Below are 140,227 nucleotides of genomic sequence, written 5' to 3' on the forward strand. Positions count from 1 at the left end.
AGATGAGACACAGAAAAGGAATCTATCTGGTTTTGCCCCATTTTTTTTCATGTCCTTAATTACAATTTATGTGTTTCCATATACGATATTAATGTAGAATTTGAATATTTAGGATGGAGGTCTACCATATTCACAATTTCCCCAAGTCTCCATAGACTATTCAATGACAAATGGCTCTATTTGGAGGGCTAGTAACTTCACAAGCTTACTACTCGTAAATAGAATGAAAGGTTAAACCAAGCCCGTCGTCCAATCCCTCAAAGAAGTTTGTCGAGGCGTTATGGTACTTCACACAATTGCCCGAAATACGAAGTTAGATTACGTTTCGAAGCATTTCCGCTTTCAGTGATAATTTATAGTTTTCCTGAAGATCATTGCCAATTAAAAATAAGTAAAGAATGTAAGATAGGGAACAACACAAGGTTCTCAATTCATTAGTTATTTATCTGACCAACTAATATATTGTAAAAGTTCATCGGTGTTCACCCCAGAGCCCATGCAGACGAATAATAATCCACTCGTAAAGACCTTGCAGAAAGGTTACTGCAGACATTGCAAGAGTCTGCTCGGTGCATCTGTCCATGTATTAACTTAGCTTGCCAGGTGTTTTACAATAACGCAATCCTACCTTCAGAGAGGCCTGAAAGCATTGCTGCCGGTTAATACTCTGAGGAACCACTCGTCTTGATGTTGCCCAAGGTGTTCACTCTTGTCCTTTCTCTGTCATTGTTGTCAGTTGGCTCCACCTAACCTAATCTACTTGTTAATTACTTATACCAAATCAATGGTCAACTAACCAAATTAAATCCTTTTTAGGGACACTTTACCTTAGTAATACTTTGTTTCTATATCAAATGCATTTGTGGTTGCCAGGTTAGTCACTGTATAGAGCGTAAAAATGTCCAACAGTCCCCCATGTTTTTTAAACAAGGTAATGCTATGTTTCAGCGCTTTGGAAGCAATCAGTCGAATTTTTTATAGTGTCAAGCGACCTAAAATTTAATTCAAAAACAATAAAGTTCAAAGTATGTATCACAAATTTTAAAACAATAAAAGAGTAAATTCACCGAAGGTACCAGAGTAAACTTTCTGCAAAAATGCACTAATATTAACAAATCACCGCAAGATCCGTTTACTCAATAGGCAATGCGCAATTTCAATTGAAACTCGAAAGAGGTCCGGACACAGGTTAAAATTTAATCGTATATACTGTTTAATAGCCGCCTCATCTTCTCAGCCGGCTATTATAGCGCTCCTATTTTTTTTACAATTCAAAGAATTTGAATTGTATTGGGGCGCTGTCTTTTTTTTAAGATCTGTTCACACATTTTCATGATTTTTGAAGTCAAATTGGAGTGGTGATTTTGGTCACGCCGAAACAGGAAATGGAGCGAAAAAGCGAGTGGTTTTGCGGCGTGAAATTTTTTCGCTCTAATTTTAAAGTAGAGTGAGAAAACGATGTTTGAACAAAAATTCGCTCTCTCGCTAGTGGTTTTTTGGTCACATGCGGCAATTTCACTTTCATTTTTACTGCTTTTTTGATTTTTTGGATTGGATTTTTTTCTAAATGGTTATCCCAATCCATTCATAGTTCATTCTAGGCCTAGTTTTTTGTATGAACCAAATTTCCATTTCTCGCTGATGATTTTTTTCTTGACATGCGACATTTTGACATTGATTTTCTGTTTTTTTTTAATTTTATCTGATTTCTTATAAAATGGTTTTTCCAATTCGCTCAAACTCCTTTTTAGGTCTAGATGTTTGTTTAGTCAATGAAAATTTTTTGAATTGTTCGTCAGGACTTGTCCTGCTATGTTTTTTTACTTCGTCGAATAAAAAAATTTTTCGCTTTACCTCATTTTGCCGCTTTTTCAACATTTTGCGTGATATCTTTTTGACTTCTCTAGACTAGTTTCTCTCTTCTCTCATTCTGCTAAAAGTGATTTTGAAAATCAGTTGCTCAGCAAAGCAATTCAAAATGAACAGAGTCAGTATAAAAAATTGAAGTCAGAAGTAGAAACGGGATAAACCCATAAAGCCCAATTTTAGATGCCCGCTATTTGAACGTCGTTACTATAAGTCTTAGTTACCATCTCTAATGCTTATTGGTATTGATAGTAGCCCCTGTAGCCTCTCTCTAAGAAACAGAAGTACGTTATCTTCAACTACGAAATGCCATCAAAATAAATCGGACTTAAAAAATGTTTTTGTACAAAAATCTTTTTTTTTCAATATCTTCTATTCTTTCAATCCCAATCGTGCTTATTGGAATCAACGGCGGCTATTTTCCGGCAATCTGCCGGGTATGTTTAACAATGCGGTATTGAATTAGTTCAGTCCGAGTTTTGCTAAAAGAGAATTCACAGATGGGAAAAGTGCTCACTTTGCAATTGGTTATGAAATGTCATCCATAACATTGATTTCATTAGTGCCTGATTCGGGCTTCTATGCCTTTTTGCGGGCGAGATTTTCATGGCAAATCTATGGTTGAATCTTTTTCTGATTCATTGTTGACAGTTTCAACCTCTCTTATCATTTTAAATTAATTGCGGTTTATTTTTTGTACAGTTTTAAACGTAGGAGTCGGATTTGTGTCTGAAATAATTCAGAGCCGGTGTTAGTTTGGCTCGCTTCCCAAAAACACTAAGCTAAGTTGATTTTTTGGTTCCTACCTCAGACGAAATACAGAAAAGAGATCTATTTTGTTTAGTCCCAGTGTTTTCATGCCCCCTGTTACAATAAATGGGTTGCTCTATGCCATATTACGACGGAAAAGAAACGCACTGGGGTTGCAGAAGTTGTATGCCTATTGATCTGGGGGTGGGGCGGGTTAGAATGAATCCCAAAAAAGGAAAGACCAAAGACTCAAACAAGCTCGTGAACTCAAAGGTAAAGACAAAAAATGTATTCTTATCCTAGTTTTGTTCGCAAACATTGCACGAATTGGATTTTGGCAACTTGAACTATTGTTCAACACCATATCGAAAACAAGACATTGAGCGAAAAAGCAAACGATTATGTGGCATCAAAGTTTTTCAAAGTTTTAAAGTAGAAAGAAAAAACTTTGTCTGAAATATTTTTTTCGTTTTCCAATAATGGTTTTTTTAATGTTCAGGCGAGGCAACTTTACTTCTGTTTTTACAGTTTTTAACTTCCTCAGGTTGGATTATCTTCTGAACAGTTTTTCAAAATCCAACTCTAGTACTTTCAACGTGTAGTTCGTGTAGCTCTTTTTTCACTCATTCTTGCAGTTTGTTGACATAATTGTGTGCGTCATGTCATTCTTCACTCTGATTTTTCTTCTCTCGCCTGATTTAATTTTCTCTTCTCAAAACTCCTCTCGAAGTTTGCAAAAAGAAGTTTCAACAATTTCAATCTGCAGTAAAAAAAAACTTCATATCACTCTCAGTGAAGGATATTTAAGTGCAGCTTTACACTATACACGGCCAAGTAGAATGAAAAGACGGGAACAATTGTCGTTAAAACAAATTATTTTACACATTATTTGTCTCATCACTTTTGTCTTTGTTGTTTCGAGACTACAGTTCCATTAAGCTGGAGCTTCTTTGGCAATCTGACAGCGCTTTTTTGATTTTTGATGTTTGTTGAGATAGTTTCAACATTGAGCTAGGCGTAAAAAGTCCTAACAATTGTTTCCATCATCAAAGAACCCAGGGTACGATTTCATCGGTCACTAAAAGATCGAGCCAGAAAGCTGAGCTTGAAAAATTGAACTTATTTATCCCTATTATTAATGTCCACTAAGTATAGGGCAAAATTATACTTCCAGTTGCTTAAGTCTAAATTCACTCTCTAAGACCAAGAAATTTATCTTTTGACACTTGAGTCAAACCGCTATAAATATTCGGCCACATTGCTATAGGAAACCGAGACATTTAAATTACTTCAACTCCTGTATATTTTCAAGAAGAAAACTTTTCCTTTTTGGATTGGGTCTCTCTGTGGACAAATGCAGTGCACCCTTTATCAAAAAACTTAAAGTTTGTTAATCTTTTCAGTTGATACCTAATTACTTTTATGATATTTTAGTTGATTTAGGATAGATTTTATTTGATGATAGAGCCCAGTCCTTTTGCTGTTTTCTGTGTTTCCTTGAAGTTATCTATACTTTTCTTTGGTAAAGAATTTTAAAACTCTCAATATAGTAAATTTTGTGTTTCTTATGTTTGTTTTTGGTGGCCTTGGCTTTTGGTCTCAAGGAAGAGTAAATTTTATTAACCTTTTTTATACCTATTTTATTAATGATTTTGATTCTAGTTGATTTAGGATAATTGTGATTTGACGATAGACTCTTGCTTCCTTGTTTTTGCTTATAGTGCCCTGTAACCATTTCTAATTTTTGACAATCTTCATGCACATAAATATAATATTTTAAGATTTTTGGTTCTAAATTGTTCTTGTTTTTAACGGTGTTTGTTTCCTTGTATCAGTGGTTTTTACTTTCTAACTGTAGTTATTACATTTTTGTAGTGCTATAACTTTATCACACAAACAAATAAATTCATCAGCACTCTATGACGAAATAGATCAATTTTTCACTGATTTCTGTTGGTAGCAAAAGTTTTTATTGACAAAGATGTCATTTCTTTCCAAATACTTTATTTAGTCATTGAGCCTTATGTCTTAATGAAGTTTTCACTGTTGTTGAATGTTATGACATGTTGAAATCTTTGTTTTAATTTTTGTACTTTCTTGGAGCTAAGGAACACTAATTATCAATAACTTACAGACTTTTGCCATATTTCTCATCGTTTTTTCAACTTATTGTTTCCAATTAGCTTTTTGTTAAATTGTTGTATATTTCTTAAAGATGCCTATAATAGCAAATATGTGTTAATTACTTCTCTTTTTCTAAAAACAGCCATCAGTTTTTCAAAACAGGGAAACTTCATTTCAATAATTTTTCTATAATTCTGTTTTAAGTATTTAGGTCTATGTGTCTTGTTGATTATCAAACTTTGGTGTTACTCTGTGTTTTCTGGTTGTCAGATCTTTATTCCGTTCAGTTTCTTAAAGTCATTTAATTTAATTTCCATAATATCGTATTGTGTTTTCTTAAGACGTCTTCAATCACATGTTTTGATTATTATTGAAGATATGTTGGAGTGTAAGTTTTGCCCATGCCGAAACAAGATGTTCAACAAAACAAACAAAAGTGGCGAAAACTTTCATCATTCTAATTATCCAGTAGGGAATTTCATTGTCGTCATGAAATTTGAGAAAATTGGGCTTTTTTAGATGAACAATTCCGTACCTTTTTTAAATGTCGACCTAATATGAATTTACCGGAAAAAGGTTTCTGATTAAAAAAACAAAACGGCTGAAACGAACAGAGTTCTCACGAACAAAAGACTATTTGATCTTTTGCGATTCCTTTTTAACATGCGGATCTGTTCAGATTTAGAGTAAAATATGAAAAAAAAAATTCGATCGTGCAACAGTGAGAAAATTTTTAGTGATTTCTATCAAGCCACCAGCATGTGAACTAAAAACAAGTGATTAAAATTTGAGCCCAAACTTCTCATTGGATTGTATCGAAATCATTGTCAGTAGCGAAATTATTTAAGTTTTTGTTACTGGAGCGTTATTTTTGGAGATACTTTGATGTTTGAAAAATTTTAATAATTTAAATAACATGTTTTGGAAAACGATTTGAATTATTTACTTGGTTTTTAAAAAAAATATTACACTAAAGCAAGAATAGTTGTTCATTTGTTTCATTTTGAAATCTCTAATTTTTAAAGCAAATTTGGTGATAAACTAATTATTAACACTTAATTTCTTGATGCTTCAACCCCGGGTCGGGGTTTCTTCAAAAAATAATGTAAGATTAGCGGCCAATAGTTAATCTTTTTTCACCGCAAAGCGCCCGCATTCTTTAGCGTTGAATGCGGTGATTTTTTGCGGATTTTAGCGGTGTTCTTTTTTCACTGCATTCACCAGTTTTCTTACAAAAAAGAAAGAGCCGTACACGGGTTTGAACCTCTCACCTCCTTCATGTCTACCCCTTCTTATTTAACTGCCCATCTGTCACTTACTTAAATGATACTTCCTGTGAATTTAAGATAAGCGTTGAAATTAGCGCTGTAAATATTTGTAAGATTTGCGATTTTAGCGGTGAAATTTTTTTTCACCGCATTCTGCTGGCAGCGGCGGAGAATTTTCTTTCACCGCTTAAGCGATGAAAAATTTTTTCACCGCTTAAAAATTTTATTCACCGCGTTCATCGCATTGAAAGCAAATCTTAAACTTTTACTCAAACTCACCGCAAATCTTACATCTTTTAGCAATTTTAAGCGGTGAAACCGCTTAAAACCCGGGACGGTGATGAAAGTTAATAAAAAGTGGCGCTATAGTTATTAATATTAAAAAAAGTGTCACGAGAGAACGCTTTTGTGCTTTTAGGCCGGAAATAGAAATTTGACGTGACAAATGGGGGTAAAAAAGTTTTGTAGCAAGTTTAAAAATTATAATTTTTGACATCGAATGTTGAAAAGTCTGCAACCAATTACTCACTTTTTAGTTGCTAGTGCATTGAAAGCATCAGTTTTAATTCAATCCATTTTTCGATACAATTTTAATTGCGCGCAAAACAAACCAGCAATGATTTTCTATTGAAACTAAAAGGGCGCGAAATCATTCAAAGTTGATTTTTAAAACTGAACAGTGTTGTTCTTCTTCGCAAATCAGCAATTTTTTTCACTGGAAAAATAAGGCGCATTTTAATGTGCATTTGTTTGTTTTCTTTAATTTACTGTTAAATATTATTTGATACATGTCCGAAACGCTGTTTTTTTCAACTATTTGTCCAAAAGAAATTAATAACGTGCTATCGCTGAAATTGGTCAATCAAAAAAATTTTAGCTAACGAGACTGTTTATGGTCCCCGAAAATTCCGTTAAACAGTAAAATTGCAGGCTTTAAAAGTTCTTTTTTAGGAAGAATGCCCAATAATCGATAATTAAAATAACATGATTCCAAGTTAACAACAGAATTAAAATAAATTGATATATATATATATATATATAGAATATATAAAAAAAAACAAAAAAAAAACAAAAAACAAAAACAAAAAAACACAAAAACTTGTATAAAAAGAAACAAAATGGCAAATCGCAACGCAAATTATTGATTTCAGTTGAGCTCTATTGGAACACCAAATATTTTTCCGACACACTTTAGTTGGGAGGAACTATATGCTCAACCGAGTTTTTTGTACAGTCGTTGACCAATATATGTTTCATTGAGAATTGAAAGGGGTATCATGAGAAAGTGTGTCAAGCTTTGAATTTCAAAATTCGTGTTTTTAAGGAGTCGGGGAGGTTTAAGATTACGGAGTTTTATGAACAATAGGCTCATTTCTGTTGTTTATTGTTTACATTTATCGTAATTTCTGCTGTAAGTTTCTATCAATTTTGCTCAAAATTTATTAAAATTGTAAAGAAAGGTTTCATTGTTTCTAAGTTAAAAATAAACCAAAATTGCTGAATTGCATGAATCAACTCTTTTGTCTAACGTTTTGACTAAGTTTTTGAATATTCAGCACTTCTTTCGTTTTCCATAAAAAATTGAATCGAGTACGTTTATTTATCCCACCTTGTCCAAACTTACCCGCATTGCAGGCAAAAAACTGCTATCAGGATCAAAATTGAGGGCTATCTCATATGAGGTTTATTCAGATGAGGGCTATTTTCGCTTCCGGTTCCCAAGCAAAAGTTCTGGAAATAACAGTTTGAAGAACTTTTGCTAGTTTAAATCAGTTTTCATTAAAATTGCATCATTTAATTTCGAAATAAGAAAACTTTGTTTGTCAAGAAATCTATTACGCAATATTTATAACACTGGTGTTTATAACCGTCGCGCAGTGATAGGAAGCGTAGTTTTTGTCTGATCGTTGATTTTTGCAGGGAAATATGCTTCAGATTCTATTTTTGCTGTCATCTTTTGATCGTATTTTTGCCGCATTTATTTGTCCGAATAACAGACAAGTCTGTTTTATTTTAATTCAATTCAAAGAATGCCCAATAAAAGTAATTTGTGCTGCCTGAGTAATACTCACAATTTTAATGGCTCCAACAAAAAATTTTGGTATTTTTTTAATGAGTTCATGAGTTTTGCCAGTTTTTGTTGTTCTTTTTCTTTTCTAATCTGTGAGTCCAATTATTCATAGGTCTGTTTTGCCAACTTAGGTGTTATTAAAATAATTATTTAATCCTTTTATTTGATACCTAACGCTCTTCCACTAAAACAAATGATCTCTTTTTTCATCTTTTGTTTCTTTTTTGTTTAAATTGATCTTTTTGATTTTTTTATATTAATTACAGACCAGAAAGAATTCAATCAATGCTAAGTTTTTGACAGATCCAATATTTGTGTATTTGGCGGCATGTGGACTTATACAATAATTTCAGCAAAAAGTTTGTTGTTTTTTCTCGGCTTCAAACTGTTTTGTGGAGTTTCGTGTTCTGCCTGTATTCGTTGTTCTTTTATAGTTTATATAGTCTTGTGACTTAGTTACAAGATTATTGTATATACTGTGTTTGATTTGAAAGCTTATGGTTGTTACGGTTTATGAGTTCATAGAATTGTTTTGATAAAATTTTAATTTTTTTTTAGATGCGCCTTGTTTATTTGATTTCTGTAACTTTGTAACGTTATCCCAGCAAACAGAGAGCCGTGTCCTCCCTCAAATGTGTTAAAAAAATAGTATACTACATTTTTGTTTTACCATTCAATTAACTGTTCGTTAGCTTGGTGGCTATGGGTCTTCATAACTTATTTTACATAATATCCCATTGTTGAGGTTCATCACATTTTCCATTTTTTGACGCCTATCACTTTATTGACCAGCGGCATATCACATTAGTGGCCTGCAGAAAGGCGGTTTGGATGTTTGCTTTAATGTTTTTTTCAGGAGCTGGTTATGATTTTAAAAGACTCGAACCTTTCTCTCGCAAAATTATAATTGACTATCTGAATTTTGCCGGTACTTGTTCTCTTTGTAGTAGCATGACAATTTGATTAAGGGCCTGTCTCAATTGCTTTCTATTGAGGACGAAATGCAATTATTAATTTTTCTCTGTTGAACGCTAGTGGTTCTCATGAAATTGAAAATGTTAGTTTTCAGAAAGTATGAATCTTTTTTAAGTTTCCCCTTTCTGTTTTTGTGCATACGTCTTATTTGACCCAAAAATACAGGTCTAGTAAGTTTTCTGGAATTGTGCAACTCAATTTTTTTATTCTGAGTTTCATCTGATCTTAATTTGACCTTATTATGATGTTTTTTTTTCAAAAATACTTAAAGTGACATCGCGTTTTTGGCGTTGTTGATGCGTGTTGTTTTATTTGGTTTTTTTGTTTGTCTTGCACTGGGGTATTATTCACTTTTTTGAGTGGTTTAAAAATAAAACAATTTCAATTTAAATGGATTCACCATTTCTTTCCAAACAATATATCAATTTGCTAAAGTTTTCTGTCTCTTGCTCCTTTGATAGACAATCAACGTAACCGAGCCTACCTGTAAACATAGAGAGCTAAATTGCATTTCCACGAGGAAATCTTCTTAAAAGTAATTTTAGAATTGGATCCAACAAAATTTCAGATCTCCAAGGCAATGAAAATCAACGATTGTTATGAAATAAATGTATGGCAAGCACAATTTAATCACAAGAAGTCCCAAATTTTCCCCTTAAAATTGTTGCGATTGCATATTTATTCTATATTAAAAACTGCGCATTATCAACATTCAGCTCTATTTTTGACATACATTTCACAAAAAATTTTTCACAAAAGTGAAGCAAGCACTGTTACACGTCACACATTAAAAGTATAAGGGACCAATTGATTTCTAAAGTAAATTAGAAATTTCTTGTAAAACGTTTCTGACTTCTTTTCAATTGATACATAACGTTTTTTTGCTAATCCAAATCGGAAATTTGTTTCCAAATTTGTTTCCTGTTTATTGTTTGTTTTTTTTTTGTCTAAATTGAGTTTTTTTTCACTTTCATTAGAAACAGACGAGAAAGAGTTCAAATCAGTGCTCAATTATTGCCAAATCCAATTTGCGTGCAATTGGCCGCCTGTGGACAAAATATACATTTTAGGCGAAAGATACGTTGTCCATTTTGGCTTCAATACTGTTTCTTGCAACTGCTGGTTCTATCTGTATTGTATTCGTTATTAAAAATTCTTTTGGCTTAGTGCAGTAATTACATGTCCAGTTGGTTACTAGTTGGTAACAGATTAATGTACTCGGCGTTTTTTAGCTTAAAGCTTATGGTTGCAGTTACTTATGGTTTTTTTCAAATAATAATTTCATTATTTTTTATCATTACATTTTTAACATTTACAACTTCTTATCTTATTTCTGTATTTTTGTATCGTAGTCCAGCAAAAAGAGAGATTGTGACCTCTTTCAGCTGAGTTGGAAATGAGTCTATATTGTCGTTGTAACATTTAATTATTTTTTTTAGTTTTGAGTACCACAGGTTTTCGCACATTTCGCTATTGTTGAGGTTCATCACAATCTCCAATTTGGAGTTTTATAACATTATTGATCAGCCGCATATCGCAATAATGCAGTGGGAAGTCGACTTAATTGTATTTAATGCAATGGTAGGAATTAAAAATTGCTTTAAAGGAATTTAACGGTTTTCTTGCCAGTATTGTTTGACGACTGTTTTCGGTTTTATTTGTTTCGTTGGTAGTCGCTTGATATTCTGATTAATGGAGGCTCTCAACGGCATCTTATGCAGGTATAAGTAAAACTAGCATTTTTTCAGTCGATAGCTAATGGTTCTCATGCCCTTGAAATTGTTAGTTTTCGGAAAGTATAAAGTCTTTTTTAACTTTGCATATTTTGTTTTCGTGTATACGTTTATTTTGTTCAAAAAAGACAAGTCTGGTCAATTTCTTGCAAAATGCTAGTCACTCACTTCATTATAAAATTTTTCTGATGCCATTTGAACTTGTTATTGTTTTTAATCAATTAAATAGGCACCTGTTTTTTGTCGTTTTTAATGCTTGTCGTTTTTATTTGATTTTGTCGTTTGTCTCGTCACTTAGTCTCCCTTTTTGCTTTAATTCAGTCTTTATCGACCCTCTAATGAAGCATTAATTAATTTGCTTATTTTTTTAGTTTAAAACATTCTATATGATTTATTTTAGGTTTTTAGTCTTTTATTCCATTGGTAGACAGTCAACGTAACCGAGGCTCCCGGTAAATGTGGAGAATTAAATCACAAATTCTACAGGAATTTCTTCTTAGAAATTATTTTAATATTAGATCAAACACAATTTCAGATCATCCAGGCAATAACAATTAGCGATTGTTATGAAATAAATGTTTGGCAGGCACAATCTAATTACAAGGAGTCGCAGATTTTTCTTTTCAAAGTGTTAAGATTGCACAATTATTCTTTAACAAATTGTTTTTAAAAGCTCCGCATTATCATCAATCTGTTCCTGTTTTTTTGAAATACATTTCATAAAACTTTTTCTGACAGCAGCAAAAATTGTTACCCACTAAGAGCCAGAAGAGAACAATTGATTTCTAAAAAAGTTAGAAGCTTTTTAAAAACGTTTCTGACTTCTTTTCATTTGATACCTAACAATTGTTTGCTAATACAAATCGATCTGTTTCTGGTTTATTGTTTGTCGTTTGTTTGTTGAAATTGAGTTTTTCGTTTTTCATTCATTAGAGAACAGAACGAATTCAAATCAATGCTCAGTTATTGACAAATGCAATTTTCATGCAATTGGCTGCCTGTGGACATACATTATAGTTTCTTTGAAAAGTTCCTGATTCAATTTGGCTTCAATACTGTTTTTTGGAATTTGGAGATCTGCATGTATTTGGTTGTCTTTATAGTTTTTTGACTTAGTCTCAGTAATGACTTGACCATTGGTTCATGAGTGGTAACAGATTAATGCACACACTGTTTTTTTAACTGAAAGCTTATGGTTGCTTTTACTTATGGTTTTTAAACTAATAATTTCATTATTTTTTCATCATTAACGTTTTAACATTTGCAATCTCTTATATTATTTCTGTAATTTGTAGCATAGTCCCAGCAAAAAGAGAGGTTGTGACCTCTTTCAGCTGGGTTGAAAAAGAGTCTACATTGTCGTTGTAACATTTGATTAATTGTTTTTTAGCTTGGGTACCACGAGTTTTCGCACATTTTGCTATTGTTGAGGTTCATCACAATCTCCAATTTTGAGTTTTATAACATTATTGATCAGCCGCATATCACAAAAAAGCAGTGGAAAGTCGACTTGATTGTATTTAAAGCATTGTTAGGAATTAAAAAATTGTTTTAAAGGAATCTAACGGTTTTCTTGCAAGTATTGTTTGACGACTGTTTTCGGTTTTATTTGTTTTGTTGGTAGTCGCTTGACGTTCTGATTACTGGAAACTCTCATCGGCGTCGTATACAGGTATAAGTAAAACTAGCATTTTTTCAGTCGATAGCTAATGGTTCTCAAGCCCTTGAAACTGTTAGTTTTCGGAAAGTATAAAAGCTTTTTTTCAAATTTTCCATATTTTGTTTCCGTGTATACGTTTATTTTGTCAAAAAAGACAAGTCTGGTGAATTTCTGGCAAAGTGCCAGTCACTCTCTTCATTATAATTTTTTTCTGATGCCATTTTGACTTTGTCGTTGTTTTTAATCAATTAAATAGGCACCTGATTTTGGTCGATTTTAATGCTTGTCGTGTTTACTTGATTTTGTCGTTTGTCTCGTCTCTTAGTATCCCTTTTTGCGTTATTGCTGGTATCATCGGCCCTCTAATGAAGTATTAATTAATTTGCTTTGTGGTTTGAGTTTAAAACATTTTTTAAATGGATACACCAACATTTTTCGAACAATATGCGAACTATCTCCTCCTCTTTTGATAGACAACCAACGCAACTGAGCCTCCTTATATGATATAGAGAACTAATTTGCAATTTCTCCAAGAAGTTTTTCTTGGAACTAAAATTAATATTGTATCTAACACAATTTCGAATCTCCAAGGCAACGGAACTCAGCGAATGTGATGAAATAAATGTATGGCCAGAATTTAATTACGAGGAGATACATATATTTTTTTAAAAACTATTGCGCTTGCACCCCTATTCAATTAAAAATGGTTCTTAAGAACTCTCCATTAGTATTAATCAGCTCTATTTTTGAAATATATTTCACAAAAACTGTTTCACAAAAACGGCAGCAAATTACACATAAAAAGCTTAAAGCGAACAATTTATTTTTGAAATATTCAGAACTGTTTTGTAAAATGCTTGACTTTTTTCAGCTCCTTATAATTTAAATTGCAGCCTTGTCTTCTTCAAATATCAAAAGACTTTTTTTTTGCTTTCTATCTGCCGGGTTCAATTTTAGAGTCGAGTGACAATTGAACAAATTGATTTCATTTGAATAATCGTTGCCAACAATTGAATTTATCCAGCTAACAAGTAAAACAGTCAAAGATGAGAATTTATGTTTTCGAAAGGTCAAAAAATTATTTACAATTGACCAACTATGCGACTAACAACAACAAAACATAACAAACTAACGTCGGGCGAATTGCTCTCAAACAACCAGCGAGCGGTTGGCTTCGTCAGCAGCTAGCCTTGTTTTAGTGAGGCTAGCCTTAGCTTGATTCGACTATGCAACTTTTTGTTTTCTAGCTTTTTTAGTAAATAATTGTTGCAATTTTAAAAGCTTGCAAAATATTGCAAAATTTTTTTTAAAAGCTTCCAGATTTTGCAGCGAAAATGTTTAAAACTATTTTTTGTCTGTGAATTTATGTCAGATAATCCATCTGCAAGACTTGAAAAGCTTCGTTGGCCAGTAATGATTGTTAAACTCAGAAAACGACAAAAAATATTCAAAAACTTTAAAAACAATAGCAAATTTTATGAAAATCTTTCTAAAATTCAAGATATCAAAACCATTAAAATTTTTCATTGTCCCAAGAGACTATCCAGTATCCCTATTTCAAGCTTTAAAAGGTTTCATTGGCTCATAAAGATCCATTAACATGATGAAAATTTTCCGAAAATTAAATTTTGTCGAAAAAATTGCTAAAGCTGCAGTCATTAATCTCATAAAATAATGATAACCATTCCATTAATTCTAGATACTATGCGCAAACCTTGGATGAGGTGCCTAGGACGCTATTGCAGGGAAAAAGCATTTAAAAATTCAAAAGGTTTCAAAAATCTTGAAAAAATTGTAAATATTTCTTTAAAAATAGCTGATATTAAAATCTTGAAAAACATTCCATTACATCTAGAACCCATGCAATATGCCTAGTAGAGTTCATGTGTCTCTTGAGGCGGGAGAAACCTAAAAGATGCCAAAAAATTTCAAAAAAAACTTGAAAAAAATGCAAGTTATATATAAAAAATCGCTAAAATTTGTCATACAATGAAAAATAAATGTCGAAAAAATTGAAAAACTTTGTGATGTTAAATGTTGAAACCAGTCCACTACCACTGAGGGGGTTCACCGGGGGGGTTGATGGGGAGTCTGGGGGTGGGTAACAGTGGGGTTGGGGCAATAGCGCGGTGGGGGGGGGCAATAGTGGGAGGGGTCAACAGTGGGGTTGTCTTCAACCTCTAAGGACTGCCCTTCACACCATAAGTATAAGTCTCCACAACCGTTTGAGCTGAAACAGAGCTGAAAAGCCGTAAGAGCACTTAATGCCCGCTGGTCACTACCTGTTTATCCCGTTTTTGAAGACGAAAAGTCAGAAGCGTCAGACGAAAAATCGGTCAAGCGAAAAATCGCATGAAAAAGACCAACAGGACTAATATAATTGCTCCAAACTTCCTTTGAGAGCAATTAAAAATTTGGACTTTAAAGAATTCAATTGAGGTAAAAAAAGGAATTTTGACCCAATTGGATCTTTCCGGGGTTTTTTCTTACATAAACTTCGCTTAAAAGCACAAAATCATGAAATTCCGACCCACTGAGAATCTGAAAAACAGTTTGAGTTTCCACAGAAAGACATTCCAAAAGTTTTAGCTGAACTAAAAGTAAATTACTATTTACACTGATAATGTTGGATCAAATTTTCCACAATGATATCGTAGATTTTTCTCTTGTATTGGGATTTAAAATTTTCCACTTTCCGCTTTTTGTTTTAAACTTTCAGCTTTTTGTTGCAAAATAATCTGTTTAACGAAAATTCTTATATAAAAAACTGAGCGATTAAAACCAGATAAAAGCAATACGGAGAAAAAAATTTTCTGAATCTCAATAAAACATATGGTACGTCTCGTCAATGATAAATTTCTTAGATGATACTCATGGCTTTCCAAAAAAAATAGATTTTAATTGAGTTTGAAATTGAAATTTGGCAATCATACTCAAAAACCAAAAATTAGAGCTTTAATTTGTCCTTCTAGAGATCGAAACTCCTTCAAGAACAAACTATTGGCAATTTCACAGTTTTGATGGCAGGAAAAGCTTCGATTCTTAGTTGTTCTGTATCAGTTAAATTGAGTTAACAGCATTTTACAAAAAAAATTGAGAATTTGTTTTCCTCAATCAAAATTGCTGGGCTTTGAAAATTTTTGATGCTCAGAAATTTTAAATCTGGCTATTGTTTTTATTACTCTTTCGTAATTACTACAAACTATTTAACGATATGCCCTGGTTCGATAATCAAGGCTATCGCGAGAAATTTTTGAAAATTTTCCCATATGTTTTAAAGTGCATTTTTAAGAACAGCTAAGATGTGTGCAATTAATCCAAAAGTTTCCAGCAAAAAATGAATCGCTGTTAATGGTTAGAATTTAATTTTTTTACGCATAAAGATTTAGGCATTTAAAATTTTTAGGCCAAAATTTAAGCCAAAAAAAGCAATCAAAGATCTTTGCTCAAAAAGTACTAGCTCCGGTACTTTTTTGATTTAATTGGATTTAATTGTCTATCGAATGAGGAGGAAAAATTTATATATATATATATATATATATATATATATATAATTCGAAAACAATTGATGTATCCATTTGAAAAATTGCTGAAGCTCAAATGAGAATAAAAGACCAGACAATCACTGAAACCAAATAAAAACAGCAGTCATTAATTAGGGTCAAATATAAATGTCTATCTATTTTTCTAACAAAATTTTAATCAAATGTCAAAAAAGCATCATATGAAAACTAAACTAAACTGAGTAGCTTGCACTCCACTGGAAAAGATATGAGATCTGTATTTTTTCAGAATAATTAACAAGCAGACAAAAAGCAAAAAACAAAAAAGTTCAAATAAATACTTTTACACTTTTTGAAAACAATTAAGTTCAAAGTCATTTAAAACTTTGTGCTATCAACTGAGTTATTTTAAGGGCTGCAATTATACCACAGCACGCAGCCATCGAGACTTTTCGTCCTCCAGGATGTCATGAGATTACAAATAGAACAAATATAGTCATTATTAAGAAAATCAATTCAGTTGCAATAAAACTGCGTCGAAGCCTAAAAAAAATAATCTGTTAATTGAAAAAAAATAGATAGAATCGGCTCCGGCTTCTGCCAACGCCATTAATGTTATATGTAGCATTACATTAGGGTGTTAAAAAAATGTTTGGAGATTAGTAGGATCAATGCCAAATTTCATAATTTAAATAATAACATAAAAAAGACTACCCTCTAATTCATTTAAAAGAGAATGAAACCTTTCTCCTTTCTGAGACTACGCTAAAATTTGGCAAAAACACGTCATAAGTCAAAATATCATAAAATGAGAACGGTTACATGCAAAACTAAAAACTTCACAAACCATTTTTACGCAAAATATTTCGAAGCAAAAAAAACTTTTGGTTAAAGTTATAAGTTATGCTCATTGGCGTTCTATTGTAAGTAGATTTTAACTCTCAATAGTTGAGCTTTGAATCCAAATCATTCTGGTCTGTAAAAAACCTAAATAAATCATGAAAGGCAGACCTCTTTTGACTGTATTTGAGATGAAGAAATGCAAAAATATATTAAAAAACAACTTTTGCCTATAACTTTTTGCAGAATAAAAAAACCTTTATGCAGTTAGAACTTTTTTGAAACAACTTTGCTGGTTTACCAAGAGGCACAAGTCAAAATTTTCAAAACAATTGTGGTAATATAAAGCATATTCAGCGTGCTCTAATGTGAAAAATTTCATCAAATTGTTTTTTTTTGGAAAATTAGGCATCTTCAAGTATAGCATTTGATATTTGATCTTCATTTAATTATATGCGAATTTTTAGTTCTAAAATTTTGAAGATTTGCTTCGAACCAAACCAATATCTTACTCTGGATTCGGGGATGAGTGACAAAATCAAACGAGCGAAATGGACATCAGTTGAAAAACAAAGTAGGAAAATTGAGTGCAAAACAAAAACTCAGACAGATGCTCTCCCAAGTGGAGGTTCCCAACCAGCAACCGAAAAACTTCAGATGGACAATACCGATGGAAACGTGCGTTTGTGAAGATCCTCGTGCTTTTCAAACCAAAATCGTGAGGCCCAAAAATCCTACCTTCATTGAGTTAATGTCCAAACTTTCCTTAGGTTATGTCCACCTTTCCTCTTGTTGAAGTTTCTTTGATTTCATACAAAAATCATATAAGATTTCAATCTGCTCATACTTGGTTTCTTAGTACGTTCCTAGTATAAAACCACAGATATCATATAACAGTTTTGTATAATTATCAAGAATCATAAATATTTTTTCATTAATTGTAAGTTTTTATTTATTATCGATAGAGATCGCTTATATGATTAAAGTAATGTGATCCTACAGAAAAACACAAAGTGTAGAATTATTCGTGAAGTTGGGTGCTAAATGAAAGAGTAAGTCTATCTATAAGGCCAATCTTTTGACATTCTCAGCTGTTTTGCTCCGGCTGCACTTGAATATAATGGACAGTTAAAACATAGATATTTTGTCTCTAAACTGCATAAGTGTTTCACAATTTGAGAGTTAGATTTTCACAAAAAAAAGTTAAAGGACGCGAACCTGCTATCTCCGGAACCTCAGCCAGGCATGCCACCGTTACACCAAAGCTCTGCTGAAGCAGCAACTTTGTTAGCTTGATATACTCTAAGCTGGGTTATTACAAAGGAACTTGAACATGTATTGGAAAATGCTCTGATAGGAGTGCAGAATTTGGAGGCTAGACTGTTAAGCGTGTTCAAAGACAAGCTTGATTTAGCTTGATTTCTTTATTTTGTTTTGATTGATTGATGTCTTCTGATTCTTTTTGATTTGTAAATTTTGCGGGTTTTAAAATCTACCCACTTGTGCAACCTGGCAATTCACTGTAATCGGAAAATCTCTTGTGAATAAGTAGTAAATAGAAATGACATTTTATAGATATGAGTTTTGGTTCTTCAGTGAAACATTATTAGCTCCAAACAAGGAGATATTTTCAGCTCAACGGCAACAATCAAAACTTAGTATTAGCATTGTCTTTGATGTTCATCAAGTAAAATTGAGACGTGCTTCAAAAAACAGTCCCTTTGGGGGTAACTATCTCCTTTTTTTCGAGGGACTTGCAGTTTTTCTGGTTGTAACTCTTAGGGTGCTAAATGAAAGAGTAAGTCTATCTATAAGGCCAATCTTTTGACATTCTCAGCTGTTTTGCTCCGGCTGCACTTGAATATAATGGACAGTTAAAACATAGATATTTTGTCTCTAAACTGCATAAGTGTTTCACAATTTGAGAGTTAGATTTTCACAAAAAAAAGTTAAAGCAAAAAAAAGTTAAAAGTTAAAAAATATTCTCAAAACCATTTCTAGTTTTCCTATAAAACAACATGTTTTTTGTATTTTAGAGCTTGTTAGAAAGGAGCCATCACTTAGCGACAACAACGGAGTACCAGATTAAAGAAGAGATTTGAAAAAAAAACAGAAAGAAAGTAAATAGATAAGTACAAAAAAAAAGAATGTGTAACAAGAAATAATGACTACAGACAAGAGTCTCTCAGCAACCAAATAGTCTTGATTTCAATTCGAAATTATAACGAAGAACAAAGTTGACAAAAAAAGCAAGGGTCTTCATCTGAAGAAACACTTATATAATTGATGAATTCTGATTCATTTTGATTCGTAAACACTGTGAGTTTTATGTTTTACCCAATTGTCCAACCTAGCAGCTCATTGTAATCTGAAAACCTCTTGTGAATAAGTAGTAAACAAAACGTGACCGAGGGGTGCACCAAAATTGCACACAAGATATGGTCGTACGAAGGTCTGATCAAAAGCGGCATGGATCTGGCGCGGTCTAGTCAGAGGGCAAGACCTGAAAAAAAACTAATCAATGGTTGCTTGGATCTGGTATATAGGTGCCCAGGACGAGGTGCACGACCCAAGCCAGCTCTGATCAGACCATCCAAACCAAAATCGGTTCTGATCAGTGAAACTTGAGTCTCGCACTGAGAGTGCCAGACTGACTGCAGTCGCGCACTGGGGGAGCTAATCCAACTACAGTCACCCACTATTGGTGCCAGATCGACTTGAGTCGCGCACTGGGTTGTGCCACTTCAACTTGACTCGCTCACTGAGGGTGGCAGAATCACTTCGGTTGCGCACTGGGATTACTCTGCCTGACACTTTTAACTGTTGAAGCAGCAACAATCACTGGCATAATGTACTGTATCCATGAAGGTAGACATTTTATAGATATGAGTTTTGGTTCTTCAGTGGAACATTATTAGCTCCAAACAAGGAGATATTTTCAGCTCAACGGCAACAATCAAAACTTAGTATTAGCATTGTCTTTGATGTTCATCAAGTAAAATTGGGACGTGCTTCAAAAAACAATCCCTTTGGGGGTAACTATCTCCTCTTTTTTCGAAGGACTTGCCGTTTTTCTGGTTGGAACTCTTAGTTCTGACCAGACTTTGCAGACTCTGGATAAATTCCTGATCAGAACGTACAGACTCTGAAAACAACTCTGTTCAAACTAACCAGATCATAACATGCAACTTTCGAGACCCTAGAACACGCTATGATCTGATTATCCAGACTCTGGGTGGGGCTCTGATTAGACTGTCCAGACATTAGGCAGCGCCCTGATCAGACCGTGCGGACTCTGGATGGGGTACTGATCAGACTTTCCAGACTTTAGATACTGCTGCTAGACTCTGTGGCGCGTTCGCGGTTTAACTCCTGTGCGCTACCTAAGCCATTCTGGTCAGGTCTGTCTTGGGTGGCGCACCTCATTCTGGGTGGGCACAAACCAAACTATATGTAGGTTTTTGGTACGATTATATGTAGGCTCCTTAGCAATCATAAAAGTCATTTATGAGAAATATACTATCTTCTGCACAGGTTGTGACTATGGATAGACCTTCATTACGCTATTTTGAGATTTTTCTGCAAAAAATTGCCTCACAGTAATTAGTTCAATATCAGCCAATCAGAGCACGGGTAATATTCAGCTTTATTCGATCTCATTTCATGGCATTCTGCTCTGCGCCCATTCGGCTCTAAAGGCGTCCCCCATCGCATTAAGATATATTGTATGTTTTCTAAGGTTTTATATGTGATATTTGTATAATTATTAAGAAGTGGCAATCTGGGCACTATAGCTCGTTTTAACAATTCCAACTTATATTCACAAATTGCTAGTTTCTGTATCATAATCGAACGCCTTAACACGAGAATTTGACTCGGTTTCGAGTCGAACGCCCTAATCATATACCATTTAAATGCCGAACACGACAGCTGCTGCACGTGATAAACAATGTACACCTGGTCTAAAACGCGGTTTGGTTCATTAATCACCCGGCAATGGTTAACAATCACCTTTAATCGACCACTGATTGATCGCAATCACGCTCACAGCTTGCCTTCACACTCAACTTAATTGAGTGAATAATTTTCAATGCGCTTAATTACACCTTTTCACAGCTAAATCTGCTCTCATATACGTGCGTAAAAAATCAGAACGAAAGCAATCTTATAAAAGTGCATAGACTGATTGATAAACGTATAAAAACCAATGTTTGTACACATTTTTTCGCTTAAAACAGGCGTCGTATTTTATATGTGACGAAACATACCAATTATAGCTCAAGTTAAAACTGAACAATTCGTTTTTGAGATTACTGTTGTTGCTTTAAACTCCATTTTTGTAATTTATATTCATAGCTTGAGCCAAAAATAAGCTTAAAATTTGACTTTTTTCAAGTGTTTAAATTAATGATTTCGTTTTATTGTAAAAACGCTGCTAATTATTTAAAATTTACTCAAAATCACTATACAATTTTTGCTGCGAATTAAAATTTTTACAAAAATTTATAATTTATTGGACAACAAGACTATCCATATAAACTCAATTGTCAATTTAACTTGACCAGTTTTTGGTGTGTGACTTCTTTTCAGTGGCAGAATTGGACAGAAGGATTGACCAATCAGATTCGAGCTAGGAATTACAAAGAAAGTAGCAGCGAAGTGACTACAATTGTACAATTTTGGCAAATACAATCAATATTCGGTTCTTTAAAGCCCAAGCCAATCTTATCTCGTGTTTTCAGTTCCATTGCCGACCGAATTACAAAATTTACAATTTTGAACAAAAAAAATTGATTTTAAACGGAATTCCTGCTCAAATTTTACGTTCCATATTTATACATTTACTTGCGTCCGTTGTAATCAAATATTAAACTGAAATTGTGGTAATAACCTGAGCTTTAATTTTATGGCCTAACTATTTTATAAAAGTTTTGTTTTGATACCAAGGGTATAAATTTATAACTCCGAGTTAGCTTCTGGGTAATAAAGATATTTTTGTTTATATTCGTGTTGGTCTTTGTGGGATTAAAAGCTGTTGATCAGAGACCAAGTTGATCTTAATCCCAGGATTTAGATTCGGGTTGCAAATATCAAATAATTGGGATTAATCAAATTTACCACCGGTACTTTTAGACCAGCGGCAGCTACTACCCATATTCTCAACAAAATCTGCTAAAAAGTCAAATTTTGGTGGTCCCCTCTACCGAATCTGGCAAACAAATATTTTACCAACATCAGTCAACACTGTTTGATTCGTCATAATTTCGGACTCACTTTTCAAATTAGTTCTCTGAAACCCAGTTTTAATTTCAAATATTACGAATTGGTTTGAAGTTTTGTCAAAATTTTGCTCATCAGCAAATTTGAAGTTCGGGTTTGCTTGTCCGCCGATGCATCAAACTCAATTTATGATTCTTTGAATATTTGCAAAATTTAGCTGCTGCTCATTTTTGGGTTTTACCAAATGCTGCTTCATTTGTTCAACATAAATCACTTTAAACTTTACCCTATATTTTAGACAACAACGTCAACATTATCACACCTGTTCAATTCTTATGAGTTCAAAAAACAGTCGCAGCTGTTCTAACTCTCCGAAAAGTATGAAATTATTCAGTTCAGTTTTAATTTTGCTATTATACTTTGTGAACACATTCACGACTGCAGCCGATAGATCCGTTCGGATTTTGCCCGAGATCTCGGTTAAGATTGGGCAATTTGTGGAATTGTTTCCCTCGGCCGATATTCCCGTTGTGTCTCTTCGGGATGATGATTACTGCATTTTGGAGGTCATTAGGGATGACCCCTTGTACTCTATGGTGGGAACCATGTCTCCGAGTGTAAGTTGCAAACCAAAACCCAATCTTGAACTGTTATAATAAAATAATATTTTTTCAGATAGTTTAGGGGTATTACTGCTAACGAAGCCACGACAAACACAACCAATTTGATAGGTCATCAAATGGAGTTTATGACCATAGTCGAGTGATATCCAGTAGCGATAGCTAATCTTTAATCCAGCCTCTCTATAATTAACCCCACGCCCCCATATCTCTTCCACACACACACACACACACATACACACACACACACACACACACACACACACACACAGTCACACACACACACACACACACACACACACACACACACACACACACACACACACACACTCTTACTGGATAAATTACATGAAACCGTATAGAGTCTTCGGAAAGCAGTCTCTCAAGATGGCCTGAAAAGTATTTACTAAACTTTTTTTTAGTTATTTAGTTTGGGTTAAATAAATCGGGGTTGAGAGAAATAGACTCTTTCAAATTTTAGCGTCTGTGAAGCTTGTATATAGTACATGTAGCAGAAATGGTCAACTAAAAAATTCGTAATTTCTGGGAAACTTTTTAGGCGCATTTTCTCCAGAATATGAGTTTTTAACTTAAGAAACTCAAGGTATATTTTTCAAAGTATGTTTGGATGGAAACAAAACCAGGTATATCTGCATGGGCAATAAATCATTTATTGCGGTACTCAAAATAAATCTGTTGTTGAGACAGATATAGAAATTCAGTAACAATTGATATTTCACAACACCCGTTATTTACGGCGACACAGTTCGTAGAGCTGATTTTATATTTCGTTTTTCATGGTAATCTTTTATATCTAATTTAAATAATGTTTTGACTCAAAATATATAAATCAGCTTGAAGTGCTACTATATGTCTGGCCACCAGAATGTTTGTTTCTGCCTTTGAGATTTCTGAAAATCTCTCTATTCTCTTTTATGCATTCTTTCAAACCATAAATTTGTAGCTGAGGCGGAGTGCAGTGTTTTATTGTGACTCGTTTCTGAACTTGCAGACAAATTCTGGGAAAGTCAAAATTAGCCACTTCGACCTCCAGTTTTGATAATTTGATCAAAACTAGAAAGTTTTTAACTATAAAGGTTAGAGAAAAATGTTGAAAATAGAAAACCAAAGAATAAGCGGTTTAAAATCACGTCAGCTACAGCGTAGTTTTTTCTCAGTACCTTTGCTTGAAAGGAAGTAAGCATTGAAACTTTCTTATCGTCAGAAAAATGATTCAAAAAGTTAGAACGAAGTAAAAAGCAGTTTTCCTAATTTAGTAACGATTTTTATCGTCAATTTTTCAGCAATAAGAAAAAGTCTCATTAGATATTTAGACTAGTTTTGATTTGGAAACTGAGCTTATTTATGTGTCTAAACTCTAAGAAAATTGAAACCTGCTCTAAAAATGAAATTAAAAAAAATAATTTTGTGGCTTATGAATGTTTTTGAAAAACAGAACTTCTATTAACAGTAGGTTTCGAAGATATCTCAAATTTCGTGTCACGCTGAGACATATGTATGTGACAAATGAACACCTGTTTAAATTTAATGTTAGTTTAATTTATCAATGTCGGTAAATTGTTTGATTTACTAAACTGCAACTAAAACTGTTACTAAATTGCAGTTACTAAACTGAAATTTTGTTCAATAAAACAGCAGCAGTTAATTCCGTTTTAGCCCTATCATAGCTTAACATTATCACTGAGAAAAGTTTCTCTTCATACTAAGTCAATTAAGTGAATTAAGTGATTTGGTATTTTCCATTTTTTGGTTAATTGCACTCAATAGTCGCCATTGGTTGCCTTCAAAATTAAGATTAAAATAACATAAATAACTCACACAAACACACACACACACACACACACACACACACACACACACACACACACTCACACACACTCACACACACACACACACACACAAACGCACGCACACACACACACACACACACACACACACACTCACACACACACACAAACACACACACACACACACACACGCAACCACTGTTAGGGGTATAAGCGGGCGCAACTACTGTAAAAATGGACCAGTATAGGATGCGAATCAGCATTTCTTAATTGCAAGACGAAAATGCCACCTATTAAACCAACCGATCTTAACCTCTCGAACTTGGGCGTCTCTTATAACCTGTTCTCATATTCTTTTTTGCTCCTCAAGGCTTCATTTTTTAGCCACGTGTACTGTGAGCCGGCAGAGCTTCTTTTCAAGCTATGAAAAGCTTATCTTCAGCTCAATTTACATTAGGTTGTTCTCACTCAACCTTCTAACACACACGACACACACACACACAACATCTCATATTCAAAAGATGTTGAAAGTTGTTCAGAGGATACTTTTTTCTTGGTTTAAATTTAAAGAGCTCATTTCCTATCATATTTTGGGCTTCCCTGAAAGTTGAAATAATCGGGTTTCCAAAAATCTTTGATTATAGTTCAATTTTAAAACAAGTAGAATAAACAGTAGAAATTGATGAAATGGAGCTAAAGTAATGACTGCATTGACGATCATTTGCATGTTTTGGCGTTTCTGGACCGTATGCTTATTTCAATTTTGTGGGACCAACTATACTCGCCGCTTAAATGGGAGTATACAAAGAGAGTTTAACTTAAAAGTTCTAAAGACAAAAGGAATGGAATTAAAAATTTTATTATAAAAACAGTTAAGGCGGTACAATATGAATAATGAGTTAAGCAATATCGATATCATATGTTTACTTTATCAATCTATTGAGCAAGTGTGTGGTGACAATTGAAGAGAGGAATATCAGATGGCTAACTAAATTGGAATTGAAGTGAACAAATGGTTGAAGTGAACGATACTGAATAACTGGTTGATATAAAAACTAGCTTCCTATATATAGTCAGCAAAGTGGGAATTAATTTCCCATATTTTTAAAAGTGGGATAAAACATCCCATATTAGTTTTTGGGATAAAAGTTCCCATTTTATTTTTGGGATAAAAGTTCCCATTTTCTCATTTTCAGTACATCCAACCGGCGACTTAGCGGGTTTTGTTGTAACTAGCTGGATATACAAGGTTAGACATAAAAATTTAGATATAAAAATTTATAGACATGTTTAAAACAAAATTAAGAATAAGATGGTTTCTAGAATAAGAATAAGTTTCTAGTTTTAGTTTCCTTCAAGTTGATTTATTCTGTTTTGCAAAAATTTTATTCGGTTCATTAGATTCGCGTTCTTCTTCTTCTCTCGTAAGAAGTTTTGCTCCAGTCCCAGCGTGTATGTGTCCCGCTCGTTGTTGAGGTCTGCGGTTATGAACTGGTAGGGGACTGTTAAGTTCTGTCGGTCGAGGGATATATTCTTTAGTCGATATGTCTTTAATTTTGAGTTATAAGATTGGATCTTATAAATATTTCCCTCTGGTAGCACTCTGTATTGGAGGCCCCAGTCAAAGTTTGGGTGTCCTCTAAATTGCCTATTCCTCGTTCTTTCTTCGTTGAATTTCTGTTTTTCCAATCTCTGGCTCATGCTAAGGATTCGTGGCTGTATAGGGCAAATTGTAGCTGTGGGTTTCATGTGGGTGGCTGTCGGAGCAATCGTAACTTCTGTTAAATCCAATTTTTTTTCTCCTCTCCCGGTATTGATAGTGTGAATACTCTTCCCTGGTGTAGTTCGTACTGGTTGTTGTTCTGGTGGTTCCTGTTGCTGGCCCATCAGTTCCTCGAAGGTATCGGGGAGAATGAAGTCATCTAGGTCTGGCATGTCATCGTCACCTTCGTATCCTAAATTCTAAAAATAGAAATAACATAAATGTGTAGTATGGATAAGATATTTATTTTCTATATCTATAACAAACTAATTATTTGTGTTTTTATTTATAGTCGTGTATATTTTTTAAAGTCATTATTGCTTTTATACGGGAGAAATTGGATTATCTCCATTTTCTTCTATTGCAACATTGTTTTCATGTCTTTCATTTCTAATTGCACTATATAATGGGTGCGGAATATGTGGATATAGATTAAAGTGTGTTTCTTTCATTTCAGTTACTAAATGTTCAGCATCATCTGGCTGTTTCTCATTGGTTGTCTCATTTTTAAAGATAGAAGTCATAATAGAAGTGAACAGAATATTGTAAGTGGCAAATAAGATGATTTTGCCAAAATTAACAGAAGCTCCTGTTATTTTATGTATTTGTAGGGCTTTTACAATTGTTACAACAATTTGAATAATAAATTTCAAGAAAAGAAAAGCGGCAAAATAAATTCCACATTGCTCTAAGATAAATTGTGTATAACCGAACATTTCTATATAGCGGTTATCAAAGAAATTAGGAGAAATAAAAGAGTCTAAGTAGACTGTTCTCATTGGATAGTTAAGATAAGTTCTATCCTCACTTTTAAAATTATCTTGAGAAACAACAAGTTCTTTAGAGAAAGTTTGTATAGCATCTTTCATTTCGTTATTGAATTTAATTCCGCGCCAAAATTTCTTTAATTCTTGATCAGTAAATAAATATATTTCATCACTATCCTGGAATTTGTATTTAGTTAATCTCTGTGGAGCAATATTAGGTTCAAAAACAGAGGTTCCGTTGACTCTAGTTATACCCGGTGTTAATTCAACCCAGGAGTTATCATCTTCAATATCTAATTGGAATAAATTATCGTGTTTATCTACACATGATCGTTCTTCAGCGCTAGTGTATGTCTTTCTAGTAATTGGATCAACGAAATGTATTTTATTTTGATACATTATAGGAATTCTATTATAACATTTTTCCATAATTTGTAAGGGTGAGAAATACTGTGGGCAATGATATAGCCATGCAACATTATCATTTGTCTCTAAGAACATTGAGCGATTATTTGTTAGTAAGAATCCAGCCATACGTGGATTACTATGCGAATAGACTAAATTTGTTCTCTTTATAGCACGTTCTAACTCACAATCGGTTTTTATCATTTGTAAATCTAAAAGCTGTAGTCTTCTTATATTAGTATATTCGTAATAGTCAAATTTCGTTCCCATATGGGCTTCATAATTTATTCCTGAGTGCAGATCAATATTTGGCTCTCCATTTGTATATGAAGTTCGTTTTACGAGCAATTTGCCTCTTGTGCTATTTACATAAGTATTTTTTACAACATTTGAAATTGGTTTTTTTGCCTTTCCTGTATCCATATCGAATCCTCCTTCATAATGTATATATAATGAGCTATAAGGAGTAGGATAAAGTATTTTGTTTGAGTCGCAAATTGACTGTGGATTATTATAAATCTGAAAAATGAAAGTATTTCGTGGCCCTTTAAATGGTTGCGCACGTCTAATAACAGCTTCTGTTGATTCAGGTTCAGTTTCATATTCTCTTACTATATAATATTTTCTATCTATTTGTATCATTTTTACTGGAGCTGTGTGTAATTCTTCTATTATACAATTTTCCCTATTTTCCCATGTATATGCATAAGGATCAGTTGATCCACTGTCACAGCCATTTTTGTTTAGGCTACAAGGCAGAGGAATATTATAGTGGTTATTTACCGTTCCATCTTCTAAATTTACTAGTAATTTAATATCTTGCATATATGTCTCGTAAGTATCGTGGTAGATCCATCCTGTTTCTGTGCACTCATTACTGTATTTATCACTAACGTCGCCCTTATTTATAACTGTTTGTTTCTTTACATTTTTTGTAAATGGAACTTTGTTAGTGTTAATAGTCGCGGAGCCTGTCTTCTTAGCTTCGAGACATTGCTCGGCTGTTAATTTAATATCTGAGCTAATAGTTGCTTGTGTAGCGGATAAACCACTATCGTCAAAAGTATCACAATACCACTTTAGGCGTTGATGTGTAGCTATACACATAGTTGCTTCTAATTTAGTCTTATAATTGCGCTGCATAATAGTAGCAGTTGCCTCACTTACTTTTATTTTCTCAGTATCGATATCGCATGGAGCTATTTTGTTTAATGAGTACATTTTATTAGAATCTATTTTAGAACAATCAAAGTGTCCTACTTTTACTTTCTTTAGAGTATTTTTAAATTCGGAGTCTGCGTTGGCTCCATTTATTGAAAGTAGTGTGGAAATTATTAGAGGTACAATTACAGGTACTCTCATGTTGAAAGGGTAGAAATTTGAACAAAGAAGAATTATAAATTTACTTACTTCGATTATTTCGTCCAACACTTCTGGATCGGGCTCGGGGAACTGAAAGCTGGTTAGCTCAACTGTTTCTTGTTCTGAATTCATCTTAATATTCAATTATGTTAGTGAAGGTATGAATGCTTGAAGGGATTTTAAATTCGAAGTTGAATTTTAAGGCAGCGAATAGACTTGATGTGTCTTTCACTAGAAAAGTCTCTGTGGTTAAATCGGAAAAGAGGAAAGTAGCGTAAATAACGCTTAAGTCGTTAGCAGGAAAGAAAGTGGATTTTAATTTGGCTAGTTTGCCGTTGATTCTGATAAGCATTTAAATGCTGACTAAGAGATGAAGAAGGAAGAATGATTTTTTGTGTTTTTGCTCTCTTATTTATAGTGTGCAAAATGGGCTGTTTCATCTCACTTTTAGAAATATGTCTCAAATATTCCCATTTTTAGTGACGGTTTCTGTCTTTTTATTGGCTGGGAAGATATTCCCATTTTTTAGACCAGTTTGTGCAATTTCATTGGTTTTCATAGTTTGGGAATGTTTATCCCATTTTTCTATTCAAGTTTTCATTTTTTATTGGTTTTTAGAGTTGGAGTTTCTATTCTCCTTTTATTTATAAATGATAGAATTTGATTGGCTAATAATAAAATCTTTTTGTTCTGTGTATTTAAATTTTTATTTCTTTTTATCCTTTAAAGCGTCCCATGGAATAGGATCATTAAATAACTTTGTAGCAACTGCTTGTCTACCAGACCTTCTGGGTTCAGTAGGATATAATTTTTCATTTATTGATTTATTAGCTAGTGGGGTTGTAGGTTGTGTAGTAATGACTTGTGAACTACTCTGAAAGTTAAAGGGACTTATATCATGTGCTAATGGTTGGGGGGAATGAGGTGTTTGTGGATAACTAAGAGGTCCTCTTGGATATGGGGTAGATATATGCTGTGGCCTAAATGACTTACTAGGCGAAGTAACTTGCTGTTGTGTGTTAAATAATGTTCGGAGTCCTAATGTGTCAATGCCTGAATCAATCGGAGGGTTATTGCTACTACATCTAGTAGTAGTATTAGTAGAAGTAGTAGTAGTGGGTCTACTATTTGGGAGTTGCGGCGGCGTTTCAACATTGTTGAATACTGGCCAAGGCATATAGTGCATAAAATTACTAGGTTGGGTAGTATTAAATTTGTTTATGTAATGCCTGTTATAGTTATCATAGAATTGTTCGGGTTCAGCATATACAGTAGTATAATCGGCAATTAAGGGTTGTATTTCTCTTTCCTTCGGAAAATATTCTACTATATGGTTTCTATGCACTACTCTTTTTTGTTGCGTCTCGTCTCCTTGTATTTCATATGTTGTATTAGTTATATGTTTTGTAACAGTGTATGGACCGGACAGAAGTGATTGTAGCTTCTTAGATATAAGCAAGCTCTTAGAATGATTTTCTAGTAGGACTTTGCTTCCAATGCTGATTGGTCGTCCGAGCTTAAATCTATTCCTATATTCATGGGCTTTATTTGTAACTTGACGACAACGAGTATAAGTATTGCAATATATGTTCTTAAAATCTGTTTCGCGTTGTAGTACAGTATTGGATAATCTATTTTGTAGTAGATTATCTACCTTTTCGTTTTTACACGAATTTTTACAATGTGTATGCGACGGCAAGTCCTGACAATATTGAGATATACAATTCTTCTTATTATCCCGCAGCAATCCTAGTCTAAGTGAAATAGGTATTTGTGGTTTTATTCCAAATATAATCTCGTACGGCGTATAACCAGTACTATAATTCACTGCTGTATTATGCGCAAATGCAAATTTGTCAACAAATTTTGCCCAATTGTTTCCAGTAGTATTTAGAAAGTGTCTAAGATAGTTTGTAAGGTGCTTATTTTGAATTTCTACTTTCCCGTTAGTCCAAGGGGAATATGCTGTTCGTGGCTTCAGTGTAATTCCAAGCTCAAAAGTCCAGTTTACAAAATCACTACTCATAAAAGCAGTACCGTTATCATGTACTATGTGCTGAGGTATTCCGAAGATAGTTATAAATTTCTCCATTTGTTTTATGGTCTCGTCAGAAGTAGCGGACTTAACAGCATATACTTGTACATATCTAGAGAATGAATCTACAACTACAAGACAGCAGTGTTTGCCATTACTAGAAGGCCGAAAAGGTCCTTTATGGTCTATATGTATAGTGTGGAAGGGAGTTGTCTCCAATTCGCCCCATTGTTGTAAGGGTGCTTCGTTTAAATCGTGTCTTTTACTTTTATTCTTTTGACAATCTAAACAATCGTGGATTAACATAGTAACCCATTTGTACATTCCGGGCCAGTAAAAGAATCTGGATATATTGTTTAATGTACTAGCATCGCCACGGTGGCCACTCATAGGGTTACTATGTGCTAGCTCGAAGCACTTTAGAAATAGTGAGATAGGAATACATATCTTTAGTTCGAACGAACCATTCTCATTAGGTTTATTGTAACATAGTAGTTTATAACTCTCATCTAGTAGTAGTAACTTATATATACTCTTGTAAGCCTTTAATGCTTTACATTGTCGAGTCATATAGTAGTGTTCAGGTTCTTTGCCTGATTCTATCCATTTCCGTACTATATGTAATACAGGGTCTTTATTTTGTTCTTGTAGTATAGTGTCAATATCTAGTTGTGCCTTTTTAGCAAATTCAGTTAACTTCGTTAGCAAATCAGAGCAATCTGATTTGACATTCTCATTATGTAGTGCTGTTGACTCTATAATAGTATAATGCTTTGTACGCTCCTTGTAGATTTCTTTTGCCTTCTCTAGTGCATGTATTAATGTTGGATCGACTAAATTATCTATAACATCACTAAATTCGTCGTCATTATATCCTGAGTCGTCCAATTCTACATAGTTTACTTCTTCTTTTATTTCACTATATGTATTGTCCGATTGTTTACTATCTGTGAGCTTAACTATTTGATTTATATTTTTGCCAAATTTGAAATAGTCGGCTACATTATGTATAGCATTACAAGAGTCTGTAAATCATTCGGGTGCGTCAGAAATACTAAAATCATTATCCGATATATTCATTACTTTTCTTGTTCCACCTTGTACTTGTGCTAGTATAGGATAAGAATCGTTAGACGAGTTTGTTTTATCCTCTTTGTGCAATACAGAGTAAGAGACTGGCTTTATATCCGAAGTGTAGAAATTTATATCCTTAGGTATTGTTTTATGTTCAATCTGAAATTTCTTCGCTTCTTCTATTGGGACTTGTCGACTCAGTAAATCAGGAAATGCTAAGTTCTTGCCTTCGGTGTATATAATTTTTAAGTTCTGGAATTTAGTTAGGACGACTTGATATTTGAAAAATCTGTGCGAAAGTTGTCCGCGCCTAGACCATAAAAATAGTATTGGCCTGTGATCGCAGAAGAGGTATATGGGAAATGGCGATCCTATTAAATAGAATTCATACGTTTGTAGTGCGGATATAATTCCGCATAATTCTCTATGCTGTGGGGACATTGTCTGTTCAGCTTTGTCGAATACTCTAGAGTTCGCTGATACAATTCTTTTTCTATCGGGGAATTGTTGTATAAGTATACAACCAGTGCCTAAGTTAGACGAGTCAGCATGTATATGAAATGGGTAGTTCGCATTTGGAATTGCTAGTGATATATCATGTACGAACTTTTCTTTTAGTATATTGAATACTTTCTCGTGTTCTTCTTCCCATTTGAAATTTACATCGCCTCTTGTTAAATCGTACAAAGGCTTAGCATCTATATGAAAATTTATCACATAGTTCGAGTAGAATCCCATTGCTCCTAATACGCTAAGAACGTCAGTTTTTGATTCGGGAGTCTTTAAGTTTCTAATGTCGTCAATACGCGATATAACTGGAGAAAGTGTATTTTCTGATATAACGTGTCCGAGAAATTTTACTTTTCGTAAGAAGAACATTGTTTTATCCGGCGCGGCTTTTAAGTTAGCCTTTCTTAATAGAGCATGATATTCTTTTATTATATTGAACATTTCCTCTTTAGTATTAGATTGTAGTAGTGTATCGTCAATATATGTAATAGCCTTCTTTTCTTTTATAAGAGGTCCGAATGCATAGCGCATTAATTTACTAAAGAAATTGGGTAGTGGTTTTAATCCGTAGAAGCCGACTTGATAAGTATATTGTCTTCCTCCTATTATAAATCCTGTTAACTTTTGTGTTTCGGGCGTTAGCGGCACTTGATGATAAGCACAAGAAAGATCGCTGCTTGTAAAATATGATCCATTTACTCGGGTTATTAGAACTTGTAGTGGTTCTAACGGCCAACTTGAATTACTTGTGTCAGTAATAGAGTTTAGATAGCGAGCATCTATTACTAGTTTGACGTAATCCTTCTTGGGAAGGATTATGATTGGGTTAACGAACCAGCTATTCATATCGTCATGCTCATCTAGTTCTCTTATAATGCCTGCTTGTATTAACTCGTCCATCAGTAATTCGAGTTTATCCCTTAAATGGAAGGGTACTTTACTAGGTCTTTGCTTTTTGAATTCTGCATTTTTTATTAGGGGTATATTAAATTGTTGTTTAGTACGGCCAATGTCATATTTATGATGTGAATATACATCGTTGTCTGTAAGTAGTGTATCTGCAAGTCGAAAGAATTCGTTCTCAGTCAAGTCGGTTTGTGTAAAATCGAATTTTTGTAGGAATTCCGTTTTATTGAAGTGAGTATTTTCTCCAGCATGTACACTTGTAGAAAATTTATCTATTAATTCTTTTACTTGATATTTTGAGCGGAATATTGGAAATTGTTCTCTTGATTTGGGTTGGCATATCCTTTTTGCCTCTTTAGAAAAGTCAGTGGCAATATCATCCTCGCTTTTACATTTCTCTACTAGTTCTCCTGCGGATAGCTCCATTATTTCGGCGATATGCTCGTCAGTGAGAGGACGATTTTCTATATTGTTTATTAACTGTAATTCTTTGCCACTAATGTATACATAAATAGTTATTCCCGTGTGCTTAAAGTGTTCTTCTAGTTCTTTAGCTATTCTTTTCCACAATCTGGGGTCTCCGCCACATGCTACCTTAGGCATAGCAATACATCTTATTCCGTCAAGCATAAGTGTCTTTTGTAGTTCACAAAATACTGAACAAGTTTTACTTGCTTCGTATGGGGGAGAGTTATAATATTCCTTCATTACAAGACTATATATAATTTGCTGACAATACTCATCTTGAAAATGTATTAGTTCGTGGTCTACCTTATTCTCCGATCCTATACTTTTAAAGTATTGTAGAATATTCCTCTTTAATTTGGGGTATCTTTTAATAAGGGAGGCAGTAAAGCCTTTGTCTAATACTAAGTCTCTAGATATAGTATGGATAATAGGCATATTAGCGTCGAATATCGAATGTTCGTCAAAGTTAATATACCTAATACACTCAGCAGTTAGGTCAGTGGATTCGGATATAGTATTTGTAGTTGTATTTAGCATAAAACAACTATCAAGCTCTTCGCATTTATTTATAACAGAATAAGTAAATTCGTTACAGTCACGAATACTGTATTTTTGTGTATTGTTTGTAATATCACATATAGTAAATCCAATTATCCCTTTATTTAGTGTAACTTGATGATTTTTGTGGTTTTCGATGAGCAGGGGAATTTGTTTTTCGTTCTTAGTACAAATAGTATTTATAAAGCACAACTCGGTTTTTACTGTAGTCCTATTAGGTACAAAAGAAGTGCCTTTCGGAAATATATCTTGCTCACTACACTTGTGCTTGTAGAGAAATGTAGACTTAGGTGGGATATATAGAGGCTGGTGTATTATCACTGCGTTCAATTTAGAGACTTGGGGATATTCCTTTTCATTATTTAGCGAGCCATAACTAAGAACTCCTTTATCACTAGTCTTCAGTTCTACTGCTGGAATATCAAAGTATAATGCTTTAAGAAATGTATGACAAAAATCTACTCCCAATAAATTAGAAGTTTTCTCCTCAGTAACCCATACTCTATGATTTGCTTTATATTTCCCGTCTGTATCAAAGTATGAAGTTAGTATAGTGTAGCCTATCATACGTATTTCGGAACCGTTATAGGTTCTTGTTTTATTGCCTGAAGTCTGGATATTTATTTGTTGCCCCAATTGGTTAAGCTCAAGAAATGTTGGGTAATTTATTATAGTGCAAGTTGATCCTGGGTCGATCATGAATTCTATTTCTAAGCCACTATGTTTTTTATTGTCTCCGGTGGCAAAGTGATATAAGTTCAAGAAAATTCGGGCTTTGGGATTTGATGTGATATTCTTATTTTTCGGAGACCGTATTAGTTTAAAGGAAATAAATCTGAGATAGCGTCACAATAGTCAACATTGTTTTCTTCCTGTTGAATCCAACGAACGTTATTTTCATTTTGTGTATTATAAGACTTTGTGTCTTGTTGTAAAGTAGGCCTTGTATTACTATGGGCTTGATTTCTATTGAATTGGCTGTTTTCACGCTCATAAAATTGTTTAGCAGCATATTCATTTTGCCGAAATGAATTTTCTCGGGGAAATCTTTGGTCATATTGCTTATTTTGGTTAAATCTATTGCCGTACTTGTAGCCGTTCTGGTTATTATAGAAAGAATTCGGGTTTTGAGCTCGGTTGTTATAACTATTATTTCTACTATTATATTGGTTGTTATTCCAAGCACCTCGTCTGTAGTTATTACTAAATGTAGGCTTGGTCTCTTTTTGCTCTAATAATTCTTTTCTTATCTTTTGTACTTCGTCGTCTAACTTCTTTTTGTTACAGGTAGAAATAGAGTGTCCGTGGTTTCTACAATACTCACAGAACCTAGTATTATTGGCTCGTCCTTTTATATTCGGGTCTCTATTGAAGTTGCTTGTATTTTGTATAGCACTTACTTCATTACTTTTTATTAAGCTTGTAAGTTCCTTAATTTGTGTCTCTAAGGACGATATTTTGTCTGAAGGTTGTTTAGCCGAATTCTCATTAATAACTATACAAGTTAAATCTTGTGTTATCAGATGTTCTTTTAAATCGTCCCAACTTTCGTTAGGTTTCTTAATACGCCGTTCATGTGCTTTTCGCTTTAATGAGGGGGGTTGCAGTCCCCTTATAGCAAAATCAATATATTTCTGTTCTCTTTTTCTAGATTGTATTACTGCTTCTTGCGCTCGATCAGCATTAGCTACATTTGTTAAGTCTTCTGGCCAACCTTTATCAACCGCGTGCTTGACTCTATGAAAATAATTTTTTATTAATTCGCCTTCTTGTCTAGAAGCATTTTCTACTTCTAATCTATGCTTAAATTTATCACGACCGTCAGTAAATCTATCAAGAAAGTCATTTTTAATATCATTTAAGACTTTAGCCTCATCGATAGTATTAAACCATTCTAAGGCTGTATCGGTTAAAAGGGACCCAAATAGAGATCTCTGTCTATTTTCATAACTCTTTTTCTTATCAGGATCAGTAGGAACAACTCCTAACGAAAATTTTACTTTTTGATCAACAGAATTCCAAAAGTCAAGAGCACTCTGACTGGGATCGTTACCTGAAAAAGTAGTTAAAGACACATTACTCAAAGAAATAGGAGCATCAGCCATTTTTATTTAAAATACTTGGACGTTTGCCAAGTCTTTATTTTATCTAAGATAAATTAAGTGTTTCTGTAAGTATCAGAGACAACTTTAGATAATCTAAGAATTACGTCCTCTGGGTACAATTTATTTTTATTTGAGAACTTAGAAATTTTTCTAAGTCTTTTATTAAAGTCAGATAACTGACGAAAGATAGAATATTTTAGAAATAGCTGATACAAATTTAACATAGAATTTAAAAATAGTGTTAAGTTCGACTTACTTAAGTCAGAACATAGAAATGAGACAACTTGGAAATTTTCCCTAAGTTTTTTGCCTCGCAACAGATTTTATTTAAGTTAAAGATTAAAGTTAAAGTCTTTAAAACATAGAATTTACTAACCTTGAGTGAGCCTCACTGGTCGCACCAATTTATACTCGCCGCTTAAATGGGAGTATACAAAGAGAGTTTAACTTAAAAGTTCTAAAGACAAAAGGAATGGAATTAAAAATTTTATTATAAAAACAGTTAAGGCGGTACAATATGAATAATGAGTTAAGCAATATCGATATCATATGTTTACTTTATCAATCTATTGAGCAAGTGTGTGGTGACAATTGAAGAGAGGAATATCAGATGGCTAACTAAATTGGAATTGAAGTGAACAAATGGTTGAAGTGAACGATACTGAATAACTGGTTGATATAAAAACTAGCTTCCTATATATAGTCAGCAAAGTGGGAATTAATTTCCCATATTTTTAAAAGTGGGATAAAACATCCCATATTAGTTTTTGGGATAAAAGTTCCCATTTTATTTTTGGGATAAAAGTTCCCATTTTCTCATTTTCAGTACACAACTCATTCCTTCATTCACAGATGGGTCGCTCATTTTTTGCGAAGTTATGAATTTAGTCGCTTAAATGAGGTTCTTTTTAATTTCAATTTTTTTGTTTCAAAAAACTGCAATTAAGCTTCTTTCATGTACATTTTTTTTTACTAATTATCCCCCCTTTAGAAATTATATGTTGTTGCACAGTACGTAACTATGTAAAAAAATAGCACGTACGCTTGGGGGGGGGGGGGGTTAAAATTATATGGCCACTAATGGGGGGGGGGGAGCAGGATAAAATCCCAATTTTCCACCGGGGAAACGCGTGATCTTTGAATCTTTGATATGGGATGGTGAAAATAAGAAAACAAATGTTTATGCGGATTAGCGGTTCCATTGAGAGAGCCTTTGTTACATCTCAGCTGCTCTTTGGTAAATATTTGATATCTCTTACACCTCACCTGTTAGGATTTGACATTTTGAAAACAACAAATAAAAAACGTCATCCATAATCAACGTAATCAAACGTACTAATTAGACGATGTTGTAATAAACTTGACTAATTTAATAACTAATTCTTTTAATAAAGTGAAATTTTTTATACCTGAAAAATCAAGTTTGTTATTTCCACGCAGTGAAACAAAAAATGAAAAATAGTTAGCTTATTAAGTTCATCTTGTTTATTAAGTTAATTGACTCATAATAAAACGAACTTGCCTTCAAATCAGTAATTTACAAATGAGACTGTTAATATAGCCCTTAGACAAAAAAATTTAAAAAACTGACTTTGTAAAATTTTGTAAACATTTATTCATCAATTTTCCATCACCTGTTCTTGTCAATAATTTTTTTTAAAAAAATTTCGGCTAATTGCTACAATGTCCTTGTGCAATATTAACTAACTATCCCGTTTTTATACCAAATAATAAATAGTGGTGTGCTGATGTAATAGTAATTGGGGATAATAATCCGGGCTTTATTGTAACATGAGCTGACCTCTTTATTCCATCATTGTCACAAATTTCAGAGCGGAACTTTGAAACCAATTTAAATACTCGCTTAGGCAAAATAAATGTGCGCTCAAACGCATTTATATACGTCACAGTTTCACATGAACCTTTGATCAGCTCGTTAAAAATGTTTGCCGACAATTTGATATTTTAATATTTTTAATAAAGTATTTTTGTTGTTTTTCGGCAAAAATGAATGACCAGTTTCAAAACGTTGCATGAAAGCTTGATTAATAAATTCCATCATTTTTTCCTTCAAAAACTATTCAAATTTTGAATATATGGACCTCACTAGCACAAAATATTCATTCAAAAAATACTTTTGAGGTACCTTAAAGATATTTTCAGTCCTGATAAAAGTCAAACATGATAATCATGGCCAGAAAATTATAGTTTTCTATTCACACGGCAAAATTGCTACTTTATTTCAGAAAAGGTAAATATCTTTTTAAGAAGAATTGACAGTTTTGATATACAAAGCTCATGCTCGTTTTATATAAAAATGTTTTTCCTCATTTTCCCCCGATATAAGGTGATTGTTTTATGATTTTTATATGTCGTTTCATTTGTCTGGTCTGGTATGTTTTATGTACTTCCCCATAAAATATCAGTCGATATCAGTGCTACAACTACTACACACTACTACAAAAAAGCTGAAAAACTTATTTTCCATTCCCCTCTGTAGGAAAACGTGAACGGCTTTGGCCATTGAAAACTCCTCGTACCTAATGAGCTAGTTATAAAATAATAACTAATAACCTGTAATTAGAACGTACTTATTATTACCAGATTAGTGAGTTCATTCTTTGTAATAACCACTATTTTTACCTATTATATTTCAACCTGTTTATTTTTTGCCTCAATTGGTCCGCATATAGACTTTGTTTTATATCCCCCCCCCCCCCCACTTGCTATATGCCTATCATCCCACACGCGCTGTCAATTAGCACTGACGTGTTTTCTTTTCCATTGTTTTCCGTGTTTTTAGCTAACAATTAAGTCGCCACTCTGCTTGCGATTTTATTTTTCCCCGACAGGATTCGAAAGCTATAAATATAATGTTATTGCATCATTTTAAAAAGGTGAACAATGAAACAAAACATGTCTTGTTTTTGGGAAAACCTATAAATTTAGGATTTTAAAGTTTCCCGTTCTTGAATTGTGAGCATTCTAACATTTACCTGCCCTAAGAACCGCACCCAATATATGGCCTTGCTGAAAAAAAACTATATAGTTATAACTATAGAAGATTTTTAAGACATGATATGCTCACTAAGCTGGGGGGGGGGGGGGGGTCGAAATGGGAAAGACTTTTCTGTTGAGGTATTGAGGTAGATCTGAAAAATAGCTGAAAAAATTTTACAAATAATCAGCTGGCTATACTCGAGTTTGAATATTTCAAAGCAATAATATTAATCGAAAAAAGTGAAAATTTCTCTTAAAAGCTTCTTCTTCAAGCGTTCTTTAATGGTCTAAAAGGTCAACAGCACAGGTTTTTAATGTCAACAAGATTGTTGTTTCCCTTTTTTTCATTTGTCTTTAAGAAAATGGCATTAAATTGCACTGGCGTCCACTTGACAATTAAGCAGCAACTGATAAGAAAAAGATATCACATGAAATATCACGTGAATTTTGTCGTGAATTTATCTTCACTCAGAACAACTACTAAAGGCAGATGAACGTTTTCGTATCTGACGGAAATAGGAAAAACTTCCTAATTTTGAGCATGAACAATCAGCTTGTTATCATTAAAATTCGAAATTTTATTTCAAAACTTCATAATTGCTTCTCTTTTTTGATAAAAAGTTTTGTCTGAAAAACACTGAAAGTAAAATTTGAAGGTCGTGCAATGCATTTTGGCGTACGTTTGAAATGCTGGGAGTTTAATGATCGTGTGAGGGCCAAATTCTAAGCTACGACAAAAACAAAAGGTTAAATTTTCGTATCTAGTCAATAATTTTTAAAAATATCGTTGCTTTGTTAGATTTTGATTTCCACTTCTTGATTTGACTGAATTTTCATGTGATATTAAATAATAATTGTTTATAAAAGCATAATTCTAAAAAGATATGCTACACATTGGGGGACAGAAAATTAGCATAGAAACAAAAATATTGCATCCGAAAAATTTATTTTAGTAATTCAAATTTTCAAAATGGCCTGTTACCAAGGTCATTTTTCTCTATAATTCGAAACTTCGTTCTGTTTCTCAGAAGTATTTTGAAGATTACACAGAATTTTTAAGGAAAAAAATGACAATTTAAATTTTTACTTATGATAAATTGTGTAGGAAAAAACTAGGGTGAAAATTGTAAAGTTTTTTAGTCAAAATTTTTGCCTTGCAATCTTTCAGTGCACAAAAAATAGAATATTTTGCAGATGTTTTTTTCCAGATGTTTTAGTTGTGTTTATTCGAAATTTTGATAACATAATTGTCCTGTTTGTAAAAAAATCTTTGATAACACATTACAACCCATTAATTCTTGAAAAAAATGATGTCTAATTTGAAGCAAACTCGTGTAGTTGACTCCTATACCTGTGAATTTTTTAATAAAATTTTGGATAATATTCTAATAACATTTTGGACTGTTTATTGATATGATTAATTTTTGATAATTTTCTTACTTGCAGAATCATTTTGCTAGCCTGCTGCAGTTTTGATTTAAGAAATCTATATAGGAGTAAAAAAAATGGAGTATAACAAGACGTGTAAACGAAAAACTTTGTCTAATAAAATGCGACTGTAGTGTAGAAGTAATGTGGTGAAAGAAATCATTCTATCATAAAGAAAATTATAGTTACTACAAATTTAAGTGAACAAAGTATGTATTTTTTTCAGTTATAATGATTGTAGTGGAATAAGATACATATTCAAAATTTGACCAAGCGTGCAATAAGAAACAATTTACCAGAAAAAAACAACAGATATCATCTCTGTTTAATTTTCCCGGAACGATTTTTGCTGGTTTGATCAGAAACAGTCGCAAAATCACAATATCTCAAACCAAATCTTGAAAAAATGTACTCATTTAGCCGACAAGCTCATTTCTCTGGAAAAGTCGGATTTGAAAACGTTGAATTTTCAAATTTTATGTCATACAATAAATCTTTTGGTTTAAAACTCATTTTAAGCCTACTATATCGTGGTCACTTTTAGAGTACATTGGGCCATCTTTTTGAGCTTTTCTCTCAATTTAATGTGATCAGATAGATTGTCCGACGAGGCGAAAGAAAAGGTCATTGAAATTGCACATTTTTTCAGAGTTTTCGTCAATTGAAACTGAAGTTGCTTATTTTAGAAAACTATCATATCGTTTAATACCATTATCTACCATTAATTACCATTATCTACAAAATGTGAAATTTCTCTAAAATTTTTGTCCTTTTTCTTAGGGCTTCTGTACGATATAACAATTTCCTAAAAAAATTTTGATCTACCCGAACAAAGTGGGGAGAGGGTAAAAAATTCAAAGAAAGGCTCAATACACGGGTTGAGATATGAAATGGACTGCTCACATTCGATTTATTAAATTGTTTATCTGTCGAGTTGATAATCATCGCTATGGTAACCAATTTAAAAGTTAAATTAATTTTTGCGCATTGAAAAATCCTAGCATAACCGTCTAACCAGATTATGCCTTGCTTGACTTAGAAATTGTAAGACATCTTATCAGCTCTGAAATTTTTCTCAAATCACTGAACATGAGAGAATTTTCTGAAAATTTCTCAAATCACTGGCACTACCACACTAGTTCTCCCCATCAAAAAACCTTTCCTGTTTCAGACGTTTCCCTGTGACTTCAAACAGGGCACAGTCGTGTACTCCCACAATGGGGCGCCCCCCTCTCTTCTAAAAGTCGACTACGTTGGCTTACGACTCTACCAAGTGCCCCGAAACATCAAAAACACCCTCCCTGATGTAACAAATATCGTCTTACCAATTCGCATTATTGGCGACCAAAGTTCATTCAAGTTTATCAACTTCAAACAAAATTTAACGGTCGACAAAATCAAAGGAACTTCAAACGCCATAAGCGACGACACCGTGGACTTCAAACTGAGCCCGATCACTTTGGGCAAAAAATTTCTCTCATGCATAGTTTCTGTCAATTTCCTGGAAGAAAGTTGGCCCAAATATGGCAAATTGGTCTATTCAAACGCAGCAGGTGCACAAGAAAATGTTGAAACTATTTTGCAGTCTTGCAGTGAGTTTTTAAATGCAGGGTACAGATATGAGCATTATCAACCAAATTCGCCCAAATGGGATTTTGTCCCGATCAAAATCGAAGTCGTGGATTCAAGTTCGGGTCTGGGGTTACAAAGTGAGCGAGTGTTTGTGCCAATTTACATCGCCGAGGCGTGTGAAAACACACCACCCAAGTTCAAAACAACAAACAACCCCGTGATTATTGTAAACAATATGAACTTCAAAAGCTTGGCAATAAACAACATAGCGGCCGAAGATGCTGAAACTAAAAAAGAACTTCTGATTTACAACATAAGCAAACCACTCGAGTCGGGAATGGGCCAAATTATGAAAAGAGAAAACGAAAAACACGTGCCAGTGAGTTCATTTTTGGAAAAAGATTTAGAAGATTTCAAAATTATCTACTACCCGCCGGGTCGCGAGATAAATCATAACGGCGAAGATTACCTGTTTGAAGTTACAGTTTTCGATAGCGAGTACTTATGCAGCAAGCCCATGTCCGTTCAAATTCAAATGTCGAAGTATATTTCTAACACACCATGGGCAAGTGTGAACCAAGAATTGGTTGTTGTTGAAGGACAAGAAGCGACAATTACTGAGAAAAGTTTGAAAATTGTGGATAGAGATAGTGTTGCTGACGTCACAATTACAGTTCGGGAACCTCCGAGTTATGGAACTTTGCTTATAAACGGGAGGTCAAACAAGATGTTCTCGGTTGCGGATATTGCCGAGGGGAAGTTGAAATACGTTCACGACGGTTCAGATAGCACTGAAGATGAGATAACTCTGGCACTGAAAGACAAAACTATGAATTCTAACCGAGTTATGTTTCGAATTAAAATTCTGAGTGTCGATGATACCAAACCGAAAATGCTTCGTGTTGTATCGCTGAATGTTAACCAATGGTCGACAAATGCCTTGACGTCTGAAAACTTGGTTGCGGAGGATTCTGAGTGTCCGAACCACATTCTGGTGTATAAAATTACCTCCCCTCCAAAACACGGAACAGTTGTTAAAAAATTCCCCTTTGATATTACGGAAACCAGTATTTCAGAATTTACCCAAAGCGATCTCGGAAAAGGATTGATCTTTTACAGACATCAAGACGATCAAACCTCCGATGACAGCTTCGAGTTCGAAGTCGAGGACTGCGTCGGGAACCGTTCGCCAACGTCGTCAATTGACATCGCGGTTCTGCCCAACTTTGACAAACCTCCCCGACCCGATCAGTCAGCAACTCACCGAGTTACAGTTCGGGAGACCCAAGTTAAGGCGATAACGTCCAACATTCTGGGGTACACTGATGCAGACACGAAAGCTGAGAACATCATTTTCCGAGTTCTAAGCGCTCTGCATTTTGCGGACAGTTTTGAACAGGAGGACGCTGGACAGTTGATATTGAGTGACGAGGAACCAGAAAGGGGGAAATCGTATAGGGATATTGACACCTTTTCGCAGATGGATGTGGAAAAGGGGAGGTTGTGGTACGTGCCGCCCAAAAGTGACCTGGGAATGAAAAATCGGGAGGTCCATATGCTGTATGAGGTACGTAAGTGTGTGGAATTGGGCATTTTGAACTGCATTGCTTGTGATTTTCTTCGATTTTTCAGACCCTTTACTCTCATCCATCAAGGTGAATTTGAAATACTGTTTTATGTTTGAAGATTGAGAGAGAACAACCACGTGTAAATTGTGCGTAAGATAAGCTGGGCATAGCTTTACAAGAAGTAAACTTCAAAATAAACTTAGCTAGAGAAATAAAGACTTCGAGAATAAGAATGAAAGAGAGGGTGGATTGTAAAAGATGCTCATTACATAAGTTGGTGCAATGATTAGAAAGCTAGGCTTGTAAGCAGAAGATGCTGGTTCGAATCCAATGCTGGTTCATTTGGATAGTAGTTGCGCCTGGTTTGATCCCTTAACTTTTCCCTCAATTTATACCTCCCAAAATTTTTTTCCCTCAATTGTTCCCCTTTACTTTTCCCTCCCAAAATCAAAGAGGGATCGATTTTTTTCTGTACATGTCTCATAATTACATCTTTTTTGCGCATGTAAACATATTTTTGTGTACATGTTTTCTGTTTTGATAGAATGCACCTTTTTAGGTCGACGATTCTCTGATTGGGGAGATGTCTCTGACAGTGTTGAAGACGAATGCTCTCAACATCTCCCTCGTGGCAATAGATGATCAACCACCCTCAGCGACCATCCGGACCATTGAGGTATGCCTTCGACTTATTTTGAGAGAGAAAGAGCAAAGGTGGAAGCAGATTAATAAACAGAAAATTGTGTAATTTGTAATTTTTTTCAAACTTGTGGGTGCTCTATTCATCACACGGCTTGTCACTGCACGCAACCAATCGATTTTCTTTAAGCGACAGATCGATGTCGTTTTATTCGGAGTATTCGTGAAATTTTTGAAAACCGCTAATGAATGCTAAGTTGATTGACATTTGATATGTTTAACATACTTTCTTTTGTGACGTCCTAGCCTCAGTGACGTCTTGGCTTGAGGTCTCAGATCAAAATGACAGCTAATCAAACCTTCCCAAACTGAAGTGAGATCTGATCAGACTTTCATGCTCTCAAAATGATTTTTGCGTTATAAACGCGCTCGAACCCAAATCATATCAGATTGTCCCAGACAAAAATGACCCCCTGATCAGAAAACTAGGTCTAGCCCATTTTTCTGCGCTTTCATGCGCTCGTTTTTTTTCAGGGCTCGAAGGTCTGATAAGATGTGTTTTTTTCTTTGGACCTCATTCTAAGAATTCAACTCAATTTTTGTCTTCATATTTGTGTCTTAGCACTGTGTTATCAATGCCTTGATTATGTTGTACAGGTTGAGGACTCGACGTTCCGAATCATAGACCAGACAGACATCAAGATCACAGATGTGGATAGTGAATTGAAACAGGTGCAGATGAAGATGAGCGATCTACCCCAACATGGACTCCTGATGGTCGGGGGTCGTCCTGCAGACACTGAAATGTGGGTCAATGTCACATACCTCGACAAGATGAAATTCCGGTTAGTTTAAATCTGATACTGTCATATTTGTTGCTAGGCTACCTGATTTTCCCAAATTAGAGCTTTCATTTTTGATATTTTCTTAATTTTTGTTGCATTAATGTTATGTTTTGTATCAGTTCATTTATATGTGCGGAGACAGCATGCGTTTTAATCAATTACAAACTATATATTGTGTTTTTTGCTGAAAGAAACATATTGTCATCGAAGAATTTTTCCTCAAGTTCTACAAAACGGGGGGGGATTTGGGTTCCCGGATATTTTCCACATATTTCTCTGATCCTAGCGGGGAGATCCGGGGGATCTAAGATCACCTATATTCATGCTTTGTGTTTGCTGCAACAAAATTTAACAAAATTTAACAAAACTTAAAATGTTTCCTTGGTATCTGAGTAAATTTAAATAGAATTTATTGCCAAAAAAATTAGATGGTAAACTTATATTTTTTTCTCCAAATTTCCAAATGCTACAATACTGGGAGCTATTTTTGCAGTAATGTCAACTATTACGTTTGAGGTAAACTCGATAGAATTTATGAACTGAATCTCAAGTTGAGACAAGTTGGTGACCTAAGTCAACAAGTCAACAGAAACCTATTCCTTGATCACGCGGTGGTCTACGTCCGCAAATCCAGATATAGAACAAAGTAATCAAAGATACGTCATTATATCACACTTTAGTCATAGCTATGCCACACAACACCTGTCCTGCAATCAGTGTGAGTGGTTAGCCAAGATTAACCAAGATTGCCCTAATAACCAGAGTAGGGTTTATAACTTATAACAATGGTCTACACTCTCTTATGCTGGCCTGATTAGTTAGAGGCTAATTGTCCGGTTTAGAACGGCTGTTGTACTTTTGTAGTTCAGGTATGAAGTTCGCCAATCTTTTTTGGAGGACCACAGTGGAATAGATTTTGGTTCCATGCCGGAAATAGGACTAAGTCACTCCTCTATCTTAATTAATACGAGTTAATGGTGCCTCTCAATTACCCTAATCTCAATTAATCAGAAAATTATTTTAAAAAAAATAGACTGCGTTTGTATTTTCCAATTAAAATAGTTTAAGTTTGATTGCACTCGTCCAGAAAGAGGGGAGTTCAAAATGAGTGTCTGGTCAAAAAAATGAACTATCAGTGTTGGATGATATAACTATTGTTGGGATATGCTTAAGTTAACCAGGTCATTGTTTATACAATTTCTTTCTTGGATAAATTAAATACACATATATCAAAAAAAACTTTTTGTTTTTTAAAAAATGTACAAATTTTTTTGAACTGGCCGGGTTTTTGTGAGACTATCAGGTTATCCTTCATTTATGCTTGATTATACAAGAGTTCTTGCAAATATATTATTTTAGATAACACTCACACTTTTGAGATTATTACTAATTTGTTACATTTTAGTTGGCATTGAAATTCCAATTATATGGGTGGCACGTTCAAAATGTGTCCCAAATGACCATTTCGATTTGTTCGTGATTAGAAAGGATGAGAATTTTGCGATTAGCTAAGATTCTATACAGAGATGTCTAACTAAAAAAAAACTAAAATATTCCTGAACAACTACGATTCTTAAACTCAAAAACTTATTCCAAATTTGAACCTTTTAACAAAAAAATTTGACGTATTTGAAGCTAAAGGTTAAGAAGAAAAGGGGAATACTCTAATTACGACAACGTTTAGGTCAAGAAGGTTTGAATTTCGATCAAAATATTTTTCTGTTAATTGGGTAGTTTTAATTTCAGGCAAGCGTGCGTCGTTTTCCCTAATCAAATTCACCTGGATCGCATTTGGCATATTGTAAATAGGTCTTTACTAGTCTACAGTTCGCATTGGACCTCATAGCGAGATACTTTGACAAAAGTGCAAATGTTTAAGGTCGATATTTGCTTAAGTTTACTTCTCTCTTATAATTTCGGCCAGGCTTTGTACTATTAATTTGTAGTTTAATTACGAAAACATCAAAAAGTCGTGCTGTGTTTACGCACTTTGCATTGAGAAATAGCTATAACTCAAGTATAAATAAATTCTTGTTCGAACATTCCTTTCAAAGCAATTTGAACTTCAATGAAAGAAAAACCAAATGCTAATTTTTTTCACACATTTTTGATAGTCGGAACTTTGATAGTTTCTCAAGAAAGTTTTACAAACATAAGCAACACGTTTGAGAATATTTTGACATGCGGAATTGAAGTTTAATCGCACTTTAAGAACAAGTTTCATGTCTGTGAACAAAAAGCGACTTAAGGGTATAGTATAGTTGAACGCAGCAGTAATTTTACGGATTTTAGGTTTGTGAAGGAAAGCCCAAACCGGGAGTCTGTCGTTATGTATGTAGCTTTGGGTTATCAATTTAGGGTATATAGAAAATAATTTTGAGCTATTCCTACATTTGGGACAATTGTCAGCACGTTACAGACAAATGTCCTAACTTATGTTTAACATTTTAGATTATTGTTTTTGAATATTTCCAATTTTGCTCTTAACGGTCTTCTATCACTTTTGGTAGAACAGTAATCCAGCAATGATGCCTGGTGTGGGGTTTTCTAATTTTCTATTTTACGGAAAAGTCACGAGTTACAGAAGCATCTCAAAAACAGGATCTTTTCCATTTCTGACACCCCTTCCTCCAGTACGTTATGCACCCCCCAGGTACGAAGTGCGTAAAATTATATAGTAAATCTTGAAGTCAAAATACAACAGGTGCGTCTGAGGGGGCGCAAATAATATGAATCTACTAAGCTGTGGGCACAAACCAAAAAGATCCCAAAACGTCTGCGACGCTCGCCAGGAAAAGTAATTTTGCTACGACTCTTGACCTGATTATAATTTCTATTTGTTTAATAATGAAATTTGCTTCGATCGATAATGAAAAAGCCATGGACGTAAAAGTCTTTCAAAATATCAATTAATTTGATGGATCAGCGTAGTTTTATAGAATTTAGATGTTCTGATTGAATGATAACATTCCTTATGTTATTTTTCGAGCGATTGCTTGTATTGTAATCATTTACAAAAAAGCGAAAAAGTCTTTTTGCTGTTATTGATGTGTACAATGTCTGGAACTTTGCAAATAAAATACAGGATCGTTTCCAGAAAATCCAGTTGAAACCAGATCTTTTCGGTTATTCCCTCTTAACTTTGTGTTAGATAACTAATGGAGTTTACAAACAAACTTAGACGTTTTTAAGTTCAGTTTTCAAGTCAGTTACAGCAATATTGAAGCCGTAGAACCATTATGACAAAATATGCCTTTAATGTCGACTCCTAATTGGCGGTATGAAATTATAGAGGGAAGAAGTGTTATAGGGGTTAAATGATAGAGAGGTTAAATGATAGAGGGGTTAAATGATAGAGGGGTTAAAAGATACGGGGTTAAAATATGCGCGGTTAAATGAATCGGGGTGAAAAGAAGTAGAATCATTTTGTGGCCCCATAACAACTTAGAAGTTAACAATGTTTGAATAAATCTTATTCTTCCTCAATTCATTTTACTGTTGCCATAAATGCATTAATTTCATTACTTTGCTGTTACTTTATTTCGTAAATGAGCAACTTTTGTACGTTTTTCAAATAAATAAGATGAGAAACAGTTAATATGATTAACCAAATATGAACAGGGGTTGCAAAATTGAGCGAGGGAACAACATCGAAAACGTTCTCAAAAACTGTGCATTGAGCAGAGCAAGTAAGGGCGATCTAATTGAAAGCCAGAAAAATTTCAATTTTCTTAAAATCAAAGCCTTATTTTTTTCTCATTGTCTAAAGGCTTTTTTGTTAAATCGGCATTATCTCGCACACTAATTTTTAACTGAACAGGCCATTAAATGGTTCAATCTTTCAACGAGATTTTTTCTGCAGTATTTTGAACTTTAATTTGCCTAAGTTTTTATTTTTTCGCAGAAAGTTCTTGCCTTTGATTAGAAGTTGACATAAAACAACTTCCGTGATGGCCTGTAAATAAAAAAGCAAGCCAAAATATGTCTAAACGAGAAAAATTGTGACTTAGAGGAAATTAGAGAAGGGAGAAAATATGAACAATGGTCTCCCAGAGTCTCCACGGAGAGTGTATTTAAGTACTGAACCATTACAAAATTAGTATATCATTAAAAAGCAGTACTGAATGATTATATTTCAAAAAATTGGGATAAAATTACAGTAAAAAATTTTAGTTTGTTAATTAGACTAGCCAGTGTATATATTGAAAAGATCATGAAGTGGACAAGTAAAAACAGTAAAAAATCAGTTGGCGTCTCACACAGTGATCTTTGCATATGGCGAACTGAACTTTCAGCTAGTTTTTGAAAATTAAGATAAAATTATTTTTGACATGGTTACCTTACTTTATTTCTAGTCCCTGCTTTTCGATTAATTCACTCACTGCTTTTTGTAGTTTGCGTGTAGTTTCAATTACCAGCCATTGTTTTTCAGTGTCCAGAGTATAGTCCAGACTTTTTTGTCCAACCAGGTTTTGGTACGACTTATGATCAGATTATTGTTCTTTCTTCTGTTTCTAATGAAATTACAATTGTACATGTTGCTGTTTTTTTCTTTCTCGTGTCAATGTTTTCAGCGTCTGGATTTGCTGAAAAGAGTGGAAAAAATAGAGGCTGAAAATTGTGTTGTAAATGAACAAAGTTCCTTTAAATTTTCTCTCCCTTTTTGTCTAATTCCCAATTCTTGACGGCAGAGTTGGGCAAAAGCCTCGACCCGGGTAGCTTGCGGTAACCACCCTTTTATCGACATGGTCGTGCATTACAATTACTTGATTGAAGTCTGTTCGTAACAGTCTGCTAGTATTTTGTATGATAGGTGTCTCGAAGCAAACTGGCCCAAAGATTAAAAGATCGGCCATATTTGGTCTCAAACAAAGTCCGCGAGTCTTAAAGAGTCAATGATCCACTTTCACTCTCCAGTAATGAAAAGCTAACATTAGGTCATTAGTCTACTTAGCTTAGAAGTATTGAATTAAGCTCAAACTCAAATTTAAACTCATTCTCTTTGAAACTTTCAAAATGTCTGTCATAAAAGTTGGGCGCACAATCTATTCAACAATATTATTATCAGTTTGCCGTTTCTATGTTTATAGCTATTAAATTTTGAATTGCATTACAATCAATGTATAGTCTAGTATTAAATACGTATCTAGATTTTGTGAGATCTTCAAACAATCGAATTAGACTCAACGCTGTGCAGTTTTGAGATAAATTTGGAAAGCATGATTGTTACAACTTTGTTAAACAGTGTCAAGATGAAATTTGAATGGCATTTAAATTTAACGATTTGTGTACTATTTTCAGGAGAATGTGCTTTTAAAGGTATAAAATAATTCCCATGAGTTTACGAAAATAAATCAAGTATGTATTTAACAATTGAGGTAGCTGTTAGCAGAGATTGTAAGGATAAAATAACAAAAACAGTCAGCTAACCTCGGGTGAATTGCTCTCAAACGACTGGCGAGCGGTTCGATTCCTCGGAAGCTAGCTGCAGCTTAGAGGCTAGATTTATCTAAATTGGAGCGGGGCTTAATTGCTCGTACGATCGAAGATGTACGATCAGATACTTAAAATTATTGTTTTGGTTTTGACAGCAGACAAAATTGAAAAGTCTAATCAAAAAGTTTTATTGAAAATTTTCGAAATGTCTGTTATTCATCAGAAGCTTTTCATGACAATTTATTCAAAAAGCAACCCATGAGCGCGCTTGGACTTTTCACTTCTTGGATAGTTATTCATTAAATTCAGTTTTGATAGACGCCTCATATTGTTTTAAAATAAAGCAGAAAAACGATACCGACGGTTCTTGTCAAATTTAACGACTTCGGTCAGGTCAGATTTTTTTTGTAAATAACATTTTTCTTTTTTAAAAGTGACTGAGATTGCCTTGCTACTTCATTTTTTTTTTCATTTCTCTGTCATGCAGAATTAAGGAGAAAGGCAAATCAAGAAAATTGGTTAACAATTATGTCCAGAGAAAGTTAAAGGATCTCTGCGCTGGAGAAAGCCCTGATGTTCTCAATGATGATTATATAGGCCTCTTGTTTATTTAAAAAGCGACAAAATTATAACTATATCTGAAGCCGACAGCAATATTCAGCTTCATAAAACTGAAATTAAAATATCTTCATTTAATCTGAACCAAAAAAAATGAAAACCCATTTTCAAAACATTGCTAAACTGCATCGGTTTGTTTTGCTTGCAATCTGTGTTTGAATATAGTTTTGATTACCACACTATGATGAAAATTTAGTTAAAATAAATATTAGCAACTAATTGTATGTTAAAAAGTACAACCGTAGCCAACTATCGTACGGCATTGCTCTCGAACGAAGAACGAGCTCTTGGCTTTGTCGTTAGCCAGAAGGGGCCATGGAAGTCTAGCCTAATCTTAACTGAGCGAGGAGGAAAAGGAGTATTTAAATGAGTGTTTTGAAAAGGGGTGAGTAAGAAGGAATTATTAAAGATAGATGGTGAAAGAGAGAACGAGTTGGGGAGAAATGGCGTGAGGAGAGAAAATGAGGGAGGCAGTGGTGTATTTTGAGGTGGCTCTAAATCAGCAAAAAACGGGACCTTATACCTTGCAAATTTTTTGTTCTCAACAGCTTTGCTGAACTGCATATTTAGAGACTAGTAAAGCCCTAAAAGAACTGTTCAGCAAATTAAGGCTCTCTCCGCTTTGCCTGTTTATCGCGTTTCTGAAGATGAAAAGTAAAAAAAAATCAGACAAGCACAAGAAATCATGGGGTAATATAATTGCTCAGAACTTTGTTTGAGAGCAATTATCAACAAAGGCATTATAAAAAAAATCAGGTTAAGTGCGTCAAAAAGATTACAACTCCTTTTTTTAGGATCTAAAAAGAATCTTGTTATGGTTAGAATAAAAAAGGAGCAGATTATGTCCTACGTAAAAATCAATTCAGTCCGAGAATTGTTGATTCATCTACCAAAAAACCTAAAACAACCTACCACAACTAAAAGAAGTTAAGGTTTGTAATAACAAAAATAAAAATCTTTAATTTGTATACCATAATAGCAGCAACTGCAATAAAAATTAATATTTTGACGCAAGGAATAAATTCTCAATAAAAATATTTTAAATGAAAAATTACAAAGGTCCGCGACTTTTCAAAACCAACTAAACAATAATGAGTCAAAGACAATTAATTGAAGAATTAAATATGTTGCTGCACTAATTGATAACCATAAGATTACACAGACAGAAAAAAATAAGGAGAAACAATTCCAGTTATGGGGAGAGGTTGTTGACATTATGCAATTCGTATATAAGTCTAGTTAATTATTCGTTCTTCAAAGAGTAGTTTTCCAAGTTCTCGTGCACAAACTCTACTATCTGGCTTTTGCTTACATGTAAATTTTTATCAATGAAATTTGAGTCGAGCCTTAAGAAAAGGTTTAGAAGTTTTCTCGTATATGTGGACAATGAAAAAAAATTGTCTTGCCTCATCAAGAAAGATCCCGTAAATGAATCTCAGAGCTTTTCAGCGCTGAACCATCACATTTCGAGAGTAAAAAATTTATTTCGGTTCTGAAATATTGCATCTCCAGAAAATCTTAGGTCCCTTTATGTGCAGTTTTTCCTCATTATGATTACATTGAAGTCATAGAGTTCGCGCAGGCTAAACTTCTCCTGTATAGTCTAAAAATTACTCATATCCCAAAATTAAGTCTGAGCAGAATAACATCACACTTTTGTAGCTTATATCTGGTAATTTTTATAATACTATACACACTATTTATACTTAAGCTAGTTTGTAGGCAATTAACACAAAGCCCATTTGGCTTAGTGGTTGCGAATTGCTACGCAAATTAAATGTTACAAGTACCCACGTGGAAGTTCAAATCGCATATAAAGAAAACCTTGTTGGCGGGAGTTAAGCTGAACATAATATTTTTCTTGACGTAAATTTTATTCAAAAATCAGACTGGCCATTGTAAATTGTGACATGAACAGATTACTGCTCATCCAGAAAAACAGAATGTCTTTAGACCAATTCAGAGCGGATTTACTCTGCCACCAAAGTCCGGGTTAGCAGAAGCAATAATATGACAAAATAGTTGTATCTATTAAACAAAATGGTACAAACCGACAAAAAGAACAAACTGCGTCTTATCAAAAGTGTTTGATTCGCTTTTGAATGTGATTCAAATTTAGATACGACCATGATGGCTCAACCTCGATGACAGACAGGTTCTCGTTTCAAGTGAGAGACGGAGCCAATAACATGAGGAAGTACTGGGTTCCCATCAACATATTCCACATCAGTGACCACGCCCCTGTACAACACGAACAACTTGACACCGATCTCGAAGTCAAAGGTTAGCTCAGCGTCAACCGAGTCGGGACATCATCAATCGATTTGAGACAAGAACTTAATTATTTTAGAGTTTTGTTATCGTTTAAGATGATTCAATAACCCAATTATTTGAGAAATAAGATCTTGCACATCGCTTAAGATCTTGAAAATATCTTTAAAAAACATATCTATGACCTTTTCATCAGATTATGCGTCAACTGACTAAGTGTTTGTAAGACATGGAACATGTTGTGGTCCCGAACACAAGTAACACGAACATTTTTATCTAAATATTTTTGTCAATCAATTATTTCAATCATGTCAAGCAAGCTGACAACCAATGAGATCAAGCAGAAATTCCGTAACAATTTCCGTCGAGCCCCGATAACAAAAAAAAACTTAATGCTCAGAATTGCAATTTTCCTCTGCTGTTAAATTAAGCTGTTCTTTTTTCAGAGGGTGGCAGCATAGTGATTAGTGATCACAATCTGAAAGTCATGGACGTTGACACTCCGGATGAGAGAATCATGTATCTCATTGTCAAGTACCCCGACAAAGGTTACAACAATACATTAAACACTAAATAATTGAGATAGCGTTTTCTTTTCACCCAAGGGAAAGAGGACTTAGGGAAATGAAAGAAGATTAATAAATGGGACATGCGTTGATTGTCTAATTTTTAAATTGAACTTTGATTTTGCAAATGACATCATGTTGTTAAACAGGAATAAGATTTATGCTACTACGAATTTATCATTTTATCATGGGAAAAATGTTTTTCGATTTATTATCGCTAACGCAGTTTGATTCAGAAAATCTAAAACACAGTAGCTCAGAAAAGAAACAAACGAATCTAAGATTTAGTTTAAAAATTAGTTATAGTACAAAAATAGTTTTTTATTGAAATCCGAAAATATATATGTGAGCCTAAGTTGTTACCCAGGTGTTATAAAGAATGATGGGAACCTGGTTGTGAGTAACCGGTTCTCCCAGGCGGACGTGAATGCCGGCAGGATCAGCTACCAGCACAACCAGAGGGAGATTGGGGTGGACGCTCAAATTGACAGTTTCCAACTTATGTTCACAGACCAGGTTAACTCATAATTATTAAACTCTTTCATAACCCTAATCTTTTTACTACATTTTTACACAATTATTTAATGCTAACAGTCAAGCCACTTTGTTTAGCCTTCTAATCGATATCTCCATCCAGCATTATTATACCAAATTATTCGTCTGACAAAAAGATTTTTCGAATTCATAGCATAAACAATCAGTATTTAACTTTGCGATAAAACTAACAATGCACTCTAAAACTTGAGAAAACGGTTTCCGATACTGTTATACCGAAAAGCATCTTAATTTAAAAATAGTAAATTTGAACTGATCCGCAAATAAATATGATTCCCTAATCTTGCCGCCTAAGCTGCAATCACCGGTCTCCTGTCAATGACAAGGACAGATTTCCATCGCCTAGTTTGTTTTCGCGGTTTCAAATCTCTCCGGATACTAAATTTTTGCAGTTAGCTTTTGCGAACTGTATCATCCGCTATACTGTAAAATACGGTTGCATTACTCGATACTCATTGTTCCGACCCTCTTGAGGGGGGAGGAACTATATACTCAAATGGGTTTTTTTTTGTTCCGTGAATTTTCGCCGCTCGATATATTCATCGTAGAGAGTTGAGACTGGTATCATTAGAGAGCTCGTCCAGCGTAGAATATGGAATTAAAAAGATTTTTTTAATTTTCGTTTTCTACAGCGAGTTATCGAGGTTTAAACTTCTGAGAAAAGAAGAGTCACGTTGTTTTTATTCACATTTTCCGGAATTTTTGCCTAAAATTTTGCTAAAATTTGTTATAATTTTTAAGAATAGTGTCGTTGATGTTATTTTTGAAGACGAACAAGCATTGTTGATTGTTTTGATTTAATTTTTTTGGTCAAAAAATCTGGATAAACATTTCAAAATTTAGCCTTTTTCATCAAAAACAGCACGAAATAAGCTACTTTAGTCCACTTTGATTAAATTTGCCGACAGTACACCCCCAAACAACACTCATAAAATCTTTTTAGACTCAGAGGGGGGCTATTTCTACTTCAGAGTCCGCTGAGAGTGCACTGTAGTTAAAACTTTGCCGTTTTTTGCTAACTTTACTCGTTGATTATCAAAAATGCAGAATTTATTTAGAGTTTTCAACTAACAAATTATCTATATCTACAACATTCGAAAAATCAATTGTTCTTAACGGACAATAAGTATTAGCAGGGCTAGTTTTCGGCCATTCTTGGACTGTTACAATCCAAAAAAATCGGGTAGTAATCAGTCGGTCTTTTTTTAGTCGGAACAGAACATATCAAATCAAAGCTCAGGAGTGATAGGTCTAACCAATTTGCTTGCTAAGCAGCTCCAAGCTAATGCATTTAGTTTTTTATATGAAAGTTTATGGACGTTTCTTTTTTTAAAAAATAATTGACTTTTCAATAAATAATGGCTGAATTAACTTTTCCTCTATTTTTTTCTTAATTTGTTCAACTTCCAGCTTAGTGTCAGCAAAGGAAGACTGCTTCTTCTTTCTACTGATTTAACATTTATTCTCGGTTGCAGTTTTAAGCCTGAAGTTATTGTTTTCTGTCTTTGATACTACAAGATTTGAGATTTTTGTTTGTTTTGATATTTGCCAGTTTTTCACGTTTTCTAATTTTGTCACATTATAACATTATTGACAGTTCTCATGTCACCTTATTAGCATTCAGAATAAGGCGCAATTGAACATATTAAAATCCTGAAGGATATACATCATCGTTTTAACGGCCTCGACGCCTCTTTCTTGAAGAAGTCAATTGAATTTTTCAATTTTGTCTCTAACTGTCATTTACACTTTGTCGTTTCGGTCGTATGAAATTTCCTGTACAGTGATAGCTTTCATTGGCTTTTCATGGAAGAATAAAAGAACCGATATTCTGATTTTAGTAGACAGCTGATGGCTTTCATGACTTTGAAAACAATCGTTTTCCAAACTTTAAAAAAAAACTTTTTAACTTCGCAATTTTGTTCTTTTTATGTTTCTTTTTGTTACCTAATCTCGTTAGTTAATTACAGGACAAATATGACATTATGGGTGTCAAGGGAATAAAAGGGATTGGTTTCTCAAAATCTTTTTTTAAAGAATTTGTTATGACCTTACTGGCTTCGACACAGGTTTTTCACAAAAAAGTAAATTAATTTGATTTTTGTCATATTTGACGTTCTTTTTGTAGATGCAAGAAATATTCTGGATAATTAGAGGTCTCGAGAGCTTCCTTTTTTGAATAAACGACCCTATTTAAATAGCTCTTTTTGTAATTAATGCCTTTCATGACATTGAATGTAATTTTGTTTCGAAAAAAAATTAAATGTATTACATACTTTAGCACTTCACTTTTTTGTCTACTTGTTACCTAGTCTTACTAATGAATGGCCACGTACTACATTATAGATGTTTGAAGAAGGCTCAATCAAATATATTTTGAGTGCCAAAATTTGGCTTGACGGTTTTGACAGCGTTTTCTGGCAAGTTTCAATCGAAATTTTGTTTGTTCTTTGTTGTTCTTTTTAGCCGCTTTAAAAAATGAATAAGGACAGGTCCTAATGCCCTTCTATGGAAGCAGTGGTAATCGTAAATTTGTGGTAATATTAATTGATTCCTAATGGTATTTATTACTTTGAAGGTAACTGTTTCAAAAAAATAAGTTAATTTTTTCAATTTACTGTTTTTGCTCTTTTTTGTATAATTGTTACCAAACCTTTTTATGGACTGGTCGCATATGTTTTCTGGTGATTTATAAGTTATTTTTGCTTAGTTTTAGGTTTATCTGACGGTATGTTGACTTTGTTATTAAATTTAGTTTTTAAGAGGGACATAAATTTTTTGATGTAATTAATGTTTGTTGTTGTTGTTTGATTTTGCAGTTCGTCTTGACTCGCTTTCTTAATATTGACATATTACAGTAATCTAATGCATCAATTTTTACTCCACTGAGCTATTTGCTTTGGAGGCTATCTTATCGTTCATACAGAATTTTTTGAAAAAGACTTTCGCTTTTTTGGGATTCGCAATAAATAATTTTTGGGTTTTTCTATCTGTTCCTCATTTGGTAGACAATTATGCCAAAATTGTGGATGGGCGGGGTCGGAACCTTATGTGCCATCGCACATTACCGAGCCGCCTTGTTTAGTTCTAAATTTACTCAGCTTTGCTGAATTAAGCAAATTTCTTTAAACGTCGCGTATGCCAACTGTGTGATGTAAAAATAAACAACAATGACCAAACTATACTAAGTTTTTCTTTTTCATGCCCAAATTTTTTACATTTTCTCGGAATCAAGAATTGTAGTTCTTTTCAAACAAGGTCCCAGATTTACCAATCTAGAAACTGCAATTCGCTAAGGCCTATTGTAAACAATTGTCTGAAGCAAGAATGAACAATCTCTAATTTTTAAAGTTTAAAAGTCAATTCGTCTTTCAATACGTCAAAGTTAATTAAATTGTACACTCAATTAGTTAACTTACAAGTACGAGACAGTGTAAAGATTAATAAATCGCACAGAGATTGTGCGACATTACACGCCGTAAACTAATTGAAAACAAACAATTTTTCAATTTTCTTCTATCTTTTGATAATGTTTCATACATTTTAACGATGGCAATCAGTGTTTTTACCCGGCAAATTTTTTATTGGTTCTCGATATCAGTTTTGACATATTGTAAACAGTTTCAAGTAACGTCATTTTTTTGGAGTATACTTGACGCAGTGGAATTTAATTTAACCATCAAGAACAAGTGTCGTATATACCAGCAAATCGATATGTCGCAAACCAACCGTAAAGGGTCTGATGCCAATTTGCTAAGAATTTCGTAAGAGTACATTCTTTGCAGTACTAAATACGTTATATTGGAGGAAGTGCGAATTTGATTTCAACTCCATGTATGACATTCACATGCTGATTATAGTTACTAGCGTTGCGCTCGGATTTATTGTGAAATTGAATTTTGCTTGTCATTCCATTCTGTTCTACTGTTCAATTTGCCCTTGTATGCTTTTCTGAGTCGTAATTTGACAAAACTATTTTTGTTTTGAATCCGATTTGAGTTTTTTCTGCCAGAAAGTATAAAGAATTTGTCAAGAGCATGAATCCCCACTGTTTAAAAATTGCAATTAATTTTATTATATTATTAAAAGAAGCCCGAGTAGTTAATTTAAAATACGTTTGCTTAGGGTCAAGATGTGGACCATAATTCTTTAATTTATTTTTTCTTGTTATTTCATTTAATTGTATCGCGCTCAATCTTCAGCTCCTTTTACTTTTCTGAGATCAACTTGTCTGATAGGGTAGAAATATTTAATCGTTTTTAGCAAATTGTCGTTCCCTGGTACTGCTTACTTTTGTCGCATTTTCATCCCAGCCTTCTCACATCTTCCTTTCCCCATTAGCTTTCTGCATATTGCCCAGAAGCTATTTGTTTTTCAAAAAAGACCGATTTATTAATTAGCTTAAGTTTTTCCATTCTTATTCATGGTGTTTCTTTCTGTAAAATTTTGGTATAAAAACGATAACTGAAGAAATTTATGTACAAAAATTATAATTTTTAATTGTTTGTCGACTCGATTTTTATACATAGAACAAAAATGGTCATTCACTTGCCCCTTTTCAGCTTCATTCTGAAAAATAAATTTCAATAATTGATAGAATTTTCTGCTATTGTTATCTCAAGCGCGTTAATGATATTCGCGTTGACGATGAGCAATAAAATTGCACAAACTATAGATTTTTTGGAGCTTTTGTACACTTCTGAAGTTTGCTTAAAGTTTGCTGGTCTAGCACACGGCGCCATCGCGTTGTCCCCAAAACACAAAACACATAATTCGTTTTTGATGTGTTCAAAATCGATTACTCTTACAAACTTATCAATTCTGGTCTACTTGTAATGAAGCTTCAGCGCCAGACAATCGACGCGTAAGCTAACAGATGAGCGATATTTAAAAAATATGTAACATTATTGACTTTTTAATAGTTGCTTTGTTATATTATTTTATGAGATCAAAAATGAACAAGTTAATATATTTTTTGAGCCAGTCTGTCTTTTACAACTTTATCGCGCACTCTCTAAGACGTTCTGCTAATTATCGTGAACTGTTTGACATTGTTTATGACTTTTGATCAAAATGCGTACAAATTTGAGATTTAGTTTGCTTTATTTTTGTCAAAGCGCTCAAGCTTTAAATTAATTTCCGCTTAAATGACCCCATTTGAAAACAAAATTATAACCAAAATCAATGTAGATTTTATCTTTCTGCTTCACGTCGTACATTTTATGGCCTCGTTCAGAACGGGCTAACGCTCAGTTGAGGGCGCTTTCACATAGTTATGACAAAATCATAAAGTAACACAGATTAAAATCACTTTGTAAGCCGTTTGTTTTCGTTTTGTTAACTCTTAATGATCAAATTAAGACTAACTTAGCTTGCTTTAATCCCGAATTTGACTTCATAACCCATACTGGTTGTTTAAACTTTCCCCCAATGTTTTTAGGCGAAATATCTGAAGGAATTTCCGAACAATTCCTAATTTGCTGTGCTCTGTTTCTTTCCCAATTTTCCATAACACCAGGTGTTTTTAATCAGCAACAGTCCAATCTAAATTAAATCAACTTTATAATTCTCTCAATTAAAATTCCCAGATTTTTATAAGTTGTACACTTTTGCATGGCTACAATTTTATGACAATTCGGTGGAGCATAATTTTTCCCAAGGAATATTTAAATTGGGTCAATTTGTTTTTGGTCGTGATTTAAGAGAAAGTTTTAATTTTATTCTTTTAATATCAAAGATGTGACTTTGATTGAGAAGTTGTTTTTAATTTAAATATATATGAACTTTTCCCATTTTTACAACATCTGAGGTCATTTTTACACTCGAGTTCTTTTTTTCGCTCCTTTTTAGGTCACTTTTCGCTTGTTTAATGTTAATTCTTTTATGAAAATTCATGTTCGCTTTGAAGAATTTTATAATTGTGAAAAATGCAAAAGTCGTAAATTTACTGACAAAAAGTCTATACATAAACGCAATGTAATTTTACTAAGTTGAGATAAAGTTGAAAATTGTCACAAAAATTGATGAAGTAATTTGCACGATTAGGCACCACTAAGTCGATGTCTACTGAGCCGAAAACTATTTACAAAAAATATGGAATGGTGTATTTAAACTATTTTCCAATTTTTGCCCTAGTGAATATTGATGAATGTGATTTATGAAATCATCAAATGAGCAGTTGTTGGGCTTCCATTTCTTAACCCTAATCGTTAATTTTCATCGACTAATTAAAAATACCATTTTTGGAGTAAAATAACTGTTTGGACAACTATAGTGGGTCGTAGTTCTTGAAAATTTTTGTTTGTCGCTGATTTTGTTTACAATTAAGATTTTGAGGTCGGTTTTGTTTGCAGTAAAATTTTATTGTAGGTTTTGTTTGACATCGGCTTAGTTGCCGTCGGCCTAGTTGGACGTTACTAAATTGCACTCACCGTGAGTGATAAATCAGCTTTAAAAATTGAAATGTTTTCCAAAGGCGTGAAAACAATTAAATACATCACAGGTTTTCACACTTCAGAATCAGGTATTCACACTTGAATGCTTTTGTGCAAAATCATCGGTAAACGTTTCATTATAATCTTTTAAATTAAAAAATAATCAATCAAAAACTGCCAAATTTTATCACTCTTGTATAATTATCAAATTAAATTTGAACACTCTCTCGCCTTTTCGCTGTTTTTCATGAATGCTGAGTAAATAATAGTTTAAACGCTTACAATGAAAATATTGTCAGGCTTGAAAACACAAAAACTATCAACAAAATATCTCAAAAACATGTGAATAAACGTTCAAGAGCTTTGTCTGAAAAACTTCTCAATAGCTTCGTTTTCTTCACAAAAATATAACTATTAATACTATCCAGTTTTTAGCAAAAAAAATGCGCTAAATTTTTGGTCGAGATTCTGTATATTCTGTTTTTGGTATAGATTCTCGTAAAAAAAATAGGCTATTTTTCGGTCGAGAATCTATTTTCTTTTATATCTCGAAAAAAAATGTAGATTTCTGTACGAGAATTGCAATTGAAGCTTTATTTTCCAATAAGTCAATCGATAAGTCAATTTATCTTTTTTTCTTGAAGAATTACAAATATTTTTAAATTTTTCTCGGAAAAATATGTTGACCGGTTTGGAACTTGTTTTTTTTACTGACACAGAACTAAGGGAAAAGAAAAGGTCGTTGATTGGTTATTTTATTGTTTGGTTAGAGCGGTGATATTTATTAATAATGTCAGATTGGTTATAGATCAGTGATAACTAATACTAGTAATTAGTGGCTGGATAAGTTTTAAAACCATGTTGTAGATATATTTAACCCTCCCGTGGAAAAGCGCCTGTACGTCCCGGGATTGTTTATTCCGACGCATGCAGGATTCCCCGACCACCGGGGCTCGTAAAAATGAATGAAAGCAGAGCCCAGCCTGAAACAACCTTGGGTAGCGTTCCAGCAGGACTGGAATTTGTTTTGTCTCATTTTAGGAGACTAATTTTGATAGCGCAATGTTTTAAATGTCAATACATTTTGTCACTCTTCAAACAGAAGCAATGGCGCGATATTTGTTGCATTTGTTCAGAATTAATATACTTATCAAAAGATATGATTTTTTGTACCCGCTTGTTTATGGGTTTTAAAGCGTGTATTATGAAATATTCACCCATTTTCTGTCTCATATGATAAAACTGACTGGCACCTCTCGTTTATTTTGATTGCTCACTTATGCGCCAATGTGAACTACTCAAGTGAAAATTTAGGATGGTTTTCATTTCTGCAGCTAAACCCCATGATTTCAGGTTTCTGATATTCAGACATAATTTGTGCTATAATCCAAGCACATGCAAAGACGGATTGTTGTATACAGTTTAAGTGATCACTCTTTTTAACAATGGCCAGAAAATTATAATAGATTCATCGGCAGACCATCGGATAATTTTTGTAAAATATTCAATGAAAGTTATCCCAATTTTTAGTTATGTGATTGGAAGGTGTAACCTGTCGAAAAAACTACAAAATAGTTTTTTATCCAAAAAAAGAATTTAGAGCACTTATGATGTACACAAAGCTCAGTGGGTAATAGAATTTGTTTCAACAGTTGTTATAAGGCAAGCACTAGTTATATTTCAGTATCTATTATGATTATAGCTATACCTAAGCTATACAACAGGGTTTCTGGAGTTTTAATTAAAAAAAGTTACCTAAACCTATCGCCAATTCAACTTCAATTCTAGGCAAGTCTAATTGCAAATCTAAATTTGAGTAGTGATTCAGAACTATGATCATGTCACGCTTTACATTTGTATGTCTTGTGCACGTTTTGTCCAAGACTTGAAAGTCTAAATCTAAGACTTGGTCAAGATTTAAAAGTCTAAATCCAATTCTTGGCCGACACTTGGCAGGCCTAAATAATTCCAACTCCTGGCCAAGACTTGGCCAGTATAAAAACATCCAAAGGAGCCAAAAAATAATCAAAATTAGGTCCAGAAAAGCTACAATTAGCCGTCAAATCATCGGAAAAATAACCACAAGGCGTCCTATCCCAAAAAACGCAATTAAGCCTAGAAACTTATCCCATCCTAGGAGAAACCTCAAAATCAGTTATTTTTTTAAATATACGAAAACGAAAAGAAAATCACACAAATTTGGTCAATCGCTGCTTGATGTTGGATGACAGGATATCGGGTCATCAACGGAACTTTTATTATTCTACCCACTCAAAATTTTCTCTCGGCTGGACATGCTCGACAATTGGTACATCGGATTTTTTTTAAATAGTGATTTCGGCTGTTTTGGAGCCAAAACGTTTGAAAAACGGCTGGAAGCCGGCTGAAAACCAATTAATGTGACCTCTTCTGATTCTGAGCCACCCTTCGGATTTTTTTGGGGTGATATATAAGGACTCCGTGAAACTGCATAAAAATGAACCCCAAAATTAGGGTACGCTACAAAAATTCTCGAAATTCAATGTTTTTCCTTGGAACGTTTGGAAAAGTTATTTACCACTTGGAAACCAATTTGCAAGTTGTTTTAACACTTGTTTTAAGATTTTCCCAGTGCTGGAAAACAAAATAAGACTTGCATTTAGACTTGCCTAGTACTGATATATTGGAATTTGGTACGGGTATTAATAGAAGTTTTAATGAAAAATAAGTACGTGAGAAAAGTTACTGGGTCTTAGATGATTAAAATGCTTCTCATTAATTTGTCACCGATAACAAATACGGTACGAAAAATACTGATAAATCATAAGAGGCAACTCATTTAGGGAAGCAATTTTCCTTAAAAAAATATAACATGGAATAAAAAGTTTAAATGGCTTTTTAACTATTTTGTAAGATAAATAATGTAAGAATATTAAGTTAGTCAAAACTAAATTGCATGTACTGCTTGTGAAGGTTTTTCATTTGTCAATTTGTCAATTATTTCTCTTAGAAATGAATAACTAAGAATTTCAGAAAAACTTTATATGCATACATTTTTTTAATTTGGCCAGAATTTATAAAGAGGCTGAAATATTTCAAAATTGGTTTAGATGTTTTAAAAAGATTTAAATGCATTCGTTGGGAATATAATTCCGGGTTCTCGTTCCTACAAATCATGGTTAAGTGATTTCTCAAATTGAGTTTCAAAGTATTTCAATAGTTTGATTCTGACCTTATGTTTAAAGAGTTGCAACTGAAGGTTTAAGGAGAGCCTACTTTGGGTCTTTTCTCAGCATTTTATCTGCCGAAAAGTTTCAGAAAGACGCAGTGCTTCACGGCTACTCTAAGACATAATATATTCTCATCTCCTATGATTTTGAGCGTTTTTTTTCGTTCTGAGCTTGTTTTTGTATCTTGGCGAAGCTGTAATACAGACAAAAAACCATTTTCACATGTAATGGTGTTGTAAAACTCATTAATTGTCTCCCGAGTTATTAAGAAATCTTTGAAAAATTTTGTACTGCGGCCACGGAATGTGTTGTCCCTCTGACTTTATATGTGGACAAAGATTACGAGTTTTACTACAATTTAGGTTGCTGTGTATCTCTGAGCCAAACCACATCACTGCACATACAGTCTCTGAGCTAAATCACACACTGCACTACAGAGATTCTCATACAACATTTTGGCTTTCTAGCTTCGGCTTGAGATTACCAAACTTAATAGAAGAATTTTGTTGTCTATTTAACCTCACACGAAGGCGTGCTTTTGTTGAATGAAATCATAATTTTTTTCCATCACAGGAGTCGATTTGCTCTTACTTTTTGTTTGAGCATAAATTTTGCACATCTCACTGATTTTCACGAAGCTTAATTAGCAAGTTCATACAAACTGAAATGTGAGTATTGTTTTACTCAGGCACGAATCTCAGAAATAAAATTGAGAGAAGCAGAATTTATCGAGACAAATGAGAAATGATTTTGAGTTTTTCCTGCCAAAACACTTTTTATTGCTTTGAAAAAGTTTATTCTTTCTTTCTGTTAGAAAATTTACATTTTTTAAGTTTCACTTTAGACAATACATGCAATCTCAGTGTGCCACTTCTATGTTATAGTCAAATAAATGTGAGTTTTTTTAATGAAGACAAATTTATTTCTCTCGTCTAAATTTTTGGTAGTCAAAACCGTGTCCGGACAAAACAGTCCCAGACAAAACAGTCCCAAATTGCAAAATATTCCCAGACAAAACAGTCCCAGACAAAATAGTCCCAAGAAACCAGACAAAACAGTCCCAGACAAAATAGTCCCAAGTAAAATGTACCTAATGCCATTATACCCAATGTACTTTGAAATGTTCGTTCAATAATCCGACAACAAATTAGCAGTCGCTATTACCCGTATGTTTTAACATACTTAATGGCCATGGCCATGCCTCAGCGGCCCGTGGGACTTGATATGAAACTATCACAACCGAACATGGGATTAAATTATCCGCTTGTTAAATCATACGTGTGAGAGCTATTATAATGGCCTTGGGACTATTTTGTCTGGGACTCATGATAAGGCAAATGTATTTCTGCCGAGTGTTTGCTTGAGCCACAATTCGCATTACGTCGCCAAATGTACAATTTGACCGAGTAAATATACGCGATTTGTAAGCATTATCCGCACCCATGTTTTAAGATTACGCTTATAAGCGTGTGTGGACAACACTGACAGTAGGAAAACTAGTTCAAGTTCATAGGTCATATTTATCGTATGTCCACAAAAGGCGAAAAAAATTTAAAAGTGTTCGTTTGTCGACGTTGCTTAGTGAAATCTAAAGAATCTACATCGTTGCACGCAATTCACTCTTAATTTTCTTCCGTAAAAGGTAAATGATTGTGGTGTAAATTTTTTCACAAGAAAACAAAAAAAAATCATTTTTTTCTACCAATTTTCTGGCTCACTTAAGCTTGCTAAGTTCAAAAACTGAGAAAAGAGCTTTATTTCAGGATTTGCCAAGATATGATCAGAGCCAGCACAACCGAATCGACCTCAAAATCCGAATTAGACCCGATGACAACTCGGCGCCTCTCGTCATAACCCGAGAACTTGAAGTCGAAGAGGGCGGACACTGTTTCCTCACAAGCGATGCCCTCTCGGTGCAAGACCGCGACAGCCCTGCCGAGTCGATCGGGTTTGTAATTGTAACCCAACCCGAATGGGGTTACTTACAACGAACAATGGTACCCGGTGAGGTTATCCCGAAGCGATTGAATATGGAAGATCTGCCGTCGTTTACATACAACGATGTTAAGAATATGAGGCTGGTTTATGTTCAAAGTAAACATAAGAATGTGGAACCGATTGCTGACAAGATTGTTGTTTATGCGACTGATGGTAAACAAATTTCAGACAACTACACTATGTCAATCAGGATTCAACCTGTCAGTGACGAGGTAATTTTTTTTTATTTTTAATAGCCGCACAGCGATAGCTGGGGCTATTATTGGCCTTCTCTTGGTTTTTTTACAATTCAAAGAATTTGAATTGTATTGGGGCGCTGTCTTTTTTTAAAGATCTGTTCACACATTTTCATGATTTTTGAAGTCAAATTGGAGTAGTGATTTTGGTCACGCCGAAACAGGAAATGGAGCGAAAAAGCGAGTGGTTTTGCGGCCTGAAATTTTTTTGCTCTAAATTTAAAGTAGAGTGAGAAAACGGTGTTTGAACAAAAATTCGCTTTCTCGCTAGTGGTTTTTTGTTCACATGCGGCAATTTCACTTTGATTTTTACTGTTTTTTCAATTTTTTGGATCGGATTTTTTTCTAAATGGTTTTCCCAATCCATTCATAGTCCTTTCTAGGTCTAGTTTTTTGTTTAGTCAATGAAAATTTTTTGAATTGTACGTCAGGACTTGTCCTGCTATGTTTTTTTATTTCGTCGTCATGATTTTTGTTACGACCATATGACTGTCACAGCCACTTTTTGTTCATTCGTTCATGCAATTTCAACTGAAATGTATGTGTGACGTCATTTTTCGCTCTTAGTGGAGCGAGTTTTTTGTTCATGCGCGTGATTAAATTTTTGGTCACACTTGACTTACCTCACTCTCAAAAATGACTTCCTCACTTTGAAATTGACTTTTATTTACTTTAATTCAAAGAGATAAGGTCAAATGGGTGTGTGTCACTCTAAATGAAGGTTATTTGAGATCAGCTAATAGAGGCAGCAATAACTTATACAGATTTTTAATCAAAATCTAACAGATCAGCCTTCAATGAAAAGACGAATTTTTTTGGTCTGTCTTTTTTACTGTTTTTTTAGACTGCCGATCTACGAATCTATTGCGGCTATTTTCTGGCAATCTGCCAGCTATGTTTTAAATATTTTTTAAATATATTTTCTTGTCGCTTGTGCGCCGTACTTATTTGTTCCAAAACTTCAGAAAAAAAAATTATGTTTGACCCAACGAAATGAGACCAGTTTAGTATATGCTTATTACTTTAATTGTCAATAAATTTGCTCAACTTACAGATTTCAAACTAAAAGAAAGTGAAATTTCAAGATATTTCATCAGTTCGGAAAACAATGTCGCTTTTCTTTCTAAGGGTGTCATGTCATCCAGTGCTTTACACCAAGCAATTTATTGAAATATGATTGAAAAGATAATTAAACGACAAAAAGCTCTCTTTAGTGATTTTCGTTTTTACACAAATATGAGCATCATTTTACTGGTTATGCCACCTTCTGAAACAGAAGCCCGCTGTTTTACAGTTGTAATCTTGTGGCTAGAGATTTCTCACTTGTCGGCCGTTAACTCTGCATGAAACTTAGTCGCAGATTGGAGCTCTGCTTGAGGTCAAGGCAAGCTAGACTTCAGCAGTCACCATTGAGAAAGATCTTTAACACTGAACAGCAGTTTAGCAGTTTGTTGTGAATCACAGTTTCATCAGTTTTTGAATGACAGTGTTGATCTTTTTGCCGCTTTATCAACTGAAAATTCAATAGAAAAGTCATGATTTTTCAGTGAAATAGACCTTCGATTTTGTTGTTCAGCAATTTTTTGCTTCTTCCAGACTTTTACAACCAAAAAGGAGGAATGATAATGTGCGTTCAGGCATAAAGCTCGATCCCATTTTACGTTATTCTTTATAATCAAGAGAAAAAATGAAAATTTAAAATTTATTTATTGAGGATTCAATTAGTTTTCGCACATTTAAAAATTGCTGTTTGACATTAAATATATTGATAACACGGAGAAATGATATATTACTAGTTAAATTAGTAATAATTACAAAAGTCACGAATGATCAAAGTTGAGCCGGTTGAGCCAAATAATAAAACAATAAAAAATTTTTTATCAACGCTGAACTAGGAAAAATGACGCTTACTATTAATTCAGGTCTAGTTTTTCACTATTCGATAAAATTCTCTTCAAATAATTTATTCGTGAAGCCGAACCCTCAAGTTCGCCTCTTTTGGAGAATTTAAATATCAGAAATAAAAGATTGGTTTAAAAACTTATACGCGTCTTTTTGAAGAACCTTGAATTTTTCAAATTTAATTAAAAATAATAGACCTGGTTGATATTCTTATTTTAAGCGAGCTAAAATAGACGCTTATTTCCTGAAAATGTTTGCGAATAGTGAAATGTGCGTCGCAAATATTAAAAATAGTGAAATTTGCGAAGAGTGAAATCGCAAATATTAAAAAATATCCTAACCGAATCATATTTTTTTCATAATTTTTTATTCCTTTTTGTATCTAAATTTTGGATCCACTTTAGAGCTCTAATGACGAGTTTTGGATCCACATTTAATGAAGCTCTAATGTGCATCCAAAACTTAGATACAAAAACAAATAAAACATTATGAAAAAAATATGATTCTGTTAGGATATTTTTTTAATATTTGCGGTATAATAAAAAGTTTCGAGAAATTTTTTTAAAATTTTTTTTCTGAAAACCAAAAAAATACCCAAGGACGGACTCAAAAACTAATTTATCTTAATTTGAACGATCTGAAGCCGTTAAAAGGTAATAAAACTCGTTTTGGAATTTTAGGCCTAACTTATTCTTGGAGAAAAAACAAAAAACTGTGGATGTCTGCAAATGCGTATGAATTGTACTTTTTTGTATCACTCACTCCAGAGAAGAACGTTTGTGAACCAAGCAGCATTTTTTAAATGAAAACTTATGTTTTGTTTTTTGTTCGTCCATTTGTTGCACTTCAATGCAATTCTAGACGTGATGCAAGGCTCTAAATTTTAATTGCTCTCAAACAAAATTTGTTGCAATTATATTAGTCTTGTGTTCTTTTATACGAACTTTCGCTTGATCGATTTTTTCTGTAAACCTTTTAACTTTTCGTCCTCATAAATGAGATAAACAGTTCAAGTCCGGAAGGCGTTAAGCGGCTGAGCAAGTTTCAATGCAATTCACCAAAACTGTTTTGAGAAGACACTTTCATGGTGTGAAAGGCGATTCTTAATCTGAAACATTTGACCCTCCGCAGTCACCCCACCCCCTCTGTCGCCCCTCCCCAACGCTCCACGTCCACCCACCTCCACATGGCGATTTGGACTCCCCCCTCTCATCCCAACCCTGGGCCCCCATCGCTTGCTTGACCCCCATTTCTCGAACCCCCCTCCCCCACTCCGCTCACCCCCTAATGCTAGCATCCCTAACCCCTGGCTACTACCGAAGCCAACCGCTCGCCGTTCATTTGAGAGAAATTCGTCCGACGTTGGTCGGTTATGGTTAAATAAGCTGAAAATGATACTGATTTATTTCAACACTGCTCTAGAAAACGTTTGTGCTGAAATACTTCTCGTTTCAAATTTTGTATGTATCAAATTTGTTTTCATTAACTATCGGATAAATATTTGGTTATTTGCATAACAGTTAAAAAACATTAAAAACTCTGATAATTGGCCATTCTTTCAGCTTTATTCAGTTTCTTCATTAGTTGAAGTTTATGTTTAGAATCCGCAGTTCGAGGCACGGAACATTACAGTTACAGAGAATGGCTTCATGGTACTGGACGACATTTTCCTCTCAGCCAGAGATCTGGACAAGCCGGCTGACAAACTCATGTTCTACATTGAGGAGTTTCCTCTACACGGGTTAGGGTGGTTACATGACAAACAGACCCAATGTCACAATACCCAATGTGCCAATATATTCCTTTTGGTCTTATCGTTCAATAATCCGATTACAAATTGGCATGTTTGCCCAATTATTACGCTGATATAATCCTATGTTCGGGTAAATACCCTCGGGTAGAAATCTCGTGCTAAATAATCGTTCGGGTAGTTCCAATATTAGGATTAAATATTGGGCATTTTTTGGGTATTTTTTCACATCGGCTGTATTAGCATAGGGCATTTTGTCCTGACCATGTTAGGGCATATCAAAGTTCTTTCAACAAAACATCATCATTATGGTCTGTTTTTTCTCTCATCGATTAAAACAACAATTTTAAGATAACCTTTTCCTGGTGAAATTTCGACAATTTTTTTTCTGAAACACGTAATAGCATTATTGGAAAATGGGGTATCCAAATCGAATTATCAATTTAATCAATCTAAACTGACGCAAAACTTGTGGTGTGATATAGCAGAGGTAATGTGTCTCTCACTCTACGGTTTAACTCAGTACATTACCTACAATGTGCGGGTGAAAATTTTTATTTTTTAAATACAAAATTTGAAAAAATGTTTCCGACGCGCTTATTTCAGCGATAACCGCTTATTTTGATTAAAACATTTTCTTGAGATTGAACTTTCTGCACCTTATTACACAACGAATGACAGGAATGAAATTTTACGAATGACATTTTAATAACATGTGTATACAAAATTTCATCAAATTTCAAGCATTTTTTTAATGCAGTTGAATCAAATATTACAAATTGACAGGTGAATATTTGTTTGCAGGTACATCACAAACAGGAACTATTCCGGCTCTTACAGGTGGCTGACCAGAGATGACAACATTGACTCTTTCAACTTTGAGGAATTGTCTAAGAGATACATCAGCATTTGGTTAGTATAACGTTATAGTTACCACCATAAAGTTGCAACGCAAGCTAACGTTCGAAAAAATGAAACGGCATTCAAATGAACAACGAAGTACTGATCTATGCACGTTTTAAATTTGAACTTTGAGCTTCGAACCGTTCGATAGCGGTGCAACTTTATGGGACTAACTATAGCGTATTATCTTGCTCGATGTTGGTGTAGATTGACTGAAGGGAGAACATTTATCCAACAGTGCTCTTGCGAATGTCATTTTCGTTCATGGTTATAATTTGATTTTTGTAAAAAAAGAATTTGCATTCTATGAAAGCTTTTAACTCCTAAGATAGAAAAACGTATGTCATTACTTAAAAACATAAAAACGGAGGTGAGTTGAAAAACCTTCCTATGATCAACGAAGAAAATTAAAAAAACATTAACAATCCCAATATACTATTTTCCCGTAAAATCTGTGAGTTAATTCTAGTTGATCTGTGGGTTAATTTTCTCGTAAAAACTGGGTAATTTTTCTAACAAGATTCTTGTCTGAATTCTGTGGGTTAATTTAAACAAGAATCTTCTTAGAAAAACTGGCAATATGATAAATTTGCGATGCATGAAAAGTTGAGGAAAATTTAGAAAACTAACAAACTGATTTTTAACAGGTACTACCACGACTGTACTGAAAACATGTTAGACCAATTCACAGTTCGCCTCTCGGACGGAGCCCAGTCAGTACGTCACGTGATCTATGTCCAAATTGTGCCCATCAATGACGAGATTCCGACTGTGCGACATTCAGGTGGCGTGTCTGTGAAACGAGACCAGTCTGCTAGATTGTCACACTTCGCTATCATCGCTGACGATGTTGACACTCCGAATGACCAGCTCTATTTCCTTATAAGGGCAATGCCACAGGCCGGATACTTCATGAGAAAACAGGTGCGTTTTTTCATAATCTGAAAGTGTCCGTATCTTAATATTGCATTATTGTTAGGGTGAAAAATGGCTATCTATATATTATTCGCGTGAACACATAAGTCGGTAGGTTTTAGAGGCATCACTGAGCAGCATGTTTTAACAGTACTACCGAAGAGCACGGTTAAGCGGTTGCCTAATTCGGGTTATTGACCGAAAAAGTGTGCTTTAAGGTCATTGACCGATTAACGTTACAAAAAGGTCAATGACCGAAAAATGTTGCCGAAAGGTCATTGACCCAAAATTGTGCTAAGAGTTCGTGTCATCTACCGAAAAATGCTTTGCGAAAAAGCCTGTTGCCGAAATTTAACAATTATAACAATTGTGTCGAAAAAACCCTTGGGCAATTGGTTGTTCAGAAAAGAGTCTGTGACCAAAAACTTCTTCAGAAAACGTCTGTGACTGAAAAGATTATGATACTGAAAAGGCAAATGATCGAAATTGTGTCAAGACGAAGAGTGTTTATTACCAAAAAAAAAACATTGTTTTTCAGAATTTATTGTCAAAAAATTGTTGTTGATGAAAAAGGCTTTCTTAAAAATATGTGAAGTCAGTCACTGAGTCACTGAAAACGTCAGGGATTGAAAGGTGGATGATGAAAATTTGTTCTGTCAAAATTTCACTGTACGGAAGTTTTTTTAGTACAGAGGAATTCAGCGAACAAAATTTATGAAGTGTAGACAACCCACAAGGTGCCGATGCACAATTCAAAGTTTAACTGCGAAAAAGTTATATATGAGAAAACTGAGGTCTTGAAATAATTACAAATATTTTAGCGCTCAGTAGAGGACTTTTTCATATAAAGGGCTGTTACTAATAAAATGTTACATACAAAACATGATAGCTATAGAATTTTGCTTCTTTAATTTTTTCAAGGACAAATTTTGTTGGTGGCATTAGCCAGCCCTTAAACTCAGTGTTGTGTTTGTTGAGTTCTTAAAAGCATTCGCAAATGCTTGCCAACGATTCCTTTTTACCAGCACATTCTTCGTTTGAGCACCATCGTGTTCTCATTAGCACGTTTGTCCTTTTTATGAGAACCGGAATTCGTTGTCTCACCCAATATGTTTTCTCTTTTGAACTGTTGTATCTCTCCCCCTCTTCAGTTTCTTTCTCTATCTTTCTGTTCTGTTGTACGAACTTCTATCTCTTCTGCTCTTCAAGTGTTTTCTCTGTGATATTTTCTTTTTGCACTCAAATTTTTACATTTGCTTTTTGCGCTTGCTCACTATCTCGCTGTTCTTATACTCTCTCTCTCTCTTTCTCTCTTTCTCATGATTTTGGTTCTCTTTTTGCTGTCTCGTTTTCTTTCATCCCATCGTTTTTGTTTTTTCTTGCTTTCTTTATCTCGCTCACTTTCCTTTTCCTCATTTCTCGTTTTCTCTTTTTTTCCTTTTTCGGTTGTTTACTACCTTCTTTTTTTTATTTGTATGTTTTTGGTTCAATTTTTTTGTTTCCTGTTGTTTTTCGTTCGGGGGGTTCCTTATCTTATTGTTTTTGTTGCATTGTATTCTTTCTCTTCTTTCCTCTCTCATCAATTTCGATTTTTCTTTCTTCTCGTTAATTCCTTTTTTCGCTTTTCGCTCCCGTTGGCTTTTTCCCAGACTCTTGTTTTTTTTCTGCTTTCCTTCTCTGCTTTCAACCTTTTTTGTTCTCTGTCTTTTGGGTGTTTTCCGTTTTTTTCAAATCTATTTGATCTCCGACTCATTGTATACTTCTGCTGCTGTTGATATCTCTCTTTTTCTTCCTCATTATACCACTTCATTCTTTCTGTTTTGATTTGTTAATGCTCTGTGAGAATTTCTATTACTCTCAACTCGCATAAAACATGTCTTTGACATGTTGGCTCTCTTCCGTTTTTGTTGGTGTGTTCAAAGTAGTTTTGCGAAAAATTCATTGAAACGATCCCATATACACCAGTTATCACGAATTAAGTTTTCAATGACAATATCAATTGTTTCATGATAAGATTCATTCCGATAGCTTTTACGGACCTGCATATTGCATTATTGCAATTGTAGGGTGAAAAATGGCTATTGAAAAAAAATGATTGATATGGGTGCACGTCATAGGGGTGAATTGCATTATTGCAATTGTTAGGGTGAAAAATGGCTATTGAAAAAAATTGATTGATATGGGTGCACGTCATAGGTGTGCAACCAATTACCTTCAAGAAAAGTGGGTTTTAGTTTGGTACCTTCACGGACCCGTGGGTCATTTTCCAGGTAGATCTGGAACCTCATTTTTGGGAAAAATCCTCAATAACCGCAGTAGAAGAAAGCTCTTGTATTGGAGTGACCTCCTTTTTAAAATAATGGAAACCCAATTCTCTAAGTAAAGTTTTAATTTATGACCTTCGCAATTAGGATGTGGTGTTCAAAACCTGAAATTAGAGATAGCAGAACTTTTCTGTTTCAAGATTTCAAGATCGGGCAAAGAAGAGTGGGTCAAAATGGACGAACACTCGACACCCTTTACCCAGAAAGACATTGACGAAGGCATGATCATATACCAACATAACAGCTCAATGAACAAACGCATCACAACCGATGTCTTTGCCTACGTCGTATCGGACGGTATCAATCTCAGCGATGATGCCTCGTTTAAGATCTCGATTCTTGACGACGATAAAAGTCCAATCAACCTGGTCAACAATAAATTGACTTTGAACTCCGGCAGCAAAGCTGTGATCACGACTGAGTACCTAAATGCGGACGATTATGCGAACCGGCCGTCTGAAATTGTGTTCACGATTGATGACGCGCCGGCTAACGGGAGAATTGAGGAGGTTAAGAATCCGGGTGTGTCAATTGACAGGTTCACCCAGGCACAAGTGACGAATAAAGAGATCAGATACGTGCACATATTAATGCGTGGGAATGGCGTCAATAGAGCACACATTTCAGATTCTTTCAAGTAAGTTGGACGAATTTTTGTTTTTTATTGACTTTTGCAACTTAGCATTTTATACTTAAAACAGTTAACTATATGTTAACGTGATTTAATCTGAAATCTCAATCTTCTAAATTGAGAACTCACTGTTTGTCCGATATATCAATGGTTGTCAGGACAATGACCATTTAATACATTTTTTGTACATTGATAAAGCTTCGGTTTCGGAAAAAAAACCACGGAAAAAGCCACTTAATTTTAGATAGGAAATAAACATCCCCAATGAAATTAATCCCCAGTTGACAATTAAAGAGCTACGTATTTAGCGCGTTTGGTCATGCCTTGCGAGCCATGGCCATGCCTTAGCGATCTCAGGTTTGTGTGAGCATACCAACTCCCCCACCCCCACCCCATTAGTGGACATAAAACTTCACAGGTTTGTATCTGCGTTCACAGTTTCATAGTGTCGAACGGCCAGACGTGGCTGAACAAGACGTTTATGGTGACAGTGAAATTCTCGCACCAGTTGCCCACTCTGGTTGAGAACAAACCCCTCCAGCTGAGACAGGGTGCCAGCAAAGACATCACCATCGCCAACTTGCACGTACTCGATCCAGACACCAAGTCCAGGAACTTGACTTACATTATCATGCAGGTTGGTACTCTTTGGCTATAACTTCAATTTTCCGGAAAACTTTTGGAAATTAGGCAAAAATGTGCTCCCAAATGCCCCTAAACTTTTAGGGCTAATTGTGCCGCCACATGTCCCTCTCTATACTTCTTTATATGATATTGCCCATCACCCCCCCCCCCCCCGTATTTAATGCCTAACGCGTTTTTCTACTGCTCATATTGGGGTGTCATTCGTTGGAACCTCTGTTTTAGAAACCAGCTGAAGGTACACTGAAGAACGGGAACCGTACAATTGAGTACACTTTCACTCAATTTGACATTGACAATCAGGACATCACTTACCACCACCATGGCACGGACCACATTCACGACGACTTCAAGTTCTCTATCTCAGGTGAAAATATTGGTGTTTACCACAACCTGGCCGAGACCGGATGATAACCGCAAGATTCTTACAAAAGATGTTAAACTTGCAAGATATTGCAAGATTCGTTAACATCCGACTTTCAATTTTTGAAAAAAAAATGAAGTATTTCAAAACTGGGGCATAATTATCCTAGTAATCAAACGAGGTTATAAATAATTACCTGTTATCATACAGGGTCATTATTGTTTGTACCATTTAAGGGCCTATAAAAAATACTGTAAGTGGAATATGGCGTCCAATAAGATTTTTGGTGCAACCTAGACAATTTTATCAGTCGTAGAATTTTTATACTTGGACTTTTATGCTAAGTAAGTTATATCTCGAGGAATTGATTGACTTTTTGTGTAATTCAGAATTATAAACTTTCAAAAAGTGATATAATCAAAACTGTTATCGAAAAACTAAGTATCTACGACACAGACGTGATGATGATGATAATAAACGCCCAATAATTGTAACGTTAACTTTGACTTTTAGAATTATATCCGGAATAGATGGATTGAAGATTGAGATTTAGCTCAACCATTTTTGTGTTCCCTTTTCAGATGGGCAGAACTCAATGTACTTTATCAAACATGAGGTGACCTCCAAGCCAATCACGTTCCAGATAGACATCATGGTTCCGAAACCCAACCAGCTGCAGATTAAGTCCACAATAAACAGGAACCTCATCGTCAATGATGGCCACATCGGGTACAGACTGGACAGCGGAAATATACAGGTTGGCATTCCTCAATTACAAACTGTTAGACGGTTGAGAGAGAACAACCTAATGTAAATTGCTCGCAAAATAAACTTGACATAGCTTGACAAGAAGCTCTACTTGTTCAACGTATACTTGTCTAGACAGATAAAGCCTTGAAGAACAAGAAAGAACGTGAGAAGGGGTTATAAGAGATGCCCAAGTTCGAGAGGTTAAGACCAGTTGGTGTAATGATGAGCACACTCTGCTTACACGTAAGAGATGCCAGTTCGAATCACGTGCTGGATCATTTTCATAGTAGTTTCATGGGCCGGTTTAGACCCCCTAACACAAACTATTCGATCGTATACTTGAGAGAAACATTGTTGCAGCTCTTCGGTTTTAAATATTTTGCTCTGAATTTATCGATGTCTTTAAATTTTTCACTCTGAAAATTTTAATTCTTTTACTCTGAAAAATATCAATGTCACTTAATGAAAACTGCATCCTCATTTAATGGCATTATTGGAGAACTTGGTTTCTTGTGGATACTTTTTTTTGAATCCCCAAAATTTCCAGACTGCTTTTTTGGTGGAGAATGTGGCAGATGGGGGAGGGAATTGGAAAAAAAGGATTCGCCAAGGTTTCCGGGATAATCGGGTTTGAAAAGATGCTTCTTGCTTCTAATTTAAATTTCAAAAGCAGATTTTAATTGACCTCAAATGACATTCATTTTTAAAAGGTTGAAAATAATTTAATTGAGATTAACTTGGTTATCGCAATTTAATAAATCGAATATCAGCAGTCCATTTCATTTCATTTCTCTACACGTGAAATACACCTTTCTTGCAATTCTGGCCATTTTGAAAAACTTTTAATTTTTTTTATTTGTATTCATCTTTGTTCACATGCTCATTTTGTGTCCACCACTGTGCAGTATATTTTTAAAATTATGTTTTTTTTATATTAAACAATTATTATTCAAAGTCACAGAAAGATTCTCCAGTCAAAAGTGGAATCAATATCTTCCAAAAAAGTAAACAAAATTTTAGTGACTAAATGCAAAAAATTTAATCGACCGTCAAGTTTTGTATGAAGTTGATAAACTTGAATGCCATAATGCCAATTACCACGATGCGTTTTGGTTGCCGATGATGCGAATTGGTATGACGATTTTTCGACAGTAAAGAGGGTGTTTCTGATGTCGCAGGGGCGCTTGCTAAACGTAGTTATCTTGCATGAGAGAACCCCGTTGCGGGAGGTTACGACTGTGCCTTGTTTGAAACAGGAAAGGTTTTTTGATGGGGAGAAATTAGTGTTGTAGTCCCAGTGATTTGAGAAATTTTAGTCAGAGCTGATAAGATGTCTTACAATTTCTAAGCCAAGCAAGGCATAATCTGGTTAGACGGTTATGCTGGGAAATTTTTTAAATGGGTTTATCTAAAATTTTCAATTAACTTGGTTGTCATAACTATGGGAATCAACACAACGATCATCAGTTTAATGAATACAATATCAGCTGTTGATTGCGAAGTAGGTCTTTTTTAATAGCCGCACAGCGATAGCTGGGGCTATTATTGGCCTTCTTTTGTTTTTTTTTTACAATTCAAAGAAATTGAATTGTATTGGGGCGCTGTCTTTTTTTAAGATTTGTTCACACATTTTCATGATTTTTGAAGTCAAATTGGAGTAGTGATTTTGGTCACGCCGAAACAGGAAATGGAGCGAAAAAGCGAGTGGTTTTGCGGCGATAATTTTTTTCGCTCTAATTTTAAAGTAGGGTGCGAAAATGGTGTTTGAACAAAAATTCGGTTTCTCGGTAGTGGTTTTTTGTTCACATGCGGCAATTTCACTCTGATTTTTACTGTTTTTTTCGATTTTTTGGATCGGATTTTTTTTCTAAATGGTTTTCCCAATCCTTTCACAGCTCATTCTAGGCCTAGTTTTTTGCTTGAATTAAGTTTTCATTTCTCGCTAGTGGTTTTTTTGTTCACATGCGGCATTTTGACATTGTTTTTTGTTTTTTTCTTATTTTTTTATCAGATTTTTTAAAATGGTTTTCTCAATTCACTCATAGTCAATTCTACGTCTAATTTTTCTGTTTCATCAATGAAAATTCTTTGAATTGTACGTCAGGACTTGTCCTGCTATGTCATTGCGTATATCTTAGTCATTGCGTATATTAGTCATTGCGTATATTTTTCTTGCTGAGGAAGTATAATTTCATGATTTTGAGAAGCCTGGACAACCCCTGCTCACTTTTTTTGTTTATTTGTTTCCACATCAAGAGTGTTTTGATGTGTAATTTCTTGAGAGCACATTTTAAAATTAGATTTTGAACTTGCTTCCGCTTGGGTTTGTTTTTAATAGCCGCACAGCGATAGCTGGGGCTATTATTGGCCTTCTCTTGGTTTTTACGACTCGAAGAGGAGTATTGAGATTCTACAGGTTTTTTTTAGCAGAAATTAAGTTTGTTCATGACTTGAATTTTGACTTCTTTCTATTCGAGCGTTTACCTCCACTTTTGATTGTTGACTTCTGTTTTCGAACATTGTACTTTAACAATAGCTTAGTTTGTAATGTATAGCAGTTGGTAACAGTCTGTAATTCAAGGTGAAGAGGTCAATTTGAGAAAATTTGATTCCATTTAACTACCTAAAAAAAACTACCCCCACGTACCTACCGCCCCCCCCAATGTACCTACCGCCCCTCCCCCCAATGCACCCATCTCTCCCCCCCCACGTGCCTACCTACCCCCCACGTACCTACCTATCCCCCCGCAACGTACCTACCCCCAACCCCACCTACCTGCCCCCACCACCACCTACCTGCCCCCACCTACCAACCCCCCCCCCCCCACCAGCACCTACCCACACCCCTGAAATGAAACAATTTTAACGCTTTTTATGTCTACTATTTTTGTTATTTCTGGTGTTTTCGATATTCTGATTTTGTCCCAGTTAGGGTAGAAATTATTTTTCACGACGATTAGAGTCGTTTCCGGTATTCTAGGGGCTATGTTTTTTTTATGTCGTCGTCATGATTTTTGTTGCAACCATATGACGTCACAACCACTTTTTGTTCATTCGTTCATGCAATTTCGACTGAATTGCATGTGTGACGTCATTTTTCGCTCTTAATGGAGCGAATTATTTGTTCATGCGAGTGATTAAATTTTTGGTCACATACCTCACTCTCAAAAATGACTTCCTCACTTTGAAATTGACTTTTATTTACTTTAATTCGAAGACATATGGTCAAATGGGTGTGTCACTCTAAATGAAGGTTATTTGAGATCAGCTAATAGAGGCAGCAAAAACTTATACAGATTTTTAATCAAAATATAACAGGTCAGCCTCCAATGAAAAGACGATTTTTTTTGGTCTGTCTTTTTTACTGTTTTTTTTTTAGACTGCCGATCTACGAATCTATTGCGGCTATTTTCTGGCAATCTGCCAGCTATGTTTGATATTTGTTTTTGCTCTGCCCACTTAGTATTTACCGTTATGAACTTTTTAGAGGCGTTTACGTTTATTCTTCTATAATTTTCTCCATAAAATAGTTTTCAAAGAACTTTTATGATGATTCCAAAGCTCCACAAAAAGTCTCCTAAAACCACTTATTGTTTCAAGGTCAAAGGATCAGATTACGAGCCTGACAAGATTGAGTTCAAAATAGTTCGCAAACCAATCTTTGGCGAGTTGATCTACTACGAGAGTGGTCTCCCTGTCCCCGTGACCTTCACATATGACGAACTGATCAATAAAAACATCATGTATGTCATATTCCCGGAGAAAGATGCAACCAATGACAGTTTCGTGTTCGATGTCCAAGATGCTAATGGCAAATTTACCCAAGCCAGAAGGTCAGTAGACATAATCTATCAACTAAAAAAATAAATTATAATTTCGCAAAATGCACTCTTTCGAAACAAATAAACTAACATTGGAACGAGTAAAGGTTAAATATATTTGAAACAAGAAAAGATATTGTGTACAAATGATGCAAGCGTTTATTATTATTATTTCAACCATTTAATAAAAATATCAAATTGCATAATTAAATCAATGTTTTTCATAAAAGTAAGAATATCTTTTGAACGCTCCTAAGCTGCTTTTTACAAAGTTGCTGCCAGTTATATGATGCATCAAATAAATGGTGAGAAATAATTACCATAATTCTACACACAATGTCGAAAACTGATTCAGACTCAAAATTTTTCGGTCAATATATAAAGCGCTGAAATTCGCTGCCGCGAACTGATAATTTTTTCCATTGGTTTGTACTTTAGCTGCCATCAAGCAGAAAAAATGGGCTTTGTGTTTCTCTTACACCTGCAAACATATATTTATTTTGTCAAAATGAGAAATGATTTGCCCAATTCGACGATGTATCTCGTTTGAGACTGCACCCCCGTGATTCTTGAATGCTTATCTTGTAAGATCTGACAAAGTTATCTTAAGCACACTTATCAGATAAGGCCTGGCCTGACTATACGCTTCGAAATTTTTATCATCTATGATTGGATAAGATTGAATTTTTACCGCTTAAGACCTGACAAAAAATTATTGGGTAAGACCTGATATAGGGAATAACGAATTCGTTATTCCCTATATCAGGTCTTACCCAATAATTTTTTGTCAGTAAGCGGTAAAAATTCAATCTGATCACATCATACATGGTAAAAATTTTTGATGTTCTATGAGGTCTTAGACGATAAAAATTTTAGATCTTATATGATAGCAAAAAATGATAAAACTTGCTGTAAGATGAATGAATTTTGAGCCAGCGCCCCTATTATACAAGTTAATTGATACCATTAGACAATATAGATTTTTGTAAACTCGACTATAATAAAAAAAGTTATAATAGGTATTATATTTTCCGATTCCCTTGTCTCAAAATTCCACCAATTAGCGCAATATTAACTAAAATCTATAGGTAGGGGTGTTGGCTCGTAATGTAAACTTCCAGAATCACTGGGGTGTATTCGCAACTGATGGGGGTGAATGAGAATGAACTGACGTCACAGTTTGATGGGTTGTAACTGTTGTGTGAATTGATTTCAGCTCTAAACACCTGGAAGAGTATATCCCAGCCAGAGCAACGTAAGGCATCAAATCTATCCACGCAAACATAAACAACATCTGTATATTCTATCAATCTGTCTATTTGATCATAACTAGATGACTGTAAACTGTCTATACCTGTTTCTATACTTAATTATTTAGTTATGACTGGTTATAACTTCTGCCTAACCTAACTGTGTATAGTTTTAACTGATAGAACCCGATTGTTGAACTTCTGAATTTTAGGGTTTCTAGGAATTTTAATATGCAGTAGCTGATTGGGTACTTTGTCATTTATTTGATTGGTTTAATTACTGAGCATTGACTGTTGCTATCATATTTCTTTTGAACTCGCCGATTTTTTAAAATTCTTCTGAAGACGAGAGATTATTTAAAGATTATGACGCGAATAAAGTCTAAAATCACATAACCTAACTGCAATGGACAAAAGGTAACTTTTGCACACTTTTGAAAAAAATTGATCCTTTCAAAATTGACTTTTGAACAAAAATGAACCCTTTATAATTTTTTTGGTTGCAATGTTGAGAGACTTTGCAGTAGCAATATTCTGGCAAAAATTGTCATTGCTTTTCAGGAGTTCTAAAGTCAAAATAAGAAGACTAATTATGTTTTAATCACTCTAGTAATGGCAAACACGGAAAGTTTTGTTTTCAGTTAAAGCTTGCTAAAAGAAAACTTCTTTTTTATAGCTTTCTGTCAATAACAGCCTTAATTAATTTAATTGCTCTTGAACAAAGTTTGAAGCAATTACTGTAAATGTTTGCGTCTTTTTTAATTCAAAATAAAATTTTTGCTTGGCAGTTTTTGCTCTTTTGTTCTAGAACATTCTATGAATTCATGTGTGACCTTTTCCCGCTTGAGCTGTTCATTTTTGAGTGATCTAAGTTTCTCTAATTCTGAAATAAAGTTTGCTGCTAATATGCAAGCGATTGTGAGCAAAAGAGTAGCAAAGTCATTGTAGCTAACTGTTTAAGTTTTTAGAATGAAATCCTGAGGACCGGGGTGCCAACATCTGTGGGCTCGTTGTTCTTGCACCCATAAAATATTTCTAAGTTACGCCCCCGATAAGTTGAATTGCCCCGCTTGTCGTCCGAGAGCAATTCTTCCGTCGTTAGACGGTTTTGTTTTCATTTTATTTATTGATTTATTTTTTGTGGTAAACCTATTTTGTAAAGAGAAAGCGTTGAATTCAATCAAATTGTCTGTGAAAGTAATTAGGCTTCTGTTTTTTTGTATACAACAGAAAAAAACGTAACTCTTTCCTGCCTTTGATCTATGATTACTTTTACATGAGAATTCAAACTTAAATAGCAGAATTTTGAAAAAATTGATTTCAATTCAACACATATTTGAAAACAAACGGTATTCAGGTTTGCATAAAATTTTTCACATAAAATAAGCACCACCTGCTGTGAACAGACATTTACTGATATCTACTGTAGATCCGATTTGATTGAAAGAAGGATAAAATTCTTTTCAGCTTTTTGATAGTGTACAAAAATTTTACAACCAGTGATTATTTTTAAACCATATGAAACTTTTGTACCGATCAGCAGTTTGATATATGAAAGAAATTCAAATCAGAGCAGGGCGAAACTGATCCCACTTAATTCAAATTTATTAAGTTTTCCCTTTTTTATCAACAACTATTCGCTGCTTGTCATTTTTCTACAAAAATGGATATAATTTTGTTTTTTGTTCTGTATCCATTTTTTGTGCCTTATAACTTTTGCTTCTGAATGTTGCCTCTAAGTGCTATAAAGTAAGTGACTTCAGAGCAAACAGAAATTACCATTATACGGAAAATTAGCCTCAAATGCGATTAATGCTAACGACGATCATTTCTTTCAATCTTACCGCCTTTTTCAACTCTTTTTTTTAATTATATAAAATATTAAAATTTGTGTTCAAAAGAGGACATTTAAGCAGTGTTTTTGATTTTCAAATGTGTTTAGTCGGCTTATGAAGTATTGTTTCTTATATTTGTATTAAATATTCCTTTTCATAATGTCTTTTTGATGTCAAAATTTTACGTGTATTAGAGTGTGTGTTGCTCTCAAATTTTTCTTAAAACTTTCATTGTCATTTGCTGAGTAGTTTTTAACCCGTGTTTGTTTTTTAATGTTTTTGTAAACATTTGTTCATTGAGAGCAGGGTACTTGATATAAAAGTTAGCAGAAATTCGATATGCTGATCTTTTATACTTTCTTCCACTTTGTGGGTGTAATTAATAACCTGGCTATCCTCTCTTGATCTTAAAGTAAAAACATAGTGTGACTGGTTTTATATCATTTGGGGCTCATAAATAAATAAAAAAATTTGATTAGGATGTGATTTTGATTTTTTTCATTGGCCTGCTAAATTTCTTGCTTGATTGATAAAATATAGCTGATTTTGTGACATATTATGACACTTTTGCGCAATTTTCTCCCAGTGGTTATATTTACATTTATAGAGAATTTCGATAATAAGTATTTCAAACATTTTTTTGCAAATTTTTGAATCTAAGTGGCAACACAAAATAGATGGACAGCCTTTTTCAAAATACATCATCTGCACTATTGAACCATTTTTAGTTTAGTTGTACAGAAAAATGTCAAAAATGTGAAATTTGACTGACGTTGATTGTCTGCAATAGATTTGTTTGTTTTGCACATACAGATTGATAGTCATTTTATACACAGTTATCAATAGTTATCTTTAAATCAATTCCATCATTTCTTGTCAAAATAAGTCAGTCAATCCATGGAAAAGCGAATTCGGGGCTAAAATGGTAAACAAAGTCTTAATCAATAAACACCCACGTGAAGTCCATTGAGACCAACGCATAAGGAAGGTAAATATTTGTTTGTTTAATGGAGGAAATTAATTGCGATTCATTTGTAAACAAAGCTGACCTAAGTGACAGTTGCAAGAGAATTTTTAGCAACCTATAGGTTTATATATAAACTGACAATTTATAAAGAACTATATGCTACAGTGTCTTTCATGTTCAACACTCTAAAATGATGCTTAAAAATTAGATGAAATTAATGTGACAACGAAAATCTGAATTATGTGCTAAGAAATTATAATTAACAAAAACCAAAAAAAATTGAAATTTGCTCATAATAATAGTCACTGAGAGATCGGATGGTTATATTGCAAGATTCATGCCAAATTTGGGATCCCTCTGAAAAATTACTTGAAGACGAAATTGATTAACCCATCATTTAAAAGGGAATAAGTTATTGAAAAAGCATTATCCCAATTCTTAAAAATAGTATATTATAACCAAGTATCTTTTCTATTTATCTCAGTGTAATTAACTTAATGTGTTCTTTTTTATCACGTTCAAGTCATTATGCAAACAATACTATTTGTTTGTTGATTTGTTTGTTTGTTAATTTTAGATACGACCTGTCATGGGCCAGCATTGAGTTCAAAACGGATCGCCTGACGGTGTGTGAGGATGGGGGGTCAGTGGGTATCCGGGTGGTGAGGTATGGATGGGTGGGGGGCAAGTCACAGGTGGAGTTCAAGATTAAAGACATTCCCTCTTCAATGCACGATGATGACTACTTTTACAACCGACAAGTTGTCTTTGACGAGAGTTAGTTACCCACTCATGGCGGAATTTTCACCGTCTAAAAACTTTTTAGATAAACTTTTATCGTGTGAAATCTTTGTAAGAAAAATTTTTATCATGTGAGATCTTTGTAACAATCTCTTGCAAAAATTTTACACAATAAAAACTTTTCTCATAAGATCTTACACGCTGAAAATTATTTTTACTATAAGTTTTTATTTTGTAGGATCTGTTGCAAATAACAAAATAAACATTTTGCTTGCTAAAATTTTATCGTGTGAGATCTTATTAGAGTAATTTTATCATGCCCGATAAGATATGCTTATTAAGAGTCTTTCTCGTGTAGTATCTTGAGCGATCTTACACGGTAAAAAATGTCTTTTGTAAGTTTCTATAGAAAAGATATATACGCAAAGGTACGCAATAAAAATTGACCTCGTTAAAAATTTTATTGTGTAAGATGTTTTAAAAAAGAATTTTTATCTTGTAAGATCTTATAGGATTTTTTTATCGCGAAGATCTGACTGACCATAATAACATGTAAGGGTATGCATATCAGTCAGTATTAATGTTCAAATTTCTGTTTAGTGGAGTCGGAAAAAGAAATCAAGCTAGAAATTCGCAAAAGTGAGGAATTAATTTTGAACCAGAACATCAAACTCATCATGAGACGCCCCGACAACGCAGTTCTCGGAATCCGAACCAAAATGGACATCGAAATCCTTGACGAAACAGACTCACAATGCATTTTCGGAACCCGTATGCCCCCCAGCAAGACTTTGCCTGGCAGCAACCAAAACCCAAAACCCCCAAAAGTCAACACTGACTTCCCGCAGTTGCCCCCCGATGACCCAGTTTTGGGGGGTGGAACCAAAAACCCACCTTGGGGACCAAACGAGTTTGTGCCTCCCAGTGCAGCTCCGGTTTTGGAAGTCAGTGGGAAGCCATCCGGACCATATAACCCGGTAGATAAAGAGGAAGCTAGAAAACTAGTTCGTATAACCCGCTTCTCTTCTTTCTGTTTTTCATGTCCTTACAGCAGCAGCCCTCACTATTCGCAAGCTTAGCATGAAGATAAGATCTGACTAATTGCTCTCGAGCGAAGTTGGAAGCAATAATTGTAAACAAGAGTGTCTTTTTTATGCAAAATTTTTGCTCGACTGTTTTCTTCTAGAACATTCTTCCGATTTCACTTCTCGAGTGATCTTTTCATGCTTGACTTTTTGATTATATCTTATTGATTTCATTTGCGAACATTCAGAAATTAGATCTGTTGATAAAATAAAACGGATTGCGTTGAATTGCTCTTGAACGCAGTTCATAGCAATTATTGTAAACGTGTGTGTATTTTTTAATGCAAATTTTTCGCTTGTCAATTTTGCGTTTTTCTTCTAGAACATTCTTTGACTTCTCAAGTGACTTTTTTACGCTTTCGTTCATCATTTTTGTGTTATCTCTAGTGCTCGAAGTAAAGCTTGTTGCTAACATAAAATCGGTTGCAGCATAGGAAAATTAAGTGAGTCGTAGCGCAGTGGTTAGTGCGGGTGGCCATGGATCGGGAGGTCAGTGGTTCGAATCAGAGATTTATTGCGCTCATAAAGAAAAATTGATCTATACTAAAGACCATGAATTAAATTGCCTCGCCTGTCGTTGAAGAGCAATCCTTCCGACATTTATCGGTGTATGTTTAATTATTATAAGGACTTTTTCACTTCTTTCAAAAATTTGCGTATAGACAGCAGTGCATGCAGGGTCTGATAAGTGTGCATTATTATCGTGAAATACTTGACAAAAGAATTTCAATGCTCAAGACTGAAAAAATCACTTACAAAATCTTCGCAAAGCGACGTATATTCTGATGAATGCTGATGTGACAGTTTTGGGAAACATTTGTGAGATATTACTTGAAAAAAAAATTCCTGATTACTGAGCACTTTTTATACACCCAGTTTTCTATATTGTTTTGAGGGATTTCAGAGTTTAACATCAAAGACTTGGTGAAAATTTAATTCTTTTTGAAACATGTCATTTGAGTTATGATAAGTTAGCTGATAAAAAAGTTATGTAATGGTGGCTGTGTTCTCTCCAGGATATGTTTCATCAGTACTTTGTGTCTTCGTAAGTCTTCATATACAAACCAATAAGAAATTTAATTTTGTGCGAAAATATCTCGAAAACCTCAAGCCAACTTTTTTTAGTTTTAAAAAAGTTTGGAGATTTTGGCACCAGAAATTAAATTAAATGTTCATTTTGACAGTTTGCTTTTGTGTATCCTTTTCAATTATAATCTAAATTATTTGTGTTTTTTGTCGATAGTAGGGCTTTACTGTTGGTCTTCAGAAATTACAAAGTTGCCTAGAGATTCGTCATTTAGTTCAAAATTTTTGACGAAAATATTTCACTACTGAAAACGTTAAGGGAAAAGTTTCAAATCTGAAAATATTTTTTCAGAAAACCTCTTTAAGAGTTTTATTATTCTTGTTAGAACCTGAAAAAAATCCAAGAAATTATCTCTAAGTTTTATTTTTTCTTGTTGACAAATAATGAATCCCGCTATCAATGCACGATTATCAGATTATCTAATAGCAATAAAGTTTTGCTTTTAAATTAGTGCTAGATAATTTTTATGTTATTTGATCTAATATTATTCAAATCCTTTTAATGATTTGTTATTAAAAATTTATTTCCGGATCCAATTGATTGCATGTTTATCTGGAACTTCCATTAACTAAAACGTGAATATGACGAATTGGAACTTCTTTTCCTCATTTGAACAAAATTTGAAATTATTTGTTTACCTTTCTATTTCTGTTGTGCAAGTTATATTCTTGTTCGATTAAAGATTGCGTTGGAAAAGATATAAAAATATGTATTATTTTCTAAGCTTATTTTGAAGTGTAGTATGTTGATTAACTGCCATAGATTTGTTATACAAGGAAAATTTCACGAAGAAAATGCGAAGTTTTCTAGTAGTGACTTGCACCGTGTCAATGGACTGTCGAATTTTGATTTTTTTGGCTACAGAAATCACCTGTACCTTTTTTTCTTTTAGATGAAGCAGAAAATTACTTGCTTAAGATTTGATATTCAAACCTTTTTATTCCTACAAATTTTGAAGCTGGCTATATTTTACAGGAAAAACGTATAGGAATAAAACATTATGGGTTTTCTTCTGTTTTCGTACTTACCACAAATATGCTTGCCAATAGTGAGTGAAGAAAAGTTCTCGTTTCCTCATTTGAGTTCAACAAGTTGGTCAATTTGGGTTGCTTTTTATGCAACAATATCTTATCAACTGTACAAAGGCTGGCGTGTTAAATTACCTCAGTTCTTTTTTAAGAATTAGTTTCTGGGGAAGGTGAACTTTTCTGGGCTGCTTTACTTTCACTAACATTTGGCTGCTTTCTTTTAAGTTCACAAATTAATTTTTTTCTCAAAATTTTCAGTTTACAAGCGTACATTAGACTGCCACTTTTTAAAGCAAAGATACAAAATGTTTTTAGACTGAAAATTTTAATATAGAAATAATAATCTGAAAAAAGTAGCAGTCTTATGTGCTTACTGCAAAAAAGTGGACAAGTTTTGTATCCGTTAGCTAGTGTTAGTATTAAAGATAGAATGTATTGATAAAAGTTACTATTAGTTTTCATATCGATTTAATTCACAAATAAAAATTACAAAATATTCTATAACAATTGGAGCTACTTTAACGGATACGTGTTCTCTTTTTTCCAAGAACTTCTATTTTAGTTCACAAAAAAGTTTTCCATTTGATAACGTTTCCAACCTTTTTTTATAATCTAAATAGAAAACTAATTAGAAATGAGTTTCAAGTCGATTGTCTATCATTACGTTACTGCTACCTGTGTCATTGCAAATATTGCACTTCATCTTTCATTTGACCTTTTTTCAGCTCTAATAACAACTGTCATATCATTTCCAAACTTAATGGGATCATTTCCGTTTCAACTTTTTTACACGCGCGTAGTAAATATAAGTTGTTTAGAATACACAAACTTTAGATTGAAGAAATATGACACAAGAATTGGTCATTTTCAATCCTGGACGGTGATATTGCCTGAGAGTTGAAAACAAAAATCTTGCAACATTATTGCAAGGCGATGTTACGCCGTACAACCTCTTGCAAGTCTAAAAGCGTCCTTCTTGCAAGATTCTTGAAAGATATTACAAGATTAACTTTTGTTTCCGAAAAGAAGGCAAACAATATAGGCAAAAAGTGCTCAAAAAAGGGAGGGAAACGGAAATGTTGCCTACATTTTTTTCTGTTTGTGACTGTTTCTCTATCTGATAACCCTTCAGCTGTTTCCCTTTCTCTTTTCTGTCTCTCCAGTTCCAAACCCTGTTACCTGGAGGTCACAACCCGAACAGCAATCGCGACTCTGATGACCAAGATGATGAAAATACCCTCCCGGACGGGGACTTCCTGGGAGGCAACATGATGGACCAACCCCAGTTGAAAGATGATGAGGTCTTCTTTCCTTCTCCTTCTTTATTAACCCTTTAACCACATTTAACTCAAAGCTGTTATATCTAGGCTGTTTCTTGTACAAAATTCACACCTTTTGTGTACTTACGGCCAATGGTTGTTCATGATGAATTGCATCATGTTACTGTGGGAGGTGGGGTGGGGGGGGGGGGGCAGTTGGCTGTATAAAATCAGGTAATCTTCGAAATCTTTTTTGCAACTTGCAAAAGAGCAAATTGTTTGAGTACTGACATTTGATTGTAAATGCAACAGAAAGTACTTTGACAGAAGTTAATATAATGGGGGGTGTGAAGAAACAGCGTTCTTCTAAACTAATTTAAATGCCTTTAAATTTCAAAAAACTGTTCCGAACGGTTCTTCAAACTGGCTTCTCTATCAAAATGACTTTACTCTTCTTAGAAAACTGCATATTTATAACCAATCTCATTAGTCTTTACTGTTGTAACCTGGATCAACTGATAATCTGACCCTTCGTCGTGTCTCTAGTTAACAAATTCCTCTAATGACTGATTACTGACTAATGCTACTCTTTTAGTACCATTTAGAGAAGCTGATTGTTACGTATATAACACACCTAAAACAAGAATCAAATAGAGCTTTATTTACCAAAACAGTTAATCTGATTACAATATAATCGCATATTAGTCAGAGACCTGAACTGTTGGTTTGATCACTGCAATCAATGAACTTTGAGCCAATATTAAGTTTGACGCTATGACTGATTTCATTACCTTCAAACCAATGCTCTCGCTTTAACTATTGTAGGTATATAACGTGAAAACAGAAACTCAAGTTACGTTATATCCGGCCCGCAAACGTGGCTACATTCTTCATGGAAGCCGCTCAAAATTGGTAGAGACAACCCAACTAAAATTTGTTACTAGCTAGAATTTTGACGTTGAGTCCTCGAATAGAACGAATGAAAAACTCTTGCATTGACTAAAAGTCGTCATCATGGAAATTAAAGACAAGACCTAAACTGTTCGCATTGACAGCTGGGAGTTTTGTTAGAATTGTAACGCATAAAAATAGTTTTTGCAATCGTTTTGAATTAATTTTCACATTAATTTTAAAAAATAGAAGTATTTAAGAAAGCCCTAGTCAAGAAATTGACGATTTTTAAAGACAAGAGATCGTCGGTATCGTCGTCCTTTTCTAGCCAAAAACGACGTTAGACTTTATGAGTATCACGTCGGTATCGTCGTTTTTGTTCAGTATTTAAAATACGAGAGATATGGTACCGTCGTTTTTAAACATAAGAGAGATTCGGAATCGTCATTTCTTAGACGCAAGGGAGATTCGGTAATATCTTTTATAACGAAGGAGAGATTTGTTATTGTCGTCAACATTGAGGTCAAAATGAATCAGACGGTTATCTTGCGAGATAACTGTCAGACTTGCAAGAGTCTTGCAAGACAACCATCCTGTTTGTAAGAATATTGCAAGATAACGGTGTTGCAAGAAGCACTAGAAACATGCCTTAGCTGCAACATGGGCCTCTTTATTGTCCCTTGGGAGTATAGAATAGGATTCGACCTTTTCTCTAGCCTCTAAGGAAAATAAGAGAGACACTAAAATATGAACATGCAAAAAGGGATCACAGAAAAAGTTGGGGTTTTTAGCGCTTTTAAAGAAAGCAAACACATATATAAAGAACATCGGCAAAACAGAAGCACATGAGAGAGACAGAGAAAAGTTTGGGGTTGAAGCACGCGCTGAAGACACAAACAAAAGAAAAGCTCATCGCCATTGGTGAAATGGGATGGGAAGAAAAGAGCAAACATGAGAAACAGCGAAACGAGGCGAAAGAGCGAACAAGTGGCAGTGAGCAAGCAAGCAAAAGCAAGCAACCAACGTGAGCGAGCAAAATTACGACAATACCGAATCTTTGTTACGATAAAAAAGGACGATACCGAATTTCTCTTGCGTCCATAAACGACGATACTGAATCCTTCTGGCAAATCTTCCGAAACTGAACATACCGAATGTTCCTTGCGTCCAAAAACAAAACGGACAACACGGAATTTGTCTTGCGTCCAAAAGCGACAAAACCGAAATTTTCTTCCATTCGAAAACGAAGATACCGAAGCTCTCTTACGTTTAAACCCCAAGATGAGTCATTTTTGTTCGGTGTTCTGAACTGGGGCGTTCTATGACTCCAATTTTTCATAGACACAATAATTTGGAGTTGTATTTTGTAAGTTTTCGAATTATGAAGTAAGCTCGAAGGCAGTATTAATAAAGGAAGCATCAATTTTGTTAATGTTTGAAACTAATTATCCACTTTTAGCCCCCTCTGGAGCGTCGTGACTGCGGACCACCCCAAGAGGGTCTCATGTACTACTCACGGCTGACAGGCGAGCTATTGGAGTGCAACGGGGCAGAATGGGTTCCCAAGACATTCAACAGTCCTCCAGTACCCACAAACCGAAAGAAAGTCAGCGGACATGTGATGGAGGAACCCAGAAAACCAGCCTGTCCTAAAAGTAAACCCAATAAGATATGATCAATGGCATCTATTCCAATCCCCCCAGAATAATATTTACACCCCCAGACGCACGTATCATTTTTTTACATATAAATTTACGTAACACGGGGGGGGGGGATCTCAAATTTGTGGCCTCATATTTGTTGCAAAATTAATTTTATGCAACTATAGTGGGAATCAACGGCCGTAACTAGCAAGCCAAATTATAAAGCAATAATTAATTAATTTAAAGAAAAACGTTTCATGGTTGCTTTTAATACTCGTCAATAAAAGCTCTAATTTTAGTTCTAACCGATATAATAATTGACAATGGGTTGTTTCAGATTGGACTGACCACTACAACACGTGTTACCTTCTGGTGAAGTCGAGCAAGACTTGGGTTCAGGCTAAAGACGACTGCGAGTAAGTAAAACCCCAGTTTCACTGAATCATCGGGTCTTTCCTATTATAATGTTTAAATGTACTATAAAATTACTTCAACTTACATTTATGTGCCCTAGTCGAGCTTACGCGCCTATCTTGTAAGATCTTGTAAAAATCTTGCAAAAAGTGCTTATCTTGTAAGATATCATTTAACCCCGATTTATTCACCCCTGTATCATTTAACCCCTCTATCTTTTAACCCCTCTATCATCTCACCTTGATTTTAATCTTTATATAAAATAAGGATTATTAAAATAGCAATATAATCATTTGGCCTTGCCTCAGCAGCCCGTGGGACTTGATATGAAACTATCACAACCGAACGTGGGATTAAATTATCCACTTAATTATGACATAACATGCCTTTAATGTCGACTACTAATTGGCGGGATGAAATGATAGAGGGGTTAAAAGATAGAGGGGTTAAATGACAGAGGGGTTAAATGATGTGGTGCTAAAATATGCGGGCTTAAATGAATTGGGGTGAAAAGAAGTTGAACTAGATCTTGGATGCTCATAGGAATATCAGTTCCTACATTATCTATAACAAAACATCGAAATAATACGAATTAGAATTTATTGAAAATAAAAATTGGCAGGATTTTAACAAGATATATTAAGAAGTGCTTAGACAAAAGTTGATTACAAATACCAAAACGATATTTCAAGTTTTAGATAAAAATAATTAAATGTCAAAATGTCTCGCGAGTGTGCGAAAAATCTGTTAAACTCCATTATAGACAATCAAAAAACCCATTTCAATGCTCAAAACAATATTAACGAAAAATTCAGAGCAAAAATTCAGCTAAAAGTCTGAATTGGCCTCTGAACCGAATTCTGAGCAGAATACTGAACAAAATTCTGAACAAATTCTGAACAGCACAAGAGCAGACTGAGGCTCTATTTTGTTTCTAAGTTCCAGCTATTGCAGGACTTGCATGGAAATCGGATACTTAAAAAACCACTATCGTTTTGTGATAAGTCAGTTCTCGTGCAATCTGCCGCACAGATGCATGTAACCAGTTTCCACCTTTTCAGTATAAAAAGAACTTCAAGTTTACACCAAAAGTCAATCCTAATCAGATGAAATTTTGACACGGAATTTTTCTGTACGATCATTAAATGATATCTTCGTCCATACAAAAATATTAAAAATGAATAAAACTGTAAGATCTTTCTCGTTCTTCCGTAATAAAATGATAACAAGGAGGCTCGGTAATTTGGGTTTATCTACATTTTTGACTTAATTGTCAACCAAACGAAGAGATAATCAAAAATAGGTGTTTGAGTTATAAAAAATCTTTACACACCCCAAACTACTAATTGAATTACATGATACCATGCTTCATTACAGCACTCACGAGATCTGCCATTAAAAAGACTACGAGAAAAAAACAAAATCCCCAAAAACAAAAATTTCACGGCAAAAACTCATTATGTAAATTCAAAAGCACCTAGTAACAACGTCAAAATGCAACCAGATGAAACCTTAGCTACTTCACTTTTTCCCAACTAAACACAAATTTATTTTCTCTAAAATAAACAGCAGATGGGGTTTTTTCATAATGCGACCAGGTAGAAGGTCAACAAAAAGAAATAATGAGGCAGATTTCAAAATTCAATCAACATTTTCAAAAAGGTTTCATAACTTCAAACTGCTTAAAAACCCTTATCCTTTAACAAAATAATTCTTGATATATAATCACTAAAAAGTCCGTACCAAAAAGACATGACTTCTATTTGTTTAGACTAAGCCTAAGAAACGAACTAAAGTTGAAGAAAAACTAAAAAAAAAACAAACAAATTGCGTAAACACAAACTATCGATGCCATTAAAATCATTAGCTTTTATCTGAATAATGTTTCTGTTAGTTCAATGGCTATTATATTATTTGAGCTATATTTTTACTGAATGATTAAATCAGATCACTTGGTCCTGATTTGAAAATCATTAGGATCTGTTATTACGCAAATATGCTAAAAAAAAGACAGAAGAAACACAAATATTGACCACTCACAAAAATTTCATTAAAAACTATATCATCCAACAAACAAAACATCAGTTACGACATAATATCAAAAAACACGTTAACTTTTCAATTACTTGGAATTGAATGGTAACTCTCAGTGATGAGAATAAGTTACAGGTTTACGAAAAGAAAAACAAAAACTGAAAAAATTAAAAATTTTTTGAAAACAAATAATATCACAAATTTAAGACTATTCCCTATAAACTGAATGCATTGAAAACCATCAATCAAACAATTCTCATTTATTAGCTCATGGGACCCCTCAGCCTTTTAAGACTACAAAAAGAATAAAAAATATTCAAAAACAGGGAAGTCAAGAAAAAATTGAGAGAGAAAAGTGTGGAAGCTATTAAAAAATGACTTTTTCAGTAAAAACGTTCGTTTTTTGTTTTTTAACAACAACGGTATGCTCCTGTATTTAAAAAATATGTCTTCAAAAATTCAGGAAAGATCAAAAAGTGTATCAAAACCACAATTTTAAAAAAAAAACACGTAATATCATGCCATTAAATTCAATAGCTTTCAACGGAATTCAATAAATACGCTGAGTTATGACTCGTTGGAAAGACTATGATGTTCGTCATTCATAATTCATCAATAAGACAGTACAGTTAGTCTTATGGATATGAAAACAACAACAAATACAGGCAAAACCGAAAATTCAATAGAAAAGTGGGAGAAGAAAATGTCGAAGCCATTTAAACCATAAGCTTTTCTCTGATTACTTGTTCTATAAATCATTCAACTTCTTTTCTAAGCATATGGGAACTATCAGTATTCAGAAAATGTGATAAGATTTCAAAAGGAGCCAAAATAATGAAAAAAATTATCCAAAAACTTTTTTAAAAAATTATGAAAACTCGTTGCAGCGAAATATCATAAAACCAAAAGATAAAGTTCAAAATCGCTATCCAGATTATTTTGGTTGCAGTAGAGAGGAAGGAGGTGTTTCTACTGTTTTTCATTTTTCGTTTCATCAGCTTTTTTTATTTACCATGCAGCTTCTTACAGAAAAAAGTGTGTATGTGACGTTATCACACTTTTTGAACCGAGTTGTTTCATTGGCTGGAACAATTTCTGAACTTCAATATTCTAAGTTAAATAGGGATAATCTTGTTGAAGTTTATTTGAATACATCCTTACAAAAAATAGGTCTCAAATCAATGACAGACAACACAACAAATTGTAGAAAAACCAACTGATAAGTTATTTAGGTCGCATGCTTTTCGATTTATTCGAGGTTACAATCACAGCTATTTTCTGGCAATCTACCAGCTGATTCTTAAATAAAATTGTCAACATTAAGGTTGGTGAATTGGTAACTATTTCCACGTGCAGTGACGTTCCATTGGTTTGATTCTTGGCTCATAACTGTTGTGTCATTTCAGAGGACGAGATGCTCAACTGGTTTCAGTGAAATTTGGTGACTCACAAGAGCAAGGGGTCAAATGGCTCATCACTTTCTCAAAGGTCGCCAAATTTTGGACTGGTGAGTGATCAAGACTTATTGATCGAATTTTACCATCGATTTTCTAAGAGCTGATTTTGCACTATGTTGTTTACATGGCTTAGAGGAATAAAGATTTCACTTTTATAGATTTCAACAACCAAAAACTTCTACTTTTTGCCAACCCAATTCATTCCACGCAAATGTAACTTTGGATAATAATCTATAGCAACTGTACCCAAACCCCATGTTCTTTCTTTAAACATTTAATTGTACCAAATATATAAGAGATTAAAATGGTGGAGGTGAAATAATAGAGGTATTCAAATGATAGCTGAGTGAAATAATCGGGGTTATCTGAATGGGGGGGGGGGGGGGGGGTGTGAAAAACTATTAGGTCTGAGAAAGCTGGAAAAACCTCTGCTATAAAAATTTTGCAATCTCCCTTTTCAAATAATTCGTATGGTAGCTGCATTTACCGATAATATTGATCTCAATCTGTACAAAAATCATCAGCTTAAAATTGTTCTATTTTCAGGTCTACACAAGATGTACAGTTTAGATGGGGACTGGGTTTTCACTGATGGCACCAAACCTCCATTCTCCTCCATCGATTGGGGCAAAAGTAATTCGTAATACTTCATTACATTATTTTATAAAAAGCATTATTTATGTCTTTTAAAAAAACAAACTCACAAAAGTTGCACACGTCTAGCTTCTAGGTATGAATCCGATTCAGAGTCAATCAGCGCTGAATCATAATCTTTCAATTCTTCGTTTTTACTTTAACAATATTCTAATTAAGTCGCTTTTTAGTATGTTATGAAGAAAAATCATAGTAGAATTTCAGATGTCTGAAAACATTCTGAGCGGTTTCGAATCTAAATCTTAGATCTCAATCTCTGTAAAACCTCTTAGCAGAACATCTCACAGACTTGAAAAACGGACAATTACGGTTTTTCCGGCAGTAACTTTTTAAAAACAGCAGAAACACTCATGTTATGAGAAATATGCTTTCTATAGGTTTAATACTACATGCACAAAAAATAAAATGATATAGTTCAAGTCAAGGAAAAACCGAAACTCTATAACTCTCTAATTCCCCCTTCAACCCAACCGTACATGTACACATATCCCCACATCAACTACCCGTATTACCGTTTTTGTATAGCCGCCACTCGCTGGGGGTGGGGGTTAAATTTTTTTTGTGCTGCCGGCAATTGATTCTCCTCAGTTGTCCGAGCTGGTTTCCATATGTATAGACTATTGTTACCAATTATAAATGAACTTTCTTCTACATTTTTCGAGTTGAATAAAAATTCGTATCACTTCATGACAAACGTAATTAAATGCAGTTAGAACATATTTTTATTTTTTGTAGCGTCAAGCGATGCAGACGACCCAGACTCTGCAAACCAGTGTGCGAATGTGAACAAGAAGGGCAAGTTTCAAACTAGACCCTGTCAGAAACCCAGATACCCATTCATATGTCAGAGGCCAGCTGATGTCTACACGGCTGATTACATACGGGACTAAATTCACAAATAATTAATTACCCTCCCTCATCTAATTCGAAGGAGTGGGTTTTTAAAGTTGATTGGGGATTCGAATAGAAGAAATCTTCTAGAATCTTCCGATCAAACCAAAGTCTACTCCTATCTCAGCATGCACAACTCATTACCATAATTGGTTATAATTAATAACCAACAGTTTATAACAAAGATTTCTAATTTTATAAGCGTTACAGATTCCAAGCGGCCAAGTTACTCCTTATTCTAATTTGTGTTGAAGAAGAGCTCTTTATTTCTTATTTTATTTTGAAAACTGTTCTTCTATCGCGGCTCTTTAGATTTTATAATAATATTGCAGGCTAGTTTTGCATTGCATAGTTTAGTTTTGTGGATAAAAACGAATCAACACATCAGAAAACCTCACTCTAAATCTGAATTTCAAAATTATATTTTAAAAAAGCAAAAAAAAACCTGAATCACAAAAACTGAACATTTCAAATTTTTGAAGTTTTCTTTTGCTTTGATCTGGTAAATGTTTATTCATTTTCACACTTTATTAATTTGTTGTTGATTTTTTAATCACACCTTTCTCTCTTTCCTCATTTCTTCTTGGTTATAATTCACACTTTGAAAGTTGTTTCAGTTGCAGTTTTGATCATTTATTGTTCACAAGGTTTTAATTCAATTTCTCTCTTTCTGTTTTGAATTGTCTGAAAACATACTGGCTGCTTGAAATATGCATTTTGGCATAATTTATGGCGCTGGTATGTTTCCTAAATTATTTGTGTTAACGAGAAACAGTGACAAATAAAGCGGTGTTATAAGTTATAACTAGAAATAAATCAACTTCACCCTAATTAGCCCGCAAAATTCAACGTTTTGCAGATATTTTTCAGCAAAAAGCCCAGTTAGCCTGAATAAAAGCACGCAAAAAAAGTTATGGGGTGAAATTATGGCGTAGCTTAGGGAATTAGTGTATATTTGGAGAGGAAAAATAGAAAATCTTTCAAAAAAGGGTGAAGGGATTTAAAACTATCGGGTGAAATTTGAGAAGTGGAATTTAAGGGTGTCCCGATGTTTCAGTCCTATTTATTTCAGCCCCTATCTTTTCACCCCAATTTTAATTTTTCATATGATTAGTAATTATCATTGCCAATTTGGGGTGCGTATTGTTTCGAATTAACGAGTTTAGAGATTCATACCAAAAATCCAAAAATTAGGAATACTTAGGGTTTGGGGGAACGATTTTTGAGGTAAAAAATTTTCCGGGCGAAATGATATAGGGGTAAAACATATGATATATTAATAGGGGGGGGGGGGGGGGGGGGTTAAATGAATCGGGTTGAAAAAGTAGAACCGATTTTAAGATGTGAAAATTTGGCCGCTATGAGTATTTATTTGTCTTTCATTTATGTTTTCACCTTTGTAAATTAGTCCTGCAATGTGTACATTATTGAATTGATTTGATTGGATTTAATCTATTTCTTTAGTTTACAAATTGCCATTTTCATAACCAAATTTTTTCCAATAGAAATTCAAATACCAACAATGTGTTAGGTTGGGCCTGGTTTTCAACATTTGACCTCAAAATACCATGCGTCAAAAAAACATAACTTTATATATATCCAGAACGTGCCGCCGAAATGTTTGTTCGCGATAAAGCTTTTTATATTTTCAGTCGTTTTAGCCCTTCTACCGGCAGCTCTGGTGCACTAAATAAATTCATTGACAATTTTTCTGAAAGTACAAAATTTACCATAAGAAAATACAATAATTACAAATTTATTGCCACTTTCACCTAGGATACACTGATTATATAAACTACTTATTGAACAGTAAGCTGAACAATTGCCACAGGTTGGTAGACAAGATAAAAATGGATTTTTGATTGGAGAAGGAGCAACAGAAATTGTGAAAAACTAAGCAAAAAGTATTATTATCAGTGTACCAGCATTTGCAGTAAAATAAACTATGTTTTGCATTAAAATAAACTAAATTTCGATTCTGAAATCTAAAGCTGAACTCTTTGACAACTTCCTAGCTATCTTTCATACCAATTAGAAGGAATTTTCTGCCAAAATTGGTATATTTTAATTTGGAAGGTATAAATTGATATCATTTTTTTGCAATGTGAGAATAATAAATTTTATAGCTGTGTAGGTGGGCTGAGAAAAATTTACCTCTTGGTGCGAGAAACCAAACAAGAGAAGCCAAAATTATACTGTTTTCAAAAGTTGTACTTTTTGTTTTTTTTTAAGTATGGAAACTGTTAAGACCACTGAACTCATCATATATTATAAGAACTGAGCCACAATCAGTATCCTGTGGATATTGCCAAAATCAATATCCTGGCTTTTTGCTTATTGTTTTTGCACAAACCTGCAATGAAACAAATTTCAGGAAAAAATAAGGGAATTTTTAAAGCTGGAATGGTCTGGGGCGTTGAGTATTTGCGACATCGGTGGTAAGGTTATCTGCCACCCCCATTAATTGGTTGAATTTTTCGGAGCAGGCGGACTTTAAACAAATTTGTTTTGCTGTTTTTCTTGAAGATGAAAACTGTTCCGACTAAGTTTGTTGCCTAAAAAAAGTCGTTGCAAAGTATCTTTTTCTGAAGATAAACGTTGACTCCGACTGTTGGAATTTAAGATTTTTGTAAAAATCTAACTGTAAGAAAAAGTTGGGAACAGTTTGGGAACCCTGACAGCTGTAACTTCAATTTTAATCCAATACTCTAAAAAATGATCATAAAAACAAGTGCAAAGTTATGAGCGTATCAACACTCGTCTTCTTTCTATTCAACAACGATTTTTCATTAAAAGAACATTTTCTAAAGAACTCTAAGCGTTTTAACACAAGTTTTGATTGCTACATGAGGTAGTGTGGAATTAAATTATTCGGAAATTGAGTACTTAAGTAGTTGTTGATTCTCAGCATTGTTGATATAGTTAGTCTGAGAATTTGAAGCTACCACTAAAATAAGCCTATTGCTGCCCTATTTATTCTAATGACCGCTTGCCAATAATTGCTGTGAACAAAACTAGTTGATCCCCAAAACCAAAAAAACTCTCACTAATTGCAAAATTAAAATTTGCCACGATGATAGACATTGATGGACAGAAATCAATAGATTGCGTGTTCTCAAATGAAAAAAGCAACTAAAAGCGGCATTCTCTGAAGCGGCAATGATAGAAAATTTTCATATCCATTAAAGTTCTTGCTAAGCGTAGCTTTATTAAATAAATAATCAGGCTGGAAAACCAGTTTTACAAGCAGTTAGGTCAGAAGAAGGGCAGCCAGACGTCTGAACAAACGTCAAAAAATTTTTCAATAAAAACTTTGATTTCGAGCTAGTAAAAGAAATCAGCTCCAAGTTTTTAGTGAAAAAATCTAAATCAAAGCGGAAGAGTGCTTCTGACCGCCTAAATCAACTCAGTTACTCAGGAGTACTGAGCGCTTTTCCGGAACAAAAACGATGCTAATTGTGTTAAAACTGATCGAATTTTGGACAATAAACGGCCTCAAAACTATGCCGTAGAATTACAACGCAAAGGTATGCACGTGTCTCAGCTTATTTTCTTCTCGTTTTTTATTTAATTATAGAGTAGTGGAAACCGTAACCGGAATTCATGTTATTGAATTTTTGATTGTTTTTTTGTAATTTTACTTTCCAAAATTGACCACACTTAGAATTTTTTTTATTACCGGCCACATTAGATAATTATAACCCAGAGGGCGTATTTATACTCCACAAATTGTAAAATTAAAGCTAACATTATTGGTACTATTGATTGGCAAAAATTCGCTGCATAATTCGCTGTCATTATATCTCCAGACACCATAAACATACTTACCGAGAAAAGGTCAATTTAATATTCTTCAGTTGAAATAAATGGAAAAGCTAATTCAATGATACTTCAAGATCCAAAAAGAATGAAACAAAATGAGCGCAAATAGTTTCTACAAACTTTTCGAAAGTTTTGATTCTCATTTCTTCCTTGAAATAATTTTTCTTCGTAAGTGATTGCTTGATATCTTCAATGTTTTTAATGGATTTTGATCTGATCAGAGAGAAACTATTACTCTGTCTCCGACAAAAGCAGAGTGTTGAATTAAACCGTAACCCAGCTACAGGGCATGGGAAAATTCAAGAAAAAAAAGAACTGTAGGTTCCATTTTGCTAACCTTGAGACAGAAAAAAACAACTGATTAAACAAAATAAACGAAATAAACAAAGCCTATTTTGAGACAGAAATAAACAACTTATTAGAAAACAATCGTGAATAAAAGAAAAAAAACTTTTAGCAGTTACACTAAAGGTTCATCTAAATGCAATTCCATTGAAATTTGGTGAAAAAAGAACGTTGTACTGACGCAGAAATGACACTTTTTTGAATTGATTTTTCTATTTTTCTAAATAAAATATCTGTTTTTTCGGGAAAATTCAAATTATATTTTGATATTTTGCTGAAGTTTCCAACTTTTCTATCACCCAGTCGCTATTTGTTTGAATTTGAAGTAAATCAAACTTCAAAAATTTGACCTGAATATAGTAAGCAATCAGAGAGGTCATTGAAGAGACTGCCGGAGGGGAGGGCCTTTTTTAAGGAGATGGATGCAGCTTCGAAAAAGCAAACTTGTTTGATTTTTGAGTCAGCATTTATTCTTCTGGTTTGGACAGAATCTTTTCCAACTTGATAACTTTTAGATCCGTCTCTAAATCGATTATTTCCTAAATATCCCTCTTTTTTTATATGCACTTTAAGGTTTTGACCATTTTTTAATGACATAATTTAAATTTTTTTCAGTTCATCAACAACATTTTTCCAAAAACAATTCAATCAAAGTATGTCAGTACCTAACTATGTAACAGTAACCAACAGAATGATTTAACCCATACCTACAATGTTTTATGGAATTTCCCTCACTTTTATATCCTAAATGTTCAATTGTCTTTGTCGTTGTTTCAAATTAGAGTTATCTGTTTTCAAACAAATTTTGTCGTCAAAACTTTTCTGTTGACAAAACAAATTAAGTAAACTAAAGACTAGCCATACAAAATAAGCCATGGCTTATTTTATAGGGCTTTTACTTGGTTCGTTTCGGCAACAAAAAAATTTAGACGACAAAATTTGTTTAAAAACAGATTTATATTCGTAATATATCTGCAATTTTTTTCCTAAAAATTCAGATAAATAACTGAAACAAATAAAAATTGATGACGTACCAACTTCTCTTCTCAACAAACATATCCGTGATATGTGGGACATGGTATCCATGTAGAGGTAGCATAATTGAATTCGGCGGAACATCGGTTCACCGGAAATATCAAAAACTCAACTAATGGAGACTACAGGAAAGTATTGAGATCAAATTTGTATGCAACTTCTAATTAAACACGATTTGACACTTTACAACCAAAACTATAAAAAATTTTATTTTAAAAGTTTACAGTTTTGTGTTTTATAAGTATTTAATTTAATGTATATATTTTGTTCACAATTACAGAGCAAAATTGAATAGGTTGGAGATTTACTTAAAGCAATTGTAAGAATAGGAAAAAAATCAATATGAAGTTGGTTAACGATGCTTCAATTCTGCAGCAACTTCCTTCTTTGAAAAATGGAGCTTCAGAATAAACTTCACCTCAAAGTGGATCCGACAGAAGACAGAAGACAACCGTAGGAAAAATATATCTGTTTATCTATAAATGTCCGCCTGTATTTAATTTGGTGTCTTTATTCTTGCTTGAAATATATTTTTCTTGATTTATGATTAAAAATGAAAACAGAAAGTAATTCATAGGAAAAAAATTTAACTTTTAAAAATCTTAATCAATCAATTTAAGGTTGACGAGTTAAATTTGTTCTACATCAACAAAGACCATTTTTATTTTTTGAAATACTCTAATTGAATAAAATTAACATGCTTGCCGTCTTCTCGGATTAACTTTAAAACTTGGGGATTATAATTCCTCATTTTGTTGATTTCAATTACCCAACATGTTCACTATTCCAAATTCAGAAATAATCTGGAAACCAACCTTGCATGGTTAGGATTATCAGTACAATTTTTTTAACTATAATTGCATAATTTGTCACAGCAATACAGTTGCATAGTATTATGTAACTATGAACTATTAATTATTTAACTGTAATTATTATGCAACTCCAAATTGGCATAATTTGATTGGTAAAATAAATACCAACAGTAACGAAATTTTCAAATTGGAGAAGAAAAGATATTTCAAAACATGCTGACCTTTTGTAATTTTGCAAATACTGTGAAATACACAAAGTTTGATTATTTAAAAAAACGGATAAGTGCTACGTACGCGGGAAACTCTGAGCATATAATTTAAAGTATACCTGTATGTGGTAGTTTCCTCTGAATTTGGTGCATAACTACGGAAAAAAACTAGCAAGCCTCAAATTTGATCACATATTTCACACAAATTTTCAAACAAACTAATCAGACCGATATAATTTCAAAAGAAACCCATACACAAAATCTCTTTTTTGAATTTTTTCTCATTATAACTGCGCAGAGAAAAACTGCTGAGAAAAATAGTTCTCTTAGATGAAGAGTTTTGGGTCAACCAGAAACAAAGTTGAGGAAAAAATAGAAAAATCTCCGTACCATTGAAATAATCACATGAATGTGTACATTGATTCACGCCAAAACTTGGTTGTTTTCTTATTTGCTCAAGCACACAAATCTCTTCCTAGGTGTTTATTGATGAAAAAGTATCGAGAAAATGGTAGCCAGTAATAGTTCAAAACTCGCTATTCAAAAAAGTAGCTAAAAATTTGTAACAAAATAACTACCATTTTTTTCGTCATCAGTTAACTCTCGAATAGCGCTTTTGTTTCTTCAATTATTATTTCCTGTCTAAATTTTCAAAGTTTTTGTCAACAAAATTTTTTTTTTGAAAAATAAGAAATTTCAAAGTTTCGTAAAATTTTTATGACGTTTATCAGTAGTATTTTCGATCAATCAAAGGGGTGTTAAAAACGCTAGAATTTTTTAAAAGATCTTGGTTTGCTCTTAGTTTTTTAGATGATAAGGTCACTGGAAAAACCAGAGAACCAATCACTTAATTCAAAAGAAAAACCAATGGCACTCATGACGAAAAAGAAGAATCAGAGATGGTCAATTTTTCTTCCATTTTTCCTCAATAATTTATATAATATGTAAATTTTGTAGGCTTGAAGAGTTTAATCAGTGATTGTAAGAAACGAAATACCAGAGCTTATGTTGATTTAAAAAGGATTTGGAAGTAGATATTTGTTAAGTTTTTTAGACACAAACCCTGTATATTCATTTGGAATCAATCTTAAAACTTACGAATTTTTATTTTTTAGAACGCTAGTTACCAAACGAACGCTTTAGATTTATTTCGTAGCTTTTGGTTTTTAATTGAAAAATTGGTTTCAAAATACTCAGTAGTTTGTTTAAGCCTTTTTTGTTTTGTAAGCAAAATTTGAGGTAACATGAGCAAAACAATTTGCTTAGCTACAATCAGATTTTGCAGCATAGACGTTTTCTGGTTAATCTGCTTCTCAGACTTTGACTTTTTGTCAGGAATTTTGATGCTCCTACTTTATAAAAATTTTGACTTCTTAATTTTTTTTCAACCAATTTAACATATTTTATTTAATCTTTCGAACAACAATGGTATCTTTGTGAACTAAGAATAAGCTGAAAGGACTTAAATATCGAAAAAAGATATGATCTTCTTCGTTGATAAGAATCTAATAACAAAAAAATGTTCACTCTTCGTGCATATCAGTTTCTTTAGCTGACATAAAAAGTTGAGAGTAAATAGATCAATAATTCAATAAAAAGCCATTCAACAATTGTTCGTGTGCTTCAAAAAGCATTCGTTTCCAGATAAAGACGCAATGCAAAAGGCGCAGTTTTCAGTTTGAGATATACATACGGTACACTTCCCGAAAAACAATGTCATCAAGATTGCTGTTAATCTGGGCATCTTATCTTTGTGTATCTGTTAACAATTTTAACCAACTGCGATTGCACCGAACTAGGATTTTCTCAGTTTAGGTAATATTTACCACTTTCTAAGTTTTTATTCAAAACTTTCAAAAAATAAGTAAGCTCAGACTATATAAAGATCCCATTATCAATTTCGATACTTTTTGCATGTATTTTTTCGTCAATAAATTTTCTTCTGAACTACTCTGAAAGACTTGGTTGTTAAGAACATCTCGATTAGTTGAATTTGTGGGACATTTTTTGAGAAATTTTATTGCTTCTATTGCTTAAATACTTTTACCTTCTTCTCATTTTTTAAACGAATTTAAACCTTGACTGTCAAACGACAACGGTTTCTTCACAAACTAAGGCTAAACTGGAGAGACTTTAAGATCGGAGAAAGAAATTAACTTTTTTGTTGACAACAATCTAATAAAAAATATTGTTCACAATTTTTAAATCTACGTTTCTTTACCTGTGGTCCAAATTTGGGAGTAAATGTATCAGCATCGTTTTTATTCTATAGAAACATAATTTTCAAATCAAAATTGTCCCTGATCATCATTTCGTTCAAATGAAAATCCCACGAAATTATTTTTTTGTGCATTGAAAAGCGTATTTTCCGCTAAATGGTTCAGATTATCTCTTTTCCGTTCAAGGCATCAATACAGTACGCTCATTCATTTCAGTTATAAACTTTTAGACCGAGTCGGCGAGTCCTAAAGGTCAATCAATTGACGTCGAAAACCGCAGATTGTATAAACAATTGATAACTATTTACATCACATTGTTAGCAAGTAGAGTACTTTAAATTGTAAATGAAGCTAATCTTTATTGGAAACGCTTTTCAAATTGATTCTACGGTTATTTAACGTTATTTTCGATAATTTAGTGGACTGATTTTTTGGACAGCAGAACATGGATTCGAAGCAGCCTCTTTTGAAGCACAGGATAAGATGCGCTAGGGAAGAAGTTGCTTTCAATTTAAGATAGTTATACCTATAATTCAGATGCTAAGGTTTTCCTCTTTTATTGGTTTTTCCTGGATTTCTTTTTATATAATCAAATACGATTCAATTTGATTTGACTCTAGATATAACACAAAAATTTCCAGTTTATCTGGAATCTTGTCAAATGTTCAAGGGAAATTTCCATAGAAATAGAAAAAAAATTCAAATTGACATTTCAAAGAGATTTTGAAGCATTTCCAGGCATTTTAATGTCACCCAACGAGAGGGACAAATAACTAGTATCAACTCACCCAATCAGAAGAGAGTTAGAGACCATTCTTTTTTCATCAATCATTTTTTTACTACCTATTGAAGGGGGTAAATATTCTGAGTTTTCATCCTCAACTAGTGAGAAAGGAGACCATCAGTTTTTTATGATAAAAGTACCAAAAGAAAAAAAGTCATCCAAAGCGCTGTTAAATCCTCTTTCTAAATAAATCTTCAAAACTTTAGAACTAGGCAACTTAAGACTATTGGCCTTAATTCAATCGCTAACAGGAAATGTTAACAGTTCAAATTGAAAAATATTTTTTATGATTATTCGACAATTTTCAGATACCACAAAAACATTCGATAGAGTTTGCACGCATTGTCTCATCATTAATTTTTCTGCTCAAGGAGCCAAAACTTCTGAAAACCTTGACTAATTGAAGTTCAAAAAAATCCGAAACAATTTTTAAATACTGAAACAAAACGGAATATAAGTTTTCGAGTGACCAAGAATACTTTCAATAGATTTCCGAAAAAGTTAACCAAAACGTCAGATCAGAGATCAATTTTTTCCAAAAAAACAAAGTTAAACATCAAAATTTGCTCGTTTCTTCAACTTATTTTCAGACAAACTTTTTTCTTAGGCTCTTTTGGTAAACTTGAAATAATTTTGATAGCGCTCATTAAGAACTCAACAGATGAAAATTTTTGAATAGTAACCAGACGGCTATCAGAGAAATGTAATCCGAAACGTTACCGTTCACAAGAAAATACCTTCGCTTTGAAAAATACAAGAAAATGCAAATGCATGTAACAATTATGTCTAAAAAACGGTTTTAACAAAGTTTGGTTCAGTTTTTTAGCAAGCACGGGACTTGCTTTTACCGTTTCGTTGTCATAATTCTTGTGAAAAAACCTAACTTATTTTTTGGTTGTATAGAAAACCATTTAGGAGCAATTGTTTAAAAATCGATGGTAGTCTAATGTTCTAAAGTTCCATTACAGTTTTCTATTGTTGCAACAAGCCGTGCTCAAACTAGCTGAGTAAACCGTCTTTCAATTAAACAATCGACGTCATCAAAACTATGCTATCTAAAAAATTTCTTGCTCGAAAAACTGAACTGAAACCAAACTGAGGATGAGTAGAAGAGGACGTCTAAAACTCTAACAAGAAACTGTTTTTTTGTCAAGTTCTCGAAGCAAAAGAAAATCGTTCCCTGGACTAAAAAATTAATTAATTATTCCTCTGAAATCTGTTAAACTAAATCTGTCCTAACACTTAAAATTTTTTGTCCTCTGAAAAGCTTCTAACTGCTGGTTCAGTTCATTTCACTTTTTGTGTCGGAATACTCGCATAAATATAGTTGATCGTAATGGCTTTATTTATTGTAAGCTTTTTAGAGGAGCAGTTCATTTGATAATGTTTACTTTTCAAGCAATAGTATTCTTTTCAAGCAATAGTATTCAACGCCAGTAACAATGTGCTAATTGAAGTCTGAAAAAAAACGTATTAAATCGAAACAAAACTTTTGAAACACATTTTGAAAAACTACTTTTTCTGAGAAAACTTTACCAGCCACGGATAATTTGTTCAAGTTTACGCGCAGCCAGCCTTAAAAAACGTATAGTTTATTCTAAATTTTTGTTTATTGTGATTTGTTTTCGTTTCAATTGATTGATTTTGTGTACTTGAAAAATGAACAACTGTACGAGAAAATGCAATTATATTGAATTGCAATTGATGCAGACTATAAAAGTTTTCATTGCAAATTCAAGTGACTTAAGTTTTTAAATTTAATTTGCAGGGGATTTATATTGCCATTTATTTTGGCACAGCTGCAATCAAAATCTTTTTTAATTTCGTTTTTGGGTTTCAAAGCAATTGGCAAGAATTTTAAAAATGTTATCCACCATACAAACTTTATTAGTCTCGTAATTTCTTACTTTACAGTTTTTTTGCATTCTGCACAATTTTAATTTCTTATTGACGTTGTTTTTCTAAATTGTTTGTGAAAAAGAGCAAGAAAGCAACTGATTCTACAAAATTTGAAGAGAAACTCTGGCTCTCATTGGTTAGTTGTAAAGAATATAACTAGCAAAAAAAATTCGATGAAATGAAAGTGACACGGAAATATTTTGGTTCAAATCAGTAGATATGTGCACAACAGTGACTAGAGCAGTTTATACTAATAACAGTGAGGATTACCAAAAAATTAAAAAGAATCAAGTTTTTTGCCGTTCAAGGACATAGTATAAAGAACCGTTCTAACGAAGGAAAATAATTAAACTTTTGTTTTACCACTTGGTACCTGTGCCATGTTTTCTCATGTCACGGTGACTAAACTTTAGCAGTAAGAGGTAATGCTAATTTTTAGATTTTACCGAATGAATCAATGATTCTTTCCCCCGCAGAAAAGTCAGAACGCGGCCATAATTAATTGACGTTCTGATTCATATTTAATTGATCACTAATTTTGTTTTATTTCTAGAGAAACTGATTAAAGTAGAACAATTTTCAATTTTAACAGTTTCAAGTGACTTTATTCAACTTTCTATGTAAACAACAGTTGCATACTATAAAAATCTGAAACACTGGCGAAATATTTCTTCGGAAATGGAGTATTTTAGACCGCTCTTTTGCTAGTGTTGCATTATGATAACCAATACAAAAAAGTGGCAGAAAAATTAGTCTAATCAGCTGCAGTGTGACGCAAGTTAAGCAACCCTTGAAATCGCAACGCGAGCTGATTAATAAAAAAATACCAGGCAGTTGTTTATTTGAACTTTATTCGATTTTATTTGTTAGTTAAGTTTTCTCCAATTAGAGTGAAAAACTTCGTTTTAAAATTGAGCTTTGTAAATAGGCCGACTAGAGTTTTAAAAAAGCTTTGAAAAACTACATGTAAAATTGGGCTTTGTAAATAGGAAAACATTGCACTGCTGAGATCTGGCAACTTAAATCTTAATCATAAGCATCTATCATCTTTTCTTCTTCTTAGGAATCTACCAATTTCTCTCCCTGACTTCAACTGTGGCATTTGACACGATCTCATGGATATATGGAGTGCTAGACATTGAGCTGAAAACAGACTTTGATCACATTTTCTACGTCCTTTTTGTGTCTCTTGCCATAACTGCTCTTTTTGCATCGATTCTCAGCTGTGGTCTGACAATGCTGCAAATTTGGACACCCGCTATGGACTTCATTGCACTTCAAGTGGTTCTCAACGTCTGTCTGGGTACGGCCTCTTTTGTTAGATAATAATAATAGTAACAGGGCATTAATAATACCGTACTTATAAACCTCACTAGGGTCAAGATGTGAACGCTTAAAATCATTTTCAGAAAAGAAAATTTTAAAATTAGCAACGGGCTAAGCCGTTAAAAATGGTGCCTTAATTTTAAAACAAAGGTTAGAAGGCTATAACCACTAAATACTTTGATCATGCTCCAATAAAAAATATTTCAATAATACAGTTCTGATGTTGGTCAATTTCACATTGTCCTGATGAATTTTGTCGGCCATTAGAAGCTTTTTCTAATTCTAAACACGTTCTAAACACGTTCAAACCAGCGGTTTTTGATATTGCTGAGGGTCTGCAATGAGGATGACTTATTTAGTTACTGTGCGTGCATTTGTAAGACACTTTTGTTGTTGTTTGATGTTGCTTGTTTTGTTTTGATGTTAGCTGCACGTTTGTTTTGATGTTAGCTGAGGCCTACTGAACTATTGTAATTATTTATTAGATTTCAACTATAGAGATTTTACCATCGAGACTCGTGAACAGCTATGAGCAATACGGGAATTCTATCGCTAGGATAAAAACGAACCTGCAAAAATAAACTTTTTGAATTGTGAGATGTGGGCGCTATACATTTACGGTCATAGGCTGCCTGACTAAAATCTAGATTTTGAGAAAAAATGTGAATCACTTGAGTTTGCTTTAACATATTTAAGCTTATAAAGTATCCATTGTTGGTTGTGATAAATCTATATCAAATCCCACGGGATCCTGATGCACGGCCAAATTAACTAGTTTAAGATTTAAAAATTGGACGGCCAAATTAACTAGTTTAAGATTTAAAAGTCATCATTGTAGTTGATTAATTTGAAACGATATTGTGCAATTTGTAGTTACTGAAACAACAGCTTTTGATGAAAAGAGTAGAAGTGCAAACTAGCTGCTGTTTCAATTTGAGCTCTGATATAATGGAAATAAGCTTTTAAAGCAAGAATAGCAAAATAAGAAAATTGAATTTTATATTTTATTTCAAAAACAATTGTTTCGCTTGTTTCAGGTTTCGCCCTCTTCTGCCAGAAATGTTTCATCAGGAACATGCTATTACCATCAGCTACAGACGGAGGAGACAAACTGACAACATTCCTGTTTCTTCTAGACTGTTCTATGATATTCTCATTTGTAGTTGCCGTTGCACTTTTATCAGCCAAACTGTTAAACATTGTGTCACCTTTTCATTCGGTCAGCTGAGGAGCTTAGTTAAAATTTGAAGAAGTTTTTAATCAAAAATCAAAATTGAAGTTTTTAACTACAGGGAAAATTGTTGAAAGTTCGCCGTCTGACAGGGGAGCCTAGATTCGTTATCGTTCACAGTCTCAATCGTTAAGCATCAGAATTTAGACCAACTTTAACTGGAGAACACGGACGTTTAAAGAGACAATATTGTACCCCTCACCTAATCAACATCGTAGGTTTGTAACGATCTGATCGCTTTGGGAGATTCTTTATATTAACCAAAATAGGCAACTACTCGCTAATTGCATATACAAGAGAGAAGAAAGCAGGCTTATGCGCAAAATTATGATGAAATTGTCACTATGGTCAAATGTCTACCAAACAGAGGCGTGTCTTTGAATAATATAGGAAACGGCAAAAAATAAACCACGACTTTTCAAATTTAAAATCGGTTATTTAAGAAATGTTTTAATGTGTTCTGAGCTTTTGTAAGATCTAATAGAGTCCTTGCCTAGTTTTTTGAGTTAATTCCGTTCCAAATTCTGTCAAACATTCTGATTGTCTCAAAAATTTAGACTTCAAAAACGCTGCGTCAATATAACCCGAAAACTTTAATTTGACTCGCAGACAAAGACAAAAGACTGACCACTTACAAAAACAGAAACAACGATCTTGCGCATTTTAATACAAGAAACGCTATAGTGTTGACAGGAAAAAAGATCCTATTTTTAATTAATTTTTGGTGTGTGATATATCGAGAAGTGGCGAACTTAGCAACTTAAGTTAAAACTTCGATATATAAAGAAAACTTTCTCACCTGATGTTTGGTGGAGTAAAATTGAATAATGGCTTTTAATTTGAATCGAATCGTCGATTCAAAATTGTTCATACCACAAGTTTATCAGTGTACATAAACCATAAATTTGTGTGATAGATTCGACCTTCCCATCACCAGATATGATCAGAAACCAACTCCTCGATCCTCCTACTAGATAGAAATGACATGTTCTCAGGTAGGGCGAACAGTGTGTTAAGTGCAAAAAACTTCACTAGTACTTGCCTTATACGGCAATGGGAAAAACTTGTTCACAGCTAAGGTGTAAATTATCCCATATCAGTTTATCTATATCTAGACGGATCTGTAATTTTTCATACCGATACGGACTATAAATACCTGTGAAATTTCGTACATTTAGGCAATTTTGAATTCAATTATTAAAATAATAAAATTCTTGTTACTCGTGCTCGAGACAACGACAATGGTGTCAAGACCACCAAACGACCGATAAACCTTGGATCTGCAGAACGCTGAATCCTGTACTGCGTGAATCATGTCCTTTGTGGCGAAATGTCGCGCAGAGAAGAATTAGGATAAAGTCAACAACGACGGTACGATCGTGGACCTACAGGTAACAAAGTTCTCTCTTAGTATATGCGGCCAGGACAAACTCCTTAAACTTAGGAGCCTTATGAGCCCTAAAAAAATGTTAGACACTTATTTTAAAGAGATCAGACAAGCTATTCAAAACTATGTTTCCCCTAAAGAGAGAGCAGAAACGGCAGAAAGGTCTAAATTTCTGTCCGTTGTCCAAGGCGTTGGAGAATCTGACGACGATTTTCTAGCGCGCCTCAGAGAAGAAGCACGTTATTGTGACTTCGAAAAACTTAAAACAGTAACCAACCCTGAGGAAGAGTTGGTAAAAATAAAATTTATCTCAGGTTTGAGAGACCCTGAGGTCAAATTAAAACTATTAGACGGCATTAAAACTAAAACAACGATGTCTCTGTCTGACATGACAGAAAGCTTACAGTTCAGAAGTCAAGCAATGGCTTTTGCGACTTCATCAACAGGTAATAGACCATTTGTAATAAAAGAAGAATTGGGATACAATATCAAAAAGGCCTTCAGAAAACCTAGTGAAAAGTCCACTGGTAATAAAGGCAATGGTAACTTGTGTAATAGATGTGGAGGTAAGCCACACAGTAGCAAGCCGTATCCGGCTTTGAACAGTAAATGTAACACCTGTGAAAAGGTGGGGCACTTTTCAAAAATGTCCAGAAGTAAAACTCAGCCTGAGTCAGGTAAGTCTGACCAGCACAACAATTTCTGCGAGGAAGAGGGTAAGTTGTCTGGTCAAACATCATCCAAAATGGAGATGGGAATGTACTATACATGGGAAAACGTGTTAAACATGTCGGTGACATGGGAGTACATTACAGTAAAAGACCATAAAATAAAAATGCAAGTTGATACCGGAGCTGATAGCACCGTGATATCATCATTAATCTGGACTGAGCTTGGTAAACCTCAGTTAAATGGGAAAGTTAGACGTCTTGAGGCCTATGACGGTCATCAACTGACGCTTCTGGGATCACAAACATGTGATCTTGAGTGGGACGGAAGCAAGTATAGGCAACAACAACTAGCAGTTGTGCGATCCGACAAAAAATTTGGGCTACTTGGGGAGACATACTACCCCCAGAAGGCATCAATGCAGTGAGTGATGAGAGACTATCTGCAGTCAAATGATACAAAACGCATTTGAAACTCATACCGGGATCACAGCCAATTTTCTGCAAAGCAAGAAAGATACCTCTACCTCTCCAAGACAGGGTCAAAGAGAAGCTTGGGACAATGGTACGACAGGGCATCCTGGAGCCAGTACAACCTGGTGGGGCCACAAATGCATCACCAGTAGTGTGGCAGCGGAAGAAAAGTGGATCTCTGAGACTATGCGTGGACCTGAAAGTTCACCTCAATGGCAAAGTTATGGACGAGGATAATCGAATGCCAGACATGGAGACCCTTTTCCATAATCTCCATGGGGCCTCTTACTTTGGAAAAATTGACTTATCAGACACATACTATCGAATTGAGCTGGGCGAGGATGCAAACGAAATATGCACAATCAACACATCGCAAGGATTGTTCAAGATGTGCAGGCTTCCTCAGGGCCTAAAAAACTCTTCATCAATCTTCCAGAATTGCAATGAGTCAACTCTCAAAGGAATCAAGGGTGTGGTTTTCTTCCAAGACGACGTCCTGGTAATTGGAACAACAAAGGACAAATACGAAAAGAGAATGCTTGCAGTCAAGAGCCGGATATGTGAAAAAAAATTCACTGTCAATGAGAAGAAATCCAACTCAAAACCAGTTTCAAGCGTAAGTTTTCATGATTACTGTGTTTCCAAAGAAGGAATAGCAACCGATCCTAAACATGTTGAGAAAATCAAAAATGCTAAACCGCCATCAAACATGAAACAACTCGAGTCCTTTGTCGGCTTAGCAAATTTTTATGGTCGAATGATACCGGATTTTGCAACAAAAATGCTACCCCTAAACGAAATTCGAAAAGAAGAAATCAAATGGGAAAAAGAAGAGCAAAATGCTTTTGAAAACAACAAAAACGAGTTATGTGCTAACCCTCTTGTACAGCCTTAAGGCTTGACGAAGGAAGCAAACGTGACAACAGACGCCTCAGAGAAAATTATAGGCGGGGTACTCTCACAAGAAAGACATCTTGTGATTTAGGTCTCGAAGAAGTTGTCACAAGCCGAACAATATTAACCCAATATTGAGCGAGAGCCACTTGCAACCATCTTTGTGGTCACAAGATTGAAACATGTCTTACTCGAAAGAAGGTCCACTCTACAGACTGACCACAAACCTCTCAAATATCTCTTCGCCCCAGACGAGCAAATTCCGAAAACAGCATCAGCAAGAATTACGAGATGGGCGATAGCGCTGATGGGATTTGACTTCAAATTGAAATATACCACCGGAGAACAGATCCCTCACGCTGACGCTTTGAGCAGACTAGACTTTGACGATGACGATGACAATGATTGAGTCTGCTTTGCTCTCAACAATATCTACTTCGTCCAATCCGACCTGGTTACCCAGTCAGACATCAAAACTGAGCGGGGATCGAACCGACTCTTTCAAGATGTCATCAAACGAATAAAAAAAGCGGCATCTGGAAACAGTGCTCAGAAGCAGAGAAAGGATTCGATCAACAGAAAGACGCCTTGACCATTCACAATGGAATCATCTTACGAGGAGTTGTGCCTTTCATTCCATCCAAACTAAGACCCATGGTGATGGCCAAAGCTCGTGAGACTCACCCAGGCAAAAATGCAACCGAAAAAGCAGTTCGAATGATGGCTTGGTGGCCCGGCATTAGTCAAGATGTTCTTCGGTATGTTGGTAAATGCAGCGAATGCCAAGAAAACAGGCCTAGCCTGGGGAAAATTTTATCTACTTGGCCGGAGGCTGAAGTTTGGGAAAGACTCCGCATGGACTGGGGCTACGTTAAGGATCAAAGTAATATCCTAGTGATAGTAGACGCGGGATCAAGTTGGATAGAAGCCTTCCCTTCGGGAATTAGAACCTCACAAACAGTGAAGGTGCACTTGAGTCAATCCTTTGCAAGATTTGGGATACCGAGAATGTTAGTATCAGACAATGGTCCTGAGTTTGTTAGCAGTGACCTAAAGCAATGGTGTGAATCACTGGGGATTAAAAAGATGGAATCTCCCTTCTACCATCAAAGAGCAAACTGTATTGCTGAACGAGCAGTCCAAACAGTGAAACGGGCTATTCAAGCCTGGAGTCCAAATCTGAATGTGTCATTTGGCGCTTTCCTACAGCGGGCTTTGATGACACATCGGAAAACTTCCAGGATGCGGGGCAAAACTCCAGTTGAGCTGCTACTGGGACGCAAAGTACGACTTCCAGCAGTCACTGATTTTGATCTGTGTGAACAAGTCCTCTTCAAACCGACGAACAGTTCAACAACGATTCCAGCTACTTTCATTATCCGTAAACGAATGAACACTTCGTTCATTCAGCCGGAGATTTCAAACAAGACAGTGCTTGTTAGTGACAATCAAATTGCACAGCTGGAACCTGACGAAATCAGGACTGAATCTACTAACTCACAGTCTGAGAGCAGTAGGGACGACATAGACGTGGTATCACCCAACTCTACTGAAGAAACCTCAGTAGTTGAAGGGGAACAACTTTCAGTGGCCACGAGAACTTCAAGCAGAAATAAAAAACAACCGGAAAGACTTTGAGAAGCTATTCCTACAAACTTACTTAAAAAAGGAAGGAGGATGTGATATATCGAGAAGTGGCGAGCTTAGCAACTTAAGTTAAAACTTCGATATATAAAAAAACTTTCCTACCTGATGTTTGGTGGAGTAAAATTGAATAATGACTTTTAATTTGAATCGAATTGTCGATTCAAAATTGTTCATTTCACAAGTTTATCAGTGTACATAAACCATAAATTTGTGTGATAGATTCGACCTTCTCATCACCAGATATGATCAGAAACCAACTCTCCGATCCTCCTACTAGTTAGAAATGACATGTTTTCAGGTAGAGAGAGCAATTTGTTAAGTGCAAAAAACTGCACTAGTACTTGCCATATACGGCAAGGGGAAAAACTTGTTCACAACTAAGTTGTGAATTATCCCATATCAGTTTATCTATATCTCGACGGATCTGTAAATTTTCATACTGATACGGACTATAAATACCTGTGAAATTTCGTACATTTAGGCCGTTTTGAATTCAATTATTCAAATAATAAAATTCTTGTTACTCGTGCTCGAGACCACGACCTGGTGTTTCTGAGATTTTAGGGTCTTGGAGCAATTTTTTGCTTTCATAAAAGTTGTTCATAAGGTTGAGTTTGTGTGCATGTTGTGTAGTACTGGGTATTGATTTTAAAAGAGCCTTTTTTGTTCTCGATCCGATAGAATCCAAGATTCTTTAGCATATCAACTTGCTAAAGAATCAAGGTAAGAACTATCAAGGTAAGAAATGCTTCTAACTATCAAGGTAAGAAACGCTTTTGCGGGTCATCTACAGCAAGAATCATGATTAATGAGCGAATAATGTGCTCTAAGTACCTTATATGTACCGATTTTGAATTATCAGCCGTTTTTAGGAATCTTGAAGTTAGTTACTTGAAGTGCTTCAGTGTGGTGTTTGGTTTTAGTAGATCATAAGACTGTAGTTAAACTTCTGAACTGTAGCCGAGAAGATCAAACGCTTAATAGTTTTTTTTCAAATAAGATGCCTGAAGGGTTATTGGGTGTCTGGCAAGAAAGCCAAAATAATGCGAAATTTGAGGACAAACGTGACATCCAGGATATATAATAGAGCACAGTGATATAGTAAATTGCAGCCATGCAGAGAAATCAAAATCCGAATTTCGGAGGACACATCGTTGTTAGTTGACAAAATACTCACGAAAAGCAGACATATGAATTAAACTATCTCACAATTTGTTACAGAATCTAACTCTCTGTCAGCAAAATTTTGTTGACAAATGAATGAAAAACTTGAAAAAAACAGTATTTTCGAATTGTGAAGGTTTTGGAATGTGATTTGCGCACCTGCTGACAAAAAACCCTAAAAAACTAAGGCTCTGCGATATGTCACACAAGGGAATCATAGAACGAAAATCAGCACGAAAAATATAAAAACTGCGCTGTGCACCAGAATATAACTTAATATCCAGCATTCCGCAATAATAAATGCGTTGAAATCATCTCATCTTCCGGACATAAAACTGAATCTGATAAACATAAACTTTCCTCTCAAAATCACTGTGCGGTTCTTCGTAAGAGATAATCAAACGATTATTTCTTCTTTAAGATGAACTTCACAGCCAAAACAATCAACCTATTTAATTTATTTGTATTAACGATTGGTTTTTAAAACCTAGCCGAAATTTAGTTTTTCAAAAAAGACACATCTTCGAAGTGCAACAAATTGGGATATTTTCATGAGATTTTACCTGAAAGGTATTAATTTTGGCGTAAGATTAAGGGCTTCTAAAACTTAGATTGGCTGAATATTTATATTTTGACGGGAGGAATAAATTTTCAATAAAAATGTTTTTAATCTAAAAACACAAAGGTCCGGAACTTTTTAAAACCAACTAAACAATAATGAGTCAAAAACAATTAAATGAAAAATTAAATATGTTGCTGCACTAACTGATAACTATAAGATTACACATACAGGAGAAAACAAGGAGAAACAATTCCAGTTATGGGGAGAAGTTGTTAACATTATGCAATTCGTATATAAGTCTAGTTAACTATTCGTTCTTCAGAGAGCAGTTTCCAAGTTCTCCTGCTCAAACTCTATATCCGGCTTTTGCTTACTTGTAAATTTTTACCAATGAAATTTGAGTCGAGCCTTAAGAAAATATTTAGAAGTTTTCTCGTATATGTGGACAATGGAAAAAAAATGTTTTGACTCGTTATGAAAGATCCCGGAAATGAGTCTCAGAGCTTTTTAGCGCTGAACCAGCACTTTTCGAGAGTAAAAACTTATTTAAGCTCTGAAAGAATGTGTGTCCAGAAAATTTTAAGTTTCTTTATGTGCAGTTTTCTTCATTATGACTATATTGAGGTCATAGAGTTCAACCAGGCTAAACTTACCCTGTATAGTGTGAAAAACACTCAAATCCCAAAATGAAGTCTGAGCAGAATAACGTCATACTTTTGTAGCTTATAACTGGTACAAACTATAGTAGCATGCACACTATTTATACTTAAGCTTGTTTGGAGGCAATTAACGCAAAACTCATATAGCTTGGTGGTTACGAGTTGCTACACAAATCAAATGTTACCAGTACTCACGCGCACGCGGAAATTCAAATCGTAAATAAAGCAAACCTTGTTGGCGGGAGTTAAATTCAACGTATTATATTTCATGAAATAAATTTTAATCAAAAGTCAGACTAGACTGGCCATTGTAAATTGTGACAAGAAAAGATTACTGGCGATCCTAAAAACAGAATGTATCCAGACTGATTCAGCGCTGATTTGCTCTGCAACCAACCTCAGCGATGTGCCTTTGTTGCCTCTTTTATTTTTTACATTTTCGTTTCTCCACATGATGTAGCAGCAATCTGAGCTAAGACGCCAAAGCATACAATAAAAACATTCTCTTTGCACAAGTTAATTGACTTTATCCAGCTGACATGTCAATCAAAGGTATTTGTAACTTGGATAACAAAATTTTTTCAAATTATATCTACATCATCCAAATATCTGCGTTATTTTTTATATCAAATCATGTCTACGATGTCTAATAGCAGAATAAAAGAACAATATGAAAATATTTGGCTTCCGCTTCACAGCGCTCCTTGATAGCAGATTCTTTATATAATCATACAATTATTTACGAAATAAAAACGATATACAGCAATAGCAAAGGTCAATTTGCCCTATGTTCAAACTAATCACTTTCGGTTCCAAGATTCTAATCCCAATTAAAGTAGGTGAAAGCATTTTAGATACCATCTGACTTTAGCCTGTAGCGCATATCTAATTTTTTGATCATAGGCCCATATCTGATGTCAAAATTGTTATATAGGATATGATTGTTTTGCCAGGCATTTTGTAGAAATACGCTCAAAACCATTATGTTTTTTGAACAGTCTGGTCGCCTGCTGCCAGTTTTTTGAAATTTAGCTAATCACTGTTGTAAGATTGGCTTTTGCGTGCTCAATAACGTTCTGGAGAGCAAATCCTACTGCTAAGCCTCGTGATCTTCTTGTCTTCTCTTGGGTTCCTTATCTCCTCTGCAAGTGGGCAACTTCACTTCTGCTGTTGGCTTGTGGACTAGGAAAAAGAGGAGAGTTGCAGCTAGAAGAATTGAAGTCCTCTTCTGGAGAAGCAAGCTGGATAGAGGGCCGAGGCCCTTGTTGAAGCTCCAAATTCTTCTATCCTATTTTTCTACATGCCTTATTTTTAGCCAATCAAAAGCAATTACGTCACATCTCTGCTTCTTTTCCTTTGGTAAGACGTACTGCATGGAGCATAAACTTGGAATTACTGACCCTCTCCTCGGCAGCTTTTCCTTTTATGTTGATGCATACAAAATTCAATCAAAATCACACGCCCAATTTTCGAGTAATTTTCTTTTTGATAGATTGCACATATGTGTTTCGACCAAATGAGGGGTATGAAAATGGTACTTCATTAAAAAGAGGTAATAAATATTGTTTTATGGTATAATCATCAACCCGAGCCTCGCTGCCTTGCTGATTTTTGTAACTAAATTCAAACTAATACATTTCCTACTCAGTATTTGCCTAAATATTTTGTTTGGTTTCTAAACTTTGACGATTTGGTGGATCTTGGATCAACTACGAATGGAGACAATAAACAGAGCAAGAATTCAGCAAGATTATTGGGTCAGTAGAAAAAAAACATTTACGTCGGTGAATTAATCTTGTTTTTACTTATTCTCTTAGTCAAGCGAATAGCGCTTGACTCAGGCATATTTGTTTTGCTATAGACATTTGAGTCTACTTCTATTTTTCTATCCTAAAACTGTTTTTATTCACCTTTTAAAACTAAAGAACTGATCGTTTTGAGCGGTTTTCTACGGGAATAACGATCACAGTTCTTTTGTTTTTTTGATCGGTATGGTTCTGTCTGACACCTTTCAAAAATACTCATCTAGAAGTAAATATCAAAAATGCTCAAAAACGATTGTTTCCAGCAAAATTATCTCCATTTTCCCCGGTCTTGTAAGGGGAAGATTATTCTGAGTCGGTGTCATTCCTCAGTTGTAGCCCGCAGCTTTTGACTCGGGTGACCTTTCACAGATAACGTAGTGCTCCTGTTGACCCGCACACTGGAAGTCGTCAATCCCAATTTCCTTCGTGTGGGGGTTCTTCTGGGCAGTACACCTCTCGTCGTTTTCTTCATTGTTGCCCGGCTGTCGTGCATTCCGCCAGAGACTGTCCGGCATAACAGTTCGGATTCCGTTGTTGATGAACAAAGACCTGCTCAAAGTGTAAAAGCTTGAACGGGACAAAAAGGGTGCATGGAGAGAAAAATGGCAAGAATTAGATATATTTGTATTAGATTAATTAGCATCATGGAAAAAAAACATTCTTTTTTTCAATTAATTTTACTCAAAATTGTCACTGTAACCCATGATAGTTACGTGCCAATTAGACCTAATTGAAAGAAGGTAAAATTAAGGCGATATTGCATACAATAATTAATAATTGCATAAAATTGCTCTGTTGGCGAATTAAGACTAACAAATAGCGTATTAGTGGTAAGAGATATGATTGCTTTCTTAAAAAAAATTCTCAAATGTATCTAAATTAATTTAAAAATCAATGAAAAACAATTGATAATTGATAAACAACTGATAACCAATAATTGTTAATACAATTAAGAGGAGCCATGCCAAATACCTTTGTGGAAAAGTGAATAAAAAAAACTTAGTTCAAACTCTTCTTACCACTTGGAAACTAAGTAGCTAGCGGTTTACCTAGCCTTATATCAGGCTATAATAATATTAGATCCCGCGTGGTTTTTAGAACTAGCAGGTAATTGATGCAAATGCATCTATTTTAAGCAATCTTGGGTAATGCAAGCTATCGAATTGGAAGGGGGGAGGGTATAATCTCTTTGAAGTGGAAGATTTTAGATTGACCCACGTGGCTATCAATCTAAGATACTTTGAGCCCACCTCTATATTAGAACACTAGGCTTGTCTGTCATACAGTGCGACGAATACTGCGCCCGAGAGGTAACATTAAAACTGCGGTTTAAAAAGTGTTTCCAACTATACAATGACACAGGGAAACATGGAAAATTTGTTTTCCTAATAGTAGCCAAAACATTGACGGTTGAAACGAGCCAGTAAAAAAGAAACTAAAATAGAACTAAGTTCTGCTTATATGTGAATTATTTTATAGTGTATATCTGAATTATTTTACATTTTCAAATAATGCTTGATTATCTTAGTTTGCAATCCTATTTTCGGACTGTTATTTCACCATTTTAATAGCCTGAAATTGAACATAATGTTTGAAAACGTTCTGAATAAAATTCGACATTGACAATTTCACATTAAAGCTTAACTGAGTTTAAAATTTTGAGAAATCATTATTAGGCTGAATAGAGTTGTTACCACTGCTGTCCATCAAAACCCCAAATATTAAAACAATAACGTCTTTATTTCCTTACATGGATCTCATTTTGACAAAAATAAATGGTAAATTGATAAATAGTTTGTCGAATATTACGAAGTTAACCATTATTTCGAAAAACTTGTTACAATCCATTATCTTTTGATGTGAGTGTTTGAACCCGTGTCGAAATTAAATAATTTCGACACGGGTTCAAACACTCACATCAAAAGATAATAGATTAACCCCCAACCCCTAAAAATTAACCCCCAACCCCCAAACTGATGTAAGAGTAAGGGGGTAATTGCCTATGGGGAAAAAATGATGCAAGATTAGGGGATAAGGGGGAAATGGGAGAACTTTCAGACTTTACCACCCAAAAATTACCCCCAAAACGATGTAAGATCAGCGGGGGGGGGGGATTTTAGTGGGTAAAACGATGTAAGATTAGGTGGGTAATGGGGGGAAGATTTAGATTTTACCCCTCAATAATTACCCTCAAAAACATGTAAGATTAGGGGGTAACTTTATGGGGTAAAACAATGTAAGATAAGGGGGGTAATGGGGGTAATGGGGAGTAGATTCATATAGATGGGCCGCCAAGAACTGCGAAAGCATTGATGGTTTAGAAGCTAATGACAGCCGGCTGAGGGTACAGAGGTTGCGAGTATGGGGGGCCCTTTCAGTCTTCCAGTTTGGGGTGCCAAAACAATGTAAGGTTAGGGCTTCCAAGGGGAATAATTACCCCCTACTCTTGCATCATTTTACCCCCCAAAATTACCCCCTACTCCTGCACCATTTGACTCGCAAAATTACCCCCCCTTGCTTCAAATTACCCCCCATTACCTTCCAACCTTATGTGTGAATTTTGAAGGGCATTGGCTAAAAATTCCACCGATGACACCCCTAAACTTACATCTTTAAAAATTTGACACGAGAATTTATTTAGAAAAATGTTCTGCAGGGTGAAATAAAAATTTTTATGATGTCCTTTGATGCAGTTGTTTTTTTTTAAGTTTTCGTTTTCAAATATGATATTTCAGACGACGTGCTCTCAAACTGGGAATCAAACAAAATTGCTAAGAAAAGAGAACCAGCTCGGGCGTTTCACTTATTCATCCGTTTAGAAGTAATTTTCAATGAATCCCAATATAAAACCAATTCGAAATGATTATTGCGCGTTTCCATTTTTCTATCTATCGTGAGTTTAAAAAGTGCCATTTAAATACAACAATACGAAATTACAATTTAAATACAACAAAAAGGCTTGGTAATGTGTGTCTGCACATACTGTTCCGACCCTCATCACCCACGTTTTGATTTAATTGTCTACCAGTCTACCAGAGGAAGAACAGATAGAAAACTTTCAAAAAAATCACACATCTTTCAACAAACGACTAATTGAAAAAAAAAAGCTGGATTAGGAGGCCGATACGACTTTTCAATAATGAGAGAACAAGACCAATATAAAAATCAAGAAACTTCAATTATTAATTTTGATCAAAATTCGATGTTCATATTAAAACAAAAAGAAACCATTCAATAACAAATTGAGAACGGAATCAGAAAAAAACTGGAACTGTACTAAAGAATCTGTACTTCGTTAGATAAGATATGAGACTCTGTGACAGGTCGACAAATACAAGCAAAAAGTGCAAAGTTCAAAAATACTTTTCCAATTTCGAAAACAAATAGTTATAAATTGATTTAACCCGTACGTGAAAACGGGGCTGATTGAAAAATTTAATTTATTGAGACCTGTCATTATCCATAATATGTCAGACGGCCACAAAAACTACGGCAAAAACGACAAAGTCAATTAAATTTAACAAAAAATCAATGTTGCAAACGTTAAAACCATGTAAGCTACTCAAGAAGAACAATGAATGTTAGATCGTAGGAACACTTAGTTGACTTCAAAATCATTGTAAAGATTGGATCTATGTCACTAAAAATAGGATAACACCTGTTGTTACGGAGACCAAGTCAAGAAAGACAGAAATGATAAAACAATAGCAAAGCTCAAAAATTCACTAGTTTTTAAAAATGTTTTCAAATATTCAAATTTAGAACAGAGACAAATTAACCTGCAACTGCTTAGGAATCCAGTTGTGCTTTTTATTACTGAGATCGAATCATAAGACGACAAGAAAAAAACAAAAATGGATCGAACTCAAACTTTCTTAAACAATTTATCAAAACCGCAGTGTTGAAGCCACTAAAACTAAACGACATTGAAAAACCATTAGAAAATTTAAAAAAAACAAGGTGTATGCATTTTCTGCTTGATTCTCCTTCGAGTTTGAATAAGTTTTCTTTAAAAAGATTCTTTGTGAAAAGGAAAACAAAAGGACCACAAATAATGACAAGTATTAAAAACTCAAAAAATCCTAATGGAAACAAATTTCTAGCACCTAAAGACATTAGTTAAAACACAACCGAAAGCAAATACATCATTTGGAGCAACAAAAAGTTGATGAGGTCTGTCGCTAATGAGACTACGTTACTTGTCGACGACAATTAGAACAAAAATTGTTAAGTATGAGAACATCCTTTAGGTTCAATTGATTGAATGTCATTAAAACCATCAGCTACAAACTTAAATCAAAAAAGAACAATTTGAACATACGTAGAAGCAATTAAGGTTTTTCAGTATCATGTATATGCCGTACGACAACAGAAGAACGACAATTAGAAGCAAAAACAAAAAAAATTCAAATTATTTCCTCGAGAGAATGGTTTGGCAGCCACAAAACCTATAACCAATTCACTGAAATCTTCAAAAATTTTGTTTGATGTTTCGCTAATGTGATATTTGGAAAAAGGAACAAAAAACAACCTCAAATATAGGAAAAAAAGTGAAAATCAGAGTTTTATGAAAATTTGTAGTAAGGAAACCAAGAAAGCATAATATGAAAACACTTTATTATAATTTTTTCACGTGTAATAATTTTAGCCCTGTATATTTTGAGAGTAAGCTATATGTAGACAGAAACAAAAAAAACATGGCAAAATTCAAAATTTTAACTGACAAACTTTCAGAAAAAACAACTTTCAAAGTCATAACAGTCATTAGGTAACAACTGAGGGCTTGGTATAGGTTCAACTATAGCTCATAAGGCGCCCAATTTGATCTTTGTTTAACAAGACAAAGCCATGAGTTTGTAAAAAGAACGACAATTGAAGGCAAAATAAAGTAAAATCAAACAAAACTTTCGAAAACAAAACGTCAAAGCCATAAAGAAAATTATCTTTCCTCTGAAAGAATAGTTAACCATTTGTTTTACCTCATTTTTTTTAATAGGCTCTGTCAGTAATTAGGCCCTTATTTCAGATCATTTTAGTCAGCCGAAATGTAATCCTAATAGTAATTGATTATAAGAATCCAAGATGAGTACAAACCTGGCCCTGAATTTATTGCATGTCCAAAAAAAATAATTGTTCCATATGTTTGCAAAATATATCAATTAGAAGAAAAAATTCTTCAAAAAAACTCTTCAAATTCTTCAAAGATCGTGACAGCAGATTTTAGGTCTATACTTCCGGCAATTTTAAACAGAGTGGGATAAAAAAGCGTATTTAGGGCCATTTTTGAATTTGAAAAATCTCAGTTTCGACAAAAATGGCAAAAATATCAACCAAACGGCCCGGATAAAACGCATCGGCAAGCCTCCTCAATCCTTAAAAGTAAAAACAATTGCATTGTTATTAACAATTTCAACAAATTTTCACAAAATTGTCGATAATTTGGTCAAAAAATCCGGAAAATGTGAAGAAAAAGAACAATAATCCGACTAATAATCTCAAAATTCTAAACCTCGATAACTCCCTTTAAAAAGGAAAAATCAAAAAAAAAATCTTTTTAATTCCATATTCTACGCTGGCTGGACTTTTTAATGGTACCACTCAAAACTCTACGATGAAGATATCAATCGGCCAAAATTGACTGAACAAAAAAACATTTGAGCATATAGTTCGTCCCCCCACAATTGGGTCGGAACAATAAATAGCGAAAAAGCCCATGAGCACCAAGAACCTCCCCCGATTTAATGAAATGCGTTCAATTTCCAAAGTTTAACCTATTTTGTCGAATGGCCATCTGCTCCTCAAACGTCAAGTGATCGTCGGATGCTGACTGGATTCGGATGTAGTTTGTCCAAAAGCCCGCCGATCCCTCGCTTGGCAGGTTTTTCTCCTTCGCCCAATTTATGATGGCTCGAAGCTGGTCTCGATTTTTGGGCATAGCTAGGAAAGCCTGAAACGAACAGGATCTATTAAAAATGGCCAAATGGTAATGAAATATTGGACTTTTACGTTTATGCCTGAGAGGGGGGTCAGAAGGGGAAAAGATCCGAAATAACTTGACGTTATTTGGTCTTGAATTTTTTCGAGCCAATATGAGTTTAAATCTTTCATTAACCCTGCAAAGTAACTGTTGCTCAAATATTCGCATATTCACATGTCAAAAACTTTTAAGAGTTTAGCAAACATAGAAAACAGCTGAACTATAGTCTGTCCCATAAAGTTGAAATCACCGAAAACACCAAAACATGCAATTGAGCATGCAAATGAGCAGTACGGACAGTGTTTTTGAAACGTTCGCTTATTGCAACTTTATGGGACACGCTATATTTTGTTCGCACATGACTGTGATCACCTACAAGTGTGCAGATCTGTGCGAACAAAAATTTTTAGCTGCTTTTGTGCTTGCGCTGTAATTGCGATATTTCCCATTACAGCCCCCTTGCTCATAGATATCATTGTTTCTTAACTTCAGATAATCGTCAGTATGTTCGATTTAAGCAGGACAAAAACGACGACAGCTCTTACGTTTTTTTCTTTAGTGTCGCTCTGTACGTTCGGTTTTTAAACGCAAAGAATGGTAGGTTTGTTCAGTTTTATACGTGAAAATGATTGCTATGTTCAGTTCTTAGATTCGGTATGTTCAGTTTTAAACGTAAGAAACCATCGATCTGGTCGGTTTAAGGCCAAAGGAAATCATGAGCAAATAATTTATGTACTTGTTTTCTCTAGATCCGATCAAGACTTTGACTAAAAGATTTCATGAACTGAATGCCATATAATGTTAAACAAGTTTGTTAACTTTATAATTTGAAAAAATAAACAACAAATTCAGGTCTGTTCAAATAGTATCATGAAAGAGCTGAAAAGAAAGTCAATAATATATCATTTTTCGACAAAATTGTCATGGAGAAATGTGCTTGAGACACCTGGAGTTAGAAAATAACATGACATTGGACTACATTGTGAACAAAAAACTCAAATTTGTAAGGAAAAAAACCAGCGATTTATTACGCTTAAAACCACTCTTACTGAATCACAGAGGAGTGGTTATACACCAGGGTGACGGGGATGGGATGGTGTAAGATTGGGGATGCAATGGGAAGACTTTTGGAATCAACACACGACCCACCATCTTGATGTAATAGTGGGTGCAATGGTTTAGGTGGGGGACTTTTGAGAAACTAACGCCTTACTAAAACCGCGATAAAAGACAAGAACTGCAATGATGTGATGAGGTTTGAGCGATTACATCTCGTGACAAAATCTTAATCTAAGACTGCAATGGGCTGCATTGAGGCTTAATTGGAGAATTTTTTAGCAGGTAAATCATCCGGTGTAGGTCCAAATGAACTAGGCAAGCGCGGGGCTCTCAGGGGGTAAAATGATGTACAATTTGTTCAGGAGGGATAAATGAGTTAAGAGTTGGACTAACAACGAGAGAAAATGATGAAAAAGCAGGGGTCATTTTGTCCAGAAGGGGTATATTTTAGAGTGAGAGGATGGTATGATCAAAAGCGTAAATATTATCGAAAGCCGGTATAATCATTTACATAACTGGCTGCTAAAGGGAGGTTAAAATTTTAGAAGTGAGGGGTTAATTTCTCCAGAGAACAGAATTTATGAGTGGCTGCCCGGAGGTTAGTTACAGAGCAAAGCAAAAATTAGGACAAAAATCTTTCTGTTTTTCCCCCTCCCATTACTCTGATCATGTCCCACTTTAACATTTATAATCTGAATTATATTTTATTTAATGAGTCGTCCTATGCGAAGAAAAAAAATCACGGGTATTCATCTGAGCATGATTAATTGCGCGCTGCCTTTCATATGTGAAGAGTTATTTATAGAAAGCTTGCGTTATGTTCAGGAGCTTTATTCGCGTTCTTTTGGAGATAATCACCCGTGTTTATTCATATAAGTGGGTGATTTACCTCTCTCTGTATATCTATCTCAGTGTAAACAAATCTAATAGTGAAAATCAATATTTAGTGAAAAATGAATTCAAGTTCTAATGAAAATAAACATTTTTAATAAATCGATTTGTAACAAATTCAAAGAAAAAATTAAATTGAATCTTTTATTTTTAATATTCTGCCCTAATTTGACCCAATTTTGAGTCTGACATTGAGTTTGATGGTCATTCATGTGCTAAAGCAAATTGTTATTTTTGTAACCACTTAGTGTAACGTCAGTATCTTTCTGAATCTCAGGAGTTGCAGGTCGAATCTGGAGGACGAATCTGGAGGTCAGAATTTGGAGGTCGTTCACGTTGATCGCACACCTTTTTTACGGAGATGAGTGGTGATGGATGATGACCTCAAACTCCTGTCAAAGTGATCTCAGACTCTCGAACAGGTGGTATATCATCCGTGTTTGTTGAAGAAAAATACAGGTGGCAACAGCAACAAGCTCGAGTGGATATAAAATAACCAGGACTCATATAAATTCTCTGAAGTAAAAATTACGATGGCAGAATACATTCTAAAACTAACAATTCAGGAATACTAAAAAACATAAACGTTTCACATATTAAAAGGAGAACAAGTCACAAAAAAGAGGAAAGACTGGAGTTATTTGAATTCATCGGTCAAAAGGAAGATACACAGTAGCCGTCAAAGACCTTTAGAAGACTCTTCGACAATTAACAGCACAAATGCCCCCAGAAGTAAAAATACGAAGGTGTTAGGAGGTAAATTGTTCTTGTAACTGAAATGTGGTCTGGAGATAATCCATTATTCAACTTCAACTGTGAAATCGGTATTTTCAAAGGTCACAGTATTCTTTTAAATAGCGAAAGGATTATTAAAAAATTTGATGAAGTTAATTTCCATTCTTTGATAAAAGAGATTTTTGTAAAGTTACTGACAGTTTGGACATTAATAAAGCTCCTGAACCAGACTATATAAATGCATGGGCATTCAAAGCAAAAAAATCCCTTTTATTACAGATCTACAGTTCATCTTATAATTAGTTCAAGTTTAACCCGTTTGTTAAAGATAATTCCCCCAGTTTCATAGCATGCAAATATCACACCACTTCATAAACGGACAGTCGTTTCGAAAAAATACCGTCTCTCATCCTTAACACCAAATGTCGCAATATTCTGTGAAAGAGCTTTCTCAATCAGTTACCAGAGCACTTTAACAAAAACATCTGTTAAAAACGAAACAATTTGGTTTTCAAAATAATATATCCTCTCCAGAAGCTGTACTCTGTTTCAATGATACAGCAATAGAAAAAATAAGAAAAAATAGAGAATGATAATGAAGTAAGAGCCATTCTTGTAGATCTCGGAAAAGCATTCAATTCAATTTCGCACGAAGCGTGGGGGTAATTGACAATCTACTACTCACTCTCACATTATTTTGACACCTAAATAGCCTATTACTGCACAAACAGAGGTTTCATGCTGCATTTTTGTTTAAAAAATCATCCAATTGCAACCCGACTCTTATATAATTTGGGTGGAAAAGTTAAAATCCAGTGATACGAAATCGCCAACATCTGTAAATTAAAAGTCTGTGTAACTTGATTTTAAGTGGCGTCATAATCATTTGATCCTACTTATTTTGCAATTTCAATTGTGCGCTGTTTTATATAGGTCTCCCCTGCCTCTCCCACAACAAATCGATAATAATCTGACAACTCACGTCGTCCGATCTTCAAAAATCTCGTTGCTGATCTCAATTTTTATTGGGTGAGATATTTAATGGATATAGTACAATTAACGCATTATTTTTCGATAATAATTACCGATGACGACAAATCGATTCTTGTTTTTTATAACAAAATTATTGAAAAAGGAGTTTATGCAGCTTAGTGAACAGCAGAATCGAGTAGGAATGGTTCACTCGAAAAAAATTTGAAAGGTTCTCACAGTTTATTGCAATTCAATTTATCGCCTTGCAATTTCTTCTGGCGTAAAACTTACAATTCTCTTGAGTCTACCATAAAACTAACATGTCCATATTCCAAGGTACCTTTTCTAACATACATCAATCATTTGAGCACCTCTCTTTATAAACATTATATGCCAATTTAAATTAATTTTGTTTTAAAAACAATCAAAAATTTCCGCACTGTGGTCTGAGCTGAAATTGTGCATGTCAAAATAACCTCCACAAGATGACACTTTCATCACAAAAATTCTTAGTTTTTATCGGCAAATAACGTGCGACTACTATATACTCGAACAACTCGAATATTTTTTGAGGACACATTTCACGAAAAAAAAGAATTCGATCTGCAGAATGAGACTTAAAGGGGTCCTCAGTTTACTGATTTTTAATTTTTTTTAAAAATATTTACTAAAAAACAATCTCGTCATTGCATGAAGCAAGGCCATTCAAATTTGTTCAATTGTTAGCTACAAATGGCTTAATTTGCAAAAGTTTTCCTTACAAATATGAAAGGCTGATTCCAAAACCTATTTTCACTGATATCACTATCAGTTTGAGACCAGCAACAATATTCAAGCTAATGAGCCAGGAAATCCAACAAATATTTTTACAAAAACATTTATTATTTAAACTAAAGAAAAATTAAAATTTAAAAAGAACTTTATTTTCAAAAAATTCCAGAAATTTAAAGTTTTTTTTTAAAATGTTTACTTAAAAATAATCTCGTCTTTGCATGAAGCAACGCCATTTAAAGTGTTTCAACTTTTAGCTACAAATAGCTTAAGTTGTGAAAGTTCTCCTTACAAATATGAAAGGCTGATTCCGAAATCTATTGACATTGATATGACTTACAGTCTTCTAACCAGCAAAACTATTCAGGCTAAGGAGCCGTTAAACGCAACAGATTCCTCTAAAAAGAAAATATTTTTAAAAGTCACTTTTGTTAACAAAAAACGACGTTTTTTTTTAAAAAAAATGAAAAACTATAATTTCAAGATTTTTTAGCCGAGGAATCAAATGGTTAATGGGAAAATAATCTGAGAACCTTTCTTAAAACGACTATACCATAGCATGTGCGATACAAAAATTTTCTTGCACTTTTCAGTTCTTTCCTTTTTTTTCTCCGCCAATTGTTTTGCTTCAAACAAATGAATTTTTCTTAACCCAAATTTTTTCGCTAATTTTGGCTCGTTTTATGTGAACTCTAAAAAGTTAACAAAATAGCCTGGGGCTTTTTAGAAATGACATTAAGGTAAAAATTATACATAGTTCTTTCATATTTCTTCACAATTTTTTGCTTACTATTTCGATAATTGCGGATGCTAACAAGTATTTAGTTTGCAAGTACTTCATTTGTCTTAAATTTTTACCTAACATTTTTTCTGAAATCATAGACACCGTTAATTAGAGTTAACGCGAGCATCTGACGAAAACAAAAGATGAAGACAAAATTTTAATTTTAGACTCTCAGCGCGCAATAATTTTTGTGTGTGTAAGTGGAAAAGACTCAACAATTTGCGACAGAGCAGATTTTTTTAGTCATCATTTCCACCAGAGTTCAACTTTAAAATATTTTTTAAAATATTGTAAATTATAGATCCGACAGTTTTGTGCGCATTCTCATGAAATTTTTAAACCGAAATTATAGGTGATGGGGGCTCAATTAGATTCCCCAACACTTTTTCGGACAGTAATTGAAACCGGGAAATTTCTTTTGGAATTACGTAATTAAGGTATATATGGCTTCTTTCGATGTTTTTTTTTGTTTTGTTGCAACTATAATCTGACGTTTGTTACAGTCAGATATTTTATGAAAAGCAAACAATTCATTTTGTTAAAGAAAATAATAACATAGCTGGCATATTGCTCGAAAAATAACCGCAATAGTTTTGTAGATCTGCAGTCTAAAAAAAACAGTAAGAAAGACAGACCAAAGAAATCACTCTTTTCATTAAAGGATGAGATAATATAATTTGATTAAGAATATGTATAATATATTGTTGCCTCGATTAACTGTTCTCGAAAAACTTTCAATTAGAGCGACACACATTCACGTGACTCTATCTTTTTGAATTAAAGTAAAGAAAAGTCATTTTTAAAGTGAGGAAGTCATTTTTGAGAATGAGGTAAGTCCGTTTAGACCAAAAGTTTAATCACGCGAATAATCAAATAAACTCGCTCCAATAAGAGTGAAAATGACGTTACGCACCCAATTTTGCTCAAATTGCATAAAAAATGAACAAAAAGCAGATTTGAAGTGGTTGTGACGTCATATGATCGTAACAAAAAACTTGATGACGAAATAAAAAAAATAATCGACTAACGTCGGGCGAATAGCTCTCAGACGACCGGCGAGCGATTGACTTCGTCAGAAGCTATCGAGAGTTTAGTGAAGCTAGCTTTGGTTCGATTCGACTCTGCAATTTGTATTTTTCTAGCCTTGTTAGTAGAAAAATCAAATAAAAAAATGATAATTTTAAAATTTGCAAAAAATTACAGATTTTTAAAAAAGCTTCCAGATTTCGCAGTGAAAATGTTCCAAATTTTTTTTGTTTCTAGAGATATGTCACACAACCCATCTGCAAGACTTGAAAAGCTTCGTTGGCCAGTAGTGATTCTTAAACTCAGAAAAACAAAAGTACTCAAAACAAAAGTACTGTAAGACAAAAGTATTCAAAACTTTTGAAAACAAAAGCACTTGCTAAAATTGAAGATATTAAAATCTTCAGAACAATTTCATTGTCTCAAGAGATTTTCAAGTATCCCAATTTTAAGCTTTAAACAGTTTCAATGGCTCAAAAAGATCCATAAACTTGGAACATGATAATAATTTTCCGAAATTTTGAAAAAAAAAAATTTATCAAAAAATTGCTAAAATTGGAGTGAATGAAATATTGGTAGCCATTCCAGTAACTCTAGAAACTATCATCAGCTCATCATCAAGCCTTGCTGGGCCACCCCAGGACCTGGTGCCGGATAAAATGATAAAAATTTCAAAAAAGATTTAAAAAACTTGAAAAAATTGCAAATACTTTCAAAAATTGCTGATAATAAAATCTTGAAAAGCATTTCATTGCATCTAGAAGCTATGCAGTAACCTATAATCAAACATTAAAGGAAAAAATGCTCTTGAGGCTGGAGAAATCTAAAAAAGGACAAAAAAAATCGAAAAACCTGAGTTCAAAATTCAAAATTAAAAATTGCAAGTTGCATATAAAATTGCTAACATTTTTCATAATAAAAGTTGAAAAAAATCCATGGCCAAAATACTCGCGTGGTTTTGCCCACTGCCTAAAGATACCGTTTTTGAGGACGAAAAGTTAAAAGCGTCAGACGAAAAATCGGTCAAGCGGAAAATCGCATAAAAAAGACCGACAGAACTAATATAATTACTACAAACTTTGTTTGAGATCAATTAAAAACCAAGAGAAGGCCAATAATAGCCCCAGCTATCGCTGTGCGGCTATTAAACACATATTTGCTTAATATTTTTATCGCTAAAAAATTTGGGCGTTTTAGCGTTGGGTTTTCCAGAATATTTACCGATTCTTGATTTTTCTGCAGTGTATATAAAACAAGGTCTCGAGCACAAGTGACAATCAACTGTTCGAAAAATTGGTTAGAATTTTGCCAAAGTTCAACGTTTATGGTTGATTTTTTTTATCGATAGGTTGCAAGACAGTTATCATGGCCAAAACTTCGGTTAAGTTTATGGTTTGGGGATCGCGTTATAAATATGCAATATGCAAAAAATGTCCTGCATCTTTAAAATTAATATTCATTTTTCAGGTATTGGAAAATCAGCGTTAAATGTGGAATAGAGAAATGCAAAATCTTGTCACCAAAGTTTCAAAGCAAGCGGTTTCAGGACTATGTGACGAGAACCATAGCTACTTGATGAATCTCTTCTTTTTAAAAGAAAAGTGGCACTTAAATTATGGAAAACTAGTATAAATAATTTTCTCATAATTTCAACTCAAAGAAACCATGCGAGGTTGGTGATCGGATGAAATTAAACAATAGTTGCACTGCTATTCTGCCCCCATTCGATTAATTGACATACAAATTTTACTCCTCAAAGTCCAAGTGATATTTTCAGCGCACCAATGTGCTGTATACCAACACATAATTTGTGACGGGGGTTCAAAAAATTAAAACACACTGGTGTCCAAAACAGAATAGATCCGAAGTAAAAACACTTCAATATTAGCTCTAAGGCAAATAAATTAAAATCAATGGAAATGTTTGAGAATGTCTGCTTTGTAAACGTTTTTGTAAACATTAACCCTCTTTCTGTTGAAGCCAATACCAGCCAGACAAAATGACAAGGCGGAGTTCATGTTAGTCACGCCCCAGTTGAAGTTCCGAACACCATAACAGGACCCAGGATTCCCGCCGGGAATTGCCTCCATTTGTTTAGGGCAATTGTTCCAAACTAAAGATATCTGTTGAGTGAACAAGATAAAAAAGTAAATTAAAGGTTTCATTGTGTAAACATTGCGTTGAAAATATAGCTTTGAAGTTAATCGGAATTGCATATGTTGTTTTGAAACAATACATTTTGAAAGCTGCTATTAAGACTATTGTGAACAACTTTTTTTCTGACTTTTTGTTCTTTTATGTATTAATGTTTCAATGTCTTTTGATTTTTTAAATACAGAATAATGCTTTGAAATCACATTGTGCCATAATATATCTTAAAAATATGTTATTCAGTTTCGCTTCTGTGAAAACTTGGTTTTGATTTTAAAAAAAGTTGTCGTTCTAGATTTCTATAAGATTGAATTAAGGATAACTATTGTCATTGAATAATTGCAGATTTAGATCATAAATCTCTGTGAAGCGGTTCTAATTTCGGCCAGCCACATAAAACTATATCAAAACTCACTATCGGTCGGGTTCTGGAGAAAACCTACTTAAAAGTACAGTAAAAATGATTTATGCTGTTTCGACGACCCAGCCTTGAGCATTTGACTTTCACATCCCCAAGGCGCATGTTCTTTTTGTTTATATAGTAACGTTAAATATAGCAACAGATATATTGTGAGTACAGGGTAAAAAAAAACAAATTGAAGGGGATCAAAAATTGAAGGAGAAGACAGTATAGATCCAAAATGTTTTAATACAATTTGGTTTAAGTTACATTTTTGCATTGAGAATATCTTTTTTGAACGCGGACTTTGAGTTGTTGTTGAGTTTCGTAGTATTGTTGAGTTTTGTAATAAATTCCCATAAAAAATATATAATAGATTTCAGTATTTTGATGCCATGCAGTTGGGAGAGAGATAAGATTACAAGTCAGACGCTCAACCGATTAAAAAACGCAATACACAGCGTTTGGTTTCAGCCCTTTTCAGAACTGTGGAGTTTTTGTGAAAACAACGAAAGTGGATTTAAAGACAACACAAAAATTAAAGCTGGAGGGTGAGAATTGAAGATTAGAGGTTAAGGTTTTCATTATTCGGCCAACAAGGAGGCTCGTTAATGTGCGTTCGCACATGATATTCCGACCCGAGCTCATCTACATTTTTGACTTAATTGTCAACCAAATGAAGAGATAACAAAAATAGATGTTTGAGTTTAAAAAACTCGTTATAAAGCCTAACTACTAATTGAATTACATAATATACCTCATTACAGTGCTCACGAGATCTGCCATTAAAAAAACTACGAGAATAAAACGCAAACAACAAAGTAAAGAAAAATAAAAATTTCACGCCAAAAACTCAATATCTAAAATTAAAAGCACCTAGTAACAACGTCAAAATGCAATCAGATAAAACCTTAACTACACAAACCTACTTTCTCTTAACAACACAGCAGATGGAAACTTTCCTTAATAAGGCTAGGTAACAAATTGACAAAGGGAAGACACAATGAGGCGAAATTTAAAAATCAATCAACATTTTTTAAACTAAATAATTTCAAAAGTCTTAAAAATCATTAGCTTATAAAGAAATAATTATTTAAAAATTCAATAAAAAGACATTATAAAACCAAAAGGACCTGTCTTGTGTTAGACTAAGCCATGGGAACGGACTAAAGATACAGAAAAACTCAAAAAATTACACGCAATTTGCGAAAAACCAATTTATTGAAGCCATTAAAGTCAGCTATTATCTGAATAATACGTTTTTTTATTTCAGCTTTTTTATACTTATCCTATTCAGCTAAAACCGTAGCGAAAGAAAAGTAAGTTCATTTGGGCAACATTTGAAAATCATTGGGATCTTACCCGAATGTGCTAAAAGCGGACAAAAGAAACAAATGTACCACCCACAAAACTTTATGAAAACGCATATTGTCCAACAAACAAAATATCAGTTATTGCATAATATCATAGACATGTTAATTGCTGAAATACAACGAATTGGATGGGACCTCTTTAGTTAATATCAAAAACTTTATGACTATCCGCTATTAATTGTCTGCTTCGATCAAAGTCATTTATTCAATGCATACTTACAAGCTTAAGAAGCCGGTCGGCATTTTACGGCTACAAAAAGAATAAAAAATATGCAAAAACAGCAAAAGCAAAATATTGAGCTAGAAAAGTGTCGAGCAAAAAGTGTCGAGCGAAAAGTGTCGTGCGAAATTGAAAATAAAGTTTCCGGTAAAAAAAATCTGTTTTCAATTAATTCCCTAAAAGCAATGGGATTCTTCGTTTTGAAAAATATGACTTCAAAAACTCATCAAATACGAACGAGCACATTAGAACCACAAATTTTTCTGAAAACCCGTAAAATCGAAGCCATTAAATTCAATAGATTTCAACGGAAGCCAAAAAATACGCTGAATTACGTGTCGGTGGGACAAAAATTATATTGGCCATTCATAAATTATCAATGAAAACAACGACTATGAAAACAACGACAAAAACAGGTAAAAGCCAAAAGTTCAGTAAAAAAGTGCGAGATGAAAATGTCCTGGCCATTCAAGCCAAAAACTTTTCTCTACAAACATTATCTACGATCCATTGAACGCCCTCTCTAAGCCAATGGGAGCTATCAATATAAAGATAATGGGATAAGATTTCAAAAGGAACCAAAATTACAAAGAAAAATATCCAAAAAATATGAAAACTCCTTAACGAAGTCATAAAACCAATAAATAGAAGACAAAACCAAAAACTAGACAAATTTTGGTAGGAGTGGAAAAGAAAAGTCCTGAAATTAACGAGACTGACTTACAGCTCACGAAAAAAGTTTACAGTTGGTTAATATTGAAAAAAATTTTCGAAAGAAAGTTTTTAAAATCTTGACAGCTATTGAATTCAACAGCTTTCAATGAATGTCAATTAATACGCTCAGTTATGTCCCGATGGGAGGGCTAGAAGGTTTGTCAACAAGCATAGGTAATCATTAAGACATCACAATAAGTCTTATGACTATGAAAACAACATATATATATATATATATATATATATATATATATATATATATATAGATATATATATATATATATATATATATATATATATATATATATATATCAATAAGTCTTATGATTATGAAAACAACACACACACACATATATATATATATATATATATATATATATATATATATATATATATATACAGAGGCAAAAACCAAAACGTAAGTAGAAAAGTGCGAGAGGAAAGTGTCGAAGCCATTTAAACCATGCGTTTTCAGAAACTTTTATCTATGATCCAATGAAAGTCTTCTATAAGACATTGGGAGATAACAATATTAAGATAATATGAAAAGGTTTCAAAAGGAACCAACAATACAAACACATCCGAAAAATTTGCAACTTTTTTTCGAAATCCTGTGGCATTGATGTCAAATAACGAATAGCTAGAAGATAAATCTGATAACCAGGTTAATTTTGGTTCCAGTAGGACGGAAAGAGGTCCTGTAATTACTGAGACTGACTTAAAATTCACGGAAATAATTTATGGTTGGTTAATCTTAAAAAAAAACCTTCGGAAATTTTTTAAAATTCTTAACAGCCATTAGCTTCCATTTGAAGCACGAGATAGGTTCAACTATTGCTCATTACGAAACCTATTATACTTTTAGTCAGCGATTCTACGCCATAGGACTACGAAAATTTTGTAAAACCTAATAAAGAAAATCAAATTTTCAATTGAAGTTACAAAAACTCAGAGTCGAAGCAAAAAAAACATGAGAATTGAACATTAAAAAAATTTTTCGTTCATTGGGCTTCATTTGACTGTAAATGAGGTTCATCATTAATGGAATCTCGATATGAAAAGTGAAAAAACAAAAAAATATATGAATCGTTTTCTAAAAAAGAAGCTCTCAATTAGAGTTCGAATTTTTTTGATAGTAAACTTCACTATGAGACCAGAAATAGTGTATCTTTTGCCTTCTGTTTACTAGGAGTATGACATTGATTCATTTTGTGGCGTGAAATGTAATTTTGAATTACTATTTTTTAAAGAAAAACTCTTAATTTGAACAAAAATTCCCCTAAAGGTGAACAAAATCAAGCCAAATATCACCTGTTCACACAAAACTTCAAACCTCGATAACTTCATGAAAAACAACAAGTGGGTCGAAACAAAATCATCATTCTTTCAAAATACAAAAGATTCTAATTCAATTTGCAAAAGACAAATTGAGAATAAGTATTCACATATTTTATGGACATCGCGATTTTGTAATTTGAATTAAGTTTTAACTTTTTATTAATTAGTAAAAATCAAAATATTCCGATTTAGGATAATTCAGTGTTCCCGAGTTCTTACAAAAATCAAAACATAGCTGCAGACTGCCGGAAAATAGCCGCAATAGCTTCGTAGATCTGCAGTCTCAAAAAAAACAGTGAAAAAGACAGACCGAAAAAAATTGTCTTCATTGAAGGCTGATATGTAGTATTTTGATTAAAAATCTGTATAAGTTTTGTTGCCTCTATTAGTTGCTCTCAAATAATCTGCAATTAGGGTGACACACACCCATTTCACCTTATCTCTTTGAATTAAAGTAAATTAGAGTGAGGTAAGTCAAGTGTGAACAAAAATTTAATCACGCAAATGAACAAAAACAAATTAGCACCACTAAGAGCGAAAAATGACGTCACCCACGCATTTCAGCTAAAATTGCATGAACGAATGAACAAAAAATAGATTTCAAGTGGTTGTGACGTCACATGGTCGTAACAAAAATTGCGACGACGAAATGAAAAAACATAGCAGGACAAGTCCTGACGTAAAATTCAAGAAATTTTCATTGACAAAACAGAAAACTAGACCCAGAACGGACTATGAATGGAATGGGAAAAACCATTTAGAAAAAAATCCGATCCAAAAATCGAAAAAAACTGTAAAAATCAAAGTGAAATTGCCGCATGTGAACAAAAAACCACTAGAGAGAAAGCGAATTTTTTAAACACCGGTTTCT

General features: G+C 34.0%; 3 protein-coding genes across 7 annotated transcripts; 1 reads left to right on the forward strand and 2 right to left on the reverse strand.

Annotated features, from left to right (window-relative positions):
• Positions 1–21,286: 21,286 nt before the first annotated feature.
• LOC142344457 (FRAS1-related extracellular matrix protein 1-like) lies at positions 21,287–98,426 on the forward strand. Of its 5 annotated transcripts, none has more exons than XM_075396110.1 (25): positions 21,287–22,627; positions 41,990–43,957; positions 44,518–44,634; positions 45,255–45,442; positions 53,616–53,779; positions 54,214–54,315; positions 54,701–54,849; positions 66,295–66,741; positions 70,269–70,408; positions 71,222–71,329; positions 71,968–72,244; positions 74,700–75,196; positions 75,629–75,827; positions 76,058–76,199; positions 76,778–76,953; positions 80,547–80,779; positions 81,984–82,022; positions 85,397–85,596; positions 86,161–86,564; positions 89,924–90,061; positions 92,370–92,565; positions 92,891–92,969; positions 96,408–96,508; positions 97,005–97,091; positions 97,848–98,426. In XM_075396110.1, the coding sequence occupies exons 1-25, from the start codon at positions 22,346–22,348 to the stop codon at positions 98,000–98,002; spliced, it is 6,588 nt and encodes a 2,195-aa protein (XP_075252225.1). In that variant the 5' UTR covers positions 21,287–22,345; the 3' UTR covers positions 98,003–98,426. The 5 variants fall into 5 exon arrangements, with proteins under 5 accessions (XP_075252225.1, XP_075252226.1, XP_075252229.1 ...); XM_075396111.1 differs by having other exon boundaries at positions 86,161–86,537; XM_075396114.1 differs by lacking the exon at positions 89,924–90,061.
• On the reverse strand, positions 25,776–29,073 carry LOC142343929 (uncharacterized). The gene is made up of 2 exons (XM_075395329.1): positions 28,783–29,073; positions 25,776–26,400 (listed from the first exon to the last, which is right to left on the reverse strand). Exons 1-2 carry the CDS (start codon positions 28,864–28,866, stop codon positions 25,783–25,785), a joined length of 702 nt encoding a protein of 233 aa, XP_075251444.1. The 5' UTR covers positions 28,867–29,073; the 3' UTR covers positions 25,776–25,782.
• A 22,660-nt stretch (positions 98,427–121,086) lies between the features above and the next one.
• LOC142343930 (uncharacterized) lies at positions 121,087–135,344 on the reverse strand. The gene is made up of 3 exons (XM_075395330.1): positions 135,125–135,344; positions 126,717–126,892; positions 121,087–121,494 (listed from the first exon to the last, which is right to left on the reverse strand). Exons 1-3 carry the CDS (start codon positions 135,323–135,325, stop codon positions 121,272–121,274), a joined length of 600 nt encoding a protein of 199 aa, XP_075251445.1. The 5' UTR covers positions 135,326–135,344; the 3' UTR covers positions 121,087–121,271.
• Between the last annotated feature and the right edge of the window lie 4,883 nt (positions 135,345–140,227).

Source organism: Convolutriloba macropyga, chromosome 8, assembly GCF_964194025.1.
Source record: "Convolutriloba macropyga chromosome 8, txConMacr16.3, whole genome shotgun sequence".
Taxonomy (NCBI): domain Eukaryota; kingdom Metazoa; phylum Xenacoelomorpha; order Acoela; family Convolutidae; genus Convolutriloba; species Convolutriloba macropyga.

Coding starts and splice junctions, on each gene's coding strand:
- LOC142344457 (XM_075396110.1), top strand. CDS start 22,346: ATGAGTTCAAAAAACAGTCGCAGCTGTTCTAACTCTCCGAAAAGTATG. Junction 70,409..71,221: donor GAGGAGTTTCCTCTACACGG/GTTAGGGTGGTT, acceptor ATTTGTTTGCAG/GTACATCACAAACAGGAACT. Junction 72,245..74,699: donor GATACTTCATGAGAAAACAG/GTGCGTTTTTTC, acceptor TTCTGTTTCAAG/ATTTCAAGATCGGGCAAAGA.
- LOC142343929 (XM_075395329.1), bottom strand. CDS start 28,866: ATGAATTCAGAACAAGAAACAGTTGAGCTAACCAGCTTTCAGTTCCCC. Junction 26,401..28,782: donor TGTTGGACGAAATAATCGAA/GTAAGTAAATTT, acceptor TTCTATTTTTAG/AATTTAGGATACGAAGGTGA.
- LOC142343930 (XM_075395330.1), bottom strand. CDS start 135,325: ATGAAACCTTTAATTTACTTTTTTATCTTGTTCACTCAACAGATATCT. Junction 126,893..135,124: donor TTGGCTTCAACAGAAAGAGG/GTTAATGTTTAC, acceptor TGTTCGTTTCAG/GCTTTCCTAGCTATGCCCAA. Junction 121,495..126,716: donor ATGGCCATTCGACAAAATAG/GTTAAACTTTGG, acceptor CACTTTGAGCAG/GTCTTTGTTCATCAACAACG.